The following is a 144179-nucleotide window of genomic DNA, read 5'->3' as shown; positions in this document are numbered from 1 at the left end:
TCTAAGTGAAGCGGGGAAACAACAGCGTGATGAAGAGAGGGTCGTCGTCAGACGTGGAGACAAGTCAAACACTTTCGTCATCCTTGACTGAAATTATTACTGGGAGAAATGGGAGACCGTAGTGCAAGATTCTACAACAATTCTACAGATTTCAAGTAACCCCACACATGGGTAGACTCAAAGGCGCCTTAACTGATTAATTACGGCTACGAACGCAGTGAAGGATGACATCAAATTCGATCCTCTAAAGAGTGACTTCGAACCAGTACGTTTCTACGGAAACGTCAAAACACCCAATCCGTCCTTTGTCTGTTCCTGGCGCTACGTCGCTAACGCAAGAAACGGCAATAACTATGAAAGGGATGGAACCATGGAAGCGGAAGTGAGTCACAAGGTGGGGGAGGGGGCTAAGGTTCTGGGAGCGTTGAAGAACGTGTGGAAGGCGAGAAATTTATCTCGGAGAGCAAAAATGGGTATGCTTGAAGGAATAGTGGTTCCAACAATGTTATATGGCTGTGAGGCATGGGCTATAGATAGGGTTGTGCGGAGGAGGGTGGATATGTTGGAAATGAGATGTTTGAGGACAATATGTGGTGTGTGGTGGTTTGATCGAGTAACTAATGAAAGGGTAAGAGAGATATGTGGTAATATAAAGAGTGTGGTAGAGAGAGTAGAAGAGGGTGTATTGAAATGGTCTGGTCACAAGGAAAGAATGAGTAAGGAACGATTGATAGAGAGGGTATATGTGTTAGAGGTGGAGGGAACGAGGAGAAGTGCGAGACCAAATTGGAGGTGGAAGGATGGAGTGAAAGGGATTTTGAGCGATCGGGGCCTGAACATAAAGGAGGGTGAAAGGCGTGCAAGGAATAGAGTGAATTGGAACGATGTGGTATACCGGCGTCGACGTGCTGTCAATGGATTGAACCAGGGCATATATATATATATATATATATATATATATATATATATATATATATATATATATATATATATATTATCTATTTTGCTTTGTCGCTGTCTCCCGCGTTAGCGAGGTAACGCAAGGAAACAGACAAAAGAATGGCCCAACCCACCCACATACACATGTATATACATACACGTCCACACACGCACATATACATATCTATACATCTCAACGTGTGTATATATATATATATATATATATATATATATATATATATATATATATATATATATTCTTTTTTTTTTTTTTTGCTTTGTCGCTGTCTCCCGCGTTTGCGAGGTAGCGCAAGGAAACAGACGAAAGAAATGGCCCAACCCACCCCCATACACATGTATATACATACGTCCACATACGCAAATATACATACCTACACAGCTTTCCATGGTTTACCCCAGACGCTTCACATGCCCTGATTCAATCCACTGACAGCACCTCAACCCCGGTATACCACATCGTTCCAATTCACTCTATTCCTTGCCCTCCTCTCACCCTCCTGCATGTTCAGGCCCCGATCACACAAAATCTTTTTCACTCCATCTTTCCACCTCCAATTTGGTCTCCCACTTCTCGTTCCCTCCACCTCCGACACATATATCCTCTTGGCCAATCTTTCCTCACTCATTCTCTCCATGTGCCCAAACCATATCAAAACACCCTCTTCTGCTCTCTCAACCACGCTCTTTTTATTTCCACACATCTCTCTTACCCTTACGTTACTTACTCGATCAAACCACCTCACACCACACATTGTCCTCAAACATCTCATTTCCAGCACATCCATCCTCCTGCGCACAACTCTATCCATAGCCCACGCCTCGCAACCATACAACATTGTTGGAAACACTATTCCTTCAAACATACCCATATTCATACTATTCGCCATTTCCCGCGTTAGCAAGGTATATATATATATATATATATATATATATATATATATATATATATATATATATATATATATATATATATATATATATATTTCCCTGGGGATAGGGGAGAAAGAATACTTCCCACGTATTCCCTGCGAGTCGTAAAAGGCGACTAAAAGGGGAGGGAGCGGGGGGCTGGAAATCCTCCCCTCTCAATTTTTTTTAATTTTCCAAAAGAAGGAACAGAGAAGGGGGGCCAGGTGAGGATATTCCCTCAATGGCCCAGTCCTCTGTTCTTAACGCTACCTCGCTAACACGGGAAATGGCGAATAGTTTAAAAAAAAAAAAAAAAAATATATATATATATATATATATATATATATATATATATATATATATATATATACATTCCACCATGAAATACATGATATACGTAAAAGCTTGAAGATCAATCATGAGTACATTACGCATATTTGAGAAGCATTTGAACACTATTAAAGATGTGCTGAGCAGCCTGAACGTTTCCAAAGTTCACTCCAATTGTCAGATAGACTGTTTAGTGAGAGTTACCACAGGTTACACTGAGATGCTTACTGTGCACAACAGAACAGACACCGTCAGAAGACAAGAGGTATGGCATATTGTTTGACTCGCTTGTGTTATCATGGCATTTTACTCTATAATCCACTAATACATATATAAATTATTGTCTATATAAAACAAAGTATCGTCCGTATGTACGTATGATATGAGATTCTGGACCAAGTTTTGGACCCAGGCTAATCAGAGGCTAGGAACCCAGACCAGGTTCAAGTTCCTGCCTAATGTGATCCAAGCTACGAACACCCACCTTCACGCTCCGCTGTGTTTGTGGGTCTTTGCTCACATTTTTTTTTTTTTATCATCTTTTATTCGTCTTTCTATTGTCAAATTTAGTTGAACGTGCTCAAGACATGAGTAGAATTATCATGGCATTTGATTAGAAAATGAAAGACCCAATAACATCGTAAGTTCATGCATCGGTATTAACATAAACCCTCAATAGAGACTATGACTTAAGTTCCCGTTGACAAAGAACTTATGTCTGACTGAGAGCGAGAGTGGTAAGTCATGATGAGTCGACGTGCTCCACATGACTATCATCACCACAATGTCTTTCAGGCCGGTCACAGGCGCTCACACAATACAGTGGCTTACCGCTTATGTAAGCTCAATCGGTCCAGCACACTCACCAGATCATATACTTCACGATGCTCGATGGAAGAGAAGAACAATGAAGTGATGGAAGTGATTCAGTTTAGACTGCCTTGTCTAGAATACATGATGGATGTAATATAGTTTAGACTACCCTCCTAAGTCACTCTATTTTTTTTCCCCATTTTCTCTAAGATTGTATCAATGTTGTGTTCGCTAGACCAACGGATGTATTATGATTTTTGCCAAGAAAAAAACATGACTTAAGGAGTCTGTCTCATTTGTCAGGCAATGTGTGGCGGTGGATTTCACAGCCAGTGTCCTTGGGAAGATAGGAACTCCGTCTTGTGGTCTAGGTGACAATACTAATGCATGTATGAACGTCCACGAGAAACCACGGGTTGGAATCCTCGTCATGGTAGAAATCGTTTCAATTGTTCTCCCCAGAATGAAAGATTTATCCAAAATGTTGTACGACTTTTCTCAGTAACACAATTGTAATATGATCATGCGAATTACGCAACGGAGGTACTGTGCTAGATAACGAGTCTGAGTTAGATATAACCAGAAACAATATAAGATCTCTTACATAGAGATGTAGAAAGAGTAAATATGGGTCTCTCGAGAGAAACATAATTGGAAATCTAAGGAAGAATAATAAGGCAATTCTGGAAGCAAGTTAGATAGGTTCAAAGAGAGAGTTTTTGTGGTTGATGAAGAGTGTGGTTGACCCACACGAAGCTCTGGTACCGATTCATTTTCTTGTAGGTGAAATCTGAGGGTGGTAGAGAGGAACTGGCTGTGATTATATAGCCATGATGAATACCGAGATTAGCATGACTCAAAGGGACGTGCGGGTTGAGTATGTGGGGGAAAGGAATGAATTAATAATGACGAGGTGATGTGAGCAACAATAATGCACTGTAAAAAATGAAAAATGTTGAAGGTGTTGAGCGAGATGGTAGGAATGAATATCTGGAGAATATAATGACACCATGGAAAAGTGATTGTGTTCTTAATGACTGCAAGAAGACAGTAACTGTGTACCTGAAGACTGGAAGGAAGGAGTGACTGTGAGCCTGATGATTGGAAAACGACTGATTGGGAGTTTAATGATTGTAAGGAGGCTGTGATTGTGCATCTGATGATTGAAAGGAGTCGGTAGTCGTCGGTCTGATAACATTATAAAAAAAAAACAGTAATTGCCAGTCTGATGACAGAGAGAAGTTAGTGGTTGTTCCGTTGTGGTTTAAGGTAACGTGTATAGAATTGATGGTCATCATTCTAATGGAATATGAAATCTTCTCAGAAAAGTTGACAAGTGAGAAGTAGAATTGTCTGAATCACACATACTACCAGAGCCGTTGCTGGTGAAGATCAAAATGGGTTTAAGTAAGGAAAAGTGTATGTAGACATGATATTCACATTGGTTACGTGGCATCACATCACATATATTGCAATAGGTTGATTGATATATTCATGGACGGAGGTGACCATGAAGGTCTTGGAGAGGACATGTCTGTAGTCTCGGGGGGGGGGGGGGGGGGGGGGGGGGGGGGAGGTAAGGCAGTTTCTGATGACACGGATCTGGTGAAATATTCGAATGTGAAACTGCACTGGTTGCTGTCTGAGTTTGGGAGAATGTATGAAAGAGGAAGTGAAGAATCATAATGAATAAAAGAAAGGTTATCAAGTGCAGTCGGGAAGAGGGCGGGTTGGTTGGGAAGTGAGTTTGAACGGAAAGAAAACGAAGGAGTGTTTTAGATACCAGAGAGGGGGCATGACAGAGGATAGAACCGTGGGAACCGAGGTGAGCCACAGGGTGGGTGGGAGGCTAAGTTCCTGGGCTCGCTGAGGAGTGTGTGGAAAGAGATGTCGTTGGTCAGTGAGGCCAAAGGTGGGTATGCTTGATGACAGTATATTAGCCCTCGAGGCGTTGAGACTGGTATGCTGATGCTGGATTGAGCACAGACGCCAACTGTGAAACGGAATCGTGAGTGGAAGTGGCTAGTGAGTGCATCATTAGCCAATTGGGTCTCAAAGAGAAGTACAATATTAGGAGAGGCATTGGTCTCATGGCGTTTAACAGGAGAGAGCTTAGTAGAAAGACTGAGAATGTTGGCGAAATGAACAGAAGATGAAGGTTTATAGAAAGCCAAGGTCGTGGGAGGAACCGATATTGCTACTGCCTGTGCCGTCCCTCTCAGTGGCAGTGGAACCAGGTGGGAACCCGGAGATTCTGAGCGCCTCTTTCTGCCCTGGGATTAGGAGGCATCGGTTCGTTCTATATATATATATATATATATATATATATATATATATATCATTATTATTATTATTATTGTTATACTTTGTCGTCGTCTCCAGCGTTAGCGAGGTAGCACAAGGAAACAGACGAAAGAATGGCCCAACCCACCCACATACACATATATATACATACACGACCACACACGCACATATGCATACCTATATATTTCAACATATACATATATATATACATAGACATATACATATATACACATGTACATAATGCATACTTGCTGCCTTTACTCATTCCCGTCGCCACCCCGCCACACATGAAATGACAACCCCCCCCCCCCCGCATGCGCGCGAGGTAGCGCTAGGAAAAGAAAACAAAGGCCACATTCGTTCACAGTCTCTAGCTGTCATGTAGAATGCACCGAAACCACAGCTCCCTTTCCACATCCAGGCCCCCTAGGGACAGGGAAGAAAGAATACTTCCCACGTATTCCCTGCATGTCGCAGAAGGCGACTAAAGGGGGAGGGAGCAGGGGGCTGGAAATCCTCCCCTTACGTTTTTACTTTTTCATGAGAAGGAACAGAGAAGGGGACCAAGTGAGGATATTCCCTCTCCTCTAAGGCTCAATCCTCTGTTCTTAACGCTATCTCGCCAAAGCGGGAATTGGCGAATATGTATGTATGAAAAAAATTATATATATATATATATATATATATATATATATATATATATATATATATATATATATATATATATATAATTACTAGTTACTGATAGTTGATGATGATCAAGTAAGATTACCACGGGGGCCCATAAGCCGTGGTTTAAACTCATTAAAACGAACAATAATGACCCAACGTGGCCAATAGACTGACAAGTTTACTGCAACCGCTCACCTTCCTGTAGGATGAGGAAAGGCCGCGAATATCTTTACATTTAATATCTTAGGCCACTAACAGCGTTAGAAATAATGTGGCATGCATCCTAGCACACCTGCTAATAATAACTAAAACAACCTAATTCACAAGTGTAAAGGAAAATCTAGTTAATGCACTTAAACTTCAAAACGAACAGTACGCTGTAAATCCTACCGTACAGCATAACACTGACTAGCGGCTCTGCTCAGCCTATGGTGTTAAAAGTTCACTTATGGGAACATCATGTGGTTACACATGTCCTTAAAATATAGTCTTAGCTGTACAGACGACCAGCTGCAGCGCTGCAAGGATATACGGGCGTCGGGGAGTCCTCGCTCAGCGACGGGTGATGTCCTCTGGTCAATTCGGTCTGTACGCGTACAGGGATGCGGGCGTGCGGCCGTCCTTGCTCAGCGACGACCCACGTTCTCTTAATCAAATCGGGTTGTACGTGCACTATTCACATGCAGCGCTGCACGCCTGTCGTACTCCTTGGTACAACTTACTGTTTCCGTCTTCACACTGCGAGAGCGCGGCCCATACTGTTGACACTCCGCCTATACTGTTGCTCGTCCCCTACTGTTGTTCGACCCCCAGTGTTGCCTTGTTGGAACTGAAATTATCATTGTCTCTTGTAGACATATTATTCGCTCGTTATTCTCATAAGGGGGACCAGCCTTGCACACTATTATGACATCTTGTGTGACACAGTGAGGTATGGCTTAATGGGATTCGTAGTAGATGTTAACGTTATACCCCAGGGCTCAGGCAAACTGTCTTCGTGGTAGTTGGATACTCACTGACCCTCGCCTCTATTCTGCATAATGTAAGATGCCATTTGTTGTATTACCATGGCAATTATTTCAGTTCCCTTGGTTAATTACTCCGCTAATTCACTTTTTCTCTTTTCCTCACTCGATAAATTTTCGTTGTCACGTGTCACTTTCATTATTCCTACATTCTGAAGTTTTATTCACTACTAACTGTATAATCTTACAAGAATATCCTTGATCAGTAATCTCTCGATGTGTGAGTGAGGCGTGTGATGATCACGAGCCATCATGGTTCATAACCCTGGTGACACAGCCCGCACTGAGGTAGGCCTAATGTTTACACACACACACACCCCAGCCTGTTCCGTCCTGTTATATATATATATATATATATATATATATATATATATATATATATATATATATATATATATATATATATATATATATATATATATATATATATTTGGGAGACCAAATTGGAGGTGGAAAGATGGAGTGAAAAAGATTTAGTGTGTTCGGGGCCTGAACATGCAGGAGGGTGAAAGGAGGGCAAGGAATAGAGTGAATTGGATCGATGTGGTATACCGGGGTTGACGTGCTGTCGGTGGATTGAATCAGGGCATGTGAAGCGTCTGGGATAAACCATGGAAAGTTGTGTGGGGCCTGGATGTGGAAAGGGAGCTGTGGTTTCTGGCATTATTGCATGACAGCTAGAGACTGAGTGTGAACGAATGGGGCCTTTGTTGTCTTTTCCTAGTGCTACCTCGCACACATGAGGGGGGAGGGGGATGGTATTCCATGTGTGGCGAGGTGGCGATGGGAATAAATAAAGGCAGACAGTGTGCATTGTGTGCATGGGTATATATGTATGTCTGTGTGTGTATTTATATGTGTACATTGAGATGTATAGGTATGTATATTTGCGTGTGTGGACGTGTATGTATATACATTGTGTATGGGGGTGGGTTGGGCCATTTCTTTCGTCTGTTTCCTTGCGCTACCTCGCAAGCGCGGGAGACAGCGACAAAGCAAAAAAAAAAAAATATATATATATATATATATATATATATATATATATATATATATATATATTAAAAAAGAAAGGCGAATAATGCTAATAAGACCAAAAGAAGTGGAAACGGAGGAACAGGTGTATAGTGAATGTAGGGAGAAGCTGGGAAGGCCAGTAATGTTAACACGGAAGTTTGTAGGATGATTCTGGGCACCAATTTAACGTAGTAGGCTATCTATAGCATACTGCCTTTGAAAACCATACTCTGATTTATATTCACATTTATTCAAATATGTATATACATTTATGTGTACAATAAACAATGACAAACTCAACAAATGCTAACGAACTTTACGATAAAACTAGATTATTATGTTCCAAATATTCAGATAGTTGGTGTAGCTAGTTGTTGCTTATATATATATATATATATATATATATATATATATATATATATATATATATATATATATATATATATATATATATATATATATATATATATTACACATAGTGTCATATATGGTTCTGTATGTTTGACCAATGTCAGCAGAAAATCTCCCAGATCTGGCCGAGACTGATGCTGAAAGATGACTTACACTTCAGTCGAGGAAAGAGATTGCATATAACTGGTCATGTTCCTCAGCGATGGTCCATGGTAGAGTTATCGACCATAACCATAACCATGACCATAACCACCACCACCACCACCACCACCATGACCATAGGAGGCAGGATACTTAGCGGTGCCCAGGTACGACACGGACGCATGGTAGCCGCTCCCGTCAACCCAGTAGCGGACCTTCTGCACGCGACCATCAGGCAGATTCACGTAATACTTTCCTTGGGCGTTACCATGACCGTCGCCGCCCTCCCACTGTCCGAAGTTGGTGGGGCCGGCCGATACCCCGTATTGGAAGCCATAAGGCAGGGCCACCTGTGAACATGGTATGTGAGTCCTTATTTCTTTTTCACATTTTTTTCATTATTCATGTTCTACATTTGAATATTTTGAGAAGAAATATGAATATGAATGCTATCATTTATGAATCATTTTGGAAGACATTTAGACGTACATTGGCATAGCCTCCGTATCCTCCTCCTCCTCCACCACCTCCTCCATATCCACCTCCAAATCCTCCTCCAAAGCCTCCTGGTATAGCCTTACCCCCGGCCACAAGCAGGCACACCAGCAGAACCTGCAGGAAGACAGTAGATAGTTGTCATTAGTTGTCAGTATCTTACGTCTGAAAATTGTATCTACAAGTAAAGTTAACTCTAAGACAGTGAGAACATAGAGCTAACACCTCGACCCAGATGTCACAGCGTCACACCATCACTGTGTGGCAATTATCAACCCAAGGGTGAGAAGTCGTCACACCTCTCTTCCTCTCCACCATTAAGATTTGAAACTCTTTGTCATCTGATGTCTTCCCTGACAGCAACGACCAGACCGACCAGACCTATTTGAAAAAGTGGGCGTTCTTCATCTTCCTACTAAAACTCTTACTATTTTTTTCTCGCTTTACTTTTTCACGTGTTTAGGTGTTTTTTTTTTTTTTTCATTCCTATCCTAGAACAGGACTTTGTTAGTGACCCAAACCTAAGACAAAGAATAAAGAGAGACTCGCTAATCGTCACCAGAGTTTCATCTTTGACATTTTCGGAGTCTGAAATATGAATTTGATTTCCTTTGCGTTTATTCTTCTGCAAGAAAAATAGCGTTTGGCCTTCGATTTTGCTGACTGTTTATACAACTTCCAAACTGCAACTTGGTCGATCTAATCCTATTTACTGGTTTAGAATTTGACAGACTCACAGAGATGAACATGTTGGTAGTGTAATGCTAGGATGCTGAGCAGACACTGGCTCTTCCCTGGTCTCTGGCCAGGCTTTATACCTCCAAATGGCCACTTGGTATGACGTCACCGCCACGGTCCTACCATTACTAAGCAGTTCTTATTTCTTACGTCTCTTAAAAGGCAAACAACAGTGCAATTATCACTGGAGATCTGTCAAACCAACACCAGATCTAACTGAGGTTCTTTCACCTCTTACACTCTTGTTACCTGTGCCTTAATGTTCCTAAAAGGCAGAGAAGCACACTCGCAATGAGTCTTTATATATATATATATATATATATATATATATATATATATATATATATATATATATATATATATATATCATACAAACTTCCAACAGCCAGGATCAGATCGAAACCGGGACCCCTGTACAACAGGCGGGAATGTTACCCCTAGGCTATGCAGGTAGTGGTAGCATATATATATATATATATATATATATATATATATATATATATATATATATATATATATATATATATATATATATATATATATATATATATATTTTTTTTTTTTTTTTTTTTTTTTTTTTTTTTATACTTTGTCGCTGTCTCCCGCGTTTGCGAGGTAGCGGAAGGAAACAGACGAAAGAAATGGCCCAACCCCCCCCATACACATGTACATACACACGTCCACACACACAAATATACATACCTACACAGCTTTCCATGGTTTACCCCGGACGCTTCACATGCCTTGATTCAATCCACTGACAGCACGTCAACCCCTGTATACCACATCGCTCCAATTCACTCTATTCCTTGCCCTCCTTTCACCCTCCTGCATGTTCAGGCCCCGATCACACAAAATCTTTTTCACTCCATCTTTCCACCTCCAATTTGGTCTCCCTCTTCTCCTCGTTCCCTCCACCTCCGACACATATATCCTCTTGGTCAATCTTTCCTCACTCATTCTCTCCATGTGCCCAAACCATTTTAAAACACCCTCTTCTGCTCTCTCAACCACGCTCTTTTTATTTCCACACATCTCTCTTACCCTTACGTTACTTACTCGATCAAACCACCTCACACCACACATTGTCCTCAAACATCTCATTTCCAGCACATCCATCCTCCTGCGCACAACTCTATCCATAGCCCACGCCTCGCAACCATACAACATTGTTGGAACTACTATTCCTTCAAACATACCCATTTTTGCTTTCCGGGATAATGTTCTCGACTTCCACACATTTTTCAAGGCTCCCAAAATTTTCGCCCCCTCCCCCACCCTATGATCCACTTCCGCTTCCATGGTTCCATCCGCTGACAGATCCACTCCCAGATATCTAAAACACTTCACTTCCTCCAGTTTTTCACCATTCAAACTCACCTCCCAATTGACTTGACCCTCAACCCTACTGTACCTAATAACCTTGCTCTTATTCACATTTACTCTTAACTTTCTTCTTCCACACACTTTACCAAACTCCGTATATTCATACATATTCGTCATTTCCCGCGTTAGTGAGGTCGCGTTAAAAACAGAGGACTGATCCTTGGAGGGAACATCCTCACTTGGCCCCCTTCTCTGTTCCTTTTTTTGGAAAATTAAAAACGAGAGGGGAGGATTTCCAGCCTCCATCTCCCTCCCCTTTTAGTCGCCTTTTACGACACGCAGGGAATACGTGGGAAGTATTCTTTCTCCCATATCCCCAAGGCTATGGGTCAGCACATGGCTTGAGTCAGGACGCAGGGTGGGTCAAGACACGGAATGGGTCAGGACACTCGGTGGGTCATGCACATGACGTGGGTCAAGAAGCATCCGTGTGAGCGGTTGTGACTGACCAGTGAGGGTGACGTATGGGTTGCGGGTCAAGTAAGTGTTCACCGCTGGATTTCTGCGGGCGTGACCTACGTCAGGGTATTCCTCCTGCAACAAGATAACGGCCCGAGAAGGCCTTCAACCCGAGTCATAATCCAGAATATCATATATACAAAACTTTTCGTCTACCTTGGGAGTTAGTTTGGTCATGCAGCAAGTCCTGTGGTTTTCCTGGAATTACCTTCTTGAAAATCTGACTCAGAAGTTGTGTGAACTATAATACACATCGTAACCTAGATCCAAGAGATCACTCAGCCTCACTTTTGCTACTTGCATCGCCATCAACACGTCACATCTGTAAACTACCCACCAAAACTTCTCTCTCTCTCTCTCTCTCTCTCTCTCTCTCTCTCTCTCTCTCTCTCTCTCTCTCTCTCTCTCTCTCTCTCTCTCACTTGGGGAGCTTCAAGATGATAAATCAAACCATTTCAAAGGTTTACGAAATATTGAAGGGCTGTATGCAGCACAGGCTTCACCAAAAGTATGTCAGAGAAGAGTAACAGATATTGGTATACTGGTGTACCATGCCTAGCGAGAGCCACTGGCCTCATATCACACGGGTTTGAAACTATGAATCATGCGTCTATAGCGTCAAGATGTGTTACGTGACCATCGGTAAAAATATTTTCCCGGGTACCTGATCATATAGCTAGGTGTAACAGCTGTGATAGGCATCTACACTGAATCAGTATTAAGTTGACTGTGGCAACATCTACAGAAGTGAGGAAGGAAACTGATGATTTATGAGGTGTTCGCCTGAGAGACTTTGATCATGATTGTTCTCCAGTGTGACTTTCTTAAACAGGAAAAAAATTTGAAATTGCATGCTCACGTGGGACCTTGGAAAGCTCTGACGGTGAACGAATTTGCTGCTGAGTAAGGATCCAGCTGGAGGTATAAAGTCTGGCCGGAGACCAGGGAGAGCCAGTGTCTGCTCAGCATCCCAGCACTACACTACCAACATGTTCATCTCAGTGAGTTAACCAAATGTTGGTTGGGTAAGAACTCTGATACTAAGATGTTCTTTCCGTGCTCATTATTCATACAAATCCCAAGGCTAATAATGTTACAATATTGAAAGCCATTCGGTATCTGTAGTTATACTAGACAGGGACACAAAGTGTGTAATGCTTTATTTTCTTACTATCTAAATTATCATTAAATTGCACAAAGTTAAGTGTTACATTTTGACCAGGAAGATTTCCTAACTTGTTACCGTTGATGTGGTCCACTCCCAACACAGCGTCATGTTTGTGGACTGATATATGTGCCATCGTCAGGGTGTTGGGTCGAGTGTAGGAGGCTGGTCACCAAGATGTTCACTATGTTCATCGCTGACACTTCAGTCGTGTGGATCATGGTTGATGTTTGCCCTCAGGTGTTCCTGGCGTGTGTGCTCGCGACCACAAGCATGGCTCTCCCAGGCGGCTTTGGAGGAGGAGGATATGGTGGTGGAGGGGGAGGATATGGTGGAGGAGGAGGAGGAGGAGGAGGCTACGGAGTCTCTTACAATGTTCGTCCATTTTAAAAGTTTTTTTCTTAAATGAACGTAAGACTAAACCAACACTGTTTACTCTCAACATAGTCACTTGTCAAATGGTAAAACGTTGTAAACGTTTGAAGAAGTACTAATCAATTGATGACCATGTCCACAGGTGCCTACGCCATACAGCTACAACTACGGAGTGGCCGCTGGCAACACCAACTTCGGCCAGTGGGAGAATGGCGACGGACACGGCAACGTCCGTGGCAAGTACTACGTCCACCTTCCTGACGGTCGCATACAGAAGGTCAACTACTGGGCTGACGGAAGCGGCTACCATCCCATCGTGACCTACCTGGGCACCGCCAAATATCCTGCCTCCTATGGTTACGGTGGAGGTCATGGTTATGGTCGTTAACGCTATCATGAACGGCCAACCAACACGAAAGATGATGACCGATCACGAAGCACTTGTTCTTCCCTGAACTCCGGTGTTACTCTTAGTACCTTTACACAAATGTACGTACGTACTATTTGAATATATACATATACGATTCTTTATCAGGGCATCATTTATATACTTCCTAAATACAGTTTTCAGTAGGAGTTACATTTGATAATTTTGATGATACTGAGTTCGTTACAGCAAAACAGATGACGTATACTGACAACTGTTGTGCAGCGCGGAACTTCATGGTTATATGTTCACATGAAATGTTATTCGAAATTTGATGCCACAGACAGATTTTCCAACATAAGAAAACATCAAACTGGAAAACTTGTTGCGATGAATTGGACGGGAGAGTTAAAGTTGCCACAGCCTTCAAGTGCAACGTCTCTAAACATTTTGAAATGCTCCACAACCTTTGTGTCGAAAAGTTCTGGTGGAATTTAAGGCGTAATATTTTTGTTGGAAGTAAATCCAATTGCTGTACTTGTGATAAACAAAAATCTAATCGCTGAAGTGAGATGATTCACCGATTCATTAGAGTAGACTGTGATGACATTTCATTGGTAATCAAGTATGTTATTGGAGTAATTGTTGGAGACAGCGACTCAAAAGAAATTATTTGAGTTGAAGATGGTTTCTCTCGATTGCTTTTCATACTTCTTTTCCTAAGGGAAAGATTGGTCACAGAGGAGTATGGAAAAGCGTCATATTTCTTAATATATTAAATATCATTTACTTCATATTTTGATTTCACTTTATACCAGGGTACCTGGACCCTGATCGACATTACTACCTCTTGCCTCAGCTGACCTTGAAATGTTGGCCTCGAACCTTCACGTTACTTAATCCTGTCTATCCATGTCGACCAAGTAGATCTGCTCCGTAAAAGGTTCTCAGAGGTTCTGGGAAGACACTGTTTGTCTTCAATATGTATGAGAGGCAGAATTGAAAGTTATAACTGGATTGATGTTCTAAACATATATTGAAATACCAAATTATTACTTTTTTTCTTGTAGATTTTGAGTGTTTACAACGACTCTAAATTGTCCTTTGAGCCATTACTTAGTAAGGCAGCCTTGCTTGAATTTGATTCCATGTTAGACCCATCCCTAGAAACAGGAATTTTCGTAAAAACAAAAACTATTGTGGTTGTCATTTTCAGCAAAATGTAATTTTTGGTTCTCTGTTGTCCTCTTCTGTGGATTGGTGTGACAGGTCTGGGGGCCCTGTATCCTGGGAATAGCTTCTCTGGGCGTGGGGTCCTAGTCCATGGCCTGATTGGGCCATGACAATCCAGCCCTGCTTATACCCTCTTGGCCAGCCGTTGCTCACTCATTTTCTCAGTGTTTATTTCACCGCACTCTCTTCAGCTGTCTCAGGCATACTCTTCTTACTACCACACTCTTATTATACCCTCTCATTTCTTACTTGAAGAACCATATTTCTTTATCTAGAGCCCACTGCCAGCTTCCATGCGACACCACTGGTACGAGTATCAACAACTATTTTTCTTTCCACACACCTCTCAGTGCGTCCAGGACTTGAGCCCACTCACCATTCTCTGGAAAATTGTTTATTCTTGACTCGGTTTAAAAAGGCAGCTGGTTCCGGTCGGTGCCACTGAACCATGTACAAGTAAAGCCCAAAGAATTTCTAATTCTTTGTCTGTGTAACACTTCAAGGATTATCTTATTGTAAAAAAAAATGAACGGTTATTAAGTAGTCCCTGAGCGTTATTGATGAAATTTCAGGATTATCAAAAACTAACAGCGTTACTAAAATATATAAAGATTATTTGAAAGATGGTGTATTCCTTACACACGCTTCTACTCATCATTTTCTGCAATTCTCTCCCTCGAATCAGCTACAAGCGCTGTATCATCAGCAAACAACTAAGTTGATTCCCAAGCTTAACCCCACCACCCCGACTCGACTGCTTACCCGCTCATTCTCCAAGACCCTCGCATTCACCTTCCTCACCAAACCATCCACAAACAAATGGTGACATCACACACCCCTGGGCAAGCAGACCGACCTTCGTCTGGAGCTACTCACCCTCCGTCTACATTGTACTCGTGCGCTTCTCTTGCGCTAATGATAAAAACTTTTCACCGCTTCTAGTAGCTTTCCTCCCACTCATGGGCCACAAGAAAAAGGACACCCCTGGTGTTAGAGATCTAGAGGGTCACTGTCTCCAATAACTTCAAATTCTCCCAGCAACGCTATGAAGCTGCCAAGAAAGCAAATAAGACGTTAGGATTTATAAACAGAAACTACGTACAAAAGCAAGAAAGTAATATTGTCACTATACCTAAGTCTCGTTAGACCACACCTCCACTATGCAGTGCAGATGGTTGTTTGGTGGTTGGGCTTTAGGCCTATCAAACTGTAAGGGTCATTAAGGCCGTCAACGTAAGTTACATCCACCAAACGAAAAATCTAACACCTCCAGGTGTTAGAGATAAGTCTAAGGTCATACACACACTCAGTATGCATGTGGTCCATGGAGTGCTGTTTTGGTCCCTCCGTTCAAGTAAGGACATTCTTAAAGAGAAGCAGTGCAACGAAGAACAACTAAATTCCCTCCTTACGTAACAAACATTTATGGGAGAGACTGCGAAAATTGTTCTCCCTAAGCAAGAGGCGCCTTCGGGGCAGATTAATAGAATGTTTCATGATACTTGATTCAACAACGTTTTAATGAGCATTTGATTACAGTAGCTCCAGCACTACCGACGCGAGGAACTGGATTAAAACTTGAGAGTTCACAAAGTTAATCTGGACTGTACGAAATATATTTTTTTTACCAACGACATTATTGATGCGTGGAATAAGCTCCCAGAAAATATTGTCCAGAGCAACACGTATAATATCTTCAAAATTAGGCTTGATCATAAATTGTCTCTCCAGTATTGAATAATTCATCTGATCAGTCATCATGATGCAGTGGTATATCATGCTACCTTCTCAACCACTGATTTCTCCCTGGCCATGTTGTGGTATCATGTTAAAATTGATCAACCCACGTCACCTGCTTTGAGAGAGTAATTAAGAATTACTATACCATTCTTTAACATCAGGAATAATATAGGCATGGTAAGCCGAGACTGGAGTTCTTCATACTTAGAATTGCCTTTATAAGAAAAAACGAGGGGATGCATGACATATCCATGTTCGTTCTACCTTATGACTTTCCTATAAAATTTCTTTCAGGCTTATTAATCTTGCAAGGTATTATGTTTACCTGATTTCCTGCCGGAGGGAGTAGAGGGTGGGTAGATAGCCTTTATTTTGCTATCCTTTAATTTACTGCTTACAAGATGGCTATTTTTCTTCTTATTCTTATTCATTTCCTTTTTAGCTTTAAGGCCGTAGACCACCTCGCTTGGACCTTGGGTCTGTATATCCATGTAACTCGACTTAGTCGTAAAACCTTCCACAAAGGATCTCTACCAATCATGTCACATGCTTTCTCCAGATACATAAATGCCACATAAATATCGTTTGGTTTCTCTAAGCATTTTTTACACCCACTCTTCAAAGGTAACACCTGATCCACACGTTCTACTGCTCCTGAAACAACATTGTTCCTTCCCAGTCTGATGTTCTGCATATGCCTTCATCCTCTCTCATAATGTTTCGTCTTATTTCTTAAAAAGAAATAAAAATGTTTATGTACCTTTTCATAAATATCCCACAAAAATAGAAATATTCTTTTACCACAAGGAGACCGAAAAAACATTAATCCTATAACAAAAGTTATGAAATTTGTAATATTTCCCATCCAAAGTCAAGGTGAGGTAGATCCCATTTCCACCATACTTTGAAATGTATATCATGGAAATTGTCACAAAATTGAAGTGTAATGGTGAGCCCGCTCTATTAAGACATTTTAGGTTTTGTAACTAAAGATAATAAGTGCTTGGAAACTGGCCAGGGTGTCAAGAATGGTCCATTTCACAAGAAAGTTAAACAGAAAAGTTTCAAATATGGCAAGATAACTGTCTTCTTGCCAGTTCTCAAATAATTATGGTATAAAGAATCACATTTCTTGTAAATTATATAATTACGACAGCAGATGGCAGATGGGTGCAAGAGTGAAAACATCATTGCCTTTTCAGCAAATCATATCACATGGGAGTTGTACATACTGCAGTTATTCCTTAACCACGAGTTGGTTTCTGCTTTTGTAAAATATGAGCATGTACGTTTGAGCAACTGAAGTGTTGCAACTCCTAAATATTAAATTTCAGCATATACACTGTTATCAGAAAACAAGATAGGGACCATGAGGCAATTCTTAGAAAAACGCTTCACCAAACTTACTGGGTTGTTCATGACGTATGAGAAACAAAATTGATGAAACATGGTCGCTATAGAGTGAACCGTAGCAGGAAGGCATACTTTCAGAGTTTTATTATCTCTAGGAAACAACGAATATTAAACTTAATCAAGTAAATGGACATCACCATGTTTATTAATTCCAGAACCAAATAAGACTTTTCAACCCTATGCTTATTATGTCAAGGTGAATACCATGACTAGAAGCATTTCCAATCCATTTCTAGGTTGGATGGCAAGTCTTGGAACTTACCAGTACATAAACAAGGGCGAAAAAAGATTGTCTGTTACGACTGAGATTTTTTTACAACAAACTGTTTGTTATGCCTTTTGGACTTCAAACTGGCAACTCCCACACATTGCGTCGGATTCGAAAACTTACAAAATGACATTCAAGTAAAGGAGGAATATCTTGATATTACATACTCAAAAGTTGGGGACAGCATGTTCAACAACCTCACAAGCTCTTTGGTCATCTCCAAGAAGATATTCTAACATTTATCCTAACCAAGCATGACTTGTGTAAGGATCAAATTCCATTTCTAGGACTTGTATAGTGGGTCAGGAAACTTATATCTACGGAAGCCAAGGTTGAGACCATTCAATAATTTCCTTCTCCCAAAAATATGTAATAAAATTTCTCAAGAGGGTTTACTTATAACATCATATCTGGAAACATTTCTGCGACTCACTCAACTCGAGGAAAAATTTTTGCCATTCTAGTTGATGCTCATAACTTGGAAATTGGAACAGTCTTTATGCAAGCAAGAGTGGATAAAATTTTGCATCCTATTTACTACAGCGTTAATTTCATTTTTATTGTTGTAAAGGCAGCACTCACTTTCATCCTTATCCTTCAATTTCATAATGTTCATATAGGTGTAAGGTCCTAATCTCATAAAATGGTAGACTAAAATCCACCTGTAATAATTAATGATACTTCCTTATCTTATTGACCTAACAGCCTTTTGGATGGACTACTGCAACTCCAAGGATACATTACAATCAGCAGATGCGAAAATATTGATTTTCTTTAAAGTGTACAGTTAGCGATTCAATCGGACACAGATAAACCTTATAATCCCAGTGAAACTTCATACAGGTGGTGCACAGCTACAACAGGTGGTGAATTTTTTGTGCATGCTGAAATTCCCATCTTCCATCTGTAACGAGAAATTATCTTTTTTCGATCTGTAATGTTTATGCGCCCTTTCTGGTATCACTGTAGTCAAGAACTTTTTATGGGGATAATTATTATGCTTCTATGGCTTTTTTTTTTACATAATTTTGCAAGCCACTTATGTTGACTTTCCTCATGACATTATTTCTGAATTCTGTGTATAACATTGAATAGCATATTGAAAAAATATCCTTATAAACTGCCTCATTTCCTGAATCATTTGGGAATAGACTTGGTACCCAAGAGCTTTGGAAAAACGTCATTAACATTTCATTACATTACTTAAAGACTTCCTCGCTATGTCAACGTTTCAGCCTTCCTAGAACTTGTTTCTGTCCACCAACCTTAACCCAGTACATCTGTTTTCCAAGAGGTTCAGTTAACGTAATCTGGATGTACTATTTTGTCCAGTAGGATTAAATTGTATTACTGGAGTTATTTCATTTTCTGTAAATATGCTGAACGTTCTTTTTTCTTTTGTATATAGATTTTACGGGCATCAACTCTTTTGCCCCCATTTTTGATTTCCTGTCACACTCATCAGTAGGGACAAAGATTTGGTGCAAATAAAAATATTTTTGTGGCCACTTTTGGTAACCGTAACAAGGTCCATTGTCTGCCCTATTATGCAGATTGGTTCTACCTACATTTATACCCATCTATATCCCTCCCATTCCCTCCAGGTACTCCATAACTGGTGAAGAATGCTGCTTCTTAGCCTTTGGTGCCTCATCCTTAACAGACTACTGGCAGAGGGCAACTTTAGTGCAATGTTTCCAGAGGCTCCTACCCAATGGTCCTACCAACTTCTACCTAATGTTGCTGCGTAAGTTCCTTTCTACTGCTTCTAACTGATGCTCCTGCCTAATGTCCCAAGTTGTTACTTCTAAAGCTCCTGCCTATCTTCCTACAAACTACTTCTATCTCTTGCTTCTACAATTTTACCAAAAACATAGGGCTAGTGCACATCACTCACCACAGCACAATGTGTTTATGGACAGAATACCAACTGTCCATTTGTAGGTGTGGCACAGAAAAAAGACAGCTACCTAAGTCAGAGGAGTGCAACTTGACAACCACTGAAGTGCAGGCTCACTATGCAGCTGTCACTAACCTTCCAGGTACCCAAGCAGGTAGTACCAATAATATACCTCCCTGGTCTATGGCGGTCTACCATCTACTACCTACCACCAACTACTACTTAGGGTCATGACACATTTTGCAGTTGCCTTATTACTATAATATTGTCAATACATATAAATCTGCGAAAGTATTTGCAATCTACATCATATTCCACAGAAAAATTATGCCGCACTTGCCAACATCTCGAATAATTTACTTCCTAATGTATCTTTACATACTTGAGCATATTCCTTTCCATCCTACTACTCAGCAGCTAAATTTCTACTACATAATTCTTGAAATACTTCTTTGCCTAATCTGTACTCTGCATCTCTAAAATACCATCATCAAATCAGCTGAGTGATCAGGGCCTGAACATACAGGATGGTGAAAGGCGTGCAAGGAATAGACTGAATTGGAACAATGTTGTATAACAGGGTCGACGTGCTGTCAATGGATTGAACCAGGGCATGAAGCGTCTGGGGTAAACCATGGAAAGGTCTGTGGGGCCTGGATGTACATAGCACATGACAGCTAGAGACTGAGTGTGAACGCATGTGGCCTTTGTTGTCTTTTCCTAGCGGTACCTTGCACACACACAGGGGGAGGGGGGTGCCATCATGTGCGGCAGGGTGGCGGTGGGAAGGCAGCATGTATGAATATGTACATGTGTATATATGTATATGGCAGTGTATGTATATGTTGAAATGTATAGGTATGTATGTGTGTGTGTGTGTGTGTGTGTGTGTGTGTGTGTGTGTGTGTGTGTGTGGGCATTTACGTATATACATGTATATGTAGGTGGATTGGGCCATTCTTTTGTCTGTTTCCTTGCACTACCTCGCTAACGCAGGAGACAGCAACAAAGTATAATAAATAGATTGATATAGGTAAAACTGAAAGTGGATGGAGAGATAGGTGATTATTGGTGCCTCTGCACTTGGGAATGAGAAGATCATGAGAGGCAAGTGTTTTGGGAGCAACTGACTGAGTGTGTTTGCAGTTTTGATGCATGAGACTGGGTTACAGTGATGGGTGATTTGAACGCAAAGGTGAGTAATGTGGCAGTTGAGGGTATAATTGGTGTACATGGGGTGTTCAGTGTTGTAAATGGAAATGGTGAAGAGCCTGTAGATTTGTGTGCTGAAAAAGGACTGGTGATTGGGAGAACCTGGTTTAAAAAGAGAGATATACATACATATACATATGTAAGTAGGAGAGATGGCCAGAGAGCATTAATGGATTACATGTTAATTGATAGGTGAATGAAAAAGAGACTTTCGGATGTCAATGTGCTGAGAGGGGCAACTGGAGGGCTGTCTGATCATATCTTGTGGAGGTGAAGATTTGTAGAAGTTTTCAGAAAAGAAGAGAGACTGTTGGGGTGAAGAGAGTAGTGAGAGTAAGTGAGCTTGGAAAGGAGACTTGTGTGAGTACCCCTTCTCTGTTCCTCTTTTGGAAAAAAAAAAAAAAATAAACAAGAGGGAAGGATTTCCAAGCCCCCACTCACTCCCCTTTTAGTTGCCTTCTACGACACACAGGGAAAACATGGAAAGTATTCTTTCTCCCCTATCCCCAGGGATAATACATATATTCATTATTAATTCATTATACTTTGTCGCTGTCTCCGTGTTAGCGAGGTAGCGCAAGGAAACAGACGAAAGAATGGCCCAACCCACCCATATACACATGTATATACATACATGTCCACACACTCACATATACATACCTATATATCTCAACGTATAAATATATATACACACACAGACATATACATATATACACATGTACATAATTCATACTGTCTGCCTTTATTCATTCCCGTCGCCACCCCGCCACACATGAAATGAAAACCCCTTCCCCCCGCATGTGCACGAGGTAGCGATAGGAAAAGACAACAAAGGCCACATTCATTCACACTCAGTCTCTAGCTGTCATGTATAATGCACCGAAACCACAGCTCCCTTTTCACATCCAGGCCCCACAAAACTTTCCATGGTTTACCCCAGATGCTTCACATGCCCTGGTTCAATCCATTGACAGCAAGTAGACCCCAGCATACCACATCGTTCCAATTCACTCTATTCCTTGCACGCCTTTCACACTCCTGCATGTTCAGGCCCTGATCACACAAAATCTTTTTCACTTCATCCTTCCACCTCCAATTTGGTCTCCCACTTCTCCTCGTTCCCTCCACCTCTGACACATACATCCGCTTGGTCAATCTTTTCTCGCTCATTCTCTCCATGTGACCAAACCATTTCAAAACACCCTCTTCTGCTCTCTCAACCACACTCATTTTATTACCACACATCTCTCTTACCCTTTCATTACTTAATCAAACCACATATTGTCCTCAAACATCTCATTTCCAGCACATCCACCCTCCTCCGCACAACTCTATCTATCCATAGCCCACGCCTCGCAACCATATAACATTGTTGGAACCACTATTCCTTCAAACATACCCATTTTTGCTTTCCAAGATAACATTCTCGACTTCCACACATTTTTCAACGCTCCAATATATGTGTATATCAGCACCTGTCTCCTGGCACTACCTTACTAACCTAAGACACAGCGATCAAGTGTAATTAAGTATACAGTTGCTTTTTAATCCACATATACGAGCCTGTCATAGGATCACCTCATTTGAACTCCACTTTACAGTATGCAAACACTGTATGAAAAATTATGAAAAACATCCTTTCAATGCCTTCAATATAATGGAAGTACTACTGCAAGACAATCAACCAAGATATCTTGAAATATACAGTACTTAGATTCAAGCCTTCATATTTCATTGAGAACACAGGGGATAAGAATGAAGGTAGTAAAGTAAGACAGAAGGAAATGAAATTTTACACTCTGGCTAGAGCAATGAGACGTGTCATATATCTTACATATGCGGGATAATAACGAGGAACAGTGTGATGGCCAAAAGAGCACAAACACGAAAAGTAGGAAAATTTTTGAATCAGACTGAAAGTGAAAAGATATATATATATATAAAAAAATATGACTGGGACCAAAAATATCAATAAGTAGAGGGAATTTTGTGATATAGTGCAAGAAACAGGATATATAAACTATAAACTAACGCACAAAATTTACCAAGGTAAACACTACGAAATGTGGTTATATGAAAAGGCTTAACTGGGGAGTAAACTGACAGAAAGGATATGAAGTTGTGTTAGTAGCAGTAGAAGTAGTAGGCTGGAACATTAGGTAGACACATTATGTAGAAAGAGTTAGTGGGGACACTAGGTAGAAGACTCTGGAAACACTGCAGAATAGTTATCCTCTCCAAGTGGCCTGTTAAGAGTGAAGTAGTAAAGGTTAACAAGCACTGGTGGAGTTCACCAGCTACAGAGACTCTTTAGCCATGACCAACCGTGTGAGAGAGTTCCTGGTGGGAATGGGCATCAAAGATATAGATAAATAGACAGACACAATATGAACATAGATGAAAGTGCAATAACCAAAATGATACTGAAATAGTTGCACAACTTGAATGACTAGGAGATGGTACATGCAAACCTACACCAAAAAACTTGTATATGTGCTTAAATTAATGGACTGGCATTGCATAATCTTGTGTAATACCCATACTGATTATCAATTCAACTATATACAACATAAATTACATTTCTTTCCTATAAAACTGTACAATGCTTTCATTTCTTATTAGTCATATCACACAGGATAAAAAAACAATGCTTAACCTGCTAGTCGTATTCCTCTTCACAAGAAATATTAACAAATATTTTTACAAAATGCTTCCCTATTGAAGTAAGGCCTAGGGAGAGCAAAAGTGGCAACTTATTCTATCTGGATGTTATTCATGCCACTGGTAGCAAGCACACCAATGGCAGAACTCATGAGCAGCCGAGGTAACAAGTGAGCGCCAGAAGCTCGGACAGAATGAGGGAGAGGAGACTGATCTTTTAAGGCCAAAATTCTTTATACAGTATATTGTGAGGTCCGTACAGTCTTTAATTGGTTGTGATACTAACTAGCTGCTCCAGTTTCTAAAGCATATGTGATTTTTTCCTGCACAACAGGAATGAAACATCATTAGAATTAACCCCAATCTGACATACCTACCCTCACATAGAGTTGAAGAATTTTTTCCCTAAACACTAAAAATCCTGCAGGTGCTCAAAGTGAATCCATGATATTTGTATTGTCAGTCTTAGGGTGGTTTTGAAGAGCAATGTTGCACTGCATGCCTCAAGCAACATTCCATGCATAAAGGACAGATGTGGGGGAAACTAGCACTAAAGAAAACTAAATAATGAACATAATCATAATATTTAAAGTCTCACTCACAAGTGTGCTGCTAATGTGCTGTAAAAGCTTCAGACAGGACAAGAATGCCATTTCAAGGAAATTTAGCAGTTCACACTAAAAAGAACTGCCCAACATACAAAGTCTCAGATAGCTAACATCACAAAAGTCCCAGTTTTTGGGGCCTTATTTCCAATTCAGTTTCAATTTGCTTCATGCAAATGTTGATTGAATAGAAAAGCTATGAAAATTGAGCAATGGAATCTATACATTTCTTATTTCTCACAGAGAAGCCTGATACTAAAATTTTCTTAGATAAAAGGGAGAAGCTAAGCACTACACAATGTCAGTGTGCAATACTCCTCAATTGAACACTAAGCACTTAATGATGGTTGTGGCTCAGTTGATGTGTCTTGTACTTCAATCATTCTCTCATGGAAGATGTAATTAGGAAATTATTTTTTATATTATATAACAGCATCTGAACACCACACTGTACCATTCAACTTTACGAGACAAAACTCAAAATTTCTTTTCATTTCACAAATGTAGATAAAAATCAATTTGCAAGTATTAGTGAAGATTAAAACTAAAGACATCATGGACATAGACTTCATATGAACAAGAATTTCTGGATGGATTACCTACGGTATGTGAAAGTCTTTTCTTTTCACCTTTTTTCACCCGTGCTTTAACAGCCAGTACCATTTGAACAGCATAGGATAAAGAAACTGATCACCAATCCTTAATATAGGTTTTTGAAAAAACAAGATATATCTGCATGAAAGCTATCACACACATTATTTACACAAAGGAGTGGTAGCACGGGTGTTTGAAGCATACAACCACATAACAAGTAGTGCAGGTCAAAAGCCTACACTAAACATAAGTTCCCCTACTATGTATCAACTGAAAATTTTTGCATTATGAAATTATGTATACATAATTCGTCTTCCATAAAAATTTGGAAATAACAAGCCACTGGTAATCAGCCCATAGCTTAGCTGTGCACTTAACAAGAGTTTTATATGCTAAATTAACTTAATTTTCTTATTAAAATTAATTCTAATCCCAGGTCTGACTGAAGAGAAACTCAGCAGCCAGGTTTTCATTCTTCTCACAGGCAAAATATGCTTGAATTACTACATCCTCCGGAAAATTTCCCAGTGCCTTCAGCTGGAAAAAGAAAAAAGAAAGTCATCAAATTTGCCAACATTATTTTATTACCTATGTAGTTTCATTAGTTTAGTAAGGCTCTAATATGAATATATGCTGAGTCAATAAACTAGCACTAGATCTGTCTCTCTATTAGGTGTTGTTGAAGAACTCTGCCTGATTGCGGCTACATCGCGAGAGAAAAGTCACTGCATTTTTGTTAAATGATGACACAGAGTAAAATCTTGTCAAAGAACTCACTTCAAAGGAGTCCATTCTGTCCTGTTAATGAGTACACCACAGCCTTGGAGCTGTAAGAGCACCTGCATATGGGATCATTAATTTTTTTTTTTTTTTTTTTTTTTTTTGCTTTGTCGGTCTCCCGCGTTTGCGAGGTAGCGCAAGGAAACAGACGAAAGAAATGGCCCAACCCACCCCCATACACACGTATATACATACGTCCACACACGCAAATATACATACCTACACAGCTTTCCATGGTTTACCCCAGCCGCTTCACATGCCTTGATTCAATCCACTGACAGCACGTCAACCCCGGTATACCACATCGCTCCAATTCACTCTATTCCTTGCCCTCCTTTCACCCTCCTGCATGTTCAGGCCCCAATCACCCAAAATCTTTTTCACTCCATCTTTCCACCTCCAATTTGGTCTCCCTCTTCTCCTCGTTCCCTCCACCTCCGACACATATATCCTCTTGGTCAATCTTTCCTCACTCATTCTCTCCATGTGCCCAAACCATTTCAAAACACCCTTTTCTGCTCTCTCAACCACGCTCTTTTTATTTCCACACATCTCTCTTACCCTTACGTTACTTACTCGATCAAACCACCTCACACCACACATTGTCCTCAAACATCTCATTTCCAGCACATCCATCCTCCTGCGCACAACTCTATCCATAGCCCACGCCTCGCAACCATACAACATTGTTGGAACCACTATTCCTTCAAACATACCCATTTTTGCTTTCCGAGATAATGTTCTCGACTTCCACACATTCTTCAAGGCTCCCAGAATTTTCGGCCCCTCCCCCGCCCTATGATCCACTTCCGCTTCCATGTTTCCATCCGCTGCCAGATCCACTCCCAGATATCTAAAACACTTCACTTACTCCAGTTTTTCTCCATTCAAACTCACCTCCCAAATGACTTGACCCTCAACCCTACTGTACCTAATAACCTTGCTCTTATTCACATTTACTCTTAACTTTCTTCTTTCACACACTTTACCAAACTCAGTCACCAGCTTCTGCAGTTTCTCACATGAATCAGCCACCAGCGCTGTATCATCAGCAAACAGCAACTGACTCACTTCCCAAGCTCTCTCATCCCCAACAGACTTCATACTTGCCCCTCTTTCCAAAACTCTTGCATTCACCTCCCTAACAACCTACTAATATCACATTACACCATTCCAAATGACATGGGGCTGATCATGCAAATTAATTGAGTAATGAACAAATGTTTAAATCGACTATCAACTGTAATGATTTAAACACACTATAATGTAATGCACTCCCAGTAAGACCCTGAGAATTAAATCACAATGATATACAATTCACAGATGTTATTCCCATCTAGCATAAAGTATCTATCACACAACTGTCAAAAATTTATAATGTCTTAATCTTTAGCAATTTCTGCAATTTTTTAAGCTGGATTACTTGCTGAATAATCACTGATAAACACAAGGAATAGGGTGTGAGATAAGATGGAACTGAGGAATATCAACGGTGATAAGGAAAGATTAATTCGTCAAATAAAATGACCATCGAAAAGGCTGGGATCGAGAGAACAAGGTAAAGAGGAAAACTGAAAGAGTACAGCTTGGAAAACAACCCTAATGCCACACCCTACCAAAAGTTTCCAAGATAAGAAGGAATACAAGATCCCCCTTAGTCTCTCAGAGAGGATGACCAAAAATTTGTAACAAAAAAGGATATTATTTGTGGACAACAACTTGTGAAACACACTGGCAATCAAAAGTCTGAGAAATTAAAGATGCAGAGAGAAACGAAATTTGAGAAGAGATTCAAGGACTTTGGAGAAAGCAGAAGTGAGAGTAACAAGATGATAACTAGTGAGTTCAAAAAAATTGCATAGATAAATTTAGTAGTAATCTATTGTCAAGCCATAAGTCTTTCAAGACGATTCTGTAAATCTGTGAAGCACAACTAAACACATTTGTACATGAGTCAATCATCCTTCCAATTCAACACATAAAATGCACACTCCATATAAACACGTGTCATAAAGTTGATAAAAGATTAATAAGAAGCCACTGACTATGCTTATTACATAGTAGTTTTTAAATGTCAGGATATATAGGTCAGCAGTGGAAGGGTCACAGTGAAAAGGGGATTTTCAAATTGGAGATGGAAGATTGGAATGAAAATTAATTTGAGTGACCAAGGCCTGAATAGGAGGGTAGTAGTTAGTAGACAGCCACCAGCCAAGGAGGTATATTACAGTTCCTACCTACTGCATAGTTAGCCAGCTCTTCAGTGGTTATCAAGCTGCACTCCTTTGACTCAGGTCTCTGTCTTTTCTTTCTAACTCTACTACAAATGGACTGCTGATATTCAGTCCACACACATAAAAATATCTCATCACACATAACACCAGAAAACACTTTTCTTCAAATTGGAGATTCAGTCAGGGGGAAAAAATCACATCAAGGCCAGGCTTTGAAAAGAGGTTAATGAAAGGAAAAAAGCAGGGGAAAAGAAAAATATTTACGAATTTTGGTGGAAGGGAAAAACCTGCATCTTAGAATGTGCCAGGTCCAAGATGTTGGGAAAGACATGAGAGGATAGAGAGTTCTAAATCTTCAAAGTGCATGGAAAGAAACATTTATCAAAACGGCCTACCCTTGAGTTACCAAGAGCCACACAGCTTGCCAAGTACTGCATGGTCTTGCTAGTGGAGGGGGCACACAAGCAGTCAGCTCTCAGGAGAAATGGCTAAAGTAATACCTATAGAAGATGGAAAGTGAACCAACATTGTGGGATGGATCACATGGGATATGTTTTGAGGTTTAAGTCACACAAATCATTTTTCGTAACTAAATTTTCATGCAAAGAGAGCTATGTGCTGGCCCTATCTTTTGGCAATATGGTAAGAGCAATAGATGGATGTAGTAAGTAGGAACATTGGACAGAAGCAGTAGGTAGGAATAATAGGTGGGAGGTTCAGGCAGAAGTAGTAGATTGGAACATTAAGCAGGAACACTGGGTAGTCACATTCAATACAAGTAGTCAACTGGAACATTTGGTAGGAACCTCTTGAAAACATGGCACCAAAGTTGGCCTTTACCAGTGGAATATAACGTTATAGGTGAGGCACTAAAGGCTAAGAAGCAACAACATAGTTCACCAGTTATGGAAAATCTTTTGCCAGGGCCACTCCTCGGAGGAGTTCCTGAAGTGAAAGGTCATCAGATACATAGATATAGATAGATAAATATGGCCTGAACATCCAGGAAGGTGAAAGGCATGCACAGGATACAGTGAAATGGAGAGATGTAGTATAAAAGGGTCAATGTGCTGTCAAGGGACTGAAACAGGGCATGTGAATCGGCCAGGAGAAACCATGGAAAGGTCTGTGGGGCGATGTTGTGGATAGGAAACTGTCGTTTTGGTTCACTGTACATGAGAGACAGAGAATGGATGAAAGCAAATGCAGCCTTTCTTCATTTGTTGCTGGTGCAAACTCACTTGTGTATGCAGACAAGTATGAAAAGAAAAAAGAATCATCTTAAGCAATACAAGTCAGATGCTAAGCATATTTTCTCTCATTAAAACTAAGTTACCAGGCAGAATACTATCTCTTATCTAAAGATATCACTTTCTTTATTTTTCTTTTTATCACTGGATCCGATCACAGACAGAAGTCCTTTGAGGCCATGCCTTATATGAAACTCAAAAGGGCTAAAAACATAAGAGAATAAAAATAGGAAAATAATCTTATGCATTTTGGAGGAAGTGGAAAACCAGCTGTTCAAAAAGAGGTAGGTCACATATGTTTGGAGACATGAAATGGGAAAAGAGTTCCACAGCTTAGTTAAAAGAAAGAAAATTATTATGGTTCATTCTACAGCTGCCTGAAGCCACACAGCAATCACATGGTCCAGTGGCCTGCTACCTATTATGTAGTCTAGCTAATATGGGTCACACAAGCAGCCAGTTCTCAAAAGCAGAAAACAAAGCAATATCTATAGAAGAGGAAAGGAAAACCAACACTACAGCACTGGGTAAATAATTCACACTCTAAAATCAGATTGAGACCTAATAAGTCAGATTGCTATAGACCTTACTGTGTCAAATACACATGAAGTTAGAGCCTCCCCAAATGAAGGGTAAGAAGTAGTACTCGATACAAAAACAAATATTAGTCGTTCAGAGAAGAATTATTGGCATCAGAACAGAACATTCACTGTTTTTCTCTTTCTAACTCTGATCTTCTCACACTTTCAGATGTATTCTTAATCTTTGCCTCTTGTTTTTTTCTTTTCTTCTTTTTACTTATGTCTAAGCCTCAATTAAGATTTCTATTTGTGTTTAGGTCATAAAATAAATTGGAGGGGAAAAAATACTATCCACATATCTTTTGTGCCACAGATGGCAACTAAGAGGGGCAGAAGTGGGATGCTAAAATTCCTCTCCCATACTGTCACTACCTAAAAGTTGGAACAAAGGTCTACTGCTATTCAACAAGGATATTTTCTTGAGAGCTCAAGCTGGGATGTATGAATGTGTGTGGCCATTACTAAGATGAAAAGAAGGAAGAGACAGATACGCTGATGAAAGAATCAGAATGCCCTGGCTTAATGAAACAAATATAAATGGTATGGATTAAAGCATCTCATGAACATTTAAGTACTATTTTAGTTTCAGTAAGAAAATTTATGACAAAATCTGGCATAATGTTTGGTAGGCATGATAATAATTGAAAACAAACGCTCATTGTGTGTATTACCATAATTCAAACAGTTTTCAAGTGATTCATATATGAATAATGTATTTATTAGGTGTTAATTGAGAAAAATGGGATGGAGGAAGAGTACAGAACGTACTCCAATTATCAATGTGTTAAAACAGGCTTGGAGGGTAAGAGAAGGAACATCATCATATTATCCTGAAACTGGATCTTGTAGGATGTACGAGTTCATTACTCATTTATCAACCTTACCAATTACATAAAATGAAGCAACCTCTGCACATACTATTAAGGGAGAAAAATTAAACAGTGTCACTGTTTAGGTTTTTTACCTGTGAGGGAATGAAAAAGCCGTTTTGGGTTTTTATCTGTATATATAAATGGGAGTTCACTGTAGGGCCTAAATATTAATATGAAATATGTAGCAAGGGAAAAGTGGGATCTAGCTACATATGAAAGGGTGGTCAGTTGTAGAATGAGGAAGTTAAATCACTAGTGAAACACAAAAGGGAGGTGTATGCATGGTATTTACATGGAGGGAGTAATAATAATTGAGAAGAGTATAAGAGAGTGTGGCTTAAATTTAAGAATCATATTAGAAGGCTAAATTGGAGCAAATGAGAGATGGAAAGAAAGTAACAATAAACTTCAGAGAGAATACAGAAATGTTTTGGAAGGTGTATCCAGTTGTGTTTGAAGACCACAACAAATGAGTGTGGCAATGATTAAAGCAGATGGAAAAGTGTAAATAAAGGTGTGAAAAGAAGATAAGAATATTTTGAAGGAAACTATTTTATTTTCTTTATTATCATTATATATATATGTATAAGCAGGGAGTTTGGCCATTCTTCATCTGTTTCCTTGTGCTACCTCACTGATGCAGGAAACAATGATTAAGTAAAATAAATATAAATATATACTTAATCGCTGTTTCCTGCATCACCAAGGTAGGCCAGGAAACAGACGAAGAATGGCCCATCCACTTGTATACACATATATATACATAAACACCCATACACGCATATATACGTACATATACATATACACATATACATACATCTGCATACAAAGACATATTACATATATACACATGTACATATTCATACTTGCTTGCCACCCCACAGGAAACAGCATCGCTACCCCCTGCTTCAGTGAGGAAGTGCCAAGAAAACAGACAAAAAAGGCCACATTTGTACACACTCAGTCTAGCTGTCAAGTGTAATGCACCGAAACCACAGCTCCTTATCCACATCCAGGCCCCAAAGCCTCTCCATGTTTCACATGCCCTGGTTCAGTCCACTGACAGAATGGTGACCCCAGTATACCACATTGTTCCAATTCACTCTATTCCTTGCACATCTCTCATCCTCTTGAACTGAATGCATTAAATGATATAGAGGTGTGAAAAGGAGATGACCAGTACATATATTTTGAAGGACTGCTGAATTTGTTAACGGTAGAAAGGAAGATTTGGTGTGTTTGGGATAGGAGGGGATTAGAAGTGAGTGAGTCTTGAAGAACAGGATGGTGAAAAGCAGAACTTGGGAGCAGGTGGAATAGCAACTGATCCTTCTCAAGAAAGGAAGCAATGTTGTTACTAATGAAGACTGGCCAGTGTATATTTAATGTCCTTGTATAATGGAATGGGGGAAAAAAATGGATGTTTGTATTATACGGTTATAAAGTCTATTTTTAATACCCAGAAAGGTGTATGGGAAAAGGTGAAAGAAAGAGTAATGGAAAGCAGCTACTTGAGGAGAAACATGGTTTAAGGAAAGATGCAACATCTAGGCACTAGATATACTTGGAAATGACAATAACTTGCATGAGGCATTTAAGGGTTAGGAGAGAGCATAGGAAAAGAGTTGACAGAGATGCTTAATACACGATGGTACAGGTTCATATGAGAGACATAAAAGTTACTGCAAGAGGTAGATTTTTCTTGGAAAAGTAAGACATGGATGTAAGTAGGTATGGAGGAGGGCGAGAAGTTCCATGAGAAGGCGAGTCTTCATTAGAGACAGATATTACTGTCTGTTCACTTTTTTTTTTTCTTTTTTTCAGCCTGGTGAGATACTCCAGACACAAATTCAGATATCATCAACATAGGTTGGGTGGCAAGAGGTCAAGAGAAAGGTGCAAGAGGTGAAAAAGAGGGTAAATGAGAGTTGGGGTGAGACAGTATCATGAGAGTTGGAGTGAGACAGTATCATTATATTTTAGGGAGGATAAAAAGATGTTTTGGAAGGAGGTTCATAAAGTGCATAAGACAGGAGAACAGATGGGAACATCGGTGAAGGGGGCAAATGTGGAGGTAATAACAAGTAGTGGTGAAGTGAGAGGGAGATGGAGTGATTATTTTGAAGGTTTGTTGAATGTGTTTGATGACAGAGTGGAAAATATAGGGTGTTTTGTTCAAGGTGGTGTGCGAAGTGAGTCAGGAAAAATAATTTGGTAAACAGAGAAGAGGTAGTGAAAGCTTTGTGGAAGATGAAAGCCAGTAAGGCAGCGGGTTTGGATGGTACTGCAGTGGAATTTATTAAAAAAGGGGTTACTGTGTTGTTGGCTGGTTGGTGAGGATATTCAATGTATGTATGGTTCATGGTGAAGTGCCTGAGGATTGGTAGAATGCATGCATAGTGCCACTGTACAAAGGCAAAAGGAACAAAGGTGAGTGTTCAAATTACAGAGGTATAAGTTTGTTGAGTATTCTGGGAAATTATATGGGAGGGCATTGATTGAGAGGGTCAAGGCATGTACAGAGCATCAGACTGGGGAAGAACAGTGTGGTTTGAGAAGTGGTAGAGGATGTGTGGATCAAGTGTTTGCTTTGAAGAATGTATGCGAGAAATACTTAAAAAAACAGATGGATTTGTATGTAGCATTTATGGATCTGGAGAAGGTATATGATAAAAGTTGACAGAGATGCTCTGTGGAAGGTATTAAGAGTATACGGCGTGGGAGGTAAGTTGCTAGAAGCAGTGAAACGTTTTTATCAAGGATGTAAGGCATGTGTTCGAGTGGGAAGAAAGCAATTGGTTCCCAGTGAATGTCGGTTTGCGGCAAGGATGCATGATGTTGCCATGGTTGTTTAATTTGTTTATATATGGGGTTGTTAGGGAGGTGAATGCAAGAGTTTTGGAAAGAGGGGCAAGTATGAAGTCTGTTGTGGATGAGAGGGCTTGGGAAGTGAGTCAGTTGTTGTTAGCTGATGATACAGCGCTGGTGGCTGATTCATGTGAGAAACTCTGCAGAAGCTGGTGACTGAGTTTGGTAAAGAGTGTGAAAGAAGAAAACTGAGAGTAAAGGTGAATAAGAGCAAGGTTATTAGGTTCAGTAGGGTTGAGGGACAAGTAAATTGAGAGGTGAATCTAAATGGAGAAAAACTGGAGGAAGTGAAGTGTTTTAGATATCTAGTAGTGAATTTGGCAGCGGATGTATCCATGGAGGTGGAAGTGAGTCACAGGGTGGGGGAGGGGGCGAAGGTTCTGGAAGCACTGAAGAATGTGTGGAAGACGAGAAAGTTATCTCGGAAAGCAAAAATAGGTATGTTTGAAGGAATAGTGGTTCCATCAATGTTATATGGCTGTGAGGCATGGGCTATATATAGGGTTGTGCACAGGAAGGTGAAAGTGTTGGAAATGAGATGTTTGAGGACAATATGTGGTGTGAGGTGGTTTGATTAAGTAAGTAATGAAAGGGTGAGAGAGATGTGTGGTAATAAAAAGAGTGTGGTTGAGAGAGCAGAAGAGGGCATATCAAAATGTTTTGGTCACATGGAGAGAATGGGTGAGGAAAGATTGACAAAGAGGATATGTGTGTCAGAGGTGGAGGGAATGAGAAGTGGGAGACCAAATTGGAGGTGGAAGGATGGAGTCGAAAAGGTTTTGAGCGATTGGGGCCTGAACATACAGGAGGGTGAAAGGCACGCAAGGAATAGAGTGAATTGGAACGATGAGGTATACCAGGGTCAATGTGCTGTCAATGGCTTAAACCAGGGCATGTGAAGCGTCTGGGGTAAACCATGGAAAGTTTTGTGGGGCCTGGATGTGGAAAGGGAGCCGTGGTTTTTGTGCTTTACACATGACAGCTACAGACTGAGCGTGAATGAATGTGGCCTTTTGTTCTTTCCTAGCACTACCTCGCGGGAGGAGGGGGATGCTAATTCATGTGTGGTGGGGTGGCGACGGGAATGAATAAAGGCAGCAAGTATGAAGTATATCCATGTCTATATAAGTATATGACTGTGTGTATGTATATATATATATATATATATATATATATATATATATATATATATTTTTTTTTTTTTTTTATACTTTGTCGCTGTCTCCCGCTTTTGCGAGGTAGCGCAAGGAAACAGACAAAAGAAATGGCCCAACCCACCCCCATACACATGTATACACATACGTCCACACACGCAAATATACATACCTACACAGCTTTATATATATATATATATATATATATATATATATATATATATATATATATATATATATATATTATTCACATTTACTCTTAACTTTCTTCTTTCACACACTTTACCAAACTCAGTCACCAGCTTCTGCAGTTTCTCACATGAATCAGCCACTAGCGCTGTATCATCAGCGAACAACAACTGACTCACTTCCCAAGCTCTCTCATCCCCAACAGACTTCATACTTGCCCCTCTTTCCAAAACTCTTGCATTCACCTCCCTAACAACCCCATCCATAAACAAATTAAACAACCATGGAGACATCACACACCCCTGCCGCAAACCTACATTCACTGAGAACCAATCACTTTCCTCTCTTCCTACACGTACACATGCCTTACATCCTCGATAAAAACTTTTCACTGCTTCTAACAAGTTAAGAGTAAATGTGAATAAGAGCAAGGTTATTAGGTACAGTAGGGTTGAGGGTCAAGTCAATTGGGAGGTGAGTTTGAATGGAGAAAAACTGGAGGAAGTGAAGTGTTTTAGATATCTGGGAGTGGATCTGGCAGCGGATGGAACCATGGAAGCGGAAGTGGATCATAGGGTGGGGGAGGGGGCAAAAATTCTGGGAGCCTTGAAGAATGTGTGGAAGTCGAGAACATTATCTCGGAAAGCAAAAATGGGTATGTTTGAAGGAATAGTGGTTCCAACAATGTTGTATGGTTGCAAGGCGTGGGCTATGGATAGAGTTGTGCGCAGGAGGATGGATGTGCTGGAAATGAGATGTTTGAGGACAATGTGTGGTGTGAGGTGGTTTGATCGAGTAAGTAACATAAGGGTAAGAGAGATGTGTGGAAATAAAAAGAGCGTGGTTGAGAGAGCAGAAGAGGGTGTTTTGAAATGGTTCGGGCACATGGAGAGAATGAGTGAGGAAAGATTGACCAAGAGAATATATGTGTTGGAGGTGGAGGGAACGAGGAGAAGAGGGAGACCAAATCGGAGGTGGAAAGATGGAGTGAAAAAGATTTTGTGTGATCGGGGCCTGAACATGCAGGAGGGTGAAAGGAGGGCAAGGAATAGAGTGAATTGGAGCGATGTGGTATACCGGGGTTGACTGCTGTCACTGGATTGAATCAAGGCATGTGAAGCGTCTGGGGTAAACCATGGAAAGCTGTGTAGGTATGTATATTTGCGTGTGTGGACGTATGTATATACATGTGTATGGGGGTGGGTTGGGCCATTTCTTTCATCTGTTTCCTTGCGCTACCTCGCAAACGCGGGAGACAGCGAAAAAAAAAAAAAAAAAAAAAATATATATATATATATATATATAAGGTGAAGATCTGTATGGGTTTTCAGAAAAGAAGAGTGAATGTTGGGGTGAAGAGGGTGGTGAGAGTAAGTGAGCTTGAGAAGGAGACCTGTGTGAGGAAGTACCAGGAGAGACTGAGTACAGAATGGAAAAAGGTGAGAACAATGGAAGCGGGGGGAGTGGGGGAGGAGTGGGATGTATTTAGGGAATCAGTGATGGATTGCACAAAAGATGCTTGTGGCATGAGAAGAGTGGGAGGTGGGTTGATTAGAAAGGGTAGTGAGTGGTGGGATGAAGAAGTAAGAGTATTAGTGAAAGAGAAGAGAGAGGCATTTGGACGATTTTTGCAGGGAAAAAATGCAATTGAGTGGGAGATGTATAAAAGAAAGAGACAGGAGGTCAAGAGAAAGGTGCAAGAGGTGAAAAAAAGGGCAAATGAGAGTTGGGGTGAGAGAGTATCATTAAATTTTAGGGAGAATAAAAAGGTGTTCTGGAAGGAGGTAAATAAAGTGCGTAAGACAAGGGAGCAAATGGGAACTTCAGTGAAGGGCGCAAATGGGGAGGTGATAACAAGTAATGGTGATGTGAGAAGGAGATGGAGTGAGTATTTTGAAGGTTTGTTGAATGTGTTTGATGATAGAGTGGCAGATATAGGGTGTTTTGGTCGAGGTGGTGTGCAAAGTGAGAGGGTTAGGGAAAATGATTTGGTAAACAGAGAAGAGGTAGTGAAAGCTTTGCGGAAGATGAAAGCCGGCAAGGCAGCAGGTTTGGATGGTATTGCAGTGGAATTTATTAAAAAAGGGGGTGACTGTATTGTTGACTGGTTGGTAAGGTTATTTAATGTATGTATGACTCATGGTGAGGTGCCTGAGGATTGGCGGAATGCGTGCATAGTGCCACTGTACAAAGGCAAAGGGGATAAGAGTGAATGCTCAAATTACAGAGGTATAAGTTTGTTGAGTATTCCTGGTAAATTATATGGGAGGGTATTGATTGAGAGGGTGAAGGCATGTACAGAGCATCAGATTGGGGAAGAGCAGTGTGGTTTCAGAAGTGGTAGAGGATGTGTGGATCAGGTGTTTGCTTTGAAGAATGTATGTGAGAAATACTTAGAAAAGCAAATGGATTTGTATGTAGCATTTATGGATCTGGAGAAGGCATATGATAGAGTTGATAGAGATGCTCTGTGGAAGGTATTAAGAATATATGGTGTGGGAGGAAAGTTGTTAGAAGCAGTGAAAAGTTTTTATCGAGGATGTAAGGCATGTGTACGTGTAGGAAGAGAGGAAAGTGATTGGTTCTCAGTGAATGTAGGTTTGCGGCAGGGGTGTGTGATGTCTCCATGGTTGTTTAATTTGTTTATGGATGGGGTTGTTAGGGAGGTAAATGCAAGAGTTTTGGAAAGAGGGGCAAGGATGAAGTCTGTTGGGGATGAGAGAGCTTGGGAAGTGAGTCAGTTGTTGTTCGCTGATGATACAGCGCTGGTGGCTGATTCATGTGAGAAACTGCAGAAGCTGGTGACTGAGTTTGGTAAAGTGTGTGGAAGAAGAAAGTTAAGAGTAAATGTGAATAAGAGCAAGGTTATTAGGTACAGTAGGGTTGAGGGTCAAGTCAATTGGGAGGTGAGTTTGAATGGAGAAAAACTGGAGGAAGTGAAGTGTTTTAGATATCTGGGAGTGGATCTGGCAGCGGATGGAACCATGGAAGCGGAAGTGGATCATAGGGTGGGGGAGGGGGCGAAAATTCTGGGGGCCTTGAAGAATGTGTGGAAGTCGAGAACACTATCTCGGAAAGCAAAAATGGGTATGTTTGAAGGAATAGTGGTTCCAACAATGTTGTATGGTTGCGAGGCGTGGGCTATGGATAGAGTTGTGCACAGGAGGATGGATGTGCTGGAAATGAGATGTTTGAGGACAATGTGTGGTGTGAGGTGGTTTGATCGAGTGAGTAACGTAAGGGTAAGAGAGATGTGTGGAAATAAAAAGAGCGTGGTTGAGAGAGCAGAAGAGGGTGTTTTGAAGTGGTTTGGGCACATGGAGAGAATGAGTGAGGAAAGATTGACCAAGAGGATATATGTGTCGGAGGTGGAGGGAACGAGGAGAAGAGGGAGACCAAATTGGAGGTGGAAAGATGGAGTGAAAAAGATTTTGTGTGATCGGGGCCTGAACATGCAGGAGGGTGAAAGGAGGGCAAGGAATAGAGTGAATTGGAGCGATGTGGTATACCGGGGTTGACGTGCTGTCAGTGGATTGAATCAAGGCATGTGAAGCGTCTGGGGTAAACCATGGAAAGCTGTGTAGGTATGTATATTTGCGTGTGTGGACACATGTATATACATGTGTATGGGGGGGTTGGGCCATTTCTTTCATCTGTTTCCTTGCGCTACCTCGCAAACGCGGGAGACAGCGACAAAGTATAAAAAAAAAAAAAAATATATATATATATATATATATATATGTGGTATATATATATATATATATATATATATATATATATATATATTATCCCTGGGGATAGGGGAGAAAGAATACTTCCCACGTATTCCCTGCGTGTCGTAGAAGGCGACTAAAAGGGAAGGGAGCGGGGGGCTGGAAATCCTCCCCTCTCGTTTTTTTTTTTTTTTTTTTTTTTTTTTTTTTCCCCAAAAGAAGGAACAGAGAAGGGGGCCAGGTGAGGATATTCCCTCAAAGGCCCAGTCCTCTGTTCTTAGCGCTACCTCGCTAATGCGGGAAATGGCGAATAGTATGAAAAAAAAAAAAAATATATATATATATATATATATATATATATATATATATATATATATATATATATATATATATTCTTCTTTCTTTCAAACTATTCGCCATTTCCCGCATTAGCGAGGTAGCGTTAAGAACAGAGGACTAGGCCTTTGAGGGAATACCCTCACCTGGCCCAATTCTCTGTTCCTTCTTTTGAAAAAAAAAAAAAAAAAAAAAAAAAAAAAAAAAAAAGAGGGGAGGATTTCCAGCCCCCGCTCCCTTCCCTTTTAGTCGCCTTCTACGACACGCAGGGAATACGTGGGAAGTATTCTTAATCCCCTATCCCTAGGGATAATATATATATATATATATATATATATATATATATATATATATATATATATATATATGGGGTTGTTAGGGAGGTGAATGGAAGAGTTTTGGAAAGAGGGGCAAGTATGCAGTCTGTTGTGGAGGAGAGAGCTTGGGAAGTGAGTCAGTTATTGTTCGCTGATGATACAGCGCTGGTGGCTGTTTCATGTGAGAAACTGCAGAAGCTGGTGACTGAGTTTAGTAAAGTGTGTGAAAGAAGAGAGTTAAGAGTAAATGTGAATAAGAGCAAGGTTATTAGGTACAGTAGGGTTGAAGGTCAAGTCAATTGGGAGGTAAGTTTGAATGGAGAAAAACTGGAGGAAGTAAAGTGTTCTAGATATCTGGGAGTGGATCTGGCAGCGGATGGAACCATGGAAGCAGAAGTGAATCATAGGGTGGGGGTGGGGGCAAAAATTCTGGGAGAGTTGAAGAATGTGTGGAAGTCGAGAACATTATCTCGGAAAGCAAAAATGGGTATGTTTGAAGGGATAGTGGTTCCAACAATGTTGTATGGTTGCGAGGCGTGGGCTATGGATAGAGTTGTGCGCAGGAGGGTGGATGTGCTGGAAATGAGATGTTTGAGGACAATGTGTGGTGTGAGGTGGTTTGATCGAGTTAGTAATGTAAGGGTAAGAGAGATATGTGAAAGTAAGAAGAGTGTGGTTGAGAGAGCAGAAGAGGGTGTTTTGAAATGGTTTGGTCACATGGAGAGAATGAGTGAGGAAAGACTGACCAAGAGGATATATGTGTCGGAGGTGGAGGGAACGAGGAGAAGTGGGAGACCAAATTGGAGGTGGAAAGATGGAGTGAAAAAGATTTTGTGTGATCTGGGCCTGAACATGCAGGAGGGTGAAAGGCGTGCAAAGAATAGAGTGAATTGGAACGATGTGGTATACCAGGGTCGACGTGCTGTCAATGGATGGCCAGAGAGCATTATTGGATTACGTGTTACTTGACAGGCGCGCGAAAGAGAGACTTTTGGATGTTAATGTGCTGAGAGGTTCAACTGGAGGGATGTCTGATCATTATCTTGTGGAGGCTAAGGTGAAGATTTGTATGGGTTTTCAGAAAAGAAGAGTGAATGTTGGGGTGAAGAGGGTGGTGAGATTAAGTGAGCTTGGGAAGGAGACTTGTATGAGGAAGTACCAGGAGAGACTGAGTACAGAATGGAAAAAGGTGAGAACAATGGAAGTAAGGGGAGTGGGGGAGGAATGGGATGTATTTAGGGAATCAGTGATGGATTGCACAAAAGATGCTTGTGGCATGAGAAAAGTGGCAGGTGGGTTGATTAGAAAGGGTAGTGAGTGGTGGGATGAAGAAGTAAGATTATTAGTGAAAGAGAAGAGAGAGGCATTTGGACGATTTTTGCAGGAAAATAATGCAAATGACTGGGAGATGTATAAAAGAAAGACAGGAGGTCAAGAGAAAGGTGCAAGAGGTGAAAAAGAGGGCAAATGAGAGTTGGGGTGAGAGAGTATCATTAAACTTTAGGGAGAATAAAAAGATGTTCTGGAAGGAGGTAAATAAAGTGCGTAAGACAAGGGAGCAAATGGGAACTTCAGTGAAGGGCACAAATGGGGAGGTGATAACAAGTAGTGGTGATGTGAGGAGGAGATGGAGTGAGTATTTTGAAGGTTTGTTGAATGTGTTTGATGATAGAGTAGCAGATATAGGGTGTTTTGGTCGAGGTGGTGTGCAAAGTGAGAGGGTTAGGGAAAATGATTTGGTAAACAGAGAAGAGGTAGTGAAAGCTTTGCGGAAGATGAAAGCCAGCAAGGCAGCAGGTTTGGATGGTATTGCAGTGGAATTTATTACAAAAGGGGGTGACTGTATTATTGACTGGTTGGTAAGGTTATTTAATGTATGTATGACTCATGGTGAGGTGCCTGAGGATTGGCGGAATGCACGCATAGTGCCATTGTACAAAGGCAAAGGGGATAAGAGTGAGTGCTCAAATTACAGAGGTATAAGTTTGTTGAGTATTCCTGGTAAATTACATGGGAGGGTATTAATTGAGAGGGTGAAGGCATGTACAGAGCATCAGATTGGGGAAGAGCAGTGTGGTTTCAGAAGTGGTAGAGGAAGTGTGGATCAGGTGTTTGCTTTGAAGAATGTATGTAAGAAATACTTAGAAAAGCAAATGGATTTGTATGTAGCATTTATGGATCTGGAGAAGGCATATGATAGAGTTGATAGAGATGCTCTGTGGAAGGTATTAAGAATATATGGTGTGGGAGGAAAGTTGTTAGAAGCAGTGAAAAGTTTTTATCGAGGATGTAAGGCATGTGTACGTGTAGGAAGACAGGAAAGTGATTGGTTCTCAGTGAATGTAGGTTTGCGGCAGGGGTGTGTGATGTCTCCATGGTTGTTTAATTTGTTTACAGATGGGGTTGTTAGGGAGGTGAATGCAAGAGTTTTGGAAAGAGGGGCAAGTATGAAGTCTGTTGGGGATGAGAGAGCTTGAGAAGTGAGTCAGTTGTTGTTCGCTGATGATACAGCGCTGGTGGCTGATTCATGTGAGAAACTGCAGAAGCTGGTGACTGAGTTTGGTAAAGTGTGTGAAAGAAGAAAGTTAAGAGTAAATGTGAATAAGAGCAAGGTTATTAGGTACAGTAGGGTTGAGGGTCAAGTCAATTGGGAGGTAAGTTTGAATGGAGAAAAACTGGAGGAAGTAAAGTGTTTTAGATATCTGGGAGTGGATCTGGCAGCGGATGGAACCATGGAAGCGGAAGTGGATCATAGGGTGGGGGAGTGGGCGAAAATCCTGGGAGCCTTGAAGAATGTGTGGAAGTCGAGAACATTATCTCGGAAAGCAAAAATGGGTATGTTTGAAGGAATAGTGGTTCCAACAATTTTGTATGGTTGCGAGGCGTGGGCTATGGATAGAGTTGCGCACAGGAGGGTGGATGTGCTGGAAATGAGATGTTTGAGGACAATGTGTGGTGTGAGGTGGTTTGATCGAGTAAGTAACGTAAGGGTAAGAGAGATGTGTGGAAATAAAAAGAGCGTGGTTGAGAGAGCAGAAGAGGGTGTTTTGAAATGGTTTGGGGACATGGAGAGAATGAGTGAGGAAAGATTGACCAAGAGGATATATGTGTCGGAGGTGGAGGGAACAAGGAGAAGTGGGAGACCAAATTGGAGGTGGAAAGATGGAGTGAAAAAGATTTTGTGTGATCGGGGCCTGAACATGCAGGAGGGTGAAAGGAGGGCAAGGAATAGAGTGGATTGGATCGATGTGGTATAGCGGGGTTGACGTGCTGTCAGTGGATTGAATCAGGGCATGTGAAGCGTCTGGGGTAAACCATGGAAAGCTGTGTAGGTATGTATATTTGCGTCTGTGGACGTGTATGTATATACATGTGTATGAGGGTGGGTTGGGCCATTTCTTTCGTCTGTTTCCTTGCGCTACCTCGCAAACGCGGGAGACAGCACCTTCAGAACCTTCAGACACAATTGAAAATGTGAAGGAAAATAGTGAAATTGGAAAAAAAAAAATGTAGCTTAGACATTGAAGCTTATTGATACAGTGGTTAAATTGATGAGTACTGCTATTGACGTTTGTGTAAATAAATTATACATTTCCTTTTTTCCATAGCCAGAGGTTGAACCATTATGTGACATTCATTTTTTTTTCATTCATTTCAAGCTAGAAGTTTCAGTTTTCTAAATTGTTTCTTACATTTTTCATATGTATATATATGTATGTGTGTGTGTGTGTATATGTGCATGTGTGTGTGTATGTGTATGTGTGTGTGTGTGTATATGTATATATATATGTATATTATCCCTGGGGATAGGGGTGAAAGAATACTTCCCACGTATTCCTCGCGTGTCGTAGAAAGCGACTAGAGGGGACGGGAGCGGGGGGCCAGAAATCTCCCCTCCTTGTATTAACTTTCTAAAATGGGAAACAGAAGAAGGAGTCACGCGGGGAGTGCTCATCCTCCTCGAAGGCTCAGAGTGGGGTGCCTAAATGTGTGTGGATGTAACCAAGATGTGAAAAAAGGAGAGATAGGTAATATGTTTGAGGAAAGGAACCTGGATGTTTTGGCTCTGAGTGAAACGAAGCTCAAGGGTAAAGGGGAAGAGTGGTTTGGGAATGTCTGGGGAGTAAAGTCAGGGGTTAGTGAGAGGACAAGAGCAAGGGAAGGAGTAGCAATACTCCTGAAACAGGAGTTGTGGGAGTATGTGATAGAGTGTAAGAAAGTAAATACTCGATTAATATGGGTAAAACTGAAAGTTGATGGAGAGAGGTGAGTGATTATTGGTGCATATGCACCTGGGCATGAGAAGAAAGATCAAGAGAGGCAAGTGTTTTGGGAGCAGCTGAATGAGTGTGTTTGTGGTTTTGATGCACGAGACCGGGTTATAGTGATGGGTGATTTGAATGCAAAGGTGAGTAATGTGGCAGTTGAGGGAATAATTGGTATACATGGGGTGTTCAGTGTTGTAAATGGAAATGGTAAAGAGCTTGTAGATTTATGTGCTGAAAAAGGACTGATGATTGGGAATACCTGGTTTAAAAAGCGAGATATACATAAGTATACTTATGTAAGGAGGAGAGATGGCCAGAGAGCGTTATTGGATTACGTGTTAATTGACAGGCGTGCGAAAGAGAGACTTTTGGATGTTAATGTGCTGAGAGGTGCAACTGGAGGGATGTCTGATCATTACCTTGTGGAGGCTAAGGTGAAGATTTGTATGGGTTTTCAGAAAAGAAGAGTGAATGTTGGGGTGAAGAGGGTGGTGAGAGTAAGTGAGCTTGAGAAGGAGACCTGTGTGAGGAAGTACCAGGAGAGACTGAGTACAGAATGGAAAAAGGTGAGAACAATGGAAGCAAGGGGAGTGGGGGAGGAATGGGATGTATTTAGGGAATCAGTGATGGATTGCGCAAAAGATGCTTGTGGCATGAGAAGAGTGGGAGGTGGGTTGATTAGAAAGGGTAGTGAGTGGCGGGATGAAGAAGTAAGATTATTAGTGAAAGAGAAGAGAGAGGCATTTGGACGATTTTTGCAGGGAAAAAATGCAATTGAGTGGGAGATGTATAAAAGAAAGAGACAGGAGGTCAAGAGAAAGGTGCAAGAGGTGAAAAAAAGGGCAAATGAGAGTTGGGGTGAGAGAGTATCATTAAATTTTAGGGAGAATAAAAAGATGTTCTGGAAGGAGGTAAATAAAGTGCGTAAGACAAGGGAGCAAATGGGAACTTCAGTGAAGGGCGCAAATGGGGAGGTGATAACAAGTAGTGGTAATGTGAGAAGGAGATGGAGTGAGTATTTTGAAGGTTTGTTGAATGTGTTTGATGATAGAGTGGCAGATATAGGGTGTTTTGGTCGAGGTGGTGTGCAAAGTGAGAGGGTTAGGGAAAATGATTTGGTAAACAGAGAAGAGGTAGTGAAAGCTTTGCGGAAGATGAAAGCCGGCAAGGCAGCAGGTTTGGATGGTATTGCTGTGGAATTTATTAAAAAAGGGGGTGACTGTATTGTTGACTGGTTGGTAAGGTTATTTAATGAATGTATGACTCATGGTGAGGTGCCTGAGGATTGGCGGAATGCGTGCATAGTGCCATTGTACAAAGGCAAAGGGGATAAGAGTGAGTGCTCAAATTACAGAGGTATAAGTTTGTTGAGTATTCCTGGTAAATTATATGGGAGGGTATTGATTGAGAGGGTGAAGGCATGTACAGAGCATCAGATTGGGGAAGAGCAGTGTGGTTTCAGAAGTGGTAGAGGATGTGTGGATCAGGTGTTTGCTTTGAAGAATGTATGTGAGAAATACTTAGAAAAGCAAATGGATTTGTATGTAGCATTTATGGATCTGGAGAAGGCATATGATAGAGTTGATAGAGATGCTCTGTGGAAGGTATTAAGAATATATGGTGTGGGAGGAAAGTTGTTAGAAGCAGTGAAAAGTTTTTATCGAGGATGTAAGGCATGTGTACGTGTAGGAAGAGAGGAAAGTGATTGGTTCTCAGTGAATGTAGGTTTGCGGCAGGGGTGTGTGATGTCTCCATGGTTGTTTAATTTGTTTATGGATGGGGTTGTTAGGGAGGTAAATGCAAGAGTTTTGGAAAGAGGGGCAAGTATGAAGTCTGTTGGGGATGAGAGAGCTTGGGAAGTGAGTCAGTTGTTGTTCGCTGATGATACAGCGCTGGTGGCTGATTCATGTGAGAAACTGCAGAAGCTGGTGACTGAGTTTGGTAAAGTGTGTGGAAGAAGAAAGTTAAGAGTAAATGTGAATAAGAGCAAGGTTATTAGGTACAGTAGGGTTGAGGGTCAAGTCAATTGGGAGGTGAGTTTGAATGGAGAAAAACTGGAGGAAGTGAAGTGTTTTAGATATCTGGGAGTGGATCTGGCAGCGGATGGAACCATGGAAGCAGAAGTGGATCATAGGGTGGGGGAGGGGGCGAAAATTCTGGGGGCCTTGAAGAATGTGTGGAAGTCGAGAACATTATCTCGGAAAGCAAAAATGGGTATGTTTGAAGGAATAGTGGTTCCAACAATGTTGTATGGTTGCGAGGCATGGGCTATGGATAGAGTTGTGCGCAGGAGGATGGATGTGCTGGAAATGAGATGTTTGAGGACAATGTGGGGTGTGAGGTGGTTTGATCGAGTGAGTAACGTAAGGGTAAGAGAGATGTGTGGAAATAAAAAGAGCATGGTTGAGAGAGCAGAAGAGGGTGTTTTGAAGTGGTTTGGGCACATGGAGAGGATGAGTGAGGAAAGATTGACCAAGAGGATATATGTGTCGGAGGTGGAGGGAGCAAGGAGAAGAGGGAGACCAAATTGGAGGTGGAAAGATGGAGTAAAAAAGATTTTGTGTGATCGGGGCCTGAACATGCAGGAGGGTGAAAGGAGGGCAAGGAATAGAGTGGATTGGAGCGATGTGGTATACCGGGGTTGACGTGCTGTCAGTGGATTGAATCAAGGCATGTGAAGCGTCTGGGGTAAACCATGGAAAGCTGTGTAGGTATGTGTATTTGCGTGTGTGGACGTGTGTATATGCATGTGTATGGGGGGGGGTTGGGCCATTTCTTTCGTCTGTTTGCTTGCTCTACCTCGCAAACGCGGGAGACAGCGACAAAGTATAAAAAAAAAAAATATATATATATATATATATATATATATATATATATATATATATATATATATATATATATATATATATATATATGTGTGTGTGTGTGTGTGTGTGTGTTAAAATGTATAGGTATGTGTATGTGCATGTGTGGACGTGTGTGGGTGGGTTGGGCCATTCTTTCTTCTGTTTCCTTGCACTACCTCGTTAACGCAGGAGACAGCGACAAAGTATAATAGAAATAATAAAATAGTTTAGGAAAATGTATTAAAGAAGAAAGCTCAAAGTGAACAAAATAAGACAATGAAGCAGAGGTGCAAGGTAATACACAATGGTTTACGTTGAAATAAAGAAACAGACAGCTTTTAACAACCTTGGAGTGAACATGGCACAATATGAAACCATTGAGGATGAAGTGAGTCACAAGATGGAACAGGGGGGGGATACAGTCCTAGGCACATGATGAATGGACAAAATGAAAGGTCAATGTCAGTAAGGGCAAGTACTGAGAGTTTAAGGTACGAGGGGGATACCGTCCTAGGCACTTGATGAATGGGAAAAATGAAAGGTCAATGTCAGTAAGGGCAAGTATAGAGAGTTTAAGGCACAACAGTCCTAAAAATGTTGTTTGGACGCTGATCTTGAGCCTATGAATACAAGGGAAAAGAAAAGGGTTAAATGCATGCGAGAGGACTTTCACACTGAGGTCTTTAGGAGTTCAGGTAAGAAGACTGAAAAAGGTTAGACAAATAAATGCTTCCTGGACAACTCCATTGCAGAGCTTGAAGATTTTGGAGGTGAAGCCTATGTAAATGATGATGCCAGCTTTAAAGTTGGCCAACTCTTTTTTCTAAGGAGAAAAGTGTGTTGGAGCCAGTGCATTTGATATGTAATTTAACAATGAAACAGTAGGTTGTGCCTGAAAATTGGGTAAAGCTATCATTGTTCCTAATTCAAAGGAAAAGGTGCTGAGGTTGTATGTAGCAACTGTAGGGAAAAAAGCCAGTTAAATATACAAGGAAACACATGTGTTGATTGATAGATTGATACTTGTGAGGAATAAGTGAGGAGCAGAAGGGTTTCAGGAAAGATAAGGGATGTACAGATCAGAGTTTTGAAGTGAAAATGACTGTGGAAAAGTATCTAACAAAAGGTAAGAAGCTGCATGCAACTTTTATGGACCTGGAGAGAGCAAATGACACAGTCGAGTGAAATGCTTTATAGAATGTGTTAAGGACAACTGCTGCTTGGTGTTAAAGCTTTCTATTGAGTAGCAAATGCCTGTGAAGTGTGGAAGGAGAGTTAAGCAAACGTTTCAGCATACATGTGGGTGCAATGCAGGGCTGTGTGATGTCACAATAGCTTTTTAACATATACACTGCCCACCAATGAAGTTAGCGCAAGCAGACCCACAGCAATTATACTGATGCAAATCACTTTACCCCACTCAAGAGTATTTTGTTGTGCTCCTCACTTTTTTATGCCTAGGATTTTTATTATTTTTCCCCCCTTTTTGTACATCTACCACCTACTATGGCTGAACATACTCGCCTTTCAAGCGACAAAACAGCTTCTATAGCAGCACCTGACAAGGGAATAAGCCAATGATGGAAATTTCTAATATTACCAGTGTTAACTTGAAATCAGTACCACAAATGGGTGAAGAAATTTAAAGATAGTGGCAACACCACTACAATGAACCATGTAAAGCACCATGGGAAGGCTAGAAACACCTCTCCAAGATTCTGAATGTTCAAGTGGATGCAAATCCATGCTTGAATACAAAAATTTAAAAGAAAATCCCTAAACTGCTCAGTGGTGTGTCATTACAGACAATCCACTGCCACTTACACGAGGAACTTAAGTACCAGAGCTGCACACTGTGTTCCAAACCACTCATAACCCATAGACATCAGAAGAAAAGGGTCGATTTTTGCAAAAAAAATATGTAGAGAGGGATACAGCTAAGTTCTGAAGTGTCTTGTGAAGAGTCACCCTTATCTGTAACAGGTGGCCCTGTCAGGTGTGTGTTTAGGGGACCAGGCTGTAATCCATCTGACCCCAAGTACACTGCAAGCACAGTAAAGTTCCCTGATTCACTTGTGGTATGGGGTTGTTTCAGTTATGATGATGCTGGGGACCTTTAAGTGTTGCCAAAAAATGAAACTATAAACAGACACAGTTACCTCCAGCTATTATGTGACCATCTTCCAAATTTACTAAAAAAAATGCATGGCCAATGTGTTCCGGATGGGGCTCCCTACCAAACTATGTCACTGATTGGCTTTGAACTCGCTGAAGAGTTTTTCAATGACTGGCCTAGGAAGTCACTAGATATTAATCCAACAGAAAACTTGTTTGGCGCTTGCAAAAATGAAATTGCATAACAGGGATACTATGTCACTACATAAGCTAAAGGCAGTCATCTATGAAATATGGGCAAAGATGGACCCAGTGTGATGTCAGAACTAACCTGATTCAGTTCCTGGATGTTTCAAGGACAGTATAGAGAGGAAAGGGACACCAATAAAGTACTAGTTGGCAGTGAATATGTAGTTTTCATGATTTCATTTCACATCGATCCTTGATGATATTGCTGCAGCCCCATCATGCTAAATTCACTGACAGGCAATGTATATGGATGGAGTGATAAAAGAGATGAGCAAATCTGGGGAAAGGGGATGAAGGTATGGTGAGGTACAGTAGCTAATGACAAGCCTATTTGCAGAAGATAATGTTTTGTTTGCTGAGAGTGAAACGTGGTTCAAGAAGGTTATAAGTGTTTTTCTCATGTGTGCAAGAGGGCATCTGAAAGTGAATGTGAGTAAAAGTTAAGTAATGGTGTTTGAAAGAAATAATAGTATAGATTTTGTTAAGCCTAACAGAGTAAAGGAAGTAACTACACTGTTATAAATAAGGAGGAGAAATAATGGAAGAGGTGTCAAGTATTAACTAGCTATTTTGGGTAAGTTTGGTGATATGGAAGAGATAAGGAAGAAAATAGTACAGGGAAGAAGAGTTATTGGGTCCCTTAATAAAATAATGATGAGGAGAGGAGTAAGTATGGAAGGGAAGAAAGGATTAAGGGTCAGCATTGTCCTTCCTACCCAAACCAATGCAAACAAAACATGGGCATGGAATAAGCAACAGGGATCAATATCTAGGCCTTGGAAACACGCTATTTGAGAGGAGCATGTAGTATAACTTGATCGAATGAAGAAAGAAACGAGGAGGTGCATGAAATGTTTGGTATGGTAAGGAATGCATTCTATTTCCCCTTGTCAAAGGTGGTCTTCCTCTCACACTGACTCCTTTAATCATACCATCATACACTTTCTTTGTAAACTCCCTATCTTGCATTCTTTCCACCTGCCCAGACCACCTCAAAGCATTATGTTTCACCCTCTCTACCACTAAACAATTAATTCCCTGTACATTCCCTAACATACCAAATCTCTCATACACCCCCTCATTACTTTCCTCATTCCATCTTGTCATACCACATTCTCCTCTAAAATAACTCATTTCATTTGATCCCTTGCATCAAAACTGCCTATGCAGTCACTCTCTTCAATCCTCTGATTCCTGGTGCATAAACACTAACTAGTACCTACTTCTACTAGTATCTTTCATTATAACCCACATCAACCTTAAACTCACTTCCTTGCACCCTTTCACAAAGTCCCACAGCATATTTTGCATCAAAAAGTCATTCCTCCCTTCAATCTTGTCTATTCAAAAACAGCCAACTTTACCACCTGAAAATCAAGGAAACACTGTACCCCACTAAGTTCAACTTCATATTGCTGAGAAAAAATATTCACGTTTCTTTCACCAATCTTAGTACCTCACTCTCCCTTCTTTTCACTCTGATCACAGTAGTGTACATTCAGACACCCAAGTAAGAACTGGGAAAAAATTTAAATAATCCCAAAATGTTGCACAGAAAAGATAAAATATTTCTGGCCATGCAAGTTCTGGCTGCGCAGATGAACAGTGACCATGATGGTGTCTGGGATGTATGACTGCCTCCCCCAACCCCAGAGAAGTAGCATTAGAAATGAATAAAAAAAAGCCTCATTTCATTACAAGAACTGACCAGGATGTGCTGAAATGGATGAAAAATATGGAGATGATGTAAAAAGACTGACTGACTTAAAATACCTACATATTATGATGTTGGAGGAAGATGGGATAGTGCTACATACCTATAAATGCCTACACAAGATCCTGATGGGCTAGTGCACAATTCTCAACACATGTTTCTCTCTGCTGCTACACTTAGTTCCATATTAGCCAATTCTGGTTTCACTTCACAATGACTTCAGCTACAGTTGAAGTTTTCTTTTACCTGCAGCTGTTACAGGTATATCTATAATTTTTTCTGGTTGTACAATGAACAGCCTTTCAAGCTACTTGCAAGGCTCTCATATACTTTTACTTGTTATCTTTTTAGTATATTCCATGATATTCTTGCAGACTTAAGAAGTATGTTTCTTCCTTGTTGATAAGCTCTTACATTCAAAACTCTCTCCTTTACCCTTGCAATATCTAACCATGTGCTGATTACATGCATCTTTCTCTCCTCTTTTTATGGCACTAAAGTTTGAGGTCTGTCAGCTTCTCATGATAGTTTTAATGTTCCATTCACAATATTTTGTTCTTGAAACACTTTTGAATTCTCTCCTTAATTCTGTTTGCTTGGTTGGTGACCATACTACATAGCAATATTTTGTTTCTTAAATATAATTAAACATGTAATTAAATATGTTTTCTCTCTTATGAACATTTTCATTACCATACCACATCTCTAGGCTCGATGGTGCTATCTTCTCAAAATACTCAATAAATTCTATTTTCTTTGTTTCCTAAATATCTGAAATTTGTTTCACTTTCTATCACTTTCCCTGTTGGGCCTTTATAAAGTATCAGCAAAGCATTGCTGTTTCATGTTTTGCTCATTTTTCATACATGTTCACCATTTCCCAAGTCAGTAAGGTAGCAATGGGAACAGACAAAGAAATGGCCTCATTTCCTCATATCCACTATTCAGCTGTCATATATAATTAACTGAAACCATAGGCTCTTATCCACAAACAGGCCCCACGGATTGTCCCCTAGTTCCCCCAACCCCTTCACCTGCTCTGGTTAAGCCTATTAATAGCACATCATTCCCAATCCCATAAATGTTTCACACCCTGCACATTCAGGCCCCAAGTCTCTAAAGAGAATTTTTCCCTCCATCCTCCCATCTCCCACTTCTGATATGTATACCCTCCAAGTCATCCTGTCTCTAAGTCCTAGCCATTTCAGCACATCCTCTTACTACCACATATCTCTCTTTACCAATTTGATCAACCCCCTCAGATATCTCAATTCCAATACATCCACCCTCTTCTTTACACTTCTGCCTAAGGCCTATGCCCTGTATCTAAACCACACCAACGGGACTACTTTACCTTCAACCATACCCATCTTTGCCCTTAAAGATAGTGACCTCTCTTTCCATACATTCTTCAATGAGCCCAGGACCACTACCCCCACATCAACCATATGGTTCACTTTAGCTCCCATGGTCCCATTTGCTACCATATTCACTCCAAAGTAAGACAGTCCACCTCCTCCAATTTCACTACATTCAAACTCACACTCCAAATAACATGTCACTCTTCAATGCTATACCCAGGAACTATGCTTTTATTCAAATTTACTGTTAACTTTCTCCTCTCACACACACACCCAAACTCAAGACACCAACTTCTACATTTTCTCACTCAAATCTGCCACTAGTGCTGTGTCATCAGCAAACAAAAACTGACCCATTGAATGGGATGAGCTAGTGTTTTGGTGTGGTTTATCAGTGACTTTCAATTGAAACATCTCGTGAGTGAAACTATCACCTCGTGAGTCAAACTATCACCGTTAAAGAAAGACTCCTCAACAAAAGTATTTTTAATAAAACAATCCCTGCAGAATTGTACTGGTGTAAAAGCCAAAATGGCACAAATTCACTCATGGACATGTGACAACAACCACAATGACATATCCATTCAAGGAGGTGCTACAAGAATTCATGAAAGTTTGTTCTCAGATCAGTTCAGTGCCAAAAAAAAAAAAAAAACATTACAAAATACCAGCAAAATGTTTGGGAAGACTTAAATAGCACACAACTGGGGAAGAGTGAATAATAACTAAGTCCAAACTTGGCAAGACCCCTTGACAGCACACTAAATGTTATCTAAGAGTAAACACAATGTGACTATTTTATCTGTCTATCCATCTGATACCCTTTCCCTTCAAGAACTCCCTCAAAGGGGTGGCCACAGCAAATGTCTCCATAATGGTGAGCTCCAGTGCTGATTCTCAGCCTTTAGTGCCTCATCCATAACAGGCCACTAATAGAGGGCAATTCTAGTGCAATACTTCCAGTCTCCTACCTAAAGTTCCAATGTGACTGAAAAGTAACATTGAAAAGTACATCATGCATTTAGTAATGCAAAGAAATAATGTACAGTAAACCCTTAATTCTACAGACCCCAATATAACAAATTTTGGATTTAACAGAACAGGCAAACAATAATACATTAATAATATTCTAAAAAATTCAAAAAATTAAAAACTCTCAAATGCCACACCATGCACATTTCATATCGCATTTGTTTTAGGTAGCATGGCGTATATTCGCTTTGTTTCGGCCTCAGTCTGCCTCAAGCTATCATGCAGTCAGGTCGTATAAAGAGAATTGTAACTATATTCAAAAATAATTTTGCAATCTAAACAATTCACAATGGCACCAAGTGATAGAGGAGTTAAAAGAGAGTGAGTGAACTATATATTGTAAATTGTATTAAATAATGGCCTATGGGTTACATTCAATTTGACGGACATTCAGCATTAATGGACACACCCCCTTCCCCATTAATACATTAAATCGAGGGTTTACTGTATTCCACATGCTATTTTGCTCAAACCATGAAGCACAGAAAAAGCTTATTATGAGGGCAATACAAAAAGTATCATGTGTCATTCATTTCCAGAATTGGTTACACTGCTAACAGTCATGGAACTGCAAACACTGAGCATTATGGTCATTGCTACATGGGAATGAGATCTGTACACTTAACTGTTCAGTTGTTCTCAAGCTGTAAACATGGTTGCAACCTTGTTGATACACACCAAAGAAAAGCAATGTGCACACTGCTGTCATTCATTTTTTTTGGTCTGTGGGTGAGTGAGGATCTAAAATTGAAAGATCATCTGTACAATATGGTGGTCAAGTCTTGTCATAACGGAACATGTACAAAGGAACCAAAATTTTTTTCATGATTTGAAATATTCAAAAATGATTGATATTGACAGACAGCTTGAATATTCCATTCTATCAGCAATACTTGTAAGGCCATTTCCAAACATTTCAAATCCATCTGTACACATGCTATATCAAGACATGATCACCATACTACAGAGATAATATGTGAATTTCTGATCCTTTTTTCAACCTTAGACCAAACAAAAAGAAAATACTTTGGAGCAAGTCTATAAATTGGCTGTCACAGATAATTTGTGATATTCTGATTCTTTCTCACCCTTAGACCACAAAAAAAATGAGAAGACTTTGGAGCAAGTCTAAAAGGTTGTAGTCATATTTGCAGCATGACTACAAACAAGCAAGTGAGCTACCATTATGCACCAGATCTGCAGTGCCGAGAATGTCAGCGGTGTGGCCAATTCTGAAAATGAGTGCTTGACACATTATGGATACTAACTGATTTTCCCAAATATAAATGGCAAGTTGTAGTGGACATAGCAGCAAATGGAACCATAACAGCTGAAGTGACCTATGAATGGTTGAGATGGTGAAGATCTTTGGCACATTGAAGAATGTGTGGAAAGAGAGAGCAAAGATGGGTAAGACAGTATAGTAGGGCCATTGGTGCCATATGGATGCATAGCATGGGCCTTTGACAAAAACATATTTGAGGGCAATATGTGGTGTAAGGAGGGTTGATCGAATAAGACAGAATAAGATAGAAGTGAAGAAGTAAGAAGAGTATTCTGAGAAAGCTTAAGAGGGTGTGATGAAATTATGGGGAGATATGGAGAAGATGAGTATGGAAAGGATGGCTAAAAGAGGGTACCCACGTCGGAAGTGGAAGGAACAAAGAACTGGGGGAAACTAAGAAGGTGGAAGGATCAAGTGAAAGATGCTTAAAGGATCAAGTCCTGAACATATAGGAGAGTGCATGGTGTGCACAGGGTACAGCGAGCCTGAGAAGGCCAGCAAGCTGTCAAGGGGCTGAACTAAGGCATATGAAGTGGTCAAGGAAACCATGAAAACATCTGTAGAGCCTGATTGAGGCTACAGGACTTTGGTCTTGGTGCATTATACTTGAGAGCTAGGGAGTGTTTGTGAATGAATGAGGATATTTCTTCATGTTTCTGGCTCTATCTCATTACATGGGAAATGGCAAACATGTATGAAAAAAATTACCTTGTGCTTGGCCATAATATATCTACTAATACCTGGAGGAATTCTGAAGACTATGTCACTAAAATGCTGCCATGACCCTATGCATGGTAAATGGATTCAAGAGCCCATACTACAATCAGTCTCATAAAGCCTACTTTTGCCTGTCTTTTATGGCTACCACAAAATTAAGGAGTCCCAGAAAGCAACTTCACCACAAGGCTTCTGTTCAATTAAAATTATAGTAAATCCAGAGTTAACTAATTGTTTGGCTCAAGATACAAGTCATACATATAGAATTAAGACAACTAAGCTATATTTTCCCTCCCCTAAAACATCTTTTGTTACTTAATATACCTGCTAACTACTAATAAACTTTGTATTTTCCTGACAGCCTATGCTATCATTATTCGACTTCATATAGTTATCTCTAAGCACAGAGGAATAAAAATTCTAATAAAATATTTCCTGCATATCATAACACCTGACTAACAGAAGGGAGCAGGAGAATGGAACACCTCCCCTCTTGCATAATCACTTCCACCAAACACACTGAACAGACGAAAGAGCCAAGTTAGGATCTGTCCCCAAGGCTGGAATATCTGAGATATTCTGACAGCAAGCAAATCAAATGGAGCAAAAAATGGAAAAGGAGTTTCTTGAAGGGAGTGAAGTTACAGCTCAAGAGTTTTGATGCATGGGATCAATCTTGGTGTTAGGGTAATCTGAATGAAAGAGTGAGTTATACAGCCATTAAGGATATAACAGCAAATGACAGGGTCCCTAAGTGTACATGAAAAATGACAGATGTTTGTTGAATCGTGAGCTGAAAGGGAAACAATGACCAATAATACCTGATCTAACAGAAGCTGTATATATACTGGATTATGTGCTGACTGACAGTCATGCAAAGGAGATGTTACTGGATACAAATACATTTAGATGGGCAGCAGGTGGAATACCTGAGCAAATAAGAAAACTTGTGGTGGTTTTTGGAAGAGATGAAATAATGCAAGGTGTAAGGTACAATAAGCAAGCTCAAAAGAGGCTTGTGTGCAGAGATATCAGAAAAGAATGTGTGAGGAATGGAACAGGATGAGAGTAACCAAAAAAAGAGATACATATATTTAACAGAACCGGTGGTTACACATGCAGATGAAGTGCATGGCATGATAAGGGCGATATAAAAGCACATGAGAAAGAACAATCAGAGGGCAAGTGGAAGTTAATCACTAGCAAACAGGAAAAGAAAATCATATGCCTAATAACTGCAAAAAAGGAGTGCAAGCAATTAGGAAGAGTACAAGAGAGTATGGCAAGAGGTCAAGAGAATGGTATGAGAGTTATAGGAGGAGCCAAATGATAGATGGAATACAAACCTACACAGGTGGATAATAAAATTTTGTTTGGAACAAGACTAGTGCATCTCACTCACTGCATGCATATATTGCCTGTGGAGCTGCTTTCTTCAGCCACTATGCTCTCTTTAGTAATCAGCAATCCTTGGTTGATAAGGTACATGACTTACCCATCCATCTTATTTTCTTTTGAAAGTTTCGATACTTACCCGATAAGTGTTCCTTATTTTGTTGGGTAAAACTATGAATAGCCTGTCTCCACAAAGGTGTGGGAAGCAGCAGCAAAATACATGCCATGGGTTCAAAACCTTGGAGGAGGGGACACACACAAACAACTTACATGAAAAATGACCAAAATAATATCTACAGAATAAAGAGAAAGCAGCAACATTGCAGCATATGGAAGGTGAAGGTTGAAGAGAGGTGATTCCAAGATTATCAATGAGACAGAAGGCTTTTCATTCCACTCTTGTTAACAGAGGGGAAGAGCAGTCACCCTAAGTGAGTCAGCAGTATTTCATGCTTGGGAAAATAAAACCCCTATAAATCTGAGACAGCTAGCTCCTCAAGAAATTTAATTATGGCACACACAATACTACCAGCTTTTGGGAAGCATACTTTATGATACTGATTATGTGGGGTTTCCAGGACAGAGTGGAGGATATGGTTAAGCCTACTGTTTATATTATTACAGGGATGAACTGTGCCTTCAGACGTATCTAGAGATAGTTCAAGTACAAGAATGAATGGAGAGGATGGAGAGCAAGTAAAATGACTTATGTACCTGGAAGTGGATGTGGCAGTGAATGACACCATTAGGGCTGAAAAAGAGTTAAAAGTGGAAGAGTGATGGCTTATGACTCTGGGTGTGAGGGAAAGGTCAGAGTCTGTTATGGCAACTAGGTCTCTTCAAAAGTATAATAATCCTGATAGCATTCTCTTGGGCCCTGCACGCAAAGGTAATGAAGGGGATGGCACTGTTGGTATTGAAATGCATGTGGATAATGTGTGGTGTGAAGTAGGCTGAGCACTGTAAGGAATGACATAAGAGGGTTGTGTGATAGTAAGTGCAGTCTGCCTAAGAGGGCTGGCCATAGTGTGCTGAAATAGTCTCAATTACAGAGAGGATGAGTAAAGAAATGCTGAGTAACTAAAACCATCTGTCAGAAGTGGAAATAGCAAGGGGAAACAGGAGAGCAAGAAAGAGATGGAGAGATAAAGAAAAGGAAGCTTTTGGGTTCAAGGGCCTAAAACATTCAGGTGAGAAAAAGGCAAGCAAACAATAGAATGAACTAGATTACTTTGGTATATTGGGGGAATGACATGCTTTCAATGGACTGAACAGCAAATGAAGAAGTAAAGGTAAACTATAAAACAGTCTGTGAGGCTTGACCATGGATGTTGGACTCTGGTCTATGGGCATTATACGTGACAACTAGATAGAGGATATGTGTAAATCAGGTAATTGTTCATCTGTTCCTAATACTACTCTGCTGAGACAAGAGAAGTAGCTAAATGTACAAAAATAATCATTCATCATCAATACTCCATTCCTAATCTAATGGGGTGGATCAGATATATATAACTTCTGGAACATCCTTTAACTCTATCAAGTTATTCTATATTTCAAATCACAAGATATTCTCTTGAATCAAACTCAAACAGTATTACAAACAGTATCAAGCCATGACATATGAATACCATTATACCTTTTCTAACTTACCCTTTCAATAGCATCTCTATCCTGAGGAGAAACAAGGATGGCATTCTGGCCAGGCACAGCACGACCACTGCCACCACCACCACCTCCACCACTACCCTGGTTACCACTGCCTCCTGTGCTACCACCTGTATTACAAAAATAAAAACACACCATTCAATCAATAGTAATTCAATTGCAAAACATCCATGACCTGAAATTTTCCTAACTGCAGTGCTTTCCAGGTAAAAAAAAATAATCATTTACACCTTAATTGTTTTCCCATGCTATGTAGTAGCATACCTCAAGCAAATCTTACTAACACAAAATCCTCAATAGGAACCCCTATCATAAACATTACACTCCTTCATTCTGTTCATATAAATTACCCTTTCTTTCTTTCTGTATCTATTCCACAAACATAACTCAAACAAGTCCTTAAGAAACTTGCTCCTCATTCACTTTCTACATTGATCTACATACTTTCACTGGGTCAAAATTTGTCTGAATAAATCAACAACTAAGCGAGCAGTAACATAAGCAAGGCACTAAAACATTACCAAGTTAGCACATATTTCAAAACGTACCAGTAGCTCTAACATTTTACAGTGCTGGGGTGGCAAGAGCAGGTAAACCAAATGTTTACAAACATGCTTACTGCTATTTACATGACACAGTATCATCCCTCAATTTAGTTCCTTTTCAAAATAAATCTTACATTATTTGCAATCATTTTAATTTTCTTGTTCTAACTGCCTGATTTACTCAAAAATTATGTCTACTCTTTCATTTTGTAAGATGACCATGCATAAAACACTATCATGAAATGTTTAGGAAGCCAGTTCTAAATCATAACAAATTACAGCAATACTGTACCTTGGCATCCAGCTATACTTGTAATAAACACTAATCAGGAACTTTTTCAGTTACAATTTTGTAGTAGCACAAGAAATTGGAAAGAAATGACATATTTGTGCACTATTTGCCAACCTACCGAACTATATATAGTGTCTCGCAATACATAAAGAAGACTGAAAAGAATGCATCAACCAGACAAAATAGGACCTAATTTAATATGAAAGATTACAGGAATCTGAGGTACCTCCTGTGCTGCCACCCTCATTCAGCATTCGAACAAAGGCCTCCTGATTTAGTTGGATGACCTGCAGTAGTTGTGGATTTGTTTGACCTATCTGCTGAATAAATGCATCCAGAAGTGATGGATTTGACCTGCAAAGTAAAATCAAATCTTTCAGTCATAATATAAATATTAAACCATTTGTCATATCACAAAAGCAAACTTCCTACAGCAACTCTTCATTCTGAGTCCAATCCTTTATCAAAATAATCAATATAAACTTTTTATTCAACTCATATTATGCAAAAGTACAATATTAATAAAAGGCAAGAAAGACCCAAAGCAAAGAGACAAAACTACTTACCTAATCATCTGTCGCATTTGTTCAAACTGAGGCTGTGCCCGAAGGAAGTTAAGCGGATCCTCTGCGGAGGTCCAGTCAAATTATTAGGATTTTAATGTTACCTAGATAAAAGGGTATATATATAGAAGTAATCCTCTCATTTCCATGTCTAAGGTCTTGCAACCAGCACAATCACTTGGGCTGTTTGATTTGTAAACAAGCCTTATGATTAAACTGATTCATTAACCCTCTCTGCCCAACACACACACCTTGTACACATGGAACCAGAGTCCTAAACACATATAATAAGATATTAGCTGATGCCTCTGTTCACTTCTATACGACTCCACTGAGTGGGTGAAAGTTCTAAAACATGTAAGGGAGTGGAATAGGGCTTTGAGCAGTCACCAAGATTTTTCAATATATGTACCTTTACCTTCCTGCCATAGGTTCCCTTTCTTTGGGGTTCCAAAAGCACTAGGAATGCCAGCCATACCCACTGGGCAGGCCACAGGTCAAAAAGTGTGATTCTGTTGTGCATATCTTTGTGGGGTGAGTAGAGGGCAACTGAGGAATATGGTAATTGTTTAGTTTGGTGGAGTCCAAGATGCAACCGAGAAATGTTAACTTCGGCAGGTTTGGAGAGTACAGTATCAGAGGTGTATGTCTGGAAGAGGTGAACTGATAGACAAGGCAGCGAAAGAAAATACGAAAATATAATAGAAGGGAGCTGACTCATTTACAAACAATATTTTTTTTTTTTTTTTTTTTTTTTTTGCTTTGTCGCTGTCTCCCGCGTTGGCGAGGTAGCACAAGGAAACAGACGAAAGAAATGGCCCAACCCACCCCGATACACATGTATATACATACATCCACACACGCAACTATACATACCTACACAGCTTTCCATGGTTTACCCCAGACGCTTCACATGCCTTGATTCAATCCACTGACAGCACGTCAACCCCGGTATACCACATCGCTCCAATTCACTCTATTCCTTGCCCTCCTTTCACCCTCCTGCATGTTCAGGCCCCGATCACACAAAATCTTTTACACTCCATCTTTCCACCTCCAATTTGGTCTCCCTCTTCTCCTCGTTCCCTCCACCTCCGACACATATATCCTCTTGGTCAATCTTTCCTCACTCATTCTCTCCATGTGCCCAAACCATTTCAAAACACCCTATTCTGCTCTCTCAACCACGCTCTTTTTATTTCCACACATCTCTCTTACCCTTACGTTACTTACTCGATCAAACCACCTCACACCACACATTGTCCTCAAACATCTCATTTCCAGCACATCCATCCTCCTGCACACAACTCTATCCATAGCCCACGCCTCGCAACCATACAACATTGTTGGAACCACTATTCCTTCAAACATACCCATTTTTGCTTTCCGAGATAATGTTCTCAACTTCCACACATTCTTCAAGGCTCCCAGAATTTTCGCCCCCTCCCCCACCCTATGATCCACTTCCGCTTCCATGGTTCCATCCGCTGCCAGATCCACTCCCAGATATCTAAAACACTTCACTTCCTCCAGTTTTTCTCCATTCAAACTCACCTCCCAATTGACTTGACCCTCAACCCTACTGTACCTAATAACCTTGCTCTTATTCACATTTACTCTTAACTTTCTTCTTTCACACACTTTACCAAACTCAGTCACCAGCTTCTGCAGTTTCTCACATGAATCAGCCACCAGCGCTGTATCATCAGCGAACAACAACTGACTCACTTCCCAAGCTCTCTCATCCCCAACAGACTTCATCCTTGCCCCTCTTTCCAAAACTCTTGCATTTACCTCCCTAACAACCCCATCCATAAACAAATTAAACAACCATGGAGACATCTCACACCCCTGCCGCAAACCTACATTCACTGAGAACCAATCACTTTCCTCTCTTCCTACACGTACACATGCCTTACATCCTCGATAAAAACTTTTCACTGTTTCTAACAACTTGCCTCCCACACCATATATTCTTAATACCTTCCACAGAGCATCTCTATCAACTCTATCATATGCCTTCTCCAGATCCATAAATGCTACATACAAATCCATTTGCTTTTCTAAGTATTTCTCACATACATTCTTCAAAGCAAACACCTGATCCACACATCCTCTACCACTTCTGAAACCACACTGCTCTTCCCCAATCTGATGCTCTGTACATGCCTTCACCCTCTCAATCAATACCCTCCCATATAATTTACCAGGAATACTCAACAAACTTATACCTCTGTAATTTGAGCACTCACTCTTATCCCCTTTGCCTTTGTACAATGGCACTATGCACGCATTCCGCCAATCCTCAGGCACCTCACCATGAGTCATACATACATTAAATAACCTTACCAACCAGTCAACAATACAGTCACCCCCTTTTTTAATAAATTCCACTGCAATACCATCCAAACCTGCTGCCTTGCCGGCTTTCATCTTCCGCAAAGCTTTTACTACCTCTTCTCTGTTTACCAAATCATTTTCCCTAACCCTCTCCCTTTGCACACCACCTCGACCAAAACACCCTATATCTGCCACTCTATCATCAAACACATTCAACAAACCTTCAAAATACTCACTCCATCTCCTTCTCACATCACCACTACTTGTTATCATCTCCCCATTTGCGCCCTTCACTGAAGTTCCCATTTGCTCCCTTGTCTTACGCACTTTATTTACCTCCTTCCAGAACATCATTTTTATATTATTTTTTTTTTATTATACTTTGTCGCTGTCTCCCGCGTTTGCGAGGTAGCACAAGGAAACAGACGAAAGAAATGGCCCAACCCCCCCATACACATGTATATACATACGTCCACACACGCAAATATACATACCTACACAGCTTTCCATGGTTTACCCCAGACGCTTCACATGCCTTGATTCAATCCACTGACAGCACGTCAACCCCGGTATACCACATCGCTCCAATTCACTCTATTCCTTGCCCTCCTTTCACCCTCCTGCATGTTCAGGCCCCGATCACACAAAATCTTTTTCACTCCATCTTTCCACCTCCAATTTGGTCTCCCTCTTCTCCTCGTTCCCTCCACCTCCGACACATATATCCTCTTGGTCAAGAGGATAACATCTTTTTATTCTCCCTAAAATTTAATGATACTCTCTCACCCCAACTCTCATTTGCCCTTTTTTTCACCTCTTGCACCTTTCTCTTGACCTCCTGTCTCTTTCTTTTATACGTCTCCCACTCAATTGCATTTTTTCCCTGCAAAAATCGTCCAAATGCCTTTCTCTTCTCTTTCACTAATACTCTTACTTCTTCATCCCACCACTCACTACCCTTTCTAATCAACCCACCTCCCACTCTTCTCATGCCACAAGCATCTTTTGCGCAATCCATCACTGATTCCCTAAATACATCCCATTCCTCCCCCGCTCCCCTTACTTCCACTGTTCTCACCTTTTTCCATTCTGTACTCAGTCTCTCCTGGTACTTCCTCACACAAGTCTCCTTCCCAAGCTCACTTACTCTCACCACCCTCTTCACCCCAACATTCACTCTTTTTTTCTGAAAACCCATACAAATCTTCACCTTAGCCTCCACAAGATAATGATCAGACATCCCTCCAGTTGCACCTCAGCACATTAACATCCAAAAGTCTCTCTTTCGCGCGCCTGTCAATTAACACGTAATCCAATAACGCTCTCTGGCCATCTCTCCTACTTACATAAGTATACTTATGTATATCTCGCTTTTTAAACCAGGTATTCCCAATCATCAGTCCTTTTTCAGCACATAAATCTACAAGCTCTTCACCATTTCCATTTACAACACTGAACACCCCATGTATACCAATTATTCCCTCAACTGCCACATTACTCACCTTTGCATTCAAATCACCCATCACTATAACCCGGTCTCGTGCATCAAAACCACTAACACACTCATTCAGCTGCTCCCAAAACACTTGCCTCTCATGATCTTTCTTCTCATGCCCAGGTGTATATGCACCAATAATCACCCATCTCTCTCCATCAACTTTCAGTTTTACCCATATTAATCGAGAATTCACTTTCTTACATTCTATCACATACTCCCACAACTCCTGTTTCAGGAGTACTGCTACTCCTTCCCTTGCTCTTGTCCTCTCACTAACCCCTGACTTTACTCCCAAGACATTCCCAAACCACTCTTCCCCTCCACCCTTGAGCTTCGTTTCATTCAGAGCCAAAACATCCAGGTTCCTTTCCTCAAACATACTACCTATCTCTCCTTTTTTCACATCTTGGTTACATCCACACACATTTAGGCACCCCAATCTGAGCCTTCGAGGATGATGAGCTCTCCCAGCGTGACTCCTTCTTCTGTTTCCCATTTTAGAAAGTTAAAAAAATACAAGGAGGGGAGGATTTCTGGCCCCCCGCTCCTGACAAACAATATGGCATCACTAATAAAGAATAAGGTTTACACCGGGTTAAAAATGGAAGCTGATGGTTAGATGCCACTTACAGTACAATTAAAGTACTTATGTAAATATTCATAATACAAATATTTTCAGCATTAATTAACTCATTTGCCCTAGATTATAATTCTTACTCCAAATGGAGTGAGTATTTTGAAGGACAGCTGAAAAAGTTTAACGGCAGGGTGGTTAAAAAGTGAGACAATCATGGAAAGTTGTTTGGTGAAGAGAGAAAAGTTGGTCAAAGCCTTGCATAAGATGAAATGTGGAGAGGTAGCTGGACTGCAGGGTATTGCAGTTGAATTCATCAAGAATGGAGGTGAATGTGTTGTTGATTGGTTAGTTAGGATTTTCAATGTATATGCAGATCATTGTGAGGCACCTAAGGATTGGCAGAATGTGTGTATAGTACCACTTCAAAAAGGCAAGGAGGACAAGCAAGAGTTCAAACTCGAGATATAAGTTTGTTGAGTGTACCTGGTAAGTAGTACAGGAGAGTAATGACTGAAAAGGAAAATGCATGTACAGAGCATCAAACTGAGGAACAATGTGGTTTAAAAAAACGGTATGTGTGAATCAAGTCTTTGATGCAAAGGTTGTGAGAAAAATACTTTAAAAACTCAAGGATTTGTATGTGGCATTTAAGGATATGAAGAGACCATATGATAGGGATGACAGAGATACCTTGTGAAAGGTAGTATGAATATATGGTGTGGGAGGAAAGCTACTAGAAGCAGAGAAGTTTTCATCAAGGGTGTAAGGCAAAAGTACTAGCAACAAGAGAGGAAAGTGAGTCATTCCAAGTGAACGCTGGTCTGCAACAGGGGTGTGAGATGTCACCATGGCTGTTTAAGTGTGTTTATGGATGGGGGTGGTGAGGATGGTAAATGCAAGAATTTTGGAGACGGTGAGTATGCAGTTTATAAATGAAGAGGCCTAGGAAGTGAATCAGCTGTTGTTTGCTGAACACACAGCACTAGAGGCAGATTTGAGTGAGAAACTGCAGAAACTGGTGACTGAGTATGGGAGAAAGTGTGAAAGGAGGATGTTGAGAGTAAATGTGAATAAAAGTACAATAATTACATTTGGCAGGGTAGAGGGACACGTTAGTTGGGGTGTGAGTTTGATCTATCTATCTCTGTCGTCTGTTTCCACCTGGAACTCCCTCAAGGGGATGGCCACAGCAACAGTCTCCATAACTAATGAACTCCAGTGCAGCATCTTAGCCTTTAATACATCACCCATAACAGGCCACCTGCAGAGGGCAACTCTAACAGTGTTTGCAGAGACTTCTACCCAATGTTCCAGCCTAATGTTTCTAACTACAACCTCTACCTAACGTTTCTACTTAATGCTCTTGCCTAAATGCTCCTACCTACCACTTCTATCTATTGTTCCTGTCATTTTGCCAAAAAGCAGGGCTAACACATAATGCTCATGGCAGAAAATCTAATTATGAAGAATGAGTCGTGTGAGTTATGTGTTGTGAAGTGTTATGTATGACAAGGAAAAATTATATGTTTGTGGACAGAATGCCAACAGTCCATGTGTGGATTAGGTAGAAAGAAAGACAGCTCCCTAAGTCAGAGGATTGTAACTTGACAAATAATGATAAGCTGGCTTGCTACGCAGTCATCAATACTCAAATGGGAAGTACTGGTAATGTATCTCCCTAGTCAATGACTGCCTACAAACAACTATCCACATGTGAATTTGAAAGAACATTTGGAGGAAGTGAGTTTTAGATACCTGAGAGTGGACATAGCAGCAAATGGAACTATGGACACATGTGAATCTTAGGGTAGGTGTGGGAGAAAAGGTTTTGGGAGCACTGAAGTGTGTGAAAAGAGGGCATTATCTGGTAGGGCAAAAATGAGTATGTGTGAACATACAGTCTATCTATCTATCTATATCTCTTATGCCTTTTTCCTTCAAGAACTCCCACGAGGGGCAGGCTACAGCAATAGTCTCCATAACTATTGAACTCCAGTGCCGCTTCTGAGCCTTTAATGTCTCAACCTTAACAGGCCACTGGCAGAGAGCCAGTCTAGGGCAGTATCTGCAAAGGCTCCCACCTTATGTTCCTAGTGATTACTTCTATCTAATATTCCTACCTACTACTTCTACCTAATGTTTCCACCTAAATGTTCCTGCCTACTACTTCTATCAATTGCTCCTACCATTTTGCCAAAAGGCAGTGCTAGCACATAGTACTCACCACAAGAAATCTAGAGTTACGAAGAATGAACTGTGTGAGATAAGCGTTGTCAAGTGTCGTAAAAGACAAGGAGAGAGATTTTGTTTGGTTGTAGACAGAATGCCAGCAGTCCACATGTAGGTGAGGCAGAAAGAAGGGACAGCTACCTGGATCAGAGGAGTGCAACTTGACAACCAATAAAGTGCTGGCTCACTATACAGCCATCACTAACCCTCCTGATATCCAAGTGGGTAGTACTGGAAATATACCTCCCTGGTTATTGTACGGACGCAAGGCGTGGGCTAATGATGAGGATGTGCGGAAAAGGGTGGATTTGTTAGAAATGAAATGTTTGAAGACAATATGTGGTGTAAGGGGGTTCGATCAAGTAAGTAGAAAAAGGGTAAGAGGGTGAGGAGTGGTAATAAAATGAGTGTGGGTGAGAGAGCTGAAGGTGTGCTGAAATGGTTTAAACATCAGGAGACAATTAATGAGGAGAAGTTGACAAAGATGATATACATGTCAAAAGTGGAAGGAGCAAAGACAGAGAGAAGAATAAATTGGATATAGAGGGATGGAGTGACTGGGGAATGAATGTGCAGGATGGTGAAAGGCATACACAGGATAGAATGAACTAAAATGTTGAGGTATACAGCGGTCAACTTGCTATCAATGGACAGAACCAGGGATTGTGATCAAGCTAGGGGAAACTAAAGAAAGTCTGTGGGTCTTGACTGTAGATAGGAGGCTGTGGTTTCAGTGTGCTGCATATGACACCTAGAGAATGGATATGAGGGAATGCAACCTTTCTTCACCTGTTCCTGGTACCATATTGCTAACGTAGGAAAAGGTGATCAAAAATAAAAAATCTAATTCTCTCTCACCAAAAGATATTTATATATCCCTCATTTACTCTAGGTAGTTGCAATCATATATCTAAGTTTCTGCAATGAAGAGCATTCAAATTACGGAGTAAGCTAACTTCTCTAATTCATAAAAAGCAAGTTCCTGTGATCAAAAATACCATACACGTGCACGTTACCCCAACCTAAAAACATAATCATGACTTCTTCAAATGTGCATAATTATTCAAAATGCTTCACAAAATATCAAAACAAACTTTCTTTGAATTAACTTTAATTCAAATCAAGTGGCTCATAAACTACTAAATTAAACATCAGCCATAGTTTACAAAAGCTGAACGAGGAAATGTTTACCATCGGGGTCAGGATCTCCCTCAGCAGCTACAACCTGTTCCTCTCCCTCACCACCTCCCGCTGGCTGTCCCGCTGGCTCCTCTAAGTTGGGAGGAATCCCATCTACTAGGTACTGGACAGCTGTGTATGGGTTATTGAAGCTTGCCCTAAGCGCTCGTTCAACCTGAAATCAAAAACACTTTATCATTAAACAATGGCATCAAATTACCAGTTGATATTCACAATCTACCTATACTCTGATAACCACTGCCTCTGGAAACTCCTATCAAGGGGGTGCAACTGCATATGAGTCTCCACTTAACCCTGTCCTTGCATGTCTTCCTCACACCATTTCATTCATTCTTCCCCCATTTCTCTCCCTCCAGTACTTTTCCACTCTATTTCCCTTGTCACAGCTGGTCTTCCTCTTATTGTATACCTGTCTTATAATTATTAGCTGGTCTTTCTCTCACTCGGCATCTGTCTTCTTATCATTACCAGCAATGATTTTAAAAGACTATTTTACATCCAAAATTGTCTACAGCGTAATATTCTTATATTCCAATGTCTAATATGCATCCTCCAAAAATGTTTATCATTACACTCTGAATTCAACAAGGGTCCAAAGATTTAAAAGGTCAACAGAAATTAAAATTTGGGTCTATAGATTTATTTCATGGTTTGAAAAGTGCATCCATCTTTCCTGCATATTATCTGGCCAATAAGCACATGCAAAAAACCTATGTATAAAGAAAAATACCATCAAAATATATGAAGATTTACGTGCTAGTGGTAGTACATATCTAAAATGATAATTTCTTTGGTGTATGAATTATATCATAAGAGCAAATATCTTAGAACAAAAGGACATAAAAAATAGACAAAAAGGAGCCTCATCAATCAATAATTACTGGAAAATCTTACACACCTGTAGTAATATATTTCTTAAATAATCAGCTAAGGAAGCAAGCAGATGGAAGAATCCTAGCTGGAAAAGTCATGAAAAAAATATGAACAATTCAGAAGAAATACTGAATGTGTTAGATGACAGTTTGGAAGGTGTGACACAATCAAGATGAGGTAACATGGTACCAGAGTTCTGGCAATGGTATGGTGTGGTGAAAGAGAGGAGGCTGTGAAAGCCTTGCCTTTAGTGAAGTATGCACAGAACATATGAATGAGGAGGAGCAATGCAGCTTCATAAGTGGTAAAGGATGTGCAGAACATGACAGTTTAAAGACTTTGTGTTAGAGGTGCTTGGAAAAAGAGGGGGATATGGGAAAAAAAGTGTGTGCCTTGTAGAATGCTACAATTATATGGTTTAGGTTGAATGCTCAAAATTGTAGTTAGGATTTTCTATTTACAAAGTAAGGTGTGCATGCGATGGGATAAGGGTGAGTGGATTCTATTCTAAGTGGGCCTGCATCATGGGTGTGTGACCTCACCATGGGTCTTTAATCTGTTCACAAACAGGGTGGTGAAGGAGTTAATGCAAAGGCCTTAAAAAAGGAGGTAAATCTACACTGTGCTGAGAGTGGGGTGGCAAAAGAGCTTGAGATATGAGTCCATTGCTGTCTGAAGATGTCACAGATCTGGTAAAAGACTTCAGAGAGAACTTCTTGAAGCTAGTGTCAGAAAAACTGTGTGTGGAAAAGGAGAAAGCAGAGAGTCAATATGAATATAAACAGGGTGGTAAGACAAGATGGTTTGATGGCATGAGTGTGAGTTTAAATGGGGAGGACTTCCATGGGAGAGGTGAAATGTTTTAGAAACCTACTAACAGATGTAGCAGTGAATGGAACCATGGGGGCTGAAGTGAGTCACAGGGTGGAAGGGGTTAAGGCCTTAAGTCCAATAAGAGCATGTGAAAAAAAAAAAAAAGTTAGTGTCTGTTAGGGCATAGACAGGAATGTCTGACGGTAAAATACTTCTAACAGGATGAATGTGAGCCTTGGGCCTAGAATGCAAAAGAAAGCAAGAGTGCATGTAATGGATATGAAATATCTGATGATGACATACGGTGTGGGATATCAACTGCCAAAAGCAGTTACATGTGGCAATAATGGTTTGATGTAGCAAGAATATGTGATGAAAGATTGACTAAAAGGATCTACATGCAAGAAAAGGAAGGAGAAACAGGAAATGGGTAGAACAAAAGGGTGATGGAAGGATGAAATAATAAAGGAGGCATTTAACTATAAAGACCTAAACATTCAAGAAGACAAAAAGAATGCATGGGATAAAATGAAATGGACTGATGTGATATACGAAGGCGATGTGCCATCAGTGGGCTGATCAAGGTAATGAAGCAGTGAAGATAAACCATGTGAGTTCTGTAGGAGCTGGCTGTGGAAAGTACTTTTGATGCACTATATATGTCAGCAAGTGACTGGATATGTGCAATCACTAAATAACCACTCATCCATCCCAATTTTAAACACCATTCCACCTAACATCCACCAAACTAAATCTACATTTCCAGGATATACACTAGTTACCCTATCCCTTCTGTATTCTGGACACTACCCATCTCTCCACCACTGCAAACAACATTTCAACTTATCATATGACTCCTTATTTAAGCTCATGATGCTTACTCCACACACATCACCACACTTCTGGGCCTGTAGTCCCATCCAGTGGATACAGCTGGCTTCTTGAGCACTAAGGGATCCCCCAGTGAAGGAGACTCTTGGGCAGGAAGTTAATGGTAAGAGCAAAGAAAGCACATACAAGATGACATATCAAGAAGACAGCACTAACCTGTGACCTCTCATAACCCATCTCCATGATATTTTCTACCATGCGGTTGAATTCTTCACCCATTACCAACAAGGATTCTGCACTCCCAACAGACCTGGAGGAGAATTTGTTCACTAATAAAACAGAAATGTCATGCAGTATTTTTTTCAACATAATGATCAAACTTCATCCATAGCTTGGCACAAGATAGGAGAAGCTAAGCAGCATAACAGCATCAGCAACTCAAAACATCAGGCTAACAGTCCTGTGAATGGATGAAAATCTACACAGGTGAAACCACATGCTTCTGCAAATATTATCAATTGTTATCAGTCATACACAACTCAGAAAACAGTATCAAACCCTACACTTACATGAAAGGTTGCATGACATAATGAAATCAATAGCTTAAAAGATTTACAATTTTGTATGACTTAATTCTGTACCATCTCAATGACCTCTTCTTATGCCTGCTCTGTCCTGTTCAGGGAGGGAAAACCAACATTCAGAAACCAAAACATGGATACAACAGTTATACCATCTTCCAGTTACACTATGTTTCCTGCTGAAACAAAGAAAACTTCACACTTTCAGTGAAAGATGAGCTTATAAATATATAACCCATGTGTGTAATTGCTTAATTTCTGAAATCTGTCTTGACACCTACTTTCCAGAAATGAAAAAAACCTGAATGTTCTTTTTTTTTTTTTTTTTTTTTTTTTTTTTTTTTTTTTTTACAATTTCCAATCATATGCCAACCAATGCCACTGTAACTTAAGAATTTACATACCAAGACAAATGACATCCTGTCATTTGGCTGGATACAACTGGAGAACCTACAACAAAAGAAAACCAACTTTAATCCTAAAATAAAAAACTAAATAAAATACCAGAGATGAAATTCCCTCATATTTTGAGACTTTAAACACATTCTTCATCACATTCAATACCTTAGTTATGATTTCTACACTTAACAGGACATTTCTATAAGACCAGTTTCACCAAACTAAAACCATCTCATTTAAAAACTTTGCACTTTGATGCAATTTTTTCTCTTTTTGTAGATTCCTGATGATGCCTCTGCGAAGGCAAAAGCTTAATCAAAATAAATGGATAACTTTGGACAATTGGTGTTTGAGCACCAACCTAATGGTAGAATAATCCTGAGAAAATTTGAGAAGATAAGAAAGATCAAAAACTCTAAATATGCATTCGTATTCAGTTCTATGTGCATAAGAGAAAACCTGCTCCCAGCTTACTTCCTACGTATTTCCAGCGTGTCGTAGAAGGCAACTAAAGGGGGAGGGAGCAGGAGCTGCAAACCCTCCCCTCCCATTTTTAATTTTCCAAGGGAAGGAAAAGAGAGGAGGGGCAAGTAAGGATGTTCCCCCTGAGGCTCAGTCCTCTGTTCCTAACAATACCTCGCTAACATGGGAAATGGCAAATATGAATGAAAATAAAATTTCATATATATATATATATATATATATATATATATATATATATATATATATATATATATGTAGGCCCTGATCACTCAAAATCTTTTTCACTCCATCTTTCCACTTCCAATTTGGTCTCCCACTTCTCCTCGTTCCCTCCACCTCTGACACATATATCCTCTTGGTCAATCTTTCCTCACTCATTCTCTCCATGTGACCAAACCATTTCAAAACACCCTCTTCTGCTCTCTCAATCAAACTCTTTTTATTACCACACATCTCTCTTACCCTTTCATTACTTACTCGATCAAACCACCTCACACCACATACTGTCCTCAAGCATCTCATTTCCAGCACATCCACCCTCCTCCGCACAACTCTATCTATAGCCCACACCTCGTAACCACATAACACTGTTGGAACCACTATTCCTTCAAACATACCCATTTTTGCTTTCCAAGATAATGTTCTTGACTTCCACACATTTTTTAACGCTCTCAGAACTTTCGCCCCCTCCCCCACCCAATGATTCACTTCCACTTCCATGGTTACATCCGCTGCCAAATCCACTCCCAGATATCTAAAACACTTCACTCCCTCCAGTTTTTCTCCATTCAAACTTACCTCCCAATTGACTTGTCCCTCAACCCTACTGTACCTAATAACCTTGCTCTTATTCACATTTACTCTCAGCTTTCTTCTTTCACACACTTTACCAAACTCAGTCACCAGCTTCTGCTGTTTCTCAACCGAATCTGCCACCAGCGCTGTATCATCAGCGCAAAACAACTTACTCACCTCACAAGCTCTCTAATCCACAACAGATTGCATACTTGCCCCTCTTTCCAAAACTCTTGCATTCGCCTCCCTAACAACCCCATCCACAAACCAACATTCAATGAGAACCACTTGCTTTCCTCTCTTCCTACATGTACACATGCCTTACGTCCTCGAGAAAAACTTTTCACTGCTTCTAACATCTTGCCTCCCACACCATACATTCTTAATACCTTCCACAGAGCATCTCTATCAGAGCATCTCTATCAACTCTATCGTATACCTTCTCCAGATCCATAAATGCTACACACAAATCCATTTGCTTTTCTAAGTATTTCTCACACATTCTTCAAAGCAAACACCTGATCCACACATCCTCTACCACTTCTGAAACCACACTGCTCTTCCCCAATCTGATTTTCTGTGCATGCCTTCACCCTCTCAATTAATATCCTCCCAAATAATTTCCCAGGAATACTCAACAAACTTATACCTCTGTAATTTGAGCACTCACTTTTATCCCCTTTGCCTTTGTACAATGGTACTATGCAAGCATTCCACCAATCCTCAGGCACTTCACCATGAGTCATACATACATTAAATAACCTTACCAACCAGTCAATAATACAGTCACCCCCTTTTTTAATAAATTCCACTGCAATACCATCCAAACCCGCTGCCTTGCTGGCTTTCATCTTCCGCAAAGCTTTTACTACCTCTTCTCTGTTCACCAAATCATTCTCCCTAACCTTCTCACTTTGCACACCACCTCGCCCAAAACACCCTGTATCTGCCACTCTATCATCAAACACATTAAACAAACCTTCAAAATACTCCCTCCATCTCCTTCTCACATCACCACTACTTATTATCCCCTCCCCATTAGCCCCCTTCACTGATGTTTCTATTTGTTCCCTTGTCTTACGCATATATATATATATATATATATATATATATATATATATATATATATATATATATATATATATATATATGTATTACCCTGGGGATAGGGGAGAAAGAATACTTCCCACGTATTCCCTGCGTGTCGTAGAAGGCGACTAAAAGGGGAGGGAGCGGGGGGCTGGAAATCCTCCCCTCTCTTTTTTTTTTTTTATTTTTCCAAAAGAGGGAACAGAGAATTGCGCCAGGTGAGGGTATTCCCTCAAAGGCCCAGTCCTCTGTTCTTAACGCTACCTCGCTAATGCGGGAAATGGCGAATAGCTTGAAAGAAAAAGAAAGAAATATATATATATATATATGCTCTGTGGAAGGTATTAAGAGTATATGGTGTGGGAGGCAAGTTGTTAGAAGCAGTGAAAAGTTTTTATCGAGGATGTAAGGCATGTGTACGTGTAGGAAGAGAGGAAAGTGATTGGTTCTCAGGGAATGTAGGTTTGCGGCAGGGGTGTGTGATGTCTCCATGGTTGTTTAATTTGTTTATGGATGGGGTTGTTAGGGAGGTGAATGCAAGAGTTTTGGAAAGAGGGGCAAGTATGAAGTCTGTTGGGGATGAGAGAGCTTGGGAAGTGAGTCAGTGTTGTTCGCTGATGATACAGCGCTGGTGGCTGATTCATGTGAGAAACTGCAGAAGCTGGTGACTGAGTTTGGTAAAGTGTGTGGAAGAAGAAAGTTAAGAGTAAATGTGAATAAGAGCAAGGTTATTAGGTACAGTAGGGTTGAGGGTCAAGTCAATTGGGAGGTGAGTTTGAATGGAGAAAAACTGGAGGAAGTGAAGTGTTTTAGATATCTGGGAGTGGATCTGGCAGCGGATGGAAACATGGAAGCGGAAGTGGATCATAGGGTGGGGGAGGGGGCGAAAATTCTGGGAGCCTTGAAGAATGTGTGGAAGTCGAGAACATTATCTCGGCAAGCAAAAATGGGTATGTTTGAAGGAATAGTGGTTCCAACAATGTTGTATGGTTGCGAGGCGTGGACTATGGATAGAGTTGTGCGCAGGAGGATGGATGTGCTGGAAATGAGATGTTTGAGGACAATGTGTGGTGTGAGGTGGTTTGATCGAGTGAGTAACGTAAGGGTAAGAGAGATGTGTGGAAATATAAAGAGCGTGGTTGAGAGAGCAGAAGAGGGTGTTTTGAAGTGGTTTGGGCACATGGAGAGAATGAGTGAGGAAAGATTGACCAAGAGGATATATGTGTCGGAGGTGGAGGGAACGAGGAGAAGAGGGAGACCAAATTGGAGGTGGAAAGATGGAGTGAAAAAGATTTTGTGTGATCGGGGCCTGAACATGCAGGAGGGTGAAAGGAGGGCAAGGAATAGAGTGAATTGGAGCGATGTGGTATACCGGGGTTGACGTGCTGTCAGTGGATTGAATCAAGGCATGTGAAGCGTCTGGGGTAAATCATGGAAAGTTGTGTAGGTATGTATATTTGCGTGTGTGGACGTATGTATATACATGTGTATGGGGGGGGTTGGGCCATTTCTTTCATCTGTTTCCTTGCGCTACCTCGCAAACGCGGGAGACAGCGACAAAGTATAATAAAAAAAAATAAAAAAAAAATATATATACATATAAATACATACATATATTTACATACTATGAACATACATGTTGCAAGAGGTCACAGTGATGTGCATGACCTAGTGTATATACAAAAAAAAAAAAAAAGAAACTAGTTCCCAAGTGCATTTTCGTGTAATGATCACATCATCAGGGAAGATAAAAGAATATAAGATGGATGTAGAACAGTCAGCTGATACACAAGGAAGTGAGGTAGCTAAGACACCATTGGTAAACCTTCCTTACCCTAACTAATAAATAAAATACTACATACTAACACAAATGACATCCTATTATCAAGCTGTATACTACAGGAGAACCTATAAAAGAAAAACAACCTTAACCCAAACATAAAAAATAAACCTAAATACAAATACCAGAGATGAAATGCCCTCATACTTCTGACATTCTCTAACACATTTTTCATTACATTCAATAACTTAGTTATGATTTCGACACCTTATGGGACATTTCTATAACACTAATTTCACCAAACTAAAAACATCTCAGTTAAAAACTTTGCATTACTTGCATCACTTTACAATTTTCACTTTTTGATGAACATATCAACATGAGAGAGTCTGCAATAACAATTTGAACTTGTCCGTGCAAATAATATCTCAGTTCCAATCCTGCAAAGGGGAGTGGATTCATATGAAATGTCATATTCACAGCATAGCACACTTTTACCTGAGCAGCATGGTTCACCTCACTTCCAGACTGCGAGCAGATAATACTTTGTAATCTTTCTGGAACTGTTCAATACAGTGGCAGACGTGTTAGATGGCATGATGTTTAGAAGATGATCTGAGTGCTGTCAACAGGTAATCAGTGGAAGTACAAACCTGAAACAATAAAACATGGCCAAAAATCCCACCCAGGTACAAATGTTCAGCTTTACATCTGCACACATCCCCCTCAATAAGAATTCCAGCAATATACTGTTAATGGCGAAATAACATTAAGCTGGGTTTCACAGTTTTGTTTCAAGACAAAAACATTCTATCCTTAAAATTCTTTGATCATATACTACACAAATACTTCTATCTATCAATTATCATCACTCTATTCCTAATTCCATGAGATGTATCAAGTGCATACTAACCCACTGAAACATCACTAACATACCATGCCAAGTGTGTTAGACAAAGAGAGACTTCAATGCATATGAAGTGCTTTTTACTTTTCATTGTGCACAAAAGCTGATGTCAAGTGATACCAACATCTCTGTTAACATTATCTCTAAAAACAATAATATTTCACTGTACAAAACCCACAATGTAACAAAATCCTCATGTAATATCTGAAATACCCCTTGCCCTAATTGGTTCCCTCATCACATTTATCCATCTATTTTGTCATCTACTTTTCCTCCTTGCATTATCTACTATGCTGATATATATCCTTGACCAATCTATTTTATATTATTTTTTATTATACTTTGTCGCTGTCTCCCGCATTTGCGAGGTAGCGCAAGGAAACAGACGAAAGAAATGGCCCAACCCCCCCCCATACACATGTATATACATACGTCCACACACACAAATATACATACCTACACAGCTTTCCATGGTTTACCCCAGACGCTTCACATGCCCTGCTTCAATCCACTGACAGCACGTCAACCCCGGTATACCACATCGCTCCAATTCACTCTATTCCTTGCCCTCCTTTCACCCTCCTGCATGTTCAGGCCCCGATCACACAAAATCTTTTTCACTCCATCTTTCCACCTCCAATTTGGTCTCCCTCTTCTCCTTGTTCCCTCCACCTCCGACACATATATCCTCTTGGTCAATCTTTCCTCACTCATCCTCTCCATGTGCCCAAACCACTTCAAAACACCCTCTTCTGCTCTCTCAACCACGCTCTTTTTATTTCCACACATCTCTCTTACCCTTACGTTACTCACTCGATCAAACCACCTCACACCACACATTGTCCTCAAACATCTCATTTCCAGCACATCCATCCTCCTGCGCACAACTCTATCCATAGCCCACGCCTCGCAACCATACAACATTGTTGGAACCACTATTCCTTCAAACATACCCATTTTTGCTTTCCGAGATAATGTTCTCGACTTCCACACATTCTTCAAGGCCCCCAGGATTTTCGCCCCTTCCCCCACCCTATGATCCACTTCCGCTTCCATGGTTCCATCCGCTGCCAGATCCACTCCCAGATATCTAAAAACTTCACTTCCTCCAGTTTTTCTCCATTCAAACTCACCTCCCAATTGACTTGACCCTCAACCCTACTGTACCTAATAACCTTGCTCTTATTCACATTTACTCTTAACTTTCTTCTTCCACACACTTTTCCAAACTCAGTCACCAGCTTCTGCAGTTTCTCACAAGAATCAGCCACCAGCGCTGTATCATCAGCGAACAACAACTGACTCACTTCCCAAGCTCTCTCATCCCCAACAGACTTCATACTTGCCCCTCTTTCCAAAACTCTTGCATTTACCTCCCTAACAATCCCATCCATAAACAAATTAAACAACCATGGAGACATCACACACCCCTGCCGCAAACCTACATTCACTGAGAACCAATCACTTTCCTCTCTTCCTACACGTACACATGCCTTACATCCTCGATAAAAACTTTTCACTGCTTCTAACAACTTTCCTCCCACACCATATATTCTTAATACCTTCCACAGAGCATCTCTATCAACTCTATCATATGCCTTCTCCAGATCCATAAATGCTACATACAAATCCATTTGCTTTTCTAAGTATTTCTCACATACATTCTTCAAAGCAAACACCTGATCCACACATCCTCTACCACTTCTGAAACCACACTGCTCTTCCCCAATCTGATGCTCTTTACATGCCTTCACCCTCTCAATCAATACCCTCCCATATAATTTACCAGGAATACTCAACAAACTTATACCTCTGTAATTTGAGCACTCGCTCTTATCCCCTTTGCCTTTGTACAATGGCACTATGCACGCATTCCGCCAATCCTCAGGCACCTCACCATGAGTCATACATACATTAAATAACCTTACCAACCAGTCAACAATACAGTCACCCCCTTTTTTAATAAATTCCACTGCAATACCATCCAAACCTGCTGCCTTGCCGGCTTTCATCTTCCGCAAAGCTTTCACTACCTCTTCTCTGTTTACCAAATCATTTTCCCTAACCCTCTCACTTTGCACACCACCTCGACCAAAACACCCTATATCTGCCACTCTATCATCAAACACATTCAACAAACCTTCAAAATACTCACTCCATCTCCTTCTCACATCACCACTACTTGTTATCACCTCCCCACTTGCGCCCTTCACCGAAGTTCCCATTTGCTCCCTTGTCTTACGCACTTTATTTACCTCCTTCCAGAACATCTTTTTATTCTCCCTAAAATTTAATGATACTCTCTCACCCCAACTCTCATTTGCCCTTTTTTTCACCTCTTGCACCTTTCTCTTGACCTCCTGTCTCTTTCTTTTATACATCTCCCACTCAATTGCATTTTTTCCCTGCAAAAATCGTCCAAATGCCTCTCTCTTCTCTTTCACTAATACTCTTACTTCTTCATCCCACCACTCACTACCCTTTCTAATCAACCCACCACCCACTCTTCTCATGCCACAAGCATCTTTTGCACAATCCATCACTGATTCCCTAAATACATCCCATTCCTCCCCCACTCCCCTTACTTCCATTGTTCTCACCTTTTTCCATTCTGTACTCAGTCTCTCCTGGTACTTTCTCACACAGGTCTCCTTCTCAAGCTCACTTACTCTCACCACCCTCTTCACCCCAACATTCACTCTTCTTTTCTGAAAACCCATACAAATCTTCACCTTAGCCTCCACAAGATAATGATCAGACATCCCTCCAGTTGCACCTCTCAGCACATTAACATCCAAAAGTCTCTCTTTCGCATGCCTGTCAATTAACACGTAATCCAATAACGCTCTCTGGCCATCTCTCCTACTTACATAAGTATACTTATGTATATCTCGCTTTTTAAACCAGGTATTCCCAATCATCAGTCCTTTTTCAGCACATAAATCTACAAGCTCTTCACCATTTCCATTTACAACACTGAACACCCCATGTATACCAATTATTCCCTCAACTGCCACATTACTCACCTTTGCATTCAAATCACCCATCACTATGACCCGGTCTCGTGCATCAAAACCACTAACACACTCATTGACCAATCTAACAGCAGCAATATGTTCTACATTACCAAACCATTCTTAAAGACTTTCATCACTGCAACAAGTGATCGGAGGAGACTACAGATAATAGAAGACAATCACATTAGAGAGAAAGCAACTGTCATCAAGATCCAGACAAACATGACCACCGCCATACAACTCTTTGATGGCCCACCAATAAGATGTAGACTTAATGCCACTTTAGTACGGATGGGACATGTCACTGACTTGCCACAAGCTACAGAGTTCACCATTTCTGGGCAGCAGGAACACAGCGCTGACCAACCCAGTCCTTGCTTACGAAGGTCAGAGAGAATCAGACAAGCCCAATCTGACCTCAACTCCACATCCAGACAATAATGGTCTCACTTGGCCCTACTTAGTGTATTCAGAGAAGGACTTTCTATATTCCTACCTCGTTTAATATTGTTCTTTCCTCAACTGTAAGTTTTTCTATATTTGTTTCCAAACTTTGTATTCAGACTGTAACTTAAACTACCCTTCATTATATTGTTTTGCTTCACTTTTAGTGTTTTCCCTTTCTTTTAGGTGGCATGTACAGTTATTTCTGAATGTTTTTCATATTTTGCTTGTTTTACATATCATATCCAAGTTTTGTAACATAATTTTTCTCCTTTTTGTAGATTCCTGATGATGCCTCTGTGAAGGCAAAAGCTTGATCAAAATAAACGTATAACTTTGGACAACTGGTGTTTGAGCACCAACCTAATAGTAGAATAATTCCGAGAAAATCAGAGCAGATAAGAAAGATTAAACAGTCTTAACATCCTGTCATATTCAATTCTATGCATTAGAGAAAACCTGCTCCCCATGGTTGTTTAATTAGTTTATGGATGGGATGGTTAAGAGGTAAATGCAAAGTTTTGTAGAGAGGGGTGGGTATGCAGTCTGGTAAGGGATGAGAGGGTCTGAGAAAAAGTCAGTTGTTGTTTGCCAATGATACAGCACTGGTGGCTGATTTGAGTGAGAAACTCTAGAAGCTGTTGACTGAGTTCAGAAGAATGTGTGAAAGGAGAAAGTTGTGAGTAAGTGTGAATAACAGCAAGGTTATTAGGTCGAGCAGGGTTGAGGGACAAGTTAGTTGGGATGTGAGTTTGACTGGTAAAAATGGAAAGAAGCGAAATGCTTTAGATATCTGGGAGTGGACTTAGCAGCGAATGAACCATGGAAGTTAGGAGGGGGCAAAGGTTCTGGGAACAATGAGAGTGTGGAAAGAATGTCATCTCTGAGGGCAAAATAAGTATTCTTGAAGGAAGAGTAGTTCCAACAATATTGTATGGTTGTGAGGTATGGGTTATAGAGGGATGTAAGGAGGAGGATGGATGTGTTGAAAATGAAATGTTTGAGGACAATATGTGGTGTGTGGTGGTTTGATCAAGTGAGTAATGAAAGGGTAAGAGAGATGTGTGGAAATAAAAAGTGCGGTTGAGAGAGCAGAAGAGGGTGTGTTTGGACATATGGAGAGAATGAGTGAGGAAGGGTTGACAAAGAGGAAAGAGGTGGAGGGAACAAGGAGAAGCAGATCAAATTGGAAGAGGAAAAATGGAGTGAAAAAGATTTTAAGCATTCAGGGCCTGAACATACAGGAGGGTGAAAGGTGTGCATGGAATGGAGTGAATTGGAGCGATGTGGTATACCTGGGTCGACGTGCTGTCAATGGATTGAACCAGGGCATGTGAAGCGTCTGGGGTAAACCATGGAAAGTTCTGTGGGGCCTGGATGTGGAAAGGGAGCTGTGGTTTCGGTGCATTATTACATGACAGATAGAGACTGAGTGTGAACAAATGGGGCCTTTGTTGTCTTTTCCTAGCGCTACCTCGCACACGAGAGGGGAGGGGGTTGTTATTTCATGTGCGGCGGTGGCGATGGGAATGAATAAAGGCAGACAGTATGAATGATGTACATGTGTATATATGTATATGTCTGTGTGTGTATATATGTATACATTGAGATGTATGGGTATGTATATTTGTGTGTGTGGACGTGTATGTATATACATGTGTATGTGGGTGGGTTGGGCCATTCTTTCGTCTGTTTCCTTGCGCTACCTCGCTAACACGGGAGACGGCGACAAAGCAAAATAAAATAAATAAATAAATAATTATCATCATTATTATCATTATTATTATTATACATACAGGAGGGTGAAAGGCATGCAAGGAATAGAGTGAACTAGAACGATGTGGTACACCGGGGTCGACGTGCTGTCAATGGATTGAACCAGGGCATGTGAAGCGTCTGGGGTAAACCATTGAAAGTTTTGTGGGGCCTGGATGTGGAAAGGGAGCAGAGGTTTCGGTGCATTATACATGACAGCTAGAGACTGAGTGTGAACGAATGTGGCCTTTGTTGTCTTTTCCTAGTGCTACCTCGCGCACATGCGAGGGGAAGGGGTTGTCATTTCATGTGTGGTGGGGTGGCGACAGGAATGAATAAGGGCAGACAGTATGAATTATGTAAATGTGTATATATGTATATGTCTGTGTGTGTATATGTATGTCTATGTTGAGATGAACAGGTATGTATATGTGCGTGTGTGGACGTGTATGTATATACATGAGTATGTGGGAACATCATAAGCAACTGCCTGACAGCTCTTCAAAGCTGTCTACATCTCACACAAAGCAGAGGAGGAACATTTTAAACCTCAAAAAGATGGTGTGAGTCCACAACAGCACTTATGAAGAAATTTAACATCATTGCTTATTTGCTTACATATATCAATATCTTCTATTTGTAAATATCTATACATAGAATATCCTTTTAAAATAACAATATCTAAATCACTCAGTTCATATAAAACCCTCAAATATCCGAAAAATTCTATTATCCAAAATGGCTGATTCCTCAAGCATTTCAGATAACAGAGGTTTTACTATACACATAAACTGATGACACTGTAAGTGTTTTCATACCTGAGTGCTGCTTCCTGCATTAGCAAGGTGGCACCAACAACAGACGAAGAAAGGTCACACCTACTCACATCTACTCTCTACCTGTCATGTGTAATGCAAAGAAACTACAGACCCCTATCCACAACTAGGCCCCACAGACCTTTCTGTTGTTTATTCAAGATGTTTCACATGCCTTGGTTTGCTTCAATGACAGCACATCAACCCCTGTATACCATATTGTTCCAACTCACTCTATCCCATGCAAGCCTTTCACCCTCCTGAATGTCTAGGCCCTGATCACCCACCATCGTTTTCACTCCATCCTTACATCTCCAATTTGGTCTCCTGCTTCTCCTTGTTCCCTCCAAACAATTTCAACATACCCTTTTCAGCTCTCTGAACCACACTCTTCATCATCACACCTCTCTCTTACCCTTTCATTATAGACCTGATCAAACCAACTCATATTACATATCGTCCTAAAACATTTCATTTCCAACACACAAACTCTCTTCCATACATTTTTATCTACAGCCCATGGCTGGCATCCATATAATAATGTTGGGAGTACTATACCTTCAAACATATCCATTTTTGCTCTCTAAGATAACAATCTCTCTTTCCACACATTCTTCAAAGCCATCAAAGCCTTCATCCCCTCACCCATCCTAAGACTAACTTCCACTAACATGGTTCCATTTGCTGCTAAGTCCACTCTAAGGTATCTAATACACTTCATTTTCTCAAACTTTTCTCCATTCAAACTCATACCTCAAATAACCTATCCCTTAACTCTCCGCTAATAACCTTAATCTAATTCACATTTACTCCCAACTTCCTCCTTCCACACACCCTTTCAAACTAAGTCACCAATTTCTGAAGTTTCAGCCTCGAATCTGCAACCAGAACTGTATCATCCTCTACAGACTGCATACTCGCCCCTCTCCAAACATCTCGCATTTACCTCCCTCACCAACCCATCACCAGCAATAAAATATAAATTTGTAACCTTTTAATGAAACCCCATACTAGGGCATTCATAAATTTCCTGGGCTGCAAAGTTTAAGTGCTAAGATTAGAGTAAGATACAAAAAACATTCCTTCCATTTCCTTCTCTCTCGTCTCAAGGTGAGGAAAGATTACCCCTAAACATTCAACCATATCCCCTTCTCTCTCACTTTTAGTGTGTACAACGTAATACTTCAAAATATAATTATGTTATTCACCACCAATGCTGTGCACCTGTATATGATATTGGAGTAGAGTGTGACACACAGTTCAAAAGAAACAAAATATTTTCATGTCCTCCATGGTTAGGCATTTTCAAGTCATTCTGGAACCTAGAACATCCCAAAATCCAGAAATAGTTTGGTTCCAATCATATATATAATTTGTCTAGAAGCAAATCCAATGTCAGCTGCTACAGGATACTAACTTTTGCATCTGAAAATAAGTAAATCTGGTATCCCAAGGTCCTGAGATTACCAGAATTGGAACACTACTCCTGTGCCTCAATGGCATCTTTCAATTCACATCAATGTGGACTCATTTGCAATACTAACATTAGAAGGGCAAAATAATAAACTGCAATGCTGGCATGTACACATCTATGAATTAAGTGAATTCTATAAAATTACTGAGCAATCTTAACACTAGAATGCTTCATATGGTTACTTATAAACTTGAGAAATAAATTAGCCCTCATCAAAATATAATCTTAAACTTTCTTGTTGATACTGATCCTACACAACAAGAAAACCAAACTGTTTAGATCACATGATCTATCCACACCAACAACACTATCAGAAAAGCATAAAAGAAATATATAATGGAAAAATCAGAATGTAGTTTAACCTGGCGAGATAAACTAGAAGTACAGCCTGGGATAGTGTAGCTTACTAATCTACAACATAAATTAGAACTCTGATTTCATCATTGCTTGTACTTCCCTGACCTGAACTTTTACTGGTCTCTTGTCACCTGGGTATAGCATAATGACATACATGCCATAGCACTTGTTTCTACAGCTGTCTCAAAAACATAAAACTATACATTTTAATTTCAACCACTACAGTAACAAATTAGGCCTACAACAAACTCTTGAACTGCCAGATGTGAAAATATACATGTTCTCACAGCATATGAGAGAAATGAAGGTTCTAAAGGATGAAAAACCATTTATCTACCAAAGGCAGAACCCTATAAGTATCTGAGAGAACACTTGCTTGATGGAGAGTCAAAACACCATTTTATCTAGGAAAATTATGTGTCCCATAAGAATTCACTCAGCTCATAAACCATGAAATAAGGAAGGCTAGCAGATGTTAATTCAAAGAACTCAACAACCATACAGTAACCCACCCAGTCTTATGACATCACAGTGCAAAGCTCAGGCAGAGTTTTGCATCCTCACACTTACATTCAGTCCCTGACAGCTGGTGACTGTGCATAAGGTCAGTTAGTTTTAGGAATCATGAAATCGTTTTCTATACAGAAAAAAGGGAGGGAATGGAAGGGAAAAAACATGAATGCTCAAATGACTCTGCCTACAGCAAGAAACATTGTCATTCATCCTCTAAACCTACTTTTATCAATTTTGGACAGACAAACTTTAGGCATCTTACAGCATACCCAAATAAAGGAAGACAAACTGAGGAAAGTCAAAGGAAAACAAGTGCCACGCCTACTCCAAAATGTCAACTGATCCTCATTATAAAACATCATCTACTGATGGCAGCATAATCAAAGCCAAGAGAATGATCATCCTTATTTACACAGATGGCAAACGAACATCAGGAATATGCCACATACAAGATTCATATACAAAGCCATGGCAAAAGTCATCAATTCTTATATAACAGAATCTGGCAGAAAGCCAATATTATGAAGGAAGAACTAAATTCCAAATCCAGCCAGATATAATACTCTAATAGTACATGATTCAGGAAGCCTTGAAGAAAAAACATCAATTTTCTAAGAAAAAAATCTGAGCCTTATCAACATCAAGCAATTATATTCCTAAATCTAAGTCTCATCTCTTTCAAGAAACTCTGAACTGACAATATAAAATCTTACAACAATGGAAGAATAACATGAACTACACATATGCACTTACAAGTACCTACAAAGGTATACTACAATGACCAATGAGCAAAAGTTTTCAAAATTAACTCAAGATCTTACCATTTTCATAACATGCTTAGCATTTTGTGTGATGTGGTGTTTCCAAAATAGATTAGACTAAGGGTATGCAACCTCTTTGAAGTGCAAGCCACATGAGCCTGACAATGAAATTATGACATTCTGTATCCTTAATATCAAAGTGAAATGATCACAGTTCATGAATTCACTGGTTAGAATAGAAAATATCTAATAAGAACTTTACTGTTATTCATAATATAAAGTCTGTTTCTACAAATATAAAATCAGAATCTACATACCATTAGAAAGGCATCTGTCTATGCTTTCTTTTCCCTGACCAAAAAAAATAACCAAATTTGAGCTAGACATAACAAGACTTTAACTACTATCTAAATGTTTGTCATTAATTCCACCTCTAGCTTAGGAGTTAAGAGTGATTCAGTGAAATTAAGAAACTTTTCTCGGTTGTTCACTAATTTTTACTTCTGTAAATTCCAATAGGTATTTTCTATGTCAATTAAAAATCAACATCAAAGAGCTAGACAATTATGCGATGATGTATGTCATGTTTCCTACTGTACTCAGAAAAGAATATAACAACCTTCTAAATGTAAAGCATGACTTGAATGATTACACTGAATTCATAATCTCCCCAAAAAGAAAGGCTGTGATATTTTCATGGAAGAAAGTATATAGGGTCCTACCACACTGCACTTTTAGAAGCCACCAAACTCACTATTTGCATGAGCACATGAGGAATCAATACTATGAGTATCTGCTGCACATATCAATCATTTGCAAACCTTGGCACTAAAGGCTAAGCAATGACAAAGAAGTTCACTAGTTAAGGAGACTCCACTGCCATGGCCACCCCCCTTGGAACAGGCATCAGAGATATAGATTGATAGATAGTTCTGAACACAATTTCATAGAATCAAACTTCCAAGACGTTCCTGAGGCAAGTGCTATCTTCAGCTAAAGAACTAAATGAACACTGCTTTAGGGTAAGTGAAGGAGATAATTTTTTTTTTTTTCATGCTTGTCTGCCAATGCCCAAAACAGCAAGGTAGCTCCAGGAACAGAAAAAGAAATGGCCTCATTCAGTCACATCCATTCTCTATGCCCTACAGACTTTCCCCTAGTTTCCCCAAGCTACTTCATAAACCCTGGTTCACTCCACTGACAGCACATTTCACACCCTCCTGTACGTTCAGGCCCTAAGCACTCAAGACCTTATTCAGCAAGACTAAAACAAGGATGGATTGAATGAGGCTTGGCAGTAATGGGGCCTAATCATTCAAGAGAATATGGTATGGCGCAGATAAAATGACGTGAATCAATGTGGTCCATGGGTAGAAACATGCTGAAACAAGGCAGATGGAGCAGGGCAAATAAACATGAAGTAATCTGTGGGTTCTTGCTGTAAAGGGTAGTGTTCTGGGTATGGTGAACTATACAAGAACTAAGAAGTGAATCAACATAAATGAAGCCCTTGTTTGACTGACTCTGAAGCTAACTCGCTAAAGCAGGAGAGGCAATGATATATAAAACAGAAATGGTTTTCTGGACCAAAGTAGACTCAGAAGCATTTAAATATGATTACCTCTGCTTAAAAGTGCACCCAGGAAACACTACTGAAACATGAACATATCATGTATCATACAGTTGACAAAGCAAGATACACTTCTCATTTCAATATCTGGCCTATGTCCTCCATACTGTAGTCTTTGGCCACTTTTGCTCGCTTTAATGCTTTTTAAGAGCATCTTTCAATCCTTTTGAATTATACAGACAGTACTTTTATTATCTACCATAAATAAGTACATTTCAGTTTAATTGTCTAAACTACAAAAACTACTAACCCGCCTGAAGATGGTTGTGTAGTTGGCGTAGATTGTGTGGTGGATGCTGGTGTAGACTGGGTGGTAGTGGTGGTGGTTGTAGTGGCAGTGGAAGTGGTGAGAGTGGATGCTGCTTCAGTTGCTGCATCTGTGGAAGGTGTGCTAGTACTCTGAAAAAATTAACATATCAAAATTAGAATTCCTTATTATCAACTTCACAAAAGTATATAATAAATATTTTTCTAAACAAAAAGTTTCTTTGGCAAATGAAATATTGCTTTTGCAAACATTATTACCAGATTCACTCATCATCATTCACATGGGCCAGACCAAATGTATGCAGGACTGAACACTTTGAAGAGGATTATTTTGCATTACTAAACAATCTAAATCTTCTCTCTCTGAACACAAGCAAAGTTCATGGTCCTGATGGCATCCACCTAAATGTATTGAAAGAGTGTGCCTCTGAACTTGATCCTGTGCTTGTACTTCTGTTCTATTGCTGTTTAAAAACCAAAACTTTTCCTTCTCCTCAGAAGCATGAACTGATACATCCACCCCTAAGAAGGGAGACTGTTCTGGCCCCTCCAACTATTGTCCTGCTTTGGCATCTACCATTTCCAAAGTCTTTGAATCTCTCCCCAACTCCCACATCCTTAGACACCTCGAAAATCACACTCCTCTCTCTGATCACCAGTAAGGCTTCCTTAAAAAGAGATCCACTGGTGATATTCTTCCCTGTCTTAATTATGTATGGTCATCATCCGTGAAAGATTTTGGGGAGTTATATGTAGTTGCCCTTTACATATCTAAAGCTTCTGACAGAGTGTGGCATCAGGGTCTCATCTCTAAGCTTCCCTCTTTTGGCTTCCCTCCCTCACTTTGCTCCATCATATTTAACTTCCTCTCCGGCTGATCTATCTCTACTGTTGTTGATGGATCAGCCTTCCTCCTTTTCACCATCAATGGCAGTGTCCCTCAAGGTTCTGTCTTGTCCCCTACACTTTTTCTCCTTTTCTTTCAATGATTTCCTCTCCTCCACAATTAATTCAATGCACTCATATGGTGATGACTAAACACTGTATTCTTCACATCCTTCAATTCTGCCAATTCTCCTCTCACTCAATCTGCATCTCATCTTGACACAGCTTCCTCTAAAAACTCAGACTTGGACAGGATTTCTCCGAGGGGTACACAAAATCTTGTTAAGTTTAATGCCTCCATGACCCAGTTTCTAACCATCTTTCAACTGAAAATTCCGCACAGCTCTTGTCTCTTTTTAAGATTCTGTAATTTTACCTCTTAACTCAACTCAATGAACATACTTGGTATTACTGAAACATCCACTCTTTCTTGGAAACCACACATTAAAGGAATAGCTAAGTCTGTCTCTTAAGAAACTGAGTGTGCTGTTTAGATGTCAAAACTTCTCTCACATCTGGGGTCGTTCTAGCTCTGCATCCTTACTTGACAGAGTTGAGTCAAAAGCAGTCCAACTTACAAACTATCATAAGCTAAATTACAAACTTGACCCTCATGCCCTGCAGTGCATTGTTGGTTCATTTTCTTTCTTCTACATGTATTACTTTGGTTTTTGCTCCCATGAGCTGGCTGCTTGTGTCCCCACAACACTAGCCAGACCATGCAATACTTGGGAAGCTGCTGCGTCACATGATTACTGTGAGGCCATCAGCAACTCAAATGTGGGCAATTTTGACAACTGCTTCTTTTCTTACACATCAAAGCTTTGGAACTCTCTACCTTCTCATGTCTTTCCGAATAACTATGACCTAGCACACTGCAAAACAACAAGTTTTTCACTTCCTACCAAATTCGAAAACTTTCCCTTGCATTTCCTTTTTGTTTCATAATTCTCTCTACATTTCAATTATTTCAATTAAGGCCTGCCCTTGATGTGGACTTTTGTCCTTGACGGGAGCCTTAAAAAAAATAATACAAGGAAATGATGGTATAGAAGACTGAGATGCGAACAAACATAGCAACATAAGAACTAATCTATGACAGCAGCATTAGATGAAACAGGCATGAACAACATGGGAACTGACTACTGGAATACATAAAAAATATCGATATAAAACATATTCTAAAGGCCAAGAGATGATATAAATTGAAAGACGATAACTGACAGGTAATTCACAATGCTATCTCTACTCCACTGGTGCACCAGAAAAGTCACTATCATTCTATTTCTTCATAACAATATTTCACTCCTACTAAGGATGATAAATACTTTTTAAAAGGCCCTGCCACATTAAATTCAGATCTTTACCTATCATAACTTTGTTACATGTACCTTTCATACTCTCACTTATCAGAGCATCCATTTTTCCATCCTCTTTCAAAAAAACTATAGTTGAAATTCATTCACCCTAAATTTCACACCTAATTGTGAATAAAACCTTACTAAAGTTGCTTACTGTGTGTTGTCACTGGTTTTGCACTATTCAACATCCAAATAATTCTAATAACTGTTTCAAGAAAAACTAAGAAAGGAGTTCAAGGCTAATGTCACTTATAATAAAACTAAGCTGCAAAACTTTGGTGTATGAAGAAGAAAGGAATGTTTTTTGGATTAATTGGGTGCAAGGCAGTTATGATGCAGAAATGAGATCAAATACATCATGGTGCTTGGGGGATATGAAAGCAAGGTGGGTAACAAGTGAGAGTAAACAGTAACTCGAGCGGTGGGGTAGCTGATGTAAATAAAAGTAGTAATATAACTGAGGGTACACAATAACTGGGGCAGGGGGGGGGTTCAAATATATAAATAAAAGCAGTAAAGAGCTCACTGAGTTGTCTGCTGAAAAAGGAAAGCTAATTGGGACTCCATGGTTTAAGAAAGGTGCAAACATAAGTATATATGTGTGAGGGGGGTTAAAGGTCAACAGGCACTTGTGGATTATATGCAACTGAAAGATTGTTGAATTTAAATATCCTATGATGGGAGGCTGTGAAATGTCTAATTCTTTCTAGGAAGAAGCAAAACATCTGTGTGAAAGAACTGGTGAAAGTAAGCAAGCTTGGAATGACCTGTATGCAAAGATACCATGAGAGACTGAGTAAAGAATGGCATAAGGAGAGAGTAAATGAAACTTAGGGAATGGTGGAGGAGTGGAAGGTGTTCTGTGTAGCAGTGCTTAAGATATCATTCATTTTCACTTGCTTGCTGTTTCCCTTGCTTGAGAGGAAGCAACAGTATAAGACAAAGAAAGGCCACATCCACTCACATCCATTCTCTAGCTGTTCTCTGTAATGCACCAAAATCACAGCTCCCTACCACACAGGATCCATAGACCATTCCATAGACCTTTCATCATCTGGCATGTTCAGGCCCTGATCACTGTAAATCTTATACACTCCATTCCACTGGCAGATGGTAACTCTAGCGCTATGTTTTCAGATGCTCCAACCAACTACTTCTAACCAACGTGTCTTCCTAATAATGTCTACTGTTACAACGTACTACTCCTACCTAACGCTCTGAGGTAATACTCATACCTACTATTTACATTTAATGTTTCTAACAAAAGCTTCAATCTAAGGTCCCTACCGATTACTACTATCTATCTACTGCTCCTACCATTTTGACAAAAGGCATGGCTAGCACAAAGCATTGACAGCAGAAAAATCCAGACTTGTGAGGAATAGACAAAGCATGGACCACAGGAAAATCTAGACTTGCAAAGAATGAGTTGTCAAGTGCTATTTGTGACAAGTAGAGACTGTATGTTTCTGGAGAGAGTACCACCAGTCCATCTGCAAGTGAGGCAGAAAAAAAGACAGTTACCTGGATCAAAGCAATGCAACTTGACAAACACTGAAGTGCTGGCTCTATACAGAGCCATCACTAACCCTCCCAATACCAAGGCGGTACCTCCCTGGTCGGTGGCTGACTACCAACCACTACCTATAATTTGTCTTCCCAAGTACTTACATTTGTGAAGTCATTTTCAAAAATGGACGTTGTTAACCCTAGAAGGCAAAGTGCTTTTACTATTGTTCACCTACAATACAAACTGCTTATTGCCTGTTAAAAACTAAAAATAGATTTTGACAAAGTTTCAAGACAGATCAGTGCGATATATCACATTAATAACCCTTAAGTCCCAGAGTTTCTATCGACAGTTAGTAGCTGTACAGCTGTTTTTGTAGCAATTTGTAGTTATATCTTTATCTATCTATCATACTTAATCGCTGCTTCCTACGTCAGCGAGGTAGCACAAGGAAACAGACGAAAAACGGCCCAACCACTTATATGCATATTCTTTTTTTCTTTCATACTATTTGCCATTTCCCGCATTAGCGAGGTGGCATTAAGAACAGAGGACTGGACCTTTGAGGGAACATCCTCACCTGGCCCCCTTCTCTGTTCCTTCTTTTGGAAAATTAAAAAAAAAAAGAGAGGGGAGGATTTCCAGACCCCCGCTCCCTTCCCTCTTAGTCGCCTTCTACGACACGCAGGGAATATGTGGGAAGTATTCTTTCTCCCCTATCCCCAGGGATATACATATACATAAACACCCATACACGCACATATACATTTCAACGTACACATACATATACATAGAGACATATACATATATACACATGTACACATTCATACTTGCTACCTTCATACATTCCAGTCGCCACCCAACCACACAGGAAATAGCAACCCCCCATATAAATATTGAATTACCTTTCAAATTCTGAATCTGTTCATTTACTAATCAAATATGGCTCATTCAGCCACAACAGAAGAGCAGGAAGTCATATACACACACACACACACACACTATAGCTTGCTATAAGGTCAAAATATTCAAAAATGGCCTACATGCAAAAGTTTGGCTACAACCCATCAAATGCCTTGGAATGTTGAAAGCATACGTCTTGTCTCTACATACATAAAATAAAAAATAAAACAAACTTTTACCTGTGAGGATGTTTCAGTAGGTTCCTGTGTGGAAGCAACATCTGGTTCAGCTATCACTGTGGGGTCAGAAGGACCAGAAGGTGGAGGTGCAGCCTTTGGTTTCGTCACCATTATCACTAGGAATTTCTTATCATCAATATTATACGATTCAAGAGTTGTGTCATCTTGCAATATTTTACCTGTACAATATAAGAAACAGTATTAAGCATTACAATATTTCTCTAATTCAATGTTATGTGCCATAACACTTCTTCCATAAAATCAACTTGTTACCAATTTCCCATACAATATGAAGAACATGCAGCCATCATCAACAACATATAAACTGACATTATACTCACCACCATTAGCACTCAAAATGTTGTTTCATTCAGCTGAAGGGTCTATTTATGTAATTCACAAAAGTGCTAAACAATGTATGCATGTAATCTTTTGCAGCATACACTCAATAGCCACGTCTTCCTAGTTTGGTATCTGACAGCATACGCTGGCTGGTCTACCTTTACCAAGGGTTATCATATATTGCAGCAAACACAAATTAGTTAACTACTATCTTATGGTCTAAAATAGTAATGTACAGCATAAACCGGATGCTCTACTGTCTTCATAAGTTTTGGTATCATGTAGCATGCATTAACAATCTCATGCAGTATATACTAACTGGTTTTAGGGTCTAGTATCAAACCTTAACAACTAGGAGGTCAAATAGGGTTCATCTCTAATTATTCTAAGGTAAAGAATCATGCAGCATACACTATATAATTAACTAGCTATCTTTTTTAAGGTGTATCATGAACCTTTTAAGGATGGTTAGGGAGAAACATCTCCAACTGCAGGGTTGGTTTTGTCTGAGCTGGTTTCTTTGTTTTAAAGCATGTATAAACTTTCTATGCCCTTGAGGTTACTGCATTTTTCTGGCTTGGTGGGAGAAGTTAATGTTAATGAAGTGTGAGATTGCATAATCTCAGGATGCAAAATTGCCCATACTTCACACTTCTTTATTGTTTCCCATGTTAGCAAGGTAGCATCAGGAACAGATGAAGGACAGCCTTATTTACATTCACTTTCTAGCTGTCTTTTATGATGATCTGAAACCAGAGCTCCCCTATCCATAACCAGGTGCTACAAGCCTTTCTGAGATTTCTCCTGACCAATTCATATGCCCAAGTTCAGCCTACTGAATTCACAGCCTCCTATACAATTCATTCCTCCAATTCATTCTGTCTCTTGCACATCTCACACTTCTTAACATAAACACCAAGTTCTCAGGGATATGTAATCTGAAAGGGCATCCAACCCATCCCCCAGTTCCCCTAACCCCTACAGACTGCAAAACGTTCTCTCCACTCCCCTTACATTTACCTCCCTTACCACCCTTCCACAAACATGAAATGGCAAAGGTGACATCACACAGACCCACCTTCACCTGGAACCACTAACAATCCTAGCTTCATACTTTCCCCTAAGCCTCACTCATTTCATAAAAACTCCTCAATTCCTCTAGTACCTTTTCTCCTACCCCATATATTCATATCACCTTCCACAAAACGTCTACCCTATCCATAAAGTATTCCACATACACATCCCTCTTTTAAGAGTTTCTCACACAAATTCTTTGAAGGAAACACATCTTCTACCACTCCTGAAGCCATATTTTTCCTCCCTAATCTGATGCTTTGTGCATTTCACCACCCTCTCAATCACTACTCTTTTATGTAATTTATCAGGTATACTCCACAGATCTAAAACTTTGTAATTCAAGCATTCCCTTCTGTCCCCTTTGTTTTTATATAATAGCACTAAGCAGGAATTCCTCTAATTCTCAGGCACCTCTCCTAGACTCATACATACTCTAAAAATCCTGACAAACCAATTAACAAAACTGGCACAACCTCTGATGAGAAATTCAAGTCAATCCTAGTCACTCCAGCTCCTTTGCCACACTTCACCTTACATATGGCTCTTACCACCTCTCTTTGTCACCAAACTATGAGTAATGATTCTCTTGCTCTCCATACCTCTACATTCAACAGGCCTTGTAAAAAACACTCCATCTCCTCTTTTTCTCTTCCTTGCCTATTACCACTTTCTCATCCGTCCCAACTTGTTCTCATACTATTCACCTCCTTCTTCTTCGCCAATCTCCCAACCTACCTCTCATGTGCCCTCTTTTTCTGCTCTAGTTCCTTTTTCTTGACCTCCAACTTCTCTTGCATTCCTCCCAATCACTCCTTCAATGCAGACACCATCAATACACCTTACTTTTCTGATGGCAATTCAACTTTCTTGTCCCACAATCACTACCCTTTCTCATCTGAATCCCGCCTTCTGCATGCCACACACTTCCCAGTATGCCCCAATCCTGTCACTTCCTTAGTTTCAAATAATCCCACCTTATGCAACTCTTCACTCAATCTCCCTGGGTATCTCTAAGTGCAGGTCTCTTTGCTAGGCTCATTCAATTTCACTATTTTCACACACATAATCTCCTCTTCCTAAAACCACCACATATGACACTTGCTTCCAACAAGAAGTTATAAGACATCCAACCTGCTGCCCCTCTCAGTAACTTCACATCCAAACACCCCTCCTTTGCATGCAATAACTTGCACATAATCCAATATTGCTAGCTGAACCTAAACCCATACAATTCTTTATACAACTTTATTTGTATAAAATATTCCTTATCGTCATTTCTATTTCAGCATACATCTCAAGAAGCTCTTCCACATTTCATTTACACCAAAGATCCCAGGCCTGGACTCAGGCCTCACTTTAAATTCATGGCAGTGTATGACTTATTCAGACTTTTGCAACCTGTAATGTAAGACCCCCAGCACAGTATCTAAAAGATCCCCCAAAACTGGAAGGATCTTTTGGATCTATACAGGGGCATTCAAAAACATGCTACATATCAATGTTTACCTTACCTGCATAAATAAGTTTCTGACCAACAGCAGGGTAATCTCTGCCTTTTTCTTTTTCAACCTTCTCTTTAAGAGCTCTCACCTATAAATGAAATAGAAATTAGAATTCAACATAAAATATCTAAACATAATAAAGATGGTTAAATAAGATAATTAATTTAACCAACTATACAATGTACATCACAATAACAAAACAAAGGGAACAGGGTAAAAGACTGGATGGTTACATGTGTGAGTGAGGGGAAAGAAACAGTGCTTCAAACTGAAACACTGTATAAGGTAATCATTTCCATGCTGTTATGGCTATTAATAAAGATGGGAAAAAATTCTATAAACAGGTCTCCAGTAGTAAAAAGTGAAGAGAAAGAGTGCATGAAATGCTATGAAACAATACTGTTATGTTACCTTTATGAGAAGGACAAAGATGTAGTAATGACGAATATGAATGCATGGGAATGTAAAGTTACAAACATTGACAATACTATTAGCAGATGCATATCTTTCAGAATGATTCCAGGAAAGTGGATAGTCTTTTTGTGATATTCTTATGATTTTTGAGATGAAAAGGCCACACCAATTACAAACCTGTTACAGAATAACAGTTTATTTGAAATACTTTACACACATAACTACTTAACTATTTTCTCATGATGGCATTGCATACTGAAGTATGTTTATTACATGCATGGAAAAAGAGCGAAGTGTATCTATTTTGGTATTAATCATAAATATATCATTTACTCTTTAGGATGTGGAAGCGCTTGCAGTTTAACTTCTTTAAGCTCACCCTGAACACTTTTGCATACATCAAACATCATATTAGCTCATATTAGCACTAATATTAGCTCATTAAATATAATCCATCCAAAAATAAATGACATTTACCATTTATTATGAGGCTTACATGTGCCAGGTTTTATTTGTAAAACTAACCCTATCACTTACCTATGCAAAGGACATTGTACATCTGGCAGCATGGTACAATTTTAAAAGTCAAATGACAATATTTGTTGCCTCAGTTACCTCTTAGTACTGCAAATGGAGGAATTTACCTTTTGGTAACTGTCCCTGTATCTAGTGATATTTTTTTTGTTATTTCTCTGATACTTTATCTGTACCTGTAACTATGGGTCCTCAGAAGTTGTCCCAGAAAGAAAAGAAAGGCATTTATTCTTGCTTGGAAGCAAGAAATTGTCTACAAGAGACTTTTAAAATGTACTGGCAAGAGGAGTTAACCATCGGGACACTTTTTTTCATTTCTATCATCTTTCCACATAGCTGAAGCTGGATCTGGTTGCTTTGATTACTGATAGCCTGATGAAGCGTAAGGTGTTGAAAAAAAAATCCCAATTAGGTTATCAGTTAACTGATGGTAATATAGCCTCACCAATGGAGCCATCTCATTCACTGTGTAACCTCAAGCAAGTATAGTCCACTCTCCCAACTCAACATGCTTGGCACTATTCTATACAACACTACTAGACCCCTCCCATATAAACCACTCCATAACTATCAACCTCCAAGCAAAAATACAAAGCTTACCCCTGCCTCACACTTTGGTACCTTCTACTCACAGAACCCTAACAACTCAGTCTTAAACCTTAACTCATTAGACATGCATCCAGCAGAGACCACACTCCCCATCACTACTATAATACCAACACTGTTTTGTCATATTCTAAAACCTTTCATGCCTGTGATACAACTACCCGAAAAAAAAAGGCAATTACTACTCAACCATCCTGCACTCTCTGTAAATGAACACATACACATCATTTCATAACCTGTGGTCCCAACCTGAGATGTGGCCAGTTTCCTAAGTGCTACATGAGCCTCATACAGATAGAAGGGACTCCTGGGGCAGGAGGCAGGTTAGTAAGGTTACTTGGCAATGCATGGGAAAAATGGATATTATAAAAAAAAAGGCTTAACATGAAAATGCCCTTTTTTGGCTTTCAAACTGCCTTCAAAGCCAACTGTTGAAAAACTGAACAGTGAAGTCACTTCTGTGATGATTGATTACCATGATGCTGTAATATGTACACTGAAGTATCACTTTTGTTGGCCTTTCAGGCCACTTCTGGTACCCATGAATCCTACCTATGATCCAGAGATACTTTCATACTGAGGCTGCAAGGTTGCATTTCTCAAATGAGAGCAATAAACTAAGTAATCAATTACCTAAGTAATCAGTTAGGCTGAGGTGACCTTTGATGACATTATAGTAGCTTTGGTAGCCTTGAAACAGCATCCAAGGCCAACATGCAGTAGCTTAAAACCTTCCCCAGAATCTGAAGTACTTACACCAAGGCAGACAACTTTTAGGGTTGGGCTCTGTTACCCTTGTACTCTGCCTCTGATCCCGAGATCTCTTAATTATAATCTGAGGCACCTAGGTTGCCTGTTCTGAATTATTGCATTGAACAATGTGTAATGAATACTGCTCAAGTGACTTCTAGAGGCCAAAGAATGGTGTTCAGGGATAACGTGCACTGGCTTAAAACCTTGCCTAGATTCTTGAGTACCTGCACCTAGAAACTGGGTCTTCCATGTGCTACATGAAGTTGTAGTAACTAAAACGTAAGGCCTCTACTGGCCTTTAAGGGCGGACTCTACTACCTTTGAATCCTGCCTTTGATCCTGAGGTATCTTCATTATAATTTGAGGCTGCTAGGTCAACAATTTTTAATGAGTGAAGCAAAGTAAGTGCAATTAATAAGGCTGGGACAATCTTTCTTGGCTTTGGCCAACATTAAATAAGCCAATTTATCTCAGTTAAAATCTGTGCCTAGATCCAGAAGTACCAACACCCAAATCCTGGTCAACAAAGATTCTGTCCCATGGGAAAAAATGTTTCTTATGTATTTTTGCACACTGAATCTAAATACACTTGAAGAATTTTTCTATCACCTGTAGTTTTCTGTTCAAGCATACTCACATTTCATTACATACAGTATGTATGCACCAGAGTTCTACAGAACATTTGAAGCAAAAAGTTTAACAAACACAGCTATTTTCATTGTTTGTGAGGTGCAATAGCTTCTTTTTGAAAGCACATGCCAGGAAACAGATGAAGAATGGCCCATCCACTCATATACACATGTATATACAGAAATGCCCATACACACACATATACATATCAACATATACATACACAGACATATACATATATACATATGTACATATTCATACTTGCTTGCCTTCATCCATTCCTGTCGCTACCACGTCACAAAGGAAACAGCATCGCTACCCTTAGAAACAGCATCACCTCCCCTGCTTCAGCGAGGTAGTGCCAAGAAAACTGGCAAAAAAGGCCACATTCGTTTAGACTGTCTCTAGCTTTATGTGTAATGCACCAAAACCACACCTCCCTATCCACATCCAGGCCCTACAAACCTTTCCATGGTTTCCCAAGATGTTCCACATGCCCTGGTTCAGTCCACTGACAGCACGTCGACCCCAGTATACCACATCGTTCCAATTCACTCTATTCCTTGCACGCTTCTCACCTATGGCATGTTCAGGCCCCAATCACTCAAGATCTTTTTCACTCCATCCTTCTTCCTCCAAATTTGTCTCCTGCTTCTCTTTGTTCCCTCCACCTCTTTATCAACCTTTCCTCACTCATTCTCTCCATATGTCCAAACCATTTCAAAACACCCTCTTCTGCACTCTGAACCACACTCTTTCTGTTTTCACACATCTCTCTTACCCTTTCATTACTTACTCGATCAAACCACATAGTGTCCTCAAACATTTCATTTCCAGCACATCCACCCTCCTCCATACAATGCTATCCATAGCCCATGCCTCACAACTGCATAATATTGTTGGAATTACTATTCCTTCAAACATACCCATTTTTTGCTCTCCGAGATGACATTCTCTCCTTCCACACATTCTTCATATACATTCACCATTTCCCACAATAGCAAGGTAGCATCAAGAACAGAGGACCGAGCCCCAGAGGGAAAACCCTCACTCGGCCCCCTTCTCTGTTCCTTCTTTTGGAAAAGTAAAAACTGAAGGGGAGGATTTCTAGCCCCCGCTCCCACTCCTTTTCATCGCTTTCAACTAAACACACGGAATACATGGGAAGTATTCTTGCTCCCCTATCTCCAGGGAAATACATATATACAGGGTGGGGTAGGGGGTGACGGTTCTGGGAGAAAAGAAGAATGTGTGGAAGGAGAGAGCAAAAATGGGTATGTTTGAAGGAATAGTTGTTCCAACAATATCATATGGTTGTGAGGCATGGGCTAAGATTGGGTTGTACGGAGGAGAGTGGATGTACTGGAAATGAAATGTTTAAGAACAATGTAAGGTGGTTTGATCGAGTAAGCAATGAAATGGTAAGAGAGATGTGCGATAATAAAGAGTGTGGTTGAGCGAGCAGAAGAGGGTGTGTTGAAATGGTTTGGACATATGGAAAGAATGAGAGAGGAAAGGTTAAGAGAGGATATATATGTCAGAGGTAAAAGGAACAAGAAGCGGGAGACCAAACTGGAGGTTGAAGGATAGAGCGAAAAAGATTTTAAACGATTGGGGCCTGAACATGCAGAAGGGTGAGAGGCGTGCAAGGAATAGAGTGAACTGGAACAATGTGGTATACCATGGTCAACGTACTGTCAATGGATTGAACCAGGGCATGTGAAACGTCTCCTTACACAACCTCACTAATGCGAGAGACAGCGACAAAGTATAATAATAATAAAAATATGGGATGATGAAGTAAAACTGCCAGTGAAAGAGAAAAGAGACTTCTGCTTACAGGAAACAAGAGCAAATGGTTGGGGGATGTATGAGAGAGATCAGCAGAAGGTTAAAAGGATGGGAGAGAGGTTGAAAATGAGGGCGAATGAGAGTTGTGGTGAGCGAGCATCATCAAATTTTATGGAGGATACAATGTTTTGGAAGCAATTAAATAATGAGTTAAAGACAAAAGAATAAATGGGAACATCGGTGAAGGGGGCAAAAGGGAAAATGATAACAGGTAGTGATGACGTGAAAAGATGGAGCGTGAATTTTCAAGAACTGTTATATGTGTTTGGTGATAAAGTGGTAGATACAGTATGTTTGCATTGGGATGGTATGCGAAACAAGAGTCATGGAGAGTGATTTGCTCATGAGAGATGGTGGTGAAAGCCTTGCCTGAGATGAAATGTGGCAAAGAGGTGGAGTGGATGGTATTGCAGTTGAATCTATTAAGAAAGGGGATGACTGTGTTGTTGATTGGCTAGTTAGGATTTTCATTGTATGTACAGATCATGGTGAATTGCCTGAGGATTGGCAGAATGCCTGTATAGTGCCACTGCAAAAAAGGCAAAGGAGATAAAGGTGAACAGTCAAACTACAAAGGTATAAATTTGTTGAATATACCAGGTACGTTGTATGGGAGGGTGAAGGCATGTACATAACATTAGACAGGGGAGGAGCAGCACGGTTTCAGAGGTGGTTGGGGATGTGTGGATCAGGTGTTTACTTTAAAGAATGTGTGAGAAATTAAAAAAACATGGATTTGTATATGGCATTCATGAAAACAGAGAAGGCATATGAGTTTGCTGACAGAGATGCCTTATAGAAGGTCTTAAGAACATATGAAGTGTGAGGTGAGCTAACAGCTAAGGGACAGGTTAGTTAGGATGTGAGTCTGAATTGAGAAAAATTGAATGATGTGAAAGAGTTTTAGATACCTGGAAATGTATATGGCAGCAAATGGAACCATGGGAGCAGAAATGAGTCATATGGTGGCGGAGGAGGCAAAGGTTCTTGAAGCACTTAAGAATGTGTGGAAAGAGAGAACTTTACTTAGGAAGGCAAAAATGGAAATGTTTGAAGGAAAAGTAGTTCCACCAATATCATACAGATGCGAGACACAGAAGGTGGATGTGTTGGGCATCAAATGTTTGTGGACAATATGTGTTGTGTGAGGTTGTTGACTGAGTAAGAAATGAAAGGGTAAGTGGGATTGTGGTAATAAAAATAGTGTGGTTGAGAGAGCAAAAGGGGGTGCAATGACTTGGACATATGGAGAGAATGAGAGGAAAAGTTGACAAAGAGGATATGTGTCAGAAGTGGTGAAAATGAGAATGGGGTAACCAAACTGGATATGGAAGGATGGAGTGAAATAGATTTATAATAGTTGTGGTCTGAGCATGCTGGAGGTTGGAAGGCATACAAGGGATAAAAGGAAGTGGAATGATGTGACATACTGCAGTCAACATGCTGTCAATGGACTGAACAGGTCATGTGAAGCATCCAAGGTAAATCATGGAAAGGTTTGTGGGGCCTGTTTCTGGATAGGGAGCTGTTTTAATGCATTATGCATGAGAGCCAGAGAATAAATGTGAACAGATGTAGCCTTTCTTCGTCTGCTCCTAACGCTACCTCGTTAATGCATAAAATGGCAATCAAGTGTGGAAAAAATTTTGACCACATACCACAGTATGTTTGAAGGAACAGAGGTTCCAACAATGTCATTTGGTTGCAAGGCATGGGCTATGGATAAGGCTGTACGGAGGAGGGTGGATGTGTTGGAAATTAAATGTTTGAGGACAATATGTGGTGTGAGGTGGTTTGATCGAGTAAGTAATGAAAGGGTAAGAGAGATGTGAGGTAATAAAAAGAGTGTGGCTGAGAGAGCAAAAGAGTGTGTGCTGAAATAGTTTTGTCACATGGAGAGAATGAGTGAGGAAAGATTGACAAAGAGGACAGATGTGTCAGAGATAAAGGGAACGAGGAGAAGCAGGAGTCCAAACTGGAGGTGGAAGGATGGAGTTGAAAAAGATTTTGAATGATTGGGGCCTGAACATACAAGAGGGTGAAAGGTGTGCAAGGAATAGAGTGAAATGGAACGATGTGCTATACCAAGGTGGATGTGTTGTCAATGGACTGAACCAGGCCATGTGAAGCATCTGGGGTAAACCATGGAAAGTTCTGTAGGGCCTGGATGTGGAAAAGGAGCTGTGGCTGTGTATATACGTATATGTCTGTGTATGTATATGTATGTGTACGTTGAAATGTATAGGTATGTATATGTGCGTGTGTGGGGGTTTATATACATACACATGTATGTGGGTGGGTTGGGCCATTCTTTCATCTGTTTCCTTGTGCTACCTCACTAACACTCGAGACCAATTAAGTACAATATTCAATATAATATACCACAGTAGAAAATACTTGGATGCTTTCCTCTATACTGATGCAGGAGGATGTGCTTGTGGCCCGGATGGTGGCATGAACTGATCCTCTTAATTCAGGTAAGGACAGCATATCATGATTAAGGGTATCTTTTATATTTCATTCTACACACTCAACACACTACATATAGTTTCTTTCTAAATGAAATTTGATACACCTCATTTGTATGTCATATTCTCACATGTCATACTCATCATTTCCATTCTGCACACTTATGTATTTTCTTCATATACATATTAATGACAAAATGAGACATTCTTTCTTTTACTGCAATATAATTGCTACATAAATCTAGCTCTCCACTATCCCAACACTGGTACACTTTCTTTAAAAATTTATTCACATCTATTAAACGTTGTTTTTTCCCAACTGTATTTTATCAAGTTGCTAATAACGTCAAAGATAAAACGTGGTCATGCATTACTCGGAAATTTATACGAGTTTGCAAATGTGTAAAGATGCAACATAATACGTGATACTTTGATTGTGCACAGCACAATGAATATGGTAAACACTGCACTACCATTACAGAACCAAACTACTTTTCAGTACAGTAGTTTTGAAACAGCTAAATCAGTGAACTATCATGGTTTACATTGGTTCTGTTGATTTCATCATGTGCCTCTCTTATTTTTATCTCATTTTTAGAGTGATGACCAACACTGTTTCCCTGACCTGATATGGGAAGAGTTCATTGTTCCCATATCATAAGTTATTATAGAAAACAAAATAATACTCTAAATCATGCAGCAGCAGGATATATCACTTGAATAAAGGGTAAGAAGTCCAATAACATCCAATTCTTCTACAGCTTAAAGTTAATAAGGTGGCAGCCCTTAAATGGAATATTACCATTAGGTAATAAAATGGAATAAAAGGGAAATAAACAATGCCAAAATAACAATATACCATTTACCCAACTATGCACAGTGCAGGCATAACAGCCACTGTCTCCTCAAATAAAATACTAAAAAAAAAATAATTCCTTACCTTATCATATAATGCTTTCCATGTGGCAGAATAAATTCATGCATTTAAGGCATAAATGCCAAACTTTCCAATCATAATTTTTGGAGCACTCTTTTACTACTTCAACAATACAGCTAAGTAAATGTACAAAGTCGTCAGCCAGATCATGCGTTACAATCAAACTATTAAATAATTCACAATAATCGTACACGTGAAAGGATTAATTATTTCTTAAGGTCTTATGATATAGTTAGCAAAGACACAAAGATTTATATATACAGGAGCTCATCTGAGAGATTCCTGTATACCTTACCTCTGAAGAGCAACAATGGCTCTATATCTTCATAATGAGGTGTCGTTTTTATCTTTAAATAATAAGAATATGCAAACAATGTAATTAATATATACAATGTCATTTAGGACTGCAACAGACATCTCTTAGATTTTTTGTGTTATCTTCCAAGTTCTGTATTACGTACCATATGTTGTTAACACTTCATAATACATTCTCCTGCATGTGATATATGAATCTCCAATTGATTTTAGTGAAATAAATACAGTAACGGTTCGTTTCATAGTTGGAGCCTCCAGTTCCTTACCGTATTTTCTGGCACCAGATGGGTGACAAGCCATTACTGGCCGCTGAGGGCCAAGGTTGCCGCCCCTTTTATCACCTAGAGCCATGGCCACACACACCTTGACTGATATCTTCATTCTATCTTAACACCAAAAGATTGCAGCCTAAGGACGCTTCCCCAGAACTAAACTCTGCCTACTCGAAGATAACTTTGCAACAAACTTGTCCCAAGCTTCATGTATTTTCCTATGACTATCACAGCTTACCGTAGCAGACAACTCAATTTCTACGGTGAAAGTCTGCTGTTGCAAGTTTTTAAGCGTAAGAACCACCATTTTCGGCGTGTGTTGTTCTAAATAATCCTTAACACAGCCTTGTTTGTCTCACTCCTGCTGAATAACAGCCGCCATGAGCTGTGACGTCATGTCCGGTATGTCGAGTTCCAATACTCTCCTGCAGTACAGGGTGGCGCACAAACATCCTGATTCGTCACCCTTCTCTCAGGATTATACCATTTTACGCCTCATTAGCCCCCAAGAAAACTATCAATATGGCAGATAATAATTCTTCTGGGAATTCATCCATTTATAGTAATAATAAGTATTAATAAGAGGTATATCGCAAATACATCCCTGTGCCAAAGAATAATGTAGTTCCCCTACAGGTTGTACTCATTTTTCTTTTACTCATTTTTCTTTATTTGTCACTGGTCAGAAAGACTTGGTAATGTCTCTTTGTGATTTGGTCTTTCGCAACGCTGTCTCGTGACAACTGACAATGTTTATATTTGCTTCGTCAACAGATCGCTCAATCCGCAAGGGAATATGTTTCTAGAAGCAAGCCAAAATATCCTGAAATTAACATCTAACTTTAATCATTCTTTCTTGTACAGAAAAGTACCATTTGAATTAGTCAGTATATGAGTAATTTTTTCAGCCTCGTAAAATTTATGGGTTGGGAAGAACCAATAAGTGTTTGTGTATATGTATATGGAGGTCTTCATGTCAATCGAAAATATTTTTATCACTACTTATCAGCTTCTGTTTCATGAAGATCATGCTCTCCCTGTTCATATTATTTAGATTAGGTTTCATTTATAATATTAGTTTTCCTTTGATGTTTATAAAGAAACGTTTGTACCTGGGTTTGCGTCTGCTTGGTTAGTGACGATCAGCTGATCGGGCCGTGAGAGGTTGGAGCACATGTGCGTGAGGTTTAGGTAGACGCATTCATAACATATAATCTATAAGGTTCACAGACTTTCTTTTCTTTCTTGTCACTTGGATAACAAAATATGTAAAATAGTATTTATCAGGAAGATTTCCAGATCTTCCCTCAGCTGTGCTCTTATAAATTATGACCCATCAGATTTATTCGCTCTATTGACTAGTTCAGAGCTTCTTCAGTTAAAAAGTGTAAAAGTTTCATAACTAGAAATTCATTTGAATCTGCTCTTATAAAGCTGACCGATGGTAAGAATATGAATGTTAGTAGAGGATTATTTAGTCTAGGCAACGTCAGCTTACATGTATTTCAGTGACTTGGCCAAGAAGGTTAATGGCCTAACGCACCCTGACCTGAGTAGTAGGGTCGGGTTTTGTGACCTGAGTAGTAGGGTCGGGTTTTGTGACCTGAGTGTACTGTGACTCCACGTGGGTCACTATACCACCCTCATTGCCTACTTCATTACCGTGTATGATGTTATCCTGTCAACATCTGTTGGTGTCTGTATATTTTCCTCCATCTGTGATTTGTTGTTATTTGCTTCTGAAGATGTGTTTGAATACACGAAAGCGCTCGAGCTAATATTTCTGCTTTGATTTTCCTTCGTGGTCTACATGTGATCGTCACGTGTCTGCTTCTTGAATACCTCATATCATATATTTACACCCTAGCCTGAGCCAGGCACCCATTTTATCGACTAACCCCTACGGGTGGATGAACAGCTGGGTTGACTGTGGACCGACTGCCGCGACTAGGATTCGAACTATGAGCTCGACTCTGGGCGGCCCGTGAATGCATCACGGTCAGGAACGTTAAATGCTACACCACAAGAGTCCAATTTTGACAGCGTAGGAGCATCCTGTCATTTCCTCCGGAGTCTGCCAGGACTTATGGTTGTCACTGAGTTACTTCAGTATTGCCTTAACTAGGGAGTTTGGGTTGTCTAAATTCTCAGAGAAACTGAAATTGGGAATGACAATCTTCTTGAAAGGAAAGCGTCAGGGACGTGAGAACACATCTAAAGCAACAATTACTAAAAAATTAATGAAAAAAATACATTCACGACATCGCACGGGAGGCAGATGAGCTGACATTATGAGTAGGCGGTTTATTGTATATCTGGGATCCATTGCAGCTTACTTTAACTTGTTCGCTTATCATTTCCTGGTGACAATAGAGGGATGACACCATCTGTATTATCTAGATAGTTTATCATGCATTTTTGCTTAAAATAGTGCATCCATGTAGCCTAACTACTCGCCCTTATTGATGTAAGACTATCGCAACGCAATTTATGGTAATCACATTCTGGTACACATTTTACCCCTGAGATACTCAGTGATATCAATTTGATACATTAATCTTGAAATGCCTTCATCTGCTACTAAGAATCTATAAGTAACATCCTCTTCAAAACAAAAAGAAAAAACTTTGAATTGCAAAACGACAATAATTTCGCGTGTTGTAATTTTGAAGTCTGAAAAACGACAATAATTTCGCGTGTTGTAATTTTGAAGTCTGAAAAACGACAATAATTTCGCGTGTTGTAATTTTGAAGTCTGAAAAACGACAATAATTCGCGTGTTGTAATTTTGAAGTCATGTTTGGAAAAAAAAATAGAACTAATCAAGTTAGATCGGTTACAACAATGACAGTGTTGTTTCTGGTGAATATCATTAACGAATATATCAGACTGAAAAGTTTGGGTGCTCTGAGCTGGCTGATCGCCCTTAAGCCGTCTTGCGGCCGGTTATTCATACCCAAAAATCTTCAAAATGGCACATTTTGTTCTTACGGTGATGATGGCCGGGTCATTATCTCCCAGCTACTGTGGGATGATGGTCCGTACGTTATTACCCAGATACACTTGATGATTGAAGAAGCTTCTTCAATCATAAATTATAAAAGTTTAATAGATATGAATTCATTTGACTCTGCTCTTATATAGCCGACTGATAGTGAGAATATGAATGTTAGTAGAGGATTATTTAGTATAGACGACATCTTACATTTATTTCAGTGACTTGAGCAAGAGGGTTGATGACCTGACACCCGTAGTGACCTGAGTGGTAGGGTCGGGTTTAGTTACCCAAGTGTGCTCTTCCTCCACGTAGGTTACCATACTACCCTCGTGGATTATGCATCGAGACCGTAGACCCCCTATGCTTAACCAGGTCCCACAGACCTTTCTATGATAATTCACCACGACCGCGTCACGTGCACTGGTTCAGTCCACTGACGTCGTGTCGACCGCTGTACACACTATACAACAGTGTAGTGATGTATGCGTGTCCTTGTAGGGACGAGCGGGTATGTAGGGTTTGGTCAGGGTAGAGGACTGCAAAATCTTTAAGACAACGATGGAAAGCTCAAAATAAGAGTGGCATGCATGAACACACTGTATGAGTGGTATATAGGAACACACTGTATGAGTGGTATGTATGAACACACTGTATGAGTGGTATGTATGAACACACTGTATGAGTGGCATGCATGAACACACTGTATGAGTGGTATATAGGAACACACTGTATGAGTGGTATGTATGAACACTGTATGAGTGGTATGCATGAACACTGTATGAGTGGTATGCATGAACACACTGTATGAGTGGTATGCATGAAACACTGTATGAGTGGTATGCATGAACACACTGTATGAGTGGTATGCATGAACACTGTATGAGTGGTATGCATGAACACTGTATGAGTGGTATGCATGGACACACTGTATGAGTGGTATGCATGAACACTCTGTATGAGTGGTATGCATGAACATTCTGTATGAGTGGTATGCATGAACACTGTATGAGTGGTATGCATGAACACACTGTATGAGTGGTATATATGAACACTATGAGTGGTATGACCTGTATGACACTGTATGAGTGGTATGCATGAACACTGTATGAGTGGTATGCATGAACACACTGTATGAGTGGTATATATGAACACACTGTATGAGTGGTATGTATGAACACTGTATGAGTGGTATGCATGAACACTGTATGAGTGGTATGCATGAACACACTGTATGAGTGGTATGCATGAACACACTGTATGAGTGATATATATGAACACACTGTATGAGTGGTATGTATGAACACTTTATGAGTGGTATGCATGAACACACTGTATGAGTGGTATGCATGAACACACTGTATGAGTGGTATGTATGAACACTGTATGAGTGGTATGCATGAACACACTGTATGAGTGGTATGCATGAACACACTGTATGAGTGGTATGTATGAACACTGTATGAGTGGTATGCATGAACACACTGTATGAGTGGTATGCATGAACACTGTATGAGTGGTATGCATGAACACGCTGTATGAGTGTAAGTTAATAATGACACGGGGAGATGTGAGAAGGAGTTGGGAGAGCAAGGAATATATTAATCGTGGTATGTGCTGGCCAGGGGAACATCTGGCACAAGGAAACAAACACTAACACACCCCACTACTGCTCCCTCCACTATAAATACCTACGTTCTTTTTTTTTTTTTCTTTGGTGGTTTGAAGTGAAAGAAAGAAGATAGTGTACTAAGGCAAATTGGAGACAAAGAAAGTTATAGAATGTATACACGATGTAAGTTCATCTGCTATCATTAAAACAACTGAACAACGTATTCAAACAAAGTATGTATAACGTATGTATTAGTTAAGCTTTATATGTGGATGTCTACAAGTACTTACGACTAAATTTTGCCAATAGGCATGGCCAGCGCTCAGCGATCGCCAGAGAGAGAGAGAGAGAGAGAGAGAGAGAGAGAGAGAGAGAGAGAGAGAGAGAGAGAGAGAGAGAGAGAGAGAGAGAGAGAGAGAGAGAGAGAGAGAGAGAGAGAGAGAGAGAGAGAGAGAGAGATTTAGCGGACATTAGAAAATAAAGCTACAAAACTGGTCAAATATTTCCTAGTAAGTTGCACAGAAAAAGTAGAAATAAAAAAAGGAGGCAAAATAGTTTTGTTTTGTTTTTATTGGCGCGGAAATTTAGCGCAGTGCAGCGATCATCGTAATGCTGGCATCACACAAGCCAGGAAGTGCGGAGTAAGACGACGACAAGCCTTGCAAACCTCTACGACACAAACGTAGAAAATCAGTAATTAAGACAGGTAGCAGATGCCTTGATGAATGGTGAATGAGATAAAAGTAGTACTTTACCAACGCAGAAAGAAGAAAAGATGGAAGGCGCCCGCGAACGCATTGCGTTGTAGATACCCGAGAGAATAGGCTGTCAGATATTTTGAAGTTTGATTTTCATAGTTGAATGGGACACGATATTATATCATTCTTCTAGAAGATGACAGACAAAGAGTAAATCAGGAAAATGCCACTATATGGGAGATGCTGGTACAAGACTACTGTATGGGGCTAGTAAATAGAAGGCCACTGAATGAGAGAAGTTAAGGCCACCATATACGAGAAGTGAGTACATATATGTTTTAGATCACATGAGCCTACCTACACCATGGTTAAGAAACGTGTGTCCTGCACCGTGCCAAGTTATATGTGGCCCTCACCAAGACGACTCAAATAATCTCATTCTTTCTTTTCTACGTTGGAGGCTCCACTCACGGTCAAAAGTCTACATCAAGGCCAGGCCTTGGTTGAAATATAGAGTAGTTAATGAGAGGGTAAGGAAAGGTACAAAGGAAAGTATTTACAAGTTGTGGAAGAAGCGAAAAATCTGTCTTTTAAAAAGTGCCAGGTCATAGTTATTGGGAAAGGCGTGAGAGAGTATAGAATATAGAGTTTCACAGTTTCGAGGTGTAGGGAAAGAAACATCAAAACGGCCCACCCTTGAGTTGCCAACATCCACACAGTAATCATGTAACGCAGCAGCTTGCTGAGTATTGCGTGGTTTAGCTAGTAGTGGGGGTACACAAGCAGACAACTCTCGGGAACAAAAACCAAAGTAATTCCTATATAGGAGGGAAAGTGTACCAACATTGTGGCTTAAGGCAAGCAGGTCACGTTATGAAGTTAGCCTGGGAGAGTTTGTGAGTCAGACCGCTTTCGACTCAAATCTGTCAAATAATGATGCAGAGCTAGAACCACCCCAGATGTGAGAATAGTACTCCAAACAAAAACGGATAAGCCCTTTTGAAAAACGGAGCCAATGTTCGGAAGAAAAGAAACTTAGACGTCTAAACAGGACTACCAGCTTCTTAAGGGAAGACTTAGCCATTTCCGTAATGTGGGGTTTCCTAGAAAGAGTGGACGACATAGTAATACCACGTACGTTCATTTGAGTCAAGAGTTGGAATTACAGAACCGTCAAAGGAGAAAGGAAAGTTATGAGGAATTTTCGACAGAGAGATTGATGGAAACTGGGTCTTTGAGGTATTAAACTTATCCTTGATGCCGTCTACCCCCACTGTTATATTCTGTACAAATCTGAGTTTAATGAAGAAGTTGTGTCAAGACGAGATGCGGATCGAGTGAAAGAAGAAGCAGCGTATGAATGCAGTTACATATATGGAAGAAAAGAAACTTGATATGGAGAAAAAGTGTGAGAGACAGGACAGACCCTTGCGGAACACCGCTGTTGATGGCCTTATACTAGCTTCTTTCATATACTGATCTTGTACTTAATTCTACCATATAGTGGCATTGTACTAACTTCTCTCATTAAGTACAAGACCAGTGGTCTTGTACTTAATACTCCCATGTAGTGGTCTTGTACTAACTTCTCCCTTATAGTGGCCTTGTACTAAAATATCTTATATAATGGCCTTGTACAAACTTCTCTCATATGCTGGTCTTACTTAATTCAACCATAAAGTGGCCCCGTACTAACTGCTCACACATAGTGGCCTTGTACTAACGTCTATGTAGTGACCATATACTATTTTCTCCCATGTAATGGCCTTGTACTGACCTTCCACGTAGTGGTCTTTTACTAACTTCTCCCATATAATGACCTTGTATTAACCTCCCATATACTGACTTTGTACTAACTTTTCCCCATATAGTAGCTTGTACTAACTTCCATACAGTGGCCTTGTTCTAAAGTCTCCCATATAGTGACCTTTTAGTAACGTCTCCCACATAGTGATCTTGTACTACCTTCTCTCATACAGATGCCTTGTACAAATTTACATACAGTAGCCTCGCTCTAATTTACATATAATGGCTTTTAAAAAAATGGCCTCGTACTAATATATACAGCCCTCGTACTAACTTCTCTCACTAGTGCACTAACTTTTCCCTCATAGCGACCTATATTAACTCCTCAACCTTTATTGTGATCAGTCAAGAAATTGAAGTGTACGTGAAACGCATTATAACTGTCTTTTCTAAATTATTCATATTTACAATATTGCACGTGTGGTGTGTCCTTTAATAAGATAATCAACTAACTTATCTGACTGTGCTACAAGTAAAACTTTCACTGGAGTAACAAGTCTGAAATCGATTCATAAGTATCATACAGTGGAATGGAATGGCGCCTAAGTAACAAGAAGTAGATTAAATTCGGCGGCAAACTCGGCAGTTCATCCACGACATTGAAATCAAATGCGTGGTGAAATCGGTCCGTCCTGAATACATATTAGGCTGACTCATCGACAGTATAATATAATGATATATTATCACTGTATCCTGAACGTGAATGATTATAACCGTACTAGTAACATTTAATCATTTGATAACTTCGGTTGCCCAAATGAGACGATAGAACATATACTTTTTTCTCTTAATCCAACAGCAATGGCTTGAGTCCTCGAGCAGTGACCAGCTCGGCGCGTTAACCATTGCCAGCCTTGCTTAAAATACTCTAGCTAAATGAGAGAGAAAAAAATAGGTCTACTCACGATGTACCACCTATTAGCCGTTACCAACCATGCCTAAAATACTCAGGTCGACTATAATGAAATGTAGCCCTACTCATGGCGTAATACCCTTCATTTGAATCAATCTCTGAGGAAACATTTTATTTTAGATTATCACAGCAGTGGACAAAGATACTCATCCCTGTAAGTTTGTTACAGTGCTATGAATTTGGAATGTTTAAAAAGTTTATGTTTATCTCATGCAATATCAATTATGATACTGACTGTAAATATTAAGTGGTAGATATGTACGAAATCATTAATCAGCATCAATATAGTTGTCATATGGGCAATTACTGAAAAGGAAATTTCGTCGATAACGTCAGGTACTGTTATCCCTTCCCTGTGATATCTTTGATACTATCATTCACTCAAGTTTCTTGGAATTACATTTTAGCCTTAGCTAAGTAATTAGTCAGTGTCTCTGTATGTTTTCCATATCGATAGTATTCTGGCTCTGGATTGCTCATTTTTTGTTTGGTGACAGGAAATTGCCGCCAGTCTTTTCGTAGGTTGATTAAGAACATTGATTACTGTATGGTAATGTATCATGTGTCTTATACATTGTGATGTATATTAGTCATGAATTTCCTGATTGGGAAGTAACGTGACGTATCCATTACACTGCGTCAGTGTAGGAAAACACGGGATTAGATGATTTAAGCTTTTGCATCACTCTGTAGAAAGGAACCCGATGATTTGCTGTTATATTATTTTCACGATAACCCTTCATAGAATATGTAATTGAACAACTTTTTATAGAAACGAAACGAGGTATAGTTAATATGTGATCAATGGTAGCATGAAGTAGAAACTTGCAGAAAGTGATATTTAAAAGACTTTACATTGAAAAGTCAAAATCTAGCTTTCATCAACAAGTCAATGGTATCGAAGATTCACTAGAAAAATGTCTGCTCAGGCTGCTGTTGAACAGAGTAAAGTCAAACGTAAGTCTGACACACCCTCACTACATTTCATGAGACATAATCCCTTTTCTGAAAGTTCCTTAGACAATTATATGAGCGAATCTCAGAAAACAATTAAGAAAATCATCTGGCCCATCATGCTTGTTGACGGGTTATTTTATTAAGAAATTTCCATTTTTGATTATGGGTTTTATTGAAGAAAATGATTATCTTTGTTGTAGAATGAGAGATGTGCTTTTTACTTTCGTGTGTTGAAAGTAGGACAGGTGTCATGTCATTGAATTTTTGACGGGAAGTATAAAGTAAATCGTGATCAATATGAAAAACTTGCTTTGGATGTATTTTTTTTTTAGTATTTGTAGGATTTGTGAGTGAAAAAATGAAACGTAAGTGGTAAAAGCTCTAAAGAATATGTTCCTTAGGATAAATGAGTTATAAGACTGATGTACATATGGCTTTATGGCAAGGACGGCTCTGATCTGTGATTGTATGTGGAAGGTTATTATCTCTCTCTGACCATATATATATATATATATATATATATATATATATATATATATATATATATATATATCTTTATAATCCTAGAATTGGATTTCTGGTTTCCTTGACTTGGATTAGGCTTATAAGTTTAAAGTTAAGGTTTCCTCTAATCTTTATTCTTGAACTGTCCTCGACTGTATGTGATAGATGCACATTTTTATGTTTCTGAGTTGTTGAAGAATATCATGAATCCCATGTTTTTTTTAGTTTAAGTCCTTGATTTATCTATGATTAGAATGATTGAAATTGGATTGTGCATTCACCAGATGAAATCACTTATAATATTTATTAGTTTCTTAAGCTACAATATAGTGATTTGAGCATTTAGGGTAAATTAAACTCAAATATCATTGCCTTGAATTGAAAATGCAAGTGAAACATAATTACAAGAATATTACCTGCTTGCTTGGGAAGGGTTAGAGTTGATGTATTGCCCAAAAAATCTATAGAAATCTCTTATCATTGATTTTTAGAATTGATTGCCATCCAGGTATCACAGATGGAGATGGGGCTTTTTTTTTTGAGGATCAAGGTGAGGGTTTGAAAGAAATCTTCAGATAATTATTATGTGGGAAAAATCATTTGAATATGTTCTATATATGTTCCTCAAAATTGAGATTAAGGTATTGATGTGATAGGTATGGTTGTGATGTTGAAGGGAAATGTGATAGTGATTAGAATATCTTGTATGAAGACTGCTTAGAGGGTTTTAACCAATTGCAGCTGAAGTTATTGATACTTGTACTGGAATGATTTTATATTCACTAGTAACTTACTCTGTATTTTGCTATTTGTCTGGTTGAATAGATCATGGATCATATCTACATTTGCCAGCCATGTACCTAGATCGTAAAGGATACAGTATATGACCATAAATGGTTAGTGATTTACTGCCAAATAAAAGTATAGGTTGTGGTTGTCATATGTCTTGTGTTTAATGGTGTAATACAGAACATGGTATTTTTCAGCTAAACTTGTAGTTCCACTTAATGATGAAAATCACATATTGTTTGGAGAGCATAACTTTTATTACACCCATATGGATAGAACAGAAGCGGGAGGTATTGCCCCACTTCATCAGTGCAGTTGTACTCTTTTTATTTAACAAACACTTGATATGTGCTGGGGTTTTAGTTTTTGGACACTTTGAGAGTTCCGCAGCATCTGGGAAACACTGTGTTGGAGTTACTGTCTGCCAGTGGTCTGTCAGGGGTGAGGCTCAAAAGGCTAAGAATCAGTACTGGAGTCTACCAATTATATCTGGGATTGAAAGAGACGAGTAACAGAAGGTGATTACTTGGAATGTAAATGGCATGACTGATGAGAGTAAAAGGGAGGAGCTTGTGGAACACTTTAAAAGTTATACTTTGGTTGTGCTGGGGATTAGGGAAAGCCATATCCTTTGGCAGGGTGTATGGAGTGAAAATGGAAATGATGATTGCATGTTGTGAGAGGGTGTGGAATGAGGAGTAGTATGATAGGAATGAATGAAAATTATTAGTGAAAAGGGAAAGAAAGATGTGCCATTGTGCTCTCACTGAGAGTATGGGAGAGTATTACTGAGCATGGATAGAATGGATCAAGAATAGTTTGGGTGAAAGGAAAGGTTAGAATTTTGAAATATGCATGGGTATGTGTGTATGTACTTGTGATTATGACTGTGTGAGGTAAGGATGAATTGAATTCTCTCTGGAGAAATTTGAATGACTGTTTAAGTGGAGTTGAGAGGAATTGAAAGTTGTTTGTAATGGATGATATGAATGTGAAGGTGGGATGTAAAGAAACTGTTGAGATATTTGTTAAAGGGGGAGTGCCTGGAGTAAATAAGAATGTAAGTTATCTAATGGATGTCAGTGCTGAGAAGGGTTTACTCCTTGTAAAAATTTTTTTTTTAGGACAAGATGATCCACAGGTATACATAGATGAGAGATGATTGAAGAAAGAAGCATAAGGGGCTTGATTGACAATGTATGGTGTGCAAATTGAGAGGGTTAGGGAGAATGATTTGGTAAACAGAGAAGAGGTAGTAAAAGCTTTGCGGAAGATGAAAACTGGCAAGGCAGCGGGTTTGGATTGTATTGCAGTTGAATTTATTAGAAAAGGGGGTGACTGTGTTGTTGACTGGTTGGTAAGGATATTTAATGTATGCATGACTCATGGTGAGATGCCTGAGGATTGGCGGAATGCACGCATAGTGCCATTGTACAAAGGCAAAGGGGATAAAGGTGAGTGCTCAAATTACAGAGGTATAAGTTTGTTGAGTATTCCTAGGAAATTATATGGGAGGGTATTGATTTAGAGGGTGAAGGCATGTAAAGAGCATCAGATTGGGGAAGAGTAGTATGGTTTCAGAAGTGGTGGAGGATGTGTGGATCAGGTGTTTGCTTTGATGAATGTATGTGAGAGATACTTAGAATAGGAAATGGATTTGTATGTAGCATTTATGGATCTGGAGAAGGCATATGATAGAGTTGATAGAGATGCTCTGTGGAAGGTATTAAGAATATATGGTGTGGGAGGCAAGTTGTTAGAAGCAGTGAAAAGTTTTTATCGAGGATGTAAGGCATGTGTATGAGTAGGAAGAAAGTGATTGGTTCTCAGTGAATGTCGGTTTGTGGCAGGGATGTATGATGTCTCCACGGTTGTTTAATTTGTTTATGGATGGGGTTGTTAGGGAGGTGAATGCAAGAGTTTTGGAGAGAGGTGCAAGTATGCAGTCTGTTGTCGATGAGAGAGCTTTGGAAGTGAGTTAGTTGTTGTTCGCCGATGATACAGCTCTGTTGGCTGATTCATGTGAGAAACTGCAGAAGCTGGTGACTGAGTTTGGTAAAGTGTGTGAAAGAAAAAAGCTGAGAGTAAATGTGAATAAGAGCAAGGTTATTAGGTACAGTAGGGTTGAGGGACAAGTCAATTGGGAGGTACGTTTGTGGAGAAAAACTGGAGGAAGTGAAGTGTTTTAGATATCTGGGAGTGGATTTGTCAGCTGATGGAACCATGTATGTGCCTTCACCCTCTCAATCACTACCTTCCAATGCAGCATACTAAGGTACACTCAACAAACTTTTACCTCTATGGTTTGAGCACTCTTCTTTATCCCCCTTGCCTTTATCCAGTTGCATTATACATTCTATCAATCTTCTGGCACCTCACCATGATCCTTACATACACTGAAAATCTTAACTAACCAGTCTGCAGCAGTCACCCCCTTTATAAGAAATACAACTGCATATCTGTCCCCTCCAGCTGCCTTGCTACATTTTATCTTATGTACAGCTTTCACCACCTCTTCTCTCTTCACCAAACCACTCTTCTTGACTCTTTCACTTCGCATACCACCCAGACCCAAACACCCTACATCTGCCACCCTATCAACAAACACCTTAAGCAGTCCTTCAAAATTTTCACTCCATCTCCTCCTCACTTTATTATTACATGTTACCACTTACCCCTTTGCCCCTTTCACTGTTGTTCCCATTTGTTCCCTTGTTTTTTGCCCTATTGATAACCTTATTCCAAAACTTCCTATTTCCCTTAAGTGGGGAGACAGTAACTCTGTAAAATATGAGTGCTAAGAATCTCTTTGTAAGAATAATTTTTTTCCCCTCTGTTCAGTTTCAAAACACCATAATTCAACTTTAATGTAATAACATGTATATGTGCGTGTATGTATATACATGTGTATGTGGGTGGGTTCGGCCATTCTTTCGTCTGTTTCCCTGTGCTACCTCGCTAACGCGGGAGACAGCAACAAAGTATAATAAAAAAAAAAATATGAATATGCTGGGCATGAACATATTCTTCATTTGGTCCTGGTACCCCTATATAATCAACATTATAAAATCTGCTTCCCCAAAGCTTAGAGTTTTGTATTGGTGCTGTAATTATTTTTCTTGTTAGTAGATATTTCATATATGCAGAGGACTTTATTTGCCCAGGTATGGACTACCATTCAAACGTCTGGGGTGGTTCATCCTCCACCTGTCTGTTAACTTGAGTAGAATCACAGGCTTTCTCATGAATTTTTATGATGTTAGGGCTCTTCAGCTTTCTGTATGCCATGATGTTGTTACTCTGTCTCTATGCTGTAGATATTATTTTGGCCATTGTTCTCATGAGTTGTGTGCATGTGGCTCCACCACCCAGGGTTTTGACCCGTGACATGTTTGGCTGCTGCTTCCTACAGTTTCTGTGTGGGGTCTGATCACTCAAGGATTGGCTGTTATGATAACCTCTTTCGTCCCATAAACAGATAGACTGTGGAATTATCTTCCTTCTTTGCTCTTTCCCATTTCATATAACCTTTCTTCCTTAAAGAGTCAATTTTACAAGCAAGTTTGGAGCCCTGAATAATTTCTTCTTTCTTTTCCTTTTACTTTTATCAAAGTTTCACCGATGATGGCCTCATTTGGGGCATGTTATACTTGCACCTTGTTGGTGACTATTAAAAAAAGCACAAGAGAAAATACCTTGAACATCTGGGACCCAAGGTAATTCAGCACATTGCCTGTGTTCTTCAGAAATATAATGGGATTAATGGAATGTATTTACAAAGTGTATCACATCAGCTAGGCTATGGTGATGGTCACATGGGTATGTGAACTGTGACATCCAACAATTTGTTGATGTACAATTCAACTCAACAGCTTGTACTCAGCTTGAGGTGTATGAGTAGAAGACCTCAGAGAACATGCAAGGTGAACTCCAGGCAAAATGCTAGGTGAAAAAAAATGGTTTCTCATCCAAGTCTTAGTATTAAATCTAATGATTAGCACTTTGCCAGCCTGCAAAGAGTCTTACCTTTGCTTTAATGATAGATTGAAGGGAATATTATGTAGGAAAGCAGAGCAGTTTTATGGTATTGTTAGTGCAAAAATACTTGTGATGATATGGCTAAACTTCAATTAGTAAAACATTCATCATAAAAGGTCTTTCTGTTGTTTGAATACTTCTGCAGCATGACTTATTACTGTCATTGTCATTAATATTATGAAACATCAAGGTTTAAGAATTTGACATTACTTTCCATTGACCACTGTTCCAGCAATGCAATCTTCATTGAGATTTGGACATTGAACATTGAGTGTATATACAGCACTGCATTCAAATAAGGATCTTTGGCAGTATTCTGTTTAGAGAATTATAATTTTTGTTGCTCCAACAAATGAAAAATCAACCTCTAGGAAGTAGACTTGTAAATTGAACGTACTTAATAACAAGTTCTCATCTGTGGGCCTTTATTTTTCTTGTATTGACTGGAAAAATGAATAAAACTTAACAAGTGATGTAGTCAGTGGTGATTGCCTTAATCATTACTTTGATGAACATATTAAACTCACCTCCCTTTTTCATGTCATAGGACTTCCATATCAGCCATTGTTGCACTTTTAGCTCTTTTTTATTTGGTGGAGTAATGCAAGAGCTATCAATAAAATTTTGATAGTTTAGTTTCAGAAAGCATAAGGTTAGGGTTCACATCCTAGCTTCATTGGTGTTAGGTTACTCCTGAATTATAAGTGGAGGTGGCACTTCTTGGTCTTAAGATTTTGGCTGTTAGCACCTTTTTTTGCCTTTTAGGAATGGAAGGTGTTATGGACATGGCAGTTAGCACCGTGCTACAGCTGTGATAGGTAGTAGTTTGGTAGATATTTCTTGACCCCACATATGTTGAATGTGATGTGTCTTGGTCTTGGAGGTTTGATACCTATCTCTTAATTGTGCAAAGTATTAGTGCTTGATCCTGTTACTGGTAGATTTTTGTTGTACAGGTGTAGTCAACTGCAGGTTTTGCTTTTGTATTCTTAGCCATGTGGATAGTATCTGATATATCTTTGTCATACAGGAGTGATAAGATTACAAGGACCAAACCCCAATTTTGTTCAAGAGGTGTGAATTAGATGATATAGCATCTGCTAAAAGCCTTGTCCACCTTTTCCATACGATTTCATAGGCAATTTCACACTTATGTTCTAGTACATTGTTATATTTCCTTTGGCCTTGATTACCATCTACAGATGTCTGGGCATGGAATTAGCAAGGTCCTAAGGTTTTCTAGGCTCATGTTTTGAATCAATAGGGTCTAGATCTACTAAATGAGGCGAATTACTGATGAGATGTTACAGGCATTCTGGATCAGGCATTCTGAGCACCCAGTGTGCGTAGAATTCTCACATGTATGCTTATTTTCTTGCTTCCAGGTGAGAATTCTTGCTTTCTTCTTAGGTAAGAGCCAACCATCTTGAAGCACAAGTGGAAGAATACAGTGCTTAGAAGTGAAATTTCCAAATAAAGTGGCATTCAGGAAGAGTAAAGAAAGAATACCCTTCCCTCAAGATAGCCTGAGTCACACTGAGGTAGGCTTCTGGTGTTCACATCATTAGAAACACTCGTCTCAGTGATTATATATAAGATGGCTTGACCCTGAGAACATCATATGCTTGTACGCACAATAAAAGCTCAGCCTTTGAAAATATATGGAGGGCAGACAATATTTTTGTGGACACTGTGGATACAATGGAGATAAGAGAGACGTTGATTCTCAGTGGTAGGAATGTTAACTGATAAAATCATGAATATCCTCCCACTGCAGTGTTAAGCACAACTGCAAAGTTGTCTTTAAATGTTCTAGCTAGCAGACAGCAAATGTCAAATTTGCTTTAGTTTTTTGCAGTACATAAAATGTTTCAGGTAGAGTGATTAACTTAGCAGATAAGTTCACAGACTGCCATTGTAAATAGTATTCTTTTGATTAGTATATTGTGAATCATAGAAACCATTTTTCATACAGTTTAGAAAATAGATTAAGTCTATTTTGACATATATGGAATATGGTTGACCACTGTTTACTGAGCATTTTCTGCACCTTAAAAAGAAAATTTTTAGACCTTCCATTTTTGTTTATATTTTGATTATCACATTAAATTTTCTGTAGATTACCTCAGAAAATCAGATATGAAAACAGATCACACTGACGTCTTTGAAGATTATATCAGAAAATCGGATGCAGTAAGAGGCTCTTCTGAATGTTAAATTTGAATTGGATACTTGCTTAATGTTATCCTGTGTCACAGAACCCAAAGCACACACTGATGACATTTCACCATAGGGCCCAAAAGAGGAGCCATGCGCATGGACAGAGCTTATAATGTAGGTCACACCCACTCAGTAATGATTGGCTGCAGCAGAGTAGGAGGGAGCATGGTGGGGAGGGTGATGGTATAGATATATTCTATCGTGGATTGTTAGTTGGTGCAGAGCAAAGTTCTTTTTTACATACATTCACCTTTTCATCTGTAAATTTATACTTGTGAAGTAGTTTATTTGCTGTTAATAAAATTTATGATCCTCAATGGTCTGTTGGGAGTGAAAACTATCTTGAAATTCTTGAACACATTGAGAGCCCCTTACTGTATTGTATATTTGAATGATATTTACTCTCAGACCAAATTTTCATTTATGTAAATTTTTATATTTCCACTGTTAGTAGGATTTCTTTTTTCACTAGATGTTTTGTATTTCATTTAATGAGGTATGTTCCTTGTGTCTGAGGAAGCTCTTTTGAAAGTTACAAATGTAAATTTGATGAGATTTTTTCTTTATGTTTGAGAAAGCTCATTAGATATAGATATAAACAAAAGTTATAGTTTGAAATATCTTCATTAGCAAGAATGTGCCAACTTTGAAATTATGGACAATATAAATAGACAGCATAAAAAGTTGGGGAAGGTATTTACAGGGACAAGTATCACATAACCCTTCGGTTCAACTGCTTTGCATAATGAATGTAAATCTGCTCTTACCCCTGTATGTTACAGGGTAACAGTAAATGAGCCTTACTGGGAACTTCATTAGTGGTAGTTTCATATTCATGATTTTCACATTGATAAGCTTTCTATAGATGCAGGAAAGTGTGTATTCTGACTTTATGGTTTAACTTGTTTAGTTAATTCTAGAACATGAGGAGATCCTTTGTTGTACCTTTTGTACATTTATAGAAATGAAAATTGGATGTTGTAAATGTAAACAGTAATATATTCTATAATTTTGCCTTACTTGTAAAAAGCTTGAAATATACTGTACTTTTGGTGACTTTTTGGTTGTAGAATAATTTGATTTTAGCATTCCCTTTTTATGTAATTGTATTTGTATGCAGTATGTTATATTTACCTTAATCTCTCTCTGTAATGTGTAACTGCAATAGGGTTGTATTTTCACTTTGGATTTGAGTAATCATCATGGTTTATAGATTTGAATGTTATTTTAAGATATATTTAACTTTTTTCCCTCATTTATCTCTTTCCTTCTTTCTTTTTTCTCTTGCTCTTTCCCTTTTTTGGTTGGCAGTTTATTGATCCAGAGGGGGGTGCGTGAGCTGATAACAATGGGTCTGTAAGGTCATTTGGCCTCGTGATATTTTCTGGCCTTATCTTTTCATGCTATCATTTCTGCACCACAGTTTGTCTTTTTACCTGGTATGTGTTGGTTTTTTCTTTATTGATCATATTTAAAGAAATTATTTTTATTTTCATTTAAGAATAAATTCATATATTACATGAATAGTGCGTTAGATGTGTATATATATATTGTGGATGCTGTAGTGTTTAGTGGGTTGTTCATATTCATTAGTACACATACAGCAAAGAAATTTGGTCACATTTTCTGTTTAGTGGCAACACAGACCCAGGTTGCCAATTTGGCATTTACTAGGCTCCTATGGCCCATCTGCACCTATCAAGGGCCATTAAGGGATGGTTGTTGGGCGTGGCTCTTGGAGGGGAAGGCTGGGCTTATGGACCGTGCTGGGGGGGAATGTGAAATCAGAAGGTGTTGAGACTTGCTAGAGCTGTTTTCTGTTCTGTGTCGCAGGTGTGGAGTGGTGATTCAAAGGGACATTTATCATATTTTTATACATCATTATGTATCAGGAAAGTTAACAAAGATTGTTTTAGAAAAAATATTTTATTCATGATTCCCTTTTATGGTAGTTTGAATTTAGTGAGGTGTCACTTTGCAGAAAAGTAGATAGCAAAGTAAATGATAAACATAGCAAGTGCTTTGAAAGTTCACTGATAATCAGTGAAGAAAAGAATAAGAATGATAAAGAAGGAGAATTGTTTAGTTGTCATATTATGCTGATGAACTGAGTTCCTGATAATCAGAAGTGAAGGGGAAAAAAACAGGAATATGCCAAGACTTAACCAGGTTGATTATTATGAAATCTGATTATCTAGTGACTTGATGGATTAATCTTAGTGACATTGATCTTATTTAAAGCTTCTTCACTTATTGCTTTACTAAAAAGCAGTTCTTAAGATCTTGTTGAGGCTGCGTTTATCTGTCAGTTTCAAACTTCATCATGCCTGGTGCAGAAGCTGAAGCATCTGTGCATGTTAAAGTCCTTGAGAGGAAAGTATTTGTCTTGGAGAACCAAATCCAGGACCTCAAATATCGTTTGATTAATAATGAAAAAAAAGCAGCAGAGGAAAAAAGACGGAAATTAGGTAATATGTTACTGTGTTTTGATAGGAAATTTTGATAATTATTAGAACAGCCTTCAATATACCTTGTCATTTTTTTTTACCAGTATTGACTGGTAGGGATGCAATTTGCTTTGATGAAAATACTTTACAGAAAAGAAAATGATTAATACAGAGAAGGAGAAGTTCATTTTTAACCAAACTCATAATTACATACTCTGTGACTGGAAGGTATTACACACATTTAACAATAAATACTTAAGAATGATTGAATGCTGTCAGCTATATTTTCTAAACACATCCTAACCTAAAGAATAATTGAATGCTGTCAGCTGTATTTTCTAAACACATCCTAACCTAAAGAATAATTGAATGCTGTCAGCTATATTTTCTAAATACGTCCTATCCTAGTAAACTTAGGACTCCAATTTTGTTTTTATACTGAGTCGCTTATTGAGGGAATAAGAATTATTCTTATGTTTTGTTGTTATGCTGATGTATTCAGTACAGAGAATAAATATTCCCCGATATTTATAGAGAATATGTTTCTACATACATAGTGAGAGTGTATGTGGTTATAAGGTTTTCTTTAACTCCTGGAAAAGGTGTTAAGATTTTTCAGTTGGAGGATGCAGCTTGATGCTGACAGCCTCATTGATCCTGGCAGTTGATAGGTCTACAGCCCAACCAACCAACCCAGAGAATATAAAGACAGTAAACATTCATCACATGCACAATCAAACAGAAATGCTACACATACAATCTCATTGCAGTTAGCTCATCATTTATTTCTTTCCTACAACACTTAACCCTTTTCATCCTAACTACTCTATAGCTAACATCAACTCTCAAGTATAAAGGAAAAAGCTTAACCTTGCCTCACACTTCAACATCCTAATGTCCAAGGAAGTCATCTTTCTTCTTTATACTCTGTTGGTTTGTCCCTATCATGAATATTGTGTTCAGTTTTGGTCACCCCACCTGAAACACAATGTAGAATGGACAGAGTGTAGGGTCAAGCTATCGGCATGATTCCTGAGCGGAGATACAAGTCTTACAAGAGCAGATTGAATAACATGAATTTATTTAGCTTGGAAAAGAAAAGGCAAACCTGTGGTCTAATACAAGTATTGAAAATTTTTAAAGGCTTTGATAATTTTGATCTACCAAGTTAAGACTTAATTCGTCTGATTTCACTTGCCATGATGGATACAAGCTCATGGCTAAACATTTTACCTCAAATGAGGCAAAGTATTTTCCTTCAAGAGGATTATCGACATATGGAATGATTTTCCATTTGGATTGGATGAGAAGTATAGATATGTCTAAGAATAGACTTGATAGATATTTTGCTTCAAGTTGCTATTTCCATTATTTGTGCCTCCTTAAATCACATAAACAATTTGCAGGATATTCTCTCTGAATTATTTGTATACTCTTAACTTTTACCATACTAATATGTAAGTTTCTGTTGCCCTCCACAATCACAAACTGCTTTGAAAGGACCTAGTGTTTTGTTGCCGTTTGAATTCCCATGTGTTCCTTTGTATATTCTCGATCCCCCACACAGTCACAAAACCCAACACTGACAAAAATGAGCAGAATGTCTGCATCTTCATAGAAGTTTTAAGTCGCCCTTTTAACCCCAAACAGACACAAATCCATCACCTTTTATGGCCAGTTGCTCCCACTCAACAAAATACCAACAACTCTGGGTATCACATTCAATACATGTGACATTCACCTCTGCACCACATACATCATCGCAAAAGCTACAAGCAAAATAAATGCCCTCAGAACAGTGACTGGTATCTATATTTGCCCATCTTATCTCCCCTTCTGTCACTTATCTCCACCTCATCCTCTTTCTGTCAATGGTTGGCTAGAGTTTTTTTTTCTCTCAATAGATGAAATGATAATGCTGACAGTCATGATAATGAGTCTTGCTTATGAAAACCTGTTCGTCTTACTAGCTTCCCAGTCGGACTTCCACTCATTCCTATCATTGTATTCTCTTTTTCTGCTATCACCTCTTTTGTCCTCCTCTTTTTTTTAAATGATTTCTGTATGTCTTTGATTCATCTAATTCTAGGATTTCTTGCTGGACATCTTCCTTCTGGGATCCTTTTCAGATACTTATATTCTTTGTAAATTATCATACCACCAAAGCTTGTTCTTTTCATTTTTTTCTAATGTAAATGTGTTATGTATTTGAATCATCTTATGCCCTCTCTTATCTTGGTAATTCTCATCCTGTTGATTCTTGTATCTTCTCTGATTGTCCTCAGTGCTCTTATTCCAGTAGCCTAGATCTGTAAAATTGTTTTTGTTGTGAGTGACCATGTGTCTGATCTATACATTAAAATTGGTGTTAGAATGATGGTATGTATTATTGTTTTGCATTTCAGTTTACATTTTTATCTTTTAGTATAAGATATAGTATATTGTTGTTTGCATTGTATTTAATAATTCTATTCTATATTTCTATTTCCTGTTGATTTTCATCATTAAAAATGATTCCTGAATATCTAATATTTCTCACCTGTTTAAGCTGGTATTCTGAATATAGATTAATCTTGTCTGTTTCTACTAGTATTTATCACTTCTGTTTTACTTTTATTGATCTAATGCCATTTCTTCTCAGACTATCTGACCTCCCATCCATTGCATCTTGAAAGTCTGTCTTGTTTTCAGTATAATAGCTACATCATCAGCATATGCAAATGAAATCTTTTTGTCTTCTCTTGTTCGTATTTCTCTTTGATGTCTCTCCATATACAGATTGAGTATTCTGTATTTGAAATGCCTGGGACCGGAAGTGTTCATGATTTTGGATTTTTTCAGATTTTGGAATATTTGTATATACATAATGAGATATATCTTGAGGATGGGACCCAAGTCTAAACACAAAATCCATATATGTTTCATATACAACTTATACATATAGCCTGAAGGTAATTTATACAATATTTTTGATAATTTTGCACATGAAACATAGTTTTCGTAACTGAACATTCAAAAAGCTAAGGTGTCACGACCTTAGCTGTCTATGTGGACAATCTGTGGTTACTCTAAATTTATGTGCTACTAATAAGCAATCATTTTCTTACACTTATTCACACAAAAGGACTTAACAGTAAAAAAGATATGAAATACCATTAATGCAATGAAAATATAGTGTGTTTAGAGTAACTTGTAATGTCATGTCACCACTCAAAAAGCTTCTGATTTTGGAACATTTCTGAATTTGGTGCATTTTGGATTTAAGATTTTTGGATTAGGGATGCTCAACCTGTACATGATGAACAAAGAGACAATAATGATAATGGTAACAATGTTTGTTTTCACTTACACATGCTCATAAGATGTGGGAAAATAAAAAGAGTGTAATTGAGAGAGCAGAAGAGGGTGTATTGAAATGGTTTGGACATATGTAGGGAATGAGTGAGGAAAGATTGACGAAGAGGATATATGTGTCAGAGGTGGAGGGAGTAAGGAGAGGTGGGAGACCAAATTAGAGGTGCTGTGGAAAAGATTTTAAGAGATCGGGGCCTGAACATACAGGAGGGTGAAAAGCATGCAAGGAAAGAGTGAATTGGAAGGATGTGGTATACTGGGGTCAACGTGCTGTCAGTGGACTGAAACAGGACACGTGAAACGTCTTGGGTAAACCATGCAAAGGTTTGTGGAGCCTGGATGTGGTTAGGGAGGTTTGGTTTCGGTGCATTACACATGGCAGTTAGAGACTGAGTCTGAACGAATGTGGCCCTTTTTGTCTGTTTTCCTTGTACTGTTTCATTGAAAGGGTAGTGGGGGGGGGGGGGTAGCAATGCTATTACCTGTGCGGTGGGTTAGTGCTGGAAATGGATGAAGGCAAGCAAGTATGAGTATGTACATGTGTATATATATGTATATATCTGTGTATGTGCATGTATGGGCGTTTATGTATGTATAGGCGTATATGAGTGGATGGGCCTTTCTTCATGTGTCCTGGCACTACTTCACTGACATGGGAAACAGCAATTAAGTGATTGTCCAAGACAATCACGTGTGCACTTGGGAACTTATCGTGTTACATTTTCCCCATGGACTCATAGGAATAGGTATGTATATGTGTGTGTGTGTGGGTGTTTATGTATGTACATATGTATGTGGGTGGGTTGGACCATTCTTTTGTCTGTTTCCTTGTGCTACCTCGCTAATGCGGGAAATGGCGAATGTGTATAAAATTTGATTTTATTTTACTGAATTGCCATTTCCCGCATCAGTGAGTTAGCACTATGAAAGAGATGAAGAAAGAACCATCTGCTCATATACACACATATATACATACATGCCCATACACGTGTATGTACATACATATACATATCAACACGTACATGTGAAGGGCTATGTGAAGTCTGCATTACCTGGGATTTGCCAGGGGCTAGACATGGACAAGCCTGGTACTTATCCCCCTCCCTGAAGTAACCCTCACTCCACTCATCCCCCTCCCTGAAGTAACCCTCATTCTGTTTATCCCACTCTACCTTGGCCTTACTTCTCACCTAATTTTTTGGCATGTTTTTGTTAAATATCATTTATCTTGTATGCTCAGTGAGGATGGCAGATTACTCTTAATCTGTTTCATGTCTATGCCTAACTTAAGTGTTAGATACAAACATTTTACTCTGGTATGTAACCCCTCCTTATATTGTAGGTTTTTGTTACTTTATTTTTAACACTGATCTGTGATAGGCTTTCCAGAAACATAAATGCTTTAAGAATCAATGGTTCACTGTAATGTAAACTCATTTTTTTCCTCCAATGACCACATTTACCACTCCATCCATCACCATATCAGATAGCAATAATGTCATCTTACAGTCTTGAGACAGATCTGAATACTGGTTTTCTCTCCTATCAGTGCCATTAAGCAGTTGTTTTTATCTAATTTTCAGATTCCAAGTTCAAACAGAAGTTTAAGCAGCAACGACTTCCAGCATGGCAACCCATTCTAACGGCTGACACAGTTCTTCCAGCTTTTTTCCTTATTGGCCTGCTTTTTGTTCCTCTGGGTGCTGCCCTGCTATTTTTCTCTAGAAGTGTAAGTAAAATTTTGTCTTTCTTGTGGAACAATTTTTATGGTGTAACCTCTAGCAGCTTAGACTCATCCTGAACTGTGAGGATAGAAGACCTTTAAAGTCAACTCCAGGTAAGCTCCAGGAATGTATAGGAATGTAACTTGTAATTAGGTATCATGAAAGTAACTTCAAAATACCTATACTGGTAAAGGGTTTTGATTACACAGTAATAGAATGTAGCCACATGGATGTGAGGATCTTTCTTTGTTGTAAAGGTTGGTTAGCTTCTCTTCTAACTGTTCTGGTAAGACTTTTGGCCATGTATTGTGAATGATAATGAACCTGCAGTTTTTAGACATCTGGACTTGATTTAAAGAATATTAGGATCAGTTACATGCATATTCTGATATATGTAGAACTGATGGCACATTTTAATGTATAGTCATTTTTTGTGATATCTAGAGACTTATCTGTTTTGCTAATGTATGAATACTGAAATTAAGCAATAACAGTGGATGTGAATTTGTCATCTTGCAGCATCATTTGTTTAGGTGCATCTGTTAGAAGTTAAGTGTTTTGTCCTGAAGTAACTTCCCAAATATATGAGTGTCTCAGCATCCAAACTATTCATGATAAAGTGAATATTATGCTGAATGTCCCTTTGTTTTCTGACTATACTGGTATGAATCCTTGGCCATGTACCTTGGGTTATACTGACCCTGCAGTTTTGAGATACCTGGACTAGAGTTAAAGAATATTAGGATCAATTACATGCATATTCTGATATGTGTATTGCTAGTGGCACATGTTGTGTACATTGCCAATTTTTTTATGCCTGTGGTGTGAGAAAAGTGGGAGGTGGGCAGATTAGAAAGGTTAGTGAGTGGTGGGATGAAGAAGTGAGATTCTTAGTGAAAGAGAAGAGAGAGGTATTTGGACAGTTTTTGAAGGGAAATAGTGCAAATGACTGGGAGATGTATAAAAGAAAGAGGCAAGAGGTCAAGAGAAAGGTGCAAGAGGAGAAAAAGAGGGCAAATGAGAGTTGGGGTGAGAGAGTATCACCATATTTTAGGGAGAATAAAAAGATGTTTTGGAAGGAGGTAAATAAAGCACGTAAGACAAGAACAAATGGGAACGTCGGTGAAGGGGGCAATTGGGGAGGTAATAACAAGTAGTGGTGAAGTGAGAGGGAGATGGAGTGAGTATTTTGAAGGTTTTTTGAATGTGTTTAATGATAGAGTGGCAGATATAGGGTGTTTTGCTTGAGGTGGTGTGTGAAGTGAAGGGGTCAGGGAGAATGATTTGGTAAACAGAGAAGAGGTAGTGAAAGCTTTGAGGAAGATGAAAGCCGGCAAGGCGGCAGTTTTGGATGGTATTGCTATGGAATTTATTAAAAAGGGGGGTGACTTTGTTGTTGACTGGTTGGTGAGGATGTTCAGTATATGTATGGGTCATGATGAGGTACTTGAGGATTGGCGCAATGCATGCATAGTGCCATTGTACAAAGGCAAAGGGATAAAGGTGAGTGTTCAAATTACAGAGGTGTCAGTTTGTTGAGTATTCTTAGGAAATTGTATGGGAGGGTATTGATTGAGAGGGCGAAGGCATGTACAGAGCATCAGATTAGGGAAGAGCAGTGTGGTTTCAGAAGTGGTAGAGGATGTGTGGATCAGGTGTTTCCTTTGAAGAATGTATGCGAGAAATACTTAGAAAAGCAGATGGATTTATATGTAGCATTTATGGATCTGGAGAAGGCATATGATAGAGTTGATAGAGATGCGTTGTGGAACGTATTAAGAGTATATGGTGTGGGAGGTAAGTTGCTAGAAGCAGTGAAAAGCTTTTATCGAGGATGTAAGGCATGTGTACGAGTAGTGAGAGAGGAAAGTGATTGGTTCTCAGTGAATGTAGGTTTGCGGCAGGGGTGCGTGATGTCTTCATGGTTGTTTAATGTGTTTATGGAAGGGGTAGTTAGGGAGGTGAATGCAAGAGTTTTGGAGAGAGGGGCAAGTATGCAGTCTGTTGGGGATGAGAGGGCTTGGGAAGTGAGTCAGCTGTTGTTCGCTGATGATACAGCGCTGGTGGCTAATTCGGGTGAGAAACTGCAGAAGTTGGTGACTGAGTTTGGTAAAGTGTGTGAAAGAAGAAAACTGAGAGTAAATGTGAATAAGAGCAAGGTTATTAGATTCAGTAGGGTTGAGGGACAAGTAAATTAGGAGGTAAGTTTGAATGGAGAAAAACTGGAGGAATTGAAGTGTTTTAGATATCTGGGAGTGGATTTGGCAGTGGATGGAATCATGTAAGCGGAAGTGAGCCACAGGGTGGGGTGGGGGCAAAGGTTCTGGGAGCGTTGAAGAATGTGTGGAAGGTGAGAACGTTATCTCGGAAAGCAAAATTGGGTATGTTTGATGGAATAGTGGTTCCATTAATGTTATATGGTTGTGAGCTATGGGCGATAGATAAGGTTTTGCAGTGGGAGGTGGATGTGTTGGAAATGAGATGTTTGAGGACAATATGTGGTGTGAGGTGATTTGATCGAGTAAGTAGTGAAAGGGTAAGAGAGATGAGAGATGTGTCGTATTAAAAAGTGTGTGATTGAGAGAGCAGAAGAGGGTGTTTTGAAATGGTTTGGTCACATGGAGAGAATGAGTGAGGAAAGATTGACCAAGAGGATATATGTGCCAGAGGTGGAGGGAACGAGGAGAAGTGGGAGACCAAATTGGAAGGTGGAAGGATGGTGTGAAAAAGATTGTGAGCGATCAGGGCCTGAACATGCAGGAGGGTGAAAGGCGTGCAAGGAATAGAGTGAAGTGGAACGATGTGGTATACCGGGGTCAACGTGCTGTCAATGGATTGAACCAGGGCATGTGAAGTGTCTGGGGTAAACCATGGAAAGTTTTGTGGGGCCTGGATGTGGAAAGGGAGTTGTGGTTTCGGTGCATTACACGTGACAGCTAGAGACTGAGTGTGAACGAATGTGGCCTTTGTTGTCTTTTCCTAGCGCTACCTCGTGCATGTGCAGGGGGTAGAGGGGTGTCATTTCATGTGTGGTGGGGTAGTGGCGGGAATGAATAAAGGCAGTAAGTATGAATTATGTACATATGTATATATGTATATGTCTGTGTGTGTATATATATGTATATGTTGAGATGTATAGGTATGTATATTTGCGTGTGTGGACGTGTATGTATATACATGTTTATGTGGGTGGGTTGGGCCATTCTTTCGTCTGTTTCCTTGCGCTACCTCGCTAACCATACTCAAATTTTTTAACATTACCAGCCCACCTAGAGCACCCTGGCTAGTATGTAGTGACTCGAAATTCTTAGAACTTGTCCTGAAGTACTGTCCACGGCTAAATGAGACATACGTGCCACTGAGACTATGGGGTTGCAGTGGACACCTGAAAACCATTGTACACGCCACAGTAGGACACACCTACTGCCCAAATGTGATGCCCCGACGCTTTGCCGCCAAGCAGGACGACGGAGCCACAGTCACCTGGGATGTGTATGATCCTACTGGACCTCCTCAATTTGATGATGACTACACCATTGCTGTGTGCCCAGGCATAGCCAACAGTAGTGAAAGCACCTATGTGCGTTCCCTTGTGGCTTTAGCTTGCCTACAGGGCTACCGATGCGTTGTGCTCAATCATCTAGGTGTACTCCCACATGTAAAGGTCACCAGTCCCAGGGAGTTTAGATATGGACAGTCAGATGAGCTGCATTTGATGCTGACAAAATGTGTAGAATCACACCCAGATACTAAGCTTATTTTGGCCGGATTTAGCATGGGAGCAAATATTGTAACAAAGTATCTGGGAGAGCTCACAAGAGTCCATCCAGACAACATCATTGGAGCTATTTCTATCTGCCAAGGCTATGATGCTGTCACAAGCCTTAAGTACTTACTGGAGTGGCACAACTTGGCACGCATCTACCTTATGACAGAGAACATACGATCAGTCATCATTAGGCACAAAGAGGCATTACTCACAGAAGAAGTGAAGTGCAAATACAACATTAATGAACGACGGGTCATGTCAGCAGCCACACTTCCTGAGTTAGATGAGGTATACACATGGTGAATCTCAGGCTTCCGAAGTGTGGAAGAGTTGTATCGCAATGACAGCTCTGCAAATTACCTTCAAAATATTCATGTTCCCATTGTGTTTATTAATGCAAGAGATGATCCTTTAGTACATCCAGATATGCTGGCTATTCCTGAAGCTTTTGTCAAAACTCACAAGAACTCCATGTACATTGAAACAGAACATGGAGGTCACCTTGGATATTATGATGGGGGGGGTATGTTATTCCTCAAGCAGTCACATGGTTAGACCGTACCGTGATTTCCCTTGTTGCTGCACTAGTAAATAACCAGTGAAGCCATACATCATAAATTCAGTGGACAGATTTCTGGATGAAGACCAGTCATGCACAGCTAAAGAAGAACCATTTCTGTTGGCCATGTTTTCAGCCATCTTGTGGTGTTGTGAGACTATGGCATCCCAATGTATGTTATGTCCGTAATGAGCAAAGCTTGAGTATTGCTCTATATTTTGATATGAAATATCCTTTTATATGAAATTAAGATTGAATATAATATGATGAAAAGTTTCCCAAGCTGATATTGAAAATTTCTTGGGAAACTTTGTGTACTGCAGTTTGACAGTAATGGAGTTGTATGAATCCTTGGCTAAATATTACCATGTAACTTAAACAGGAGCCGGTGGCTGGAAATCCTCCCCTCTCGTTTTTTTTTAATTTTCCAAAAGAAGGAACAGAGAAGGGGGCCAGGTGAGGATATTCCCTCAAAGGCTCAGTCCTCTGTTCTTAATGCTACCTCGCTGAAGCAGGAAATGGCGAATAGTATGAAAGAAAAAAAGAAATATATATATTTTTTTTCATTCATACTATTCGCCATTTCCCGCATCAGTGAGGTAGCGTTAAGAACAGTGGACTGGGCCTTTGAGGGAATATCCTCACTTGGCCCCCTTCTCTGTGCCTTCTTTTGGAAAATAAAAAAAAAGGGGGGGAGGATTTCCAGCCACCCGCTCTCTCCCCTTTTAGTCGCCTTCTACTACACGAAGGGAATACGTGGGAAGTATTCTTTCTCCCCTATCCCCAGGGATACTATCCCCAGGGATATATATATATATATAAATATATATATATATATATATATATCTATATATATATATATATATATATATATGGATCAGGTGTTTGCTTTGAAGAATGTATGTGAGAAATACTTAGAAAAGCAAATGGATTTGTATGTAGCATTTATGGATCTGGAGAAGGCATATGATAGAGTTGATAGAGATGCTCTGTGGAAGGTATTAAGAATATATGGTGTGGGAGGAAAGTTGTTAGAAGCAGTGAAAAGTTTTTATCGAGGATGTAAGGCATGTGTACGTGTAGGAAGAGAGGAAAGTGATTGGTTCTCAGTGAATGTAGGTTTGCGGCAGGGGTGTGTGATGTCTCCATGGTTGTTTAATTTGTTTATGGATGGGGTTGTTAGGGAGGTAAATGCAAGAGTTTTGGAAAGAGGGGCAAGTATGAAGTCTGTTGGGGATGAGAGAGCTTGGGAAGTGAGTCAGTTGTTGTTCGCTGATGATACAGCGCTGGTGGCTGATTCATGTGAGAAACTGCAGAAGCTGGTGACTGAGTTTGGTGGAGTGTGTGGAAGAAGAAAGTTAAGAGTAAATGTGAATAAGAGCAAGGTAATTATTAGGTACAGTAGGGTTGAGGGTCAAGTCAATTGGGAGGTGAGTTTGAATGGAGAAAAACTGGAGGAAGTGAAGTGTTTTAGATATCTGGGAGTGGATCTGGCAGCAGATGGAACCATGGAAGCGGAAGTGGATCATAGGGTGGGGGAGGGGGCGAAAATTCTGGGGGCCTTGAAGAATGTGTGGAAGTCGAGAACATTATCTCGGAAAGCAAAAATGGGTATGTTTGAAGGAATAGTGGTTCCAACAATGTTGTATGGTTGCGAGGCGTGGGCTATGGATAGAGTTGTGCGCAGGAGGATGGATGTGCTGGAAATGAGATGTTTGAGGACAATGTGTGGTGTGAGGTGGTTTGATCGAGTGAGTAACGTAAGGGTAAGAGAGATGTGTGGAAATAAAAAGAGCGTGGTTGAGAGAGCAGAAGAGGGTGTTTTGAAGTGGTTTGGGCACATGGAGAGAATGAGTGAGGAAAGATTGACCAAGAGGATATATGTGTCGGAGGTGGAGGGAACGAGGAGAAGAGGGAGACCAAATTGGAGGTGGAAAGATGGAGTGAAAAAGATTTTGTGGGATCGGGGCCTGAACATGCAGGAGGGTGAAAGGAGGGCAAGGAATAGAGTGAATTGGAGCGATGTGGTATATCGGGGTTGACGTGCTGTCAGTGGATTGAATCAGGGCATGTGAAGCGTCTGGGGTAAACCATGGAAAGCTGTGTAGGTATGTATATTTGCGTGTGTGGACGTATGTATATACATGTGTATGGGGGTGGGTTGGGCCATTTCTTTCGTCTGTTTCCTTGTGCTACCTCGCAAATGCGGGAGACAGCGGCAAAAAAAAAAAAAAAAAAAAAAAAAAGAGACCATTCTTGCTTATGCTATTAGCATCCTACTGAATACACATCATCTATTCCTCAAATGCCCATCAGAGACCCAGCAAAGACAAAGCTTCAACATCCCTACTTTCCAAGACCTTTGGACTGGTGAAAAGACATCACAGACTATATGAGTGTAGTGGGATTCCAACAGAGGGATGTTGAGGTTAAAACAGCAATGCCAACTTAGACTAAGTAAAGTATTTGGGAAATCCACTCTCATTGACCTGTCTAGTCTGAAAAGAATGTAGATCACAAACTTTCTGTTGAGAAACTGCATAAGCAAATGGAGTGGATCAGGGACAACTCTATCCATATATATATATATATATATATATATATATATATATATATATATATATATATATATATATATATATTATTTTTATTTATTTATTATACTTTGTCGCTGTCTCCCGCGTTTGCGAGGTAGCGCAAGGAAACAGACGAAAGAAATGGCCCATCCCCCCCATACACATGTATATACATACGTCCACACACGCAAATATACATACCTACACAGCTTTCCATGGTTTACCCCAGACGCTTCACATGCCTTGATTCAATCCACTGACAGCACGTCAACCCCGGTATACCACATCGCTCCAATTCACTCTTGGAAAAAATGTAGCTTAGACATTGAAGCTTATTGATACAGTGGTTAAATTGATGAGAACTACTATTGACTTTTGTGTAAATAAATTAAACATTTCCTTTTTCCATAGCCAGAGGTTGAACCATTATGTGACATTCATTTTTTCTTTTCATTTCAAGCTAGAAGTTTCAGTTTTCTAAATTGTTTCTTACATTTTTCATATGTATATATATGTATGTGTGTGTGTGTATATGTGCGTGTGTGTGTGTATGTGTGTGTATGTGTATATATATATATGTATATTATCCCTGGGGATAGGGGTGAAAGAATACTTCCCACGCATTCCTCGCGTGTCGTAGAAAGCGACTAGAGGGGACGGAAGCGGGGGGCCAGAAATCCTCCCCTTCTTGTATTTTTTTTTTTAACTTTCTAAAATGGGAAACAGAAGAATGGTCTTGTGTAGAGTTATTTCAGCGTTGTGTGCTTGTTGTGATGCTTGGTGACTAGACCTGGCACATGGTTGTATGAGATGGGTTTCTCTGGGTGATGTGGTTTCTGAGATGTTTATCTTGGGAGCAGATGTATTGAGAATGTAAGGCAATGAATATTTAGCATTTAGCAGGTGAAATGCCTATAATTGTACAATTACTGGCTTGTGTAAGGGGTTTTTAGTTGTATAGGTGATTGAAGTGTGAAGCTAGGTCATTTTTTATTTTTAGATGGGGATAAGTGATATGTGAGGAAATGACGGATGATTGGAGATGTGTGCGGCTTTAATAGACTGTGCACTTGTATTTAAATGTATAGAGGTATGATTTAGGTCTATGTGTGTTAATGATTTATGGTGATGGCAAAGGTGCATCCTTTTATGGTTTTGATAGCTTTGTGTCAGTTTTGGAGTTTGTATGAAGTAATTTTTGATATGGTAAGGGACCAGGCTAGAAAAGCATAGTATATTTTTGCTTCATGAATTGTTTATTTAGAATATTTGTTGGTCAAAGTTTGTACATGTAAGTAAGGGCATTTTGTTTTTGTATTCCCCTAATGATGGAGTTTTTGACTTGAGAAAATGATGTATGTATATCATAATTGATTACTAATTCTGTCATCATTTTGCTAAGAGTTGATGGTTTAACCCTTTAACAACCCACTAAGATATCCTTTCCAACTCTTGTGTGAAAAATGTATTAAACTTATAGTTTCAAATGTATTCATATGATGATAAAAGAACTCACATCAAAGAAAATTTTCATCCTCTATTTTCTCAGTAATAACTTGTATAGGTTTTGTAGATGTTGCAGCACAGTGAACTAAAAAGTACAAGAGTAAGGCATGAGTTTGAGTGTGTTGCCACTACTCAAGCTTCACCATTCATTTTACCTAGGTCAAAATATTGATCACTAATCTTTTTTCATTTATGTTTGCAGTTTCCTGTGTTAGTGAGGTAGCACCAGGAGCAGATGAAGACATAGCCTGTTTCTCTTATCAACTCTAGTTTTCATGTATGGTGCACTGAAATCAGAGCCCCTTATCCACAGCCAGGACCCACACACCTTTCTGTGGTTTGATCGTACTGCTTTATATGCCCTGATTCAATGTACTGGCAGCACAGTGTCTCCTGTATACCACACCACTCCAGTTCTCTCCATACCTTGCATGCCTCACACCCTATTATATGTTCAGACCCCGAACTCTCAAAGTAACATCTACTCCATCCCTCTGCCTTCTCCTTAGTTACCCATTTTTCCTTGCTCCTCCTACTTCTGACATATATACCAAAACAGTTACCCTCTCCTAACTCATCCTCTCTATATGCCCAGACCATATCAGCACATCCTCTTCTGCTTTTATGCATTTACTCCTTTTACCATCATGCTAACTCTTGTCCTTAATTTCTAATTTGATCAAACCTCCTCACAATGTACATACTTCTCATACATTTCACTTCCAACTCTTCCACCAAAATCTTTACATTTTTGTGTATTTGATTTGGGTATTTAATTCCCTCCATTTCTGTAAAACATTTTTGCCTCCTCTCATAAACATTCAATCATACTGGTCTTATACCATTCTTGTCCAGTAAATTCTTTCTATTAACTCTACATATTTTTACCTCATTTTTAGAATTACTTTCTTTAAATCTCATTCATTCATCTTAGATTCATGTTTTGTTCTCATTTTTCTCTTTTATAAGGAGTTTTGTAAGTACTAGGTGGAAATATTAAGTAGAAGATGCTTTAAGTGATTGGGGACTGAACATGCAGGAGAGTGTGAAGACTTTGAACAGTGTGGAATGCATATGTGAAATGCTGTCATTGGGCTGAACCAGGAGCATATGATGCCACTGGGGGAACCATGGAATGGTCTATGAGTCTTGGCTGTAGATGGAGCCTCTGGTTTTGATACTTTATACATGACAACTGGAGAGTGGATGTGAGCAAATGAGGTGATCCTTCAGCTGTTTCTGTTGCTACCTCAAAGTTTGGGAAATGGCAAAAAAGTATGAAAGAAATGAAAAAGCTTATGAATGTCTCTTAGAAATAAATATAAATCTTTTGATAATGATTTGACCACCACACATGTAAACAAGACACTATGAGATGTAAACAGTAGCTGTTTACGTTTTCAATTTCATAGGGCTGTACAAACAGACGATATTAAAGGTAAAACTTTTTAAAAAATGTTTCTACATTTTTTAATTATAGTTTATTTGTTTTGACATCTGAGCTAAGAAAGGCCCAATATCACACGAGGAATGTGTTGAGAATGTATATGAGTTAGCTAAGAGGTTGAATGCACCTGATGCACTCAGATCTGGGATTGGGGTTCAGGATGATAGATTGATAGAAAAATTTGGTGAATGCTCTGAAAACATTTCATGTTTATGATGCAAGATCCTTGGGTGAGTATGGAAGAGGAAAACTTCAAATTAAGTGGAAGATGGAATATTGAAATTTTAGGATGAAATTTGTGTTTAAGTTAAAATGGAGAATAACTTTGGAATCGAATGGAAGTCTTTGATGCTGGAAGAAAGGGGAAAGTTTGTCTTGTTTGATATATATTTTCAATTGAGCTCCTGTGGTTTAAATTTTTCATGTAAACTTTAATTTCAGGTTCAAGAATTACAATTGGACTATACAGAATGTCTGAGTATTGACCATAAGCTGCCAACGGGAGAACCAAGAACATGTCAAGATGTCATCAGGAGTGATATTGCAGAAAAATGCTTTTGCAAAGAAAACTTTACGGTGCATGAATCATTTGAAAAGAATGTAAGTGAATTTGGTAATTAAACTATGAATTGAGTTATTGAGTTCCATTTCAGGCTCAACTCAGATGAGTTAAGAGTCTACTACATTTGGGTGTTAGGATATATATTTTTGAATAATGATTCTGAAAGTTAATATTTCTTTGTGTGTGAAACTTTGTGTATTGTTTCTTATTGACTTTTATTTTCTTGCTACATTTTTTTTTTTTTTTTTTTTTTTTTTTTTTTTTTTTTTACATTGGAGGCTCCTGTCACATACAGAAGTCTACACCATGGCAGGTTCTTAATTTAGATGCAGAGGGGTTAATGAAGGGGTAATATAAGAGACAAAGGAAAATATTTATGAATTTTGGAAGAAGTGAAAAACCTTTCTTTAAAGATGTTCCAGGTCATACTATGTTATTGGGAAAAATATGAGAGATTAGAGAATTCCAAAGCTGGGGGGTGTTGGGGAAGAAATAGTTATCAAAATGGTCTACTATTGAGTTGCCAGCAGCCACACATTATTCATGTGATGCAGCAGCTTGTTGAGTATGAGATGGTCTAACTAGTGGTGGGGGCAGACAAGCAGCCAGCTCTTAGGAGCGAAAGACAAGGGCAAGGTCATGTTCTGAAAATAGCCTGGGAGAGTTTATAAATCACACTTTTTTTAACTACACTCTGTCACGTAAGGATGGTGAGCTAGAGCCACCTCAAATGTGAGAGCACCATTCCATACAAGGACATGATAATCATTTGTATGAATGGAGCATCTGTCCTGAAAAGAAATTTCAACATTTAAACAGGACTCCCAATTTCTTAGAGACAGACATTGCTATTTCTGAATTGTAGGGTTTCTGGATAGAGAGGATGTTACAGTGATACCAAGTATCTTCATTGAGTCAAGAGGTGGAATTACAGAACTGTCAAAGGAGAGAGAAAAGTTGTAAAGAGTCTTCGATAGAGAGATTGACAGACCCTGAGCCTTGAGGCATTAAACTTAATCAGATTTTGTCCATTCCACTGAGATATCCTGTCCAAGAGTGAGTTTATTGAGGAAGTTGAGACAAGATGGATATGGAGTAAAAGATGGATCAGCAGAATTGAAGGATGCAGAGGAATGCAGTGTACAGTTTGTAGGAGAAAGGAAATTGTTGATAAAAAGGAGAAAAATTGTAGGGTGACAGGACAGAACCTTGAGAATGGAGAAAGGCGGAGAGGCTGGAGAAAGGCAGAGAGAGGCTGATCCATAATGCTTTGCCTCATGGGTATGTTATCCATGAGATAAAGGATACATTTATCCAAAGGAAGTGTGATACCCTCTCTTTGTCACCACTGATGGGTTTTTTGGTCTTTAGCTAAGGATATCACTACAGTTTCTGTCGCATTACCTTTTGTTCTCTTTTCCATTCTGATGGTACTGTACCTCTCTCCATAGACAAAGCAACTCTGACACCTCTTCATCCCCTGATGCTCCTCTCACTAATACTATGCCCTTCCCCATAATCTCTCTTCAAACTGTCAGAAAAGTGCTTTTTTTCACTGGACAACAATGCAGTGATTATGGGGAGTGGTAAATGCTGAATAGGAGTTGAAGGAACGAGAGTTTTTCCAAGCTCTGTATGCCTGATCCCTTGCTGAATGGCATCAGAACAGGAACAGTTGAACCATGGATTGTAAGAAGAGGTCGTCTTGGAAGAAGAGGTGGTAAATGTTTCCATTCCTGCAACTACAATCTTTGCTATGTATTTGGTGGAGACAGAAGCATCACTACATAAGAGACAGTAATATGTAATAAGGTGTTTCTAAAATTTAAAGGAATTTGTATCACAGATAAACAGTGCATAAACCTGAAACATATTAAAGAAACATGTGCATTTTAAGTGAACTACAAATTTTCATTTCATCATGCTCCACCTTAAGTGAACTTCTGTAAATCTTCATTCCATCATGCTCTTCCTCTCTTTTCTCAGACTATACCTACAATGACAAAGAGACCTGCAGAGCCTTTAATGATGTCCTCTTTGCCTCTGCACCACCTTTACTTTGTCTTTTACTGTTCCATAGAAATCTTTTAGCTTTTCATTTTGTTTCTTTTGGTAGAAGTTAAGTTTTACACTTTCTTTCCTCAGCTTTCAGTTGTATAATTTTTTCATTCATGTTTCTAGTCCTATACCATCTAGAAAAAACACTAACATGTTCTTTATTGTGATATAATTTGACAAAGCCCCTCACCCACCCCCTTTTATAGACTGCTTATTAACCTAATTCTTTGTCACATTAGATAGAGTGTTTTGAGCATTGAAGTAAGAATTAGCTGGCAACAGTGTTAAGTTACTGTCCTACTCCTAGAATCAAGTGTATCCACCAGGGTTTACATTCTTCAGCTACCATGGTATCAGTGGGGCTAGCAAATACTCTCATAGTGAGCTAGCAACCTTACAGCAACCTGACCAGAGTTATAATACCATTGATGCTTGTGACTGAAACCTAGTCAGGTCTTTAATGTCACTGATGTGGTGGTGCCTTACTGCAGCAAGGTGACCAGGCCTATATCATTTGTGAGGTGTTGCCTTTCTGTAGTAACCTGGCCAAGCCTACAATGTCATTTGTGTGATGGTGACCTGTAGAAGCAACCTGTTCGGGGGGCTACCGGTTTCATGTACATCATAGGCCTGTGGGGACTCTTCATGGTTATTACATTCATTTCTGATAGCAGACCAAGCATATGATCTCTCAGATGTTCAGAAGGTTCTGTTCATGATAGAGAAATGTGTTTCCATCCTTCAAAATATACATTTTTAGTTACTGTTCCTGTCTAACCTCAGAGGAGAGTGTCCCTACAGTTTAATATGTTTTTTGGTAGACTTTCATCTTAGGGCTGCTGTTGCATTCCAGACACTGCCAGTTTGCTCTTAAGAATATAGTTTTACAGCTCTGCTATAACATGTGCTTAGGTCATTGTTGTGTTAAACAAAAAACTTTTGTTTTACTTTCCACTCACATCCTCTTCCCAAGAGTACAGGATGAATTACATGTAAGGGAAAGCTGCAAGAACACAAGGCAGTAATCATAATTTTATTCTTTGAATTTTCATCAGTCAGAAGCTTACACAGCATCCCTTTGGTTGTCAGGGTATGTCCTAAGTGTTCATATTATAACAGTAATTTCCATTTTTAGGTGTATCTGTACTATGGTCTAGACAACTTCTATCAGAACCATCGTCGATATGTTAAGTCTCGTGATGACAAGCAGTTACTGGGTAAAGAAGACATAACTGTCTCAAACGACTGTGCTCCATTTGCCAAAGATTCTACTGGAAAGGTGTATGCTCCCTGTGGAGCTATTGCCAACTCCATGTTCAATGGTAAGTGTTTTGTGTATGGAAGAGGACACTTGCCCAATACATCTCTTTAAGCTTGGTTATTCTTACTTCATTCACTTTGTCAGTATAGCAAATCCATCATACATTACTGACTCAAACAGATATAACCTCTCATGCACGAGGTGCAACTTCTGCTCTGAATGCAGTGAACACTTACTCTGCATAGTCATGCACTCTCTTTGTGAAGACATACACAGATCACTGCACTTCCTAATGTGTTTTGTTGTCTGATGGATGTGGCCAGTTTCTTGGGTGCTGAGGAAGCCCTGTAGAAGGAGATCCTAGGATAGGAAGGTAAGTATTACTAACTCTAAGTATGCTAATGCAGTTGGAGATATTATTCTCTTGTTATCTCACCGGGGAGTAAAAGGGATGAGTGATTGAGGATGATGGCTATGAATGTTAATAGGATAACTGAAAAGATTAAAAGGAGGGAGCTTGTGGAGAAAGTTAATAGTTATGGTTTGGATGTGCTGGGGATGGGGGAAATCCATATCCTTGGGTTGGTTGTGTGGAGTGAAAATGGAAGCAATGAATTCAAGTTGTGGGAGGGCATGGAAGGAGTAGTAGTATGGATGGGAATGAATGAAAAGTGTAAGGGAAGAGGGGAAAGAAGAGTGTGCAGTTGTGCAGTTACTAAGAATACAGGTTGAGTATCCCTTATCCAAAATACCTGGGATCAGAAGTGTTTCAGATTTTGAAATATTAGCATATACATGATGAGATATCTTGGGGATGGAATCCTAGTTTAAACACAAAATCCATTTATGTTTCATATACACCTTATATACCTAGCCTGAAAGTAATTTATACAATATTTTTGATAATTTTGCACATGAAACAAAGTTTGTGTAACTTGAATCATCAGAAAGCTGAGGTGTCACAAGCTCATCCACCCATGTGGACAATCTGTGGTTGTTTGGCATCACCTTCATTCCTGACTGAATTTATTTGCTACTGGTAAGCAATCAATTTCTTACACTTACTCACACATAAGTACTTTAACAGTAAAATAGATGAGAAATACCATTAATACAACAAATTGATTATGTGTTTAGGTGTAGAATTTTCCACTTGTAACTTCATGTCGCCTGCTCTGAAAAATTTGGAGCATTTTAGATTTAGGATTTTCGGATTACGAATGTTCAACCTGTATATGCAAGGATGTTCCAGAGCATGGATAGAATGGATCAAGCATAGTGTGAGTGAAAGGAAAGATTGAAGTATGCATGGGTAAGTATATATTTGCCTTTGCAAGGTGAGGATGAAATGAAGCATTTCACTAGAAATTTGAATGACTCTATAAATGGACTTCAGGAGAGAAAAATGGCTGTAATGGGTGATTTGAATGTGAAGCTGCGAGTTGATGAATTTGGTGAGGTAATTGGTAAATGGGGAGTGCCAAGAGTAAACAAGAATGGAACATATCTTGTGGATGCTGGAGGTGAGAGGGCTTTATTCCCTGCAGACACCTTTTTTCAGCACAAGTTGATCCACAGGTATATATGGATAAGAAGTGATGGAGTTAAGTATCAGGGAGAAGTGGAGGCATGGTGTAAAGAAGGATGGAGAGGTAAATGTGTTGGCAAGCGAGAAGATGAATCAGAAAGAATGCAAGGAGGGGTATGAAAGAAGGGTGACTGAAAGTTTAGATGGAAGTGCAGTAAATGTAGGATGCAGTTATGTGTGAATGAGGTTTTTAGAATGTTTAGAGAAGACTATTGAAGATTGTACAATTAGTAGTTGTATATAAAGTATGCAGTATAAGAATAAAAACGGAAATGCATGGTGTATGGATGAGAGTAGAAATGCTGTGGAATAGAAAAAGTTATATGGTTGATTGCTTGATCAGAGGAGGTGTGAAGAATATTAATGTATGCAACATGTTAAGAAGCTGATAGATGAAAGCAAAAAAAGAGTAGATGATTTTGGAAGATGAGTGAAAAGTTTTAAGGAAAATAAGAAATTATACTTGGAGATGAAAAAGGAAAGAGGTGGTTGTAAGAGTTGAAATGTGAATAAGAGAAGTAAGGAAGGACAGTAGTTAAGGATACAAGCTGACTGCAGGCAAATATCATAATAGTTTTGAATTATATGAATAAGGAGATATTTAGCAAGCTGTTCATATCCTACAAAAGGCTAGAAAATGAATGTGCTTCTCAAGTTTCATCATTGCACCTTGATTTAAGGAACACAGAGAGCTGACAGAGAAGGTCGATAGGAAGTCAACAAAGTTGGTATCAGAATTAAGAGTGTTGAAGTATGGGGAAAGCCTAAAGTCTTAAGATTTATCATCCTTAGAGGAGAGAAGAGTGAGGGGTGACCTGATCATAACCTTTGAATTCTTAAAACAAATCGATGATGTGGACAGCGAATGGTTCTTCGAGGGTAGTAGGTATAAAGTAACCAAGGGATATGACATGAAATTAAGCAAGAAACTTATTAACAAACGATGTGAAAATATTTGTGTATTATGAATAATTGATGTATGGAATATGATGACTGGACATGGATATGCTGTCAACATATTAGGGTGGCCGGGGTTGGCATGGCGTGTACATCAGCTGCCTTTGTGTACATTGGTGATCTGTGTGTGCGTAAGTGACCAGTGTGAACATGCGTGGCCGGCATGTACATAAATGACCTATGTGTACATAGGTTGGCCGTTATGTACGTGAATAGCTAGTATATACTTGTTTGGCCGGCGTATACACGGATAGCTAGTGTACTTTAGCGGCCGGTAT

The 144179-nt window shown here is 39.6% G+C and overlaps 4 protein-coding genes, 1 long non-coding RNA gene and 1 pseudogene across 6 annotated transcripts in view; 3 read left to right on the top strand and 3 right to left on the bottom strand.

Moving 5' to 3' along the window:
- Positions 1-6879, bottom strand: part of LOC139757209 (uncharacterized) — a 13438-nt gene extending 6559 nt beyond the window's left edge. Inside the window, exon 1 of the long non-coding RNA XR_011714540.1 lies at positions 6711-6879. This is a non-coding gene — a long non-coding RNA (uncharacterized lncRNA). The remainder of the gene's footprint in view (positions 1-6710) is intronic.
- Positions 6880-8315: 1436 nt separating this feature from the next.
- On the bottom strand, positions 8316-9850 carry LOC139752923 (uncharacterized). Its single transcript, XM_071668992.1, has 3 exons — positions 9812-9850; positions 9069-9191; positions 8316-8929 (listed from the first exon to the last, which is right to left on the bottom strand). The coding sequence occupies exons 1-3, from the start codon at positions 9821-9823 to the stop codon at positions 8657-8659; spliced, it is 408 nt and encodes a 135-aa protein (XP_071525093.1). The 5' UTR covers positions 9824-9850; the 3' UTR covers positions 8316-8656.
- Positions 9851-12595: 2745 nt separating this feature from the next.
- On the top strand, positions 12596-13726 carry LOC139757202 (uncharacterized). Its single transcript, XM_071677360.1, has 3 exons — positions 12596-12658; positions 13063-13197; positions 13340-13726. Exons 1-3 carry the CDS (start codon positions 12647-12649, stop codon positions 13583-13585), a joined length of 393 nt encoding a protein of 130 aa, XP_071533461.1. The 5' UTR covers positions 12596-12646; the 3' UTR covers positions 13586-13726.
- Positions 13727-23981: 10255 nt separating this feature from the next.
- On the bottom strand, positions 23982-103964 carry LOC139757188 (UV excision repair protein RAD23 homolog A-like). Of its 2 annotated transcripts, XM_071677330.1 has the most exons (10): positions 103800-103964; positions 94791-94869; positions 91861-92039; positions 86946-87094; positions 70112-70205; positions 67370-67532; positions 59538-59598; positions 59198-59325; positions 58120-58244; positions 23982-25727 (listed from the first exon to the last, which is right to left on the bottom strand). In XM_071677330.1, exons 1-10 carry the CDS (start codon positions 103866-103868, stop codon positions 25617-25619), a joined length of 1158 nt encoding a protein of 385 aa, XP_071533431.1. In that variant the 5' UTR covers positions 103869-103964; the 3' UTR covers positions 23982-25616. The 2 variants fall into 2 exon arrangements, with proteins under 2 accessions (XP_071533431.1, XP_071533440.1); XM_071677339.1 differs by lacking the exons at positions 59198-59325; positions 59538-59598.
- An 8397-nt stretch (positions 103965-112361) lies between these two features.
- Cdc50 (cell cycle control protein 50A) lies at positions 112362-141482 on the top strand. Its single transcript, XM_071677316.1, has 4 exons — positions 112362-112542; positions 127478-127623; positions 137917-138075; positions 141231-141482. Exons 1-4 carry the CDS (start codon positions 112503-112505, stop codon positions 141465-141467), a joined length of 582 nt encoding a protein of 193 aa, XP_071533417.1. The 5' UTR covers positions 112362-112502; the 3' UTR covers positions 141468-141482.
- LOC139753198 (abhydrolase domain-containing protein 2-like) lies at positions 127845-132379 on the top strand (annotated as a pseudogene).
- Positions 141483-144179: the final 2697 nt, after the last annotated feature.

The sequence above is a fragment of the Panulirus ornatus genome, chromosome 2, assembly GCF_036320965.1.
Source record: "Panulirus ornatus isolate Po-2019 chromosome 2, ASM3632096v1, whole genome shotgun sequence".
In the NCBI taxonomy this organism is placed as follows: Eukaryota; Metazoa; Arthropoda; class Malacostraca; order Decapoda; family Palinuridae; genus Panulirus; species Panulirus ornatus.
The sequence above is the reverse complement of the archived record's forward strand: the minus strand, read 5'-3'. Positions and strand labels throughout refer to the sequence as shown.

Coding starts and splice junctions, on each gene's coding strand:
- LOC139752923 (XM_071668992.1), bottom strand. Junction 8,930..9,068: donor GATACGGAGGCTATGCCAAT/GTACGTCTAAAT, acceptor CCATGTTCACAG/GTGGCCCTGCCTTATGGCTT.
- Cdc50 (XM_071677316.1), top strand. CDS start 112,503: ATGTCTGCTCAGGCTGCTGTTGAACAGAGTAAAGTCAAAC. Junction 112,543..127,477: donor TGAACAGAGTAAAGTCAAAC/GTAAGTCTGACA, acceptor TCTAATTTTCAG/ATTCCAAGTTCAAACAGAAG. Junction 138,076..141,230: donor ATGAATCATTTGAAAAGAAT/GTAAGTGAATTT, acceptor TTCCATTTTTAG/GTGTATCTGTACTATGGTCT.
- LOC139757202 (XM_071677360.1), top strand. Junction 13,198..13,339: donor GCTACGGAGTCTCTTACAAT/GTTCGTCCATTT, acceptor CCATGTCCACAG/GTGCCTACGCCATACAGCTA.
- LOC139757188 (XM_071677330.1), bottom strand. CDS start 103,868: ATGGTGGTTCTTACGCTTAAAAACTTGCAACAGCAGACTTTCACCGTA. Junction 70,206..86,945: donor ACACAACCATCTTCAGGCGG/GTTAGTAGTTTT, acceptor ATTCTCCTCCAG/GTCTGTTGGGAGTGCAGAAT. Junction 67,533..70,111: donor TGGGTTATGAGAGGTCACAG/GTTAGTGCTGTC, acceptor TTTTGATTTCAG/GTTGAACGAGCGCTTAGGGC.